At 39.3% G+C, this 144,179-nt stretch overlaps 5 protein-coding genes across 8 annotated transcripts in view; 3 read left to right on the top strand and 2 right to left on the bottom strand.

Moving 5' to 3' along the window:
- Positions 1-18,046, top strand: part of LOC121387357 (general transcriptional corepressor trfA-like) — a 20,789-nt gene extending 2,743 nt beyond the window's left edge. The window contains exons 3-9 of one of the 3 annotated variants that reach the window (XM_041518410.1): positions 494-672; positions 1,050-1,202; positions 4,294-5,076; positions 5,601-5,759; positions 6,741-7,052; positions 8,296-8,313; positions 16,399-18,046. In XM_041518410.1, coding sequence (XP_041374344.1) covers positions 494-672; positions 1,050-1,202; positions 4,294-5,076; positions 5,601-5,759; positions 6,741-7,052; positions 8,296-8,313; positions 16,399-17,121 — 2,327 coding nt within the window. In that variant the 3' untranslated portion in view covers positions 17,122-18,046. The remainder of the gene's footprint in view (positions 1-493; positions 673-1,049; positions 1,203-4,293; positions 5,077-5,600; positions 5,760-6,740; positions 7,053-8,295; positions 8,314-16,398) is intronic. The other 2 variants (XM_041518413.1, XM_041518412.1) reach the window with 2 other exon arrangements.
- A 10,979-nt stretch (positions 18,047-29,025) lies between these two features.
- Positions 29,026-38,276, bottom strand: LOC121387312 (dimethylaniline monooxygenase [N-oxide-forming] 2-like). The gene is made up of 6 exons (XM_041518334.1): positions 38,156-38,276; positions 37,233-37,691; positions 36,603-36,658; positions 35,636-36,029; positions 34,716-34,957; positions 29,026-29,521 (listed from the first exon to the last, which is right to left on the bottom strand). The coding sequence occupies exons 1-6, from the start codon at positions 38,274-38,276 to the stop codon at positions 29,165-29,167; spliced, it is 1,629 nt and encodes a 542-aa protein (XP_041374268.1). The 3' UTR covers positions 29,026-29,164.
- Positions 38,277-48,738: 10,462 nt separating this feature from the next.
- Positions 48,739-56,193, top strand: LOC121387888 (innexin unc-9-like). Its single transcript, XM_041519122.1, has 2 exons — positions 48,739-48,793; positions 51,335-56,193. Exons 1-2 carry the CDS (start codon positions 48,789-48,791, stop codon positions 52,536-52,538), a joined length of 1,209 nt encoding a protein of 402 aa, XP_041375056.1. The 5' UTR covers positions 48,739-48,788; the 3' UTR covers positions 52,539-56,193.
- Positions 56,194-80,352: 24,159 nt separating this feature from the next.
- Positions 80,353-82,569, top strand: LOC121387311 (galactoside 2-alpha-L-fucosyltransferase SEC1-like). Its single transcript, XM_041518333.1, has 2 exons — positions 80,353-80,389; positions 81,611-82,569. The coding sequence occupies exons 1-2, from the start codon at positions 80,353-80,355 to the stop codon at positions 82,567-82,569; spliced, it is 996 nt and encodes a 331-aa protein (XP_041374267.1).
- Positions 82,570-95,229: 12,660 nt separating this feature from the next.
- LOC121387675 lies at positions 95,230-140,313 on the bottom strand. Of its 2 annotated transcripts, none has more exons than XM_041518864.1 (4): positions 140,116-140,313; positions 109,015-109,225; positions 108,456-108,544; positions 95,230-95,704 (listed from the first exon to the last, which is right to left on the bottom strand). In XM_041518864.1, exons 2-4 carry the CDS (start codon positions 109,212-109,214, stop codon positions 95,682-95,684), a joined length of 312 nt encoding a protein of 103 aa, XP_041374798.1. In that variant the 5' UTR covers positions 109,215-109,225; positions 140,116-140,313; the 3' UTR covers positions 95,230-95,681. The 2 variants fall into 2 exon arrangements, with proteins under 2 accessions (XP_041374798.1, XP_041374799.1); XM_041518865.1 differs by lacking the exon at positions 140,116-140,313 and adding an exon at positions 121,241-121,368.
- Positions 140,314-144,179: the final 3,866 nt, after the last annotated feature.

Here is a 144,179-nt window from a genome sequence, read left to right as displayed (position 1 = left end):
TCTCAGTGTGTCAGAATTACCAAATGTTTGACATCCAATAACTTATGATGAATAAATCAGTGTGCTCTAGTTGTGGAATATATAGAGAATATTTCATGTTTTTTCTCAAATGTGATTTATATTTCATCGAGTGAAGTTTGCAATCATATCTCACGAGTCACGCTTGCACGACGAGTGTGATATGATTGCAAACTTCACAAAATAAGATATAAATCATATATTTGACAAAAAACATGAAATTTTCTATTTATTATATAACTTTTGGCAATTTACCTTTATTTTTAAAATGCCAGCAGCAAAATAGTTGTGGCTTTCTTACAGTGAAGATAACACTTTCTACAGTGACAATAACACATTTTAGAGTGAACATTTTCACTCTAAAATGTGTTATCGTCATTGAGTGACTGATAACACTTTTATTTCACTTATATTTTAACATATTTCACTAAATGTTACATAATAAATAATGTTATTTCTGTGCTCTACGTTTCAGATGAATCGATGCCGGTGAAGGTGGAGGATGTCTCCTCGCACGTACAGACCCGCGGACAGACGGACAGATCTAACTCCAGCAGCGAGACGCCTCGTGCAGCAAGTCTGAGCAATAAGATCATCACAAGTAGAAACAATATCACCGAGGTTGCAGAAAATATCCTCGGAACAGCAAAAGAGGTACGGAATTTCAAATTTTTATCCACACCCTTCTCTCTCTTCCCCCCCCCCCCCGGAAACGGCACACAAAAAAGGGGAAAAAAACCTAACTTGAATTTGGTGTCATGTAGTCTTACTCTTTTTATAAATGAAAATCTGCATATGGAGATTTTGGTCTCAATTCACAGTTTAGTTTCACTAACTCACTTGTACTAACTATTTATATAACACCTAAATGAAAATTTGCATATGGTGAGTTTGGTCTCAATTCACAGTTTAGTTTCACTAATTCACATGTACTAACTATTTAGATAACACTTAATTGAAAATCTGCATATGGTGAGTTTGGACTCAATTCAGGGTTTAGTTTCACTAACTCACATGTACTAACTATTTAGATGTCACACCTAAATGAAAACCTGGATGCGATGGAGCGTGACCTGGATGCAGTTGAGTCTGATTTGTCGAGGTCGTCGGCTGATGAGACAAATAACAATATAAACTTGGGCGACACGACCCCGCTCGAAGCAATTGATGATTATAGGGCCAGGGTAAGATTACTTACTAAAAACATCATCATATTTCTCATCCCAGCCAGTGCTCCACGATTGGTGTAACAAAGGCTGTGGTATGTACTATCCTGTCTGTGGGATGGTGCATACAAAAGATCCCTTTCTGCTAATCGAAAAGAGTAGCCCATGAAGTGGCGACAGCGGGTTTCTTTTTCAGTATCTGTGTGGTTCTATAACCATATGTCCGACGTCATGTAACCATAAATAAAATGTGTTGGGTGCATCGTTAAATAAAGCATTGCCTTCCTTCAAAAGTCTAGAGGATACTTGTAATGAAATCTGAGACTTGCCGAGAATTTTTATACTTTTATCAACAAGACACAAGGGGGTATTCTTTTTATCATCCATTATCATTCTTTCCATTTGCTACAATTGTAAACAATGTCAGTAATGTGGGTTGCATGTCATTATATTTGGCGGTGGTACTCATTAACAGAACAACAGTGGCGTTACATCACTAATGATAGGTTTAGCGTGGAAACATACACAGTGACGTAACAAAAATAAGCGATATCTCCTGCGGAGAATATCACAGGAGATATCGCAAATTATAGTGCCAGCGATATCTCCTTACAAAAGACTTCAATGGATGATAAAATGAGTTACTGCTCAGAAAAGTTAAAAGATAAAATGTGTTTTGTTTAACGACAACACTAGAGCACACCGTCAATTCGGATACATGTTAGACATTTGGTACTACAAACACATGATCTTTGGAGGAAGCCTGCTACATGGTTTTTCAATGGCAGCAAGGGATCTTTTATATGCACTTTCCTAAAGACAGGACAGCACATACCACGGTCTTTGATGTATCAGTCGTATGGACACTTCTCGGAAATGAAAAAAAACCCATTGTGTCCACCAACGAGGTTTGACCCTATGACCCTGAGTCGCCTCAACTGAGTGCTCCACTGACTGAACTAGATGATGACCCTAACTTTGAAATGCAGTGATCTTAGCCCTAAGATCACCTTAAGTGCATAAGGTAGTTAGTCATTTAAGGTGATCTTAGAGCTAAGATCGCTTCATGGAACGGGGACCCTGGGCCCATATTTTTGAAGCAATCTTAGCCTACGAAATTTTAAAACCATCGTAAGCTGTGATGTCACTATGGCGTATGCTGTAGTGACGTCACAAGCTATGATGATTTTACGATTTCGTAGCGCTAAGATGGATTCGAAAATCTGGTCCCAGGCTTTCTTTGTTGTTTTGAGATAAAAGAAAGAAATGTTTTATTTAATGACGCACTCAACACATTTTATTTACGGTTATATGGCGTCAGACATATTAAAGAAAGAAATGTTTTATTTAACGATGCACTCAACACATTTTATTTATGGTTATATGGCGTCAGACATATGGTCAAGGACCACACAGATTTTGAGAGGAAACCCGCTGTCGCCACTACATGGGCTACTCTTCCGATTAGCAGCAAGGGATCTTTTATTTGCGCTTCCCTCAGGCAGGATAGCACAAACCATGGCCTTTGTTGAACCAGTTATGGATCACTGGTCGGTGCAAGTGGTTTACACCTACCCATTGAGCCTTGCGGAGCACTCACTCAGGGTTTGGAGTCGGTATCTGGATTAAAAATCCCATGCCTCGACTGGGATCCGAACCCAGTACCTACCAGCCTGTAGACCGATGGCCTAACCACTACGCCACTGAGGCCGGTTGTTTTGAAGAGAGTTTTGGTAAATAACTTTTCACTCGCTTGCTTGTTTACCTTCTAGCTTATTCACTGAGTCACTCATTCACTCACTCACTCACTCAATCAAACCTTCCTATTTACTCACTCACTTTGACTCACTTTTAAAACAATATTTACAATTTGTTAATTTATCAGTGTTGCCAAATCTGATAAGTTTTTCGTTATCGTGGTATTTTTAGTAGCTTAAAATTCATTTTACATGAAACTTGGGCTCAGCAGCTTAACACACATTCCTTCCTTCTGTTTTTGTTTTTCAGGAGAAAGCTGCAATAGGTGTCAATCATTTGGCCTCGTCAGCTCCCTCTACTCACTCGTTCACTCACTTAACTCACTCAACTCACTCAATAAAAATATCTGTCATCATTTTTAATCTTAATTTACACATTACTTACATTGTGTTAAATTATCAATATCAGCTAACCACATTTATCACATACTCATTTGATCTTACTGTAGTAGTAAAGACAATTCTGACCGTGCAATAACAACATATATTGAACATATGTGTGATACAAAATCTTGCATGCATAGTACATGTTCACATGAATGACGTCATGTCCCTAGCCAAGAATGACGTCGTGTCCCTAGCCAGGAATGACGTCGTGTCCCTAGCCAGGAATGACGTCATGCCCCCCTAGTCAGGAATGAAGTCATGTCCCTAGCCAGGAATGACGTCATGCCCCTAGCCAGGAATGACGTCATGTCCCTAGCCAGGAATGCACCTAGCCAGGAATGACATCATGCCCCTAGCCAGGAATGACGTCCTGCCCCTAGCCAGGAATGACGTCCTGCCCCTAGCCAGGAATGACGTCATGCCCCTAGCCAGGAATGACGTCATGTCCCTAGCCAGGAATGCCCCTAGCCAGGAATGACGTCATGCCCCTAGCCAGGAATGATGTCATGCCCCTAGCCAGGAATGACCTCATGTCCCTAGCCAGGAATGCCCCTAGCCAGGAATGACGTCATGCCCCTAGCCAGGAATGACATCATGTCCCTAGCCAGGAATGACGTCATGCCCCTAGCCAGGAATGACGTCATGTCCCTGGGTTTTTTCACACATTCCTTTGTTCTTGTTTTTTCTGGTAAGCTCAATTACTCGCCGTCCTGAACATGCTTCCGACGTGTTTGTGCTCATTCTGGTGTTTGTACGAGTTAAAAATGCACTTTATACGAAACTAATGCTTAACAGCTTTAACTCACATTCCTTTCTTTTGTGTTTTTTTTCTCACCTTCATTTGTTCTTCTTTTTTCTGGTAACCTCAATTACTCGCCGTCCTGAACATGCTTCCGAAGTGTTTGTGCTCATCCTGGCGTTTGTACGAGCATTTTATATAAAACTAATGGGTTTTTTTCCTCCAGGAGAAAGCAGCAGGCGGTGTCCGTCTGCTCACGTCGTCTGCTCTCGACATGCTGTGGACGGCGAATGAGATCATCAGACATGAGCGAGAGGAATCAGACGGCTTCGTCACCAGCACCCCGAGAGAGTCGGTGTCATCAGCGGACCGACGCGACTTCCACAACAACAGTAACAACAACTACAGCAACACCAACTATAGCAGTGTGAGTAGGGAGAAGGACTCTGGTAACGTTTCATTCCAGTCGAGAAACGAAAACATTCTGAAGTCATCAGACCATGTTGGTGGTCATGAAAATCCATCGGATGTGGATGATCGAACATGGATAAATGATGCACGTGGTTCCAATATGGATGATCGACTAAGGATAAATGATGCACGTGGTTCCGGTTGTGGTTCTGGCACGGATGATCGAATGCGGATAAACAATACATCTGCTTCTGTTTTGTGGGATAATTTCGATAATCGCAGGGACGATTCTGTGTTTAAACATGACCCTTCCAAAACTCCCTCTGCCCTGTCTGAACTGAGCCTTGATCTGTCAGGGAAAGGCAACAACTCACTGGAGACGACAGATGACAGGGTGGATGGGAACAACACAAACTGTTCGGTTGACGAGGGCATTGTGTGTAACTTTGGACCTAAAGCGATCGACTCGGACAAATACCGACGGGATTTCGAGAGCAAGGAAATGAAACGCGCCAAGTGGGAGGTGAAACTGGATCACTTCTCTCCACGAGCCGAGATCGTCAATCGGGACAAAACTCTACATGACACGCAAGAACAGGTATAGTGGAAGCCATATCTTTGAATGCATTTTTTATGAATATGTGTGAATACGTTAAGTTATAGTAATGATATTTCCATATATTTGTCCATTGAATCTGAAGAAAAGTTTGCCGTTGTGTGTGAATATACATCATGGTTGCCAGTTTGAAATTATGCAAATTAGCATATTTGCCCCACTGGGTGGGGGTGGGTGCGAGTGCGAATAATTTTTACATGCTCATATACCACTAGAGTTTCGAGCATGTCCGTCCCGGGGCCTGTCTCTGGATAGCCAGGGGCTTGTCCCGGGACAGAAAAATATTAAGCGGACAATTTTGAAATTTACATCCAAAAATTAAATAGTGGGCCTTTAAATTTTGACGGGGTGGGAGTGGTGTGATGGGTGCATACGCACTCCCTCCTAAAAAAATGTTTTTGCATTGTTGGTCCCTCCATATGGAATTCGCACTCCCCCCCCCCCCCATTAAAATTCCTGCATACTGTTCTGGATGTTACTCTGTGTTTGTCTTTCTCTGTGACCAGATCTACATGTCGGCAGGGAACGTGTTCTCGCTGGAGGACCGTGTACGAGATCTGGAGAGTAAAGTCAAGGGAGATAACCAGCTGAGTAATCAGCAGATGTCGGATCTTCAGAAGGAGGTAGCAAAAGCAGTGGTGCATGTTGAACACAGTGAGAACGAGGTGAGAGTTTTGTAACTATTACAGGGACACGATCCTGATCTTTCTTTTTTTTGTCTCACCGAAGTAAAAAGGCGAGATAAAGATACAGTGAAACCTGTCTAAACCGGACCCTGAATAAACTGGAATCCTGTCAAAACTGGCCAAGTTTCATGGTCCCGAATATTCTAAATTCTAAAAAGCAACCCTCAAAACACCAACTTGAATAAATATGAGGTCCCCGACTTGATTTGGTTTAGAATATAAAGTGTCATCATCAGATATGATGTTCCTCTACAATGTAATTTTATTTCAACAAACTTATGACGTTCCCTGATGATGTAATTTTGATTTGAAAAGACTTATGTTGCCAATAAGATGACATTATATATTGTATTGAATGTAACAGAAATTTAATTAAAATAAAAAGCGAGACTCTAAACACCAGATCGTGTCTAAATCAGGGCTGCAGAAAGTACTCGCCCGCTCAACAAACCTGCCTCGGTGGTGTCGTGGTTAGGCCATCGGTCTACAGGCTGGTAGGAACTTGTTTTGGATCCCAGTTGAGGCATGGGATTTTTAATCCAGATACCGACTCCAAACCCTGAGTGAGTGCTCCGCAAGGCTCAATGGGTAGGTGTGTAACAACAAAGGCCATGGTTTGTGCTATCCTGCCTGTGGGAAGCGCAAATAAAAGATCCCTTGCTGCTAATCGGAAGAGTAGCCCATGTAGTGGCGACAGCAGGTTTCCTCTCAGAATCTGTGTGGTCCTTAACCATATGTCTGACGCCATATAACCGTAAATAAAATGTGTTGAGTGTGTCATTAAATAAAACACTTCTTTCTTTCTTTTTTCACCCGATCGCCAAATGCAAGTAAAAATTCAAACAGACGAGTTTAAAAATGCAAATACCAGTCCGACAGGGATCTGTTTTATATTACATTGTGATAAACGTAACAGAAATTTAATTAAAATAACTACACTGAAGAATTTCTTACATTCAGGTGAACTCCATTGAGAGGGCTGTGATAGGCCTGCAAGAATCCACGTCACCGTCGCCTTCCCAGAATTCCCCTCGCGCGGACACCTCGAGCCAGCTGTCGTCACGGCGACAGTCGTTTGACTCGGGGATCTCGTCGCTGCGCGAAAAGGTGGAGCCAGTGCGACTGGTGGGCCACACAGGGGAGGATGAGGTCCCGGAGAGCCGGGGGGAGTACGACGCGGACTCGGGGATCGAACTCCCATCCGTGAACCGGCTGCGAGCCATGTTCTCCACCCGGAGGGAGGACGATCTCGGAGACGGCAACTTCAAGAGGGTACGCTGGAACAATTAATATTACCAGTTGTAGAGGTTATATTACCAGTTGTAGAGGTTATATTACCAGTTGTAGAGATAATATTACCAGTTGTAGAGGTCATATTACCAGTTGTAGAGGTCATATTACCAGTTGTAGAGGTCATATTACCAGTTGTAGAGATAATATTACCAGTTGTAGAGGTCATATTACCAGTTGTAGTTATATTACCAGTTGTAGAGGTCATATTACCAGTTGTAGAGGTCATATTACCAGTAGTAGAGATAATATTACCAGTTGTAAAGATAATATTACCAGTTGTAGAGTTTATATTACCAGTTGTAGAGGTCATATTTCCAGTTGTAGAGGTTATATTACTTCAGGGACAAACTTCAAGACGGTATGCTGGAACAATTTATATTACCGATTGTAGAGGTTATATTATCAGGTGTAGAGTTTATGTTATCAGTTGTAGAGTTTATGTTACTAGTCAGAAAATTTATATTACCAGTTAAAGAATTCACATTACCAGTTATTGAGTTCATCTTACCAGTTATCGTAAAAAAAAAAATAATAATATATATAATAAAATTATAACTCACAAAATTTAGGAGGGGGGTGGGCTCCTGGGGCCCCCCACTAGATCCGCCTCTGCTTCACTAACAAATGTAGAGAGTTTCTTATCATAAATAACTCAATTATTTTAAGTTTGTCATCAATCATGTAATGCTCTTGGGGCATATGCATTGAAAGTGTGGGGGTGGGGGGGTGTGGGTGGGTGGGTGGGGAGGGCAGGGGGCACTGCATGGTCCCCCCCAACTCCCAAGGTAATACATGTATAGTGCCCCTCACCATTGGAAGGCAAATTGATACATTATTGGACCCCGGGGTATTTCATACAGAGCCGTATTATTGCACAGGCTGACTAGGCCAGGTCTTAGTGCACCAGATTTTCGGGGGTGGCAAAATCTTGTAAAAAAAGAAAAGAAAAAAAAGGCTACATGATATTAAGATTATTATTTTGGAGGTGCAAGAAGAGGGAGGGGGTTGGGAACAAATATGATAATGGCCTAGGTGGGGGCCAAATAAACAAATATGTCTCAATGGTCCCTTTTTTGACACCCAATAGCCGATGTATTTTTCATGCTGGGGTGTCGTTAAACATTCATTCATTCATTCATTCATTCATTCATTCATTCAATGGTCCTTTCTCAGGTTTTGATTTTTTCTTGCATAATTGATCTAGTAAAATATTAACTTGCAGAGAGATAGTGACGAAGGGGTGAGTATTCTGACTGCAGTCAGCCTACATGTAGTGTAGTAGTGTTTTTAAAAGAAATCTTTTATCTATATCTTCGTTCATCCTTTTTAATCTTTTCTTCTTGTTTTTCACTAATTATAGTACAGGTAAGATGAGCTGATGACATAAATACGTGTGCGCTTTTAATTACCTACTGACTAAACATTTCTTTCAGATTCTTTATGTTTATATTGGTACAGATAACCAAACAAACAAACAAAACGTAGAGTAGAAACAAAATATATTCGCATTTAAACATGTATTTAAAAGTAGACAAAGGCCCAAACCCCACAACATTTTACTACGTTGGATATAGACCTATAATCTCTATTAACAATATTTATTATACCACGATGGGAAAGAATACAGTGTGATATCATTTCCGTTTGCCACTGTAATGTCGTTTTGATAAGTGACATCATCTTGACTAAGGGCGAGACGTAGCCCAGTGGTAAAGCGCTCGCTTGATGTGCAGTCAGTTTGGGATCGATCCCCATCGGTGAGCTCATTGGGCTATTTCTCGTTCCAGCCAGTGCACCACAACTGGTACATTAATGGCCATAGTATGTGCTATCATGTCTATGGGATGGTGCATATAAAAGATCCCTTGCTGCTAATCGAAAAGAGTAGCCAATGAAGTGGTGACAGCGGGTTTCCTCCCTCAATATCTGCGTGGTCCTTAACCATATTTCCGACGCCATATAACTGTCTCATTGAAAATAATGTATTGGAATTTTCTTTTTAGCCAGACCGCGCACACGCACCACATTCAGTCTTAATGTGTGTATGATCCTTTAAGTGATGCATTCAGTCTTAATGTGTGTACGAGTCTCAAGTGATACATTCAGTCTTAATGTGTGTACGAGCCTTTAAGTGATGCATTCAGTCTTAATGTGTGTACGAGCCTTTAAGTGATGCATTCAGTCTTAATGTGTGTATGATCCTTTAAGTGTTGCATTCAGTCTTAATGTGTGTATGAGCCTTTAAGTGTTGCATTCAGTCTTAATGTGTGTATGAGTCTCAAGTGATGCATTCAGTCTTAATGTGTGTATGAGCCTTTAAGTGATGCATTCAGTCTTAATGTGTGTATGAGCCTTTAAGTGATGCATTCAGTCTTAATGTGTGTATGATCCTTTAAGTGATGCATTCAGTCTTAATGTGTGTACGATCCTTTAAGTGATGCATTCAGTCTTAATGTGTGTACGATCCTTTAAGTGATGCATTCAGTCTTAATGTGTGTATGAGCCTTTAAGTGATGCATTCAGTCTTAATGTGTGTATGAGCCTTTAAGTGATGCATTCAGTCTTAATGTGTGTATGAGCCTTTAAGTGATGCATTCAGTCTTAATGTGTGTACGATCCTTTAAGTGATGCATTCAGTCTTAATGTGTGTATGAGCCTTTAAGTGATGCATTCAGTCTTAATGTGTGTATGAGCCTTTAAGTGATGCATTCAGTCTTAATGTGTGTATGAGCCTTTAAGTGATGCATTCAGTCTTAATGTGTGTGTGATCCTCAAGTGATGCATTCAGTCTTAATGTGTGTACGAGCCTTTAAGTGATGCATTCAGTCTTAATGTGTGTATGATCCTCAAGTGATGCATTCAGTCTTAATGTGTGTACGAGCCTTTAAGTGATGCATTCAGTCTTAATGTGTGTATGAGCCTTTAAGTGATGCATTCAGTATTAATGTGTGTGTGAGCCTTTAAGTGTTGCATTCAGTCTTAATGTGTGTATGAGTCTCAAGTGATGCATTCAGTCTTAATGTGTGTATGAGCCTTTAAGTGATGCATTCAGTCTTAATGTGTGTATGATCCTTTAAGTGTTGCATTCAGTCTTAATGTGTGTATGAGCCTTTAAGTGTTGCATTCAGTCTTAATGTGTGTATGAGTCTCAAGTGATGCATTCAGTCTTAATGTGTGTACGATCCTTTAAGTGATGCATTCAGTCTTAATGTGTGTATGAGCCTTTAAGTGATGCATTCAGTCTTAATGTGTGTATGATCCTTTAAGTGATGCATTCAGTCTTAATGTGTGTACGATCCTTTAAGTGATGCATTCAGTCTTAATGTGTGTATGAGCCTTTAAGTGATGCATTCAGTCTTAATGTGTGTATGAGCCTTTAAGTGATGCATTCAGTCTTAATGTGTGTGTGATCCTCAAGTGATGCATTCAGTCTTAATGTGTGTACGAGCCTTTAAGTGATGCATTCAGTCTTAATGTGTGTATGATCCTCAAGTGATGCATTCAGTCTTAATGTGTGTACGAGCCTTTAAGTGATGCATTCAGTCTTAATGTGTGTATGATCCTCAAGTGATGCATTCAGTCTTAATGTGTGTATGAGCCTTTAAGTGATGCATTCAGTATTAATGTGTGTATGAGCCTTTAAGTGATGCATTCAGTCTTAATGTGTGTATGATCCTCAAGTGATGCATTCAGTCTTAATGTGTGTATGAGCCTTTAAGTGATGCATTCAGTCTTAATGTGTGTATGATCCTCAAGTGATGCATTCAGTCTTAATGTGTGTATGATCTTCAAGTGATGCATTCAGTCTTAATGTGTGTATGATCTTCAAGTGATGCATTCAGTCTTAATGTGTGTATGAGCCTTTAAGTGATGCATTCAGTCTTAATGTGTGTGTGATCCTTTAAGTGATGCATTCAGTCTTAATGTGTGTATGATCCTCAAGTGATGCATTCAGTCTTAATGTGTGTATGATCTTCAAGTGATGCATTCAGTCTTAATGTGTGTATGATCCTCAAGTGATGCATTCAGTCTTAATGTGTGTACGATCCTTTAAGTGATGCATTCAGTCTTAATGTGTGTATGATCCTCAAGTGATGCATTCAGTCTTAATGTGTGTACGATCCTTTAAGTGATGCATTCAGTCTTAATGTGTGTATGATCCTCAAGTGATGCATTCAGTCTTAATGTGTGTATGATCCTTTAAGTGATGCATTCAGTCTTAATGTGTGTATGATCCTTTAAGTGATGCATTCAGTCTTAATGTGTGTATGAGCCTTTAAGTGATGCATTCAGTATTAATGTGTGTACGAGCCTTCAAGTGATGCATTCAGTCTTAATGTGTGTATGAGCCTTTAAGTGATGCATTCAGTCTTAATGTGTGTATGAGTCTCAAGTGATGCATTCAGTCTTAATGTGTGTATGAGCCTTTAAGTGATGCATTCAGTCTTAATGTGTGTATGATCCTCAAGTGATGCATTCAGTCTTAATGTGTGTATGATCTTCAAGTGATGCATTCAGTCTTAATGTGTGTATGAGCCTTTAAGTGATGCATTCAGTCTTAATGTGTGTATGATCCTCAAGTGATGCATTCAGTCTTAATGTGTGTATGATCCTTTAAGTGATGCATTCAGTCTTAATGTGTGTATGATCCTCAAGTGATGCATTCAGTCTTAATGTGTGTACGATCCTTTAAGTGATGCATTCAGTCTTAATGTGTGTATGATCCTCAAGTGATGCATTCAGTCTTAATGTGTGTACGAGCCTTTAAGTGATGCATTCAGTCTTAATGTGTGTATGAGCCTCAAGTGATGCATTCAGTCTTAATGTGTGTGTGATCCTCAAGTGATGCATTCAGTCTTAATGTGTGTGTGATCCTCAAGTGATGCATTCAGTCTTAATGTGTGTGTGATCCTCAAGTGATGCATTCAGTCTTAATGTGTGTACGATCCTCAAGTGATGCATTCAGTCTTAATGTGTGTATGATCCTCAAGTGATGCATTCAGTCTTAATGTGTGTATGATCTTCAAGTGATGCATTCAGTCTTAATGTGTGTACGATCCTCAAGTGATGCATTCAGTCTTAATGTGTGTGTGATCCTCAAGTGATGCATTCAGTCTTAATGTGTGTACGAGCCTTTAAGTGATGCATTCAGTCTTAATGTGTGTATGATCCTCAAGTGATGCATTCAGTCTTAATGTGTGTATGAGCCTTTAAGTGATGCATTCAGTATTAATGTGTGTATGAGCCTTTAAGTGATGCATTCAGTCTTAATGTGTGTATGATCCTCAAGTGATGCATTCAGTCTTAATGTGTGTATGAGCCTTTAAGTGATGCATTCAGTCTTAATGTGTGTATGATCCTCAAGTGATGCATTCAGTCTTAATGTGTGTATGATCTTCAAGTGATGCATTCAGTCTTAATGTGTGTATGATCTTCAAGTGATGCATTCAGTCTTAATGTGTGTATGAGCCTTTAAGTGATGCATTCAGTCTTAATGTGTGTGTGATCCTTTAAGTGATGCATTCAGTCTTAATGTGTGTATGATCCTCAAGTGATGCATTCAGTCTTAATGTGTGTATGATCTTCAAGTGATGCATTCAGTCTTAATGTGTGTATGATCCTCAAGTGATGCATTCAGTCTTAATGTGTGTACGATCCTTTAAGTGATGCATTCAGTCTTAATGTGTGTATGATCCTCAAGTGATGCATTCAGTCTTAATGTGTGTACGATCCTTTAAGTAATGCATTCAGTCTTAATGTGTGTATGATCCTCAAGTGATGCATTCAGTCTTAATGTGTGTATGATCCTTTAAGTGATGCATTCAGTCTTAATGTGTGTATGATCCTTTAAGTGATGCATTCAGTCTTAATGTGTGTATGAGCCTTTAAGTGATGCATTCAGTATTAATGTGTGTACGAGCCTTCAAGTGATGCATTCAGTCTTAATGTGTGTATGAGCCTTTAAGTGATGCATTCAGTCTTAATGTGTGTATGAGTCTCAAGTGATGCATTCAGTCTTAATGTGTGTATGAGCCTTTAAGTGATGCATTCAGTCTTAATGTGTGTATGATCCTCAAGTGATGCATTCAGTCTTAATGTGTGTATGATCTTCAAGTGATGCATTCAGTCTTAATGTGTGTATGAGCCTTTAAGTGATGCATTCAGTCTTAATGTGTGTATGATCCTCAAGTGATGCATTCAGTCTTAATGTGTGTATGATCCTTTAAGTGATGCATTCAGTCTTAATGTGTGTATGATCCTCAAGTGATGCATTCAGTCTTAATGTGTGTACGATCCTTTAAGTGATGCATTCAGTCTTAATGTGTGTATGATCCTCAAGTGATGCATTCAGTCTTAATGTGTGTACGAGCCTTTAAGTGATGCATTCAGTCTTAATGTGTGTATGAGCCTCAAGTGATGCATTCAGTCTTAATGTGTGTGTGATCCTCAAGTGATGCATTCAGTCTTAATGTGTGTGTGATCCTCAAGTGATGCATTCAGTCTTAATGTGTGTGTGATCCTCAAGTGATGCATTCAGTCTTAATGTGTGTACGATCCTCAAGTGATGCATTCAGTCTTAATGTGTGTATGATCCTCAAGTGATGCATTCAGTCTTAATGTGTGTATGATCTTCAAGTGATGCATTCAGTCTTAATGTGTGTACGATCCTCAAGTGATGCATTCAGTCTTAATGTGTGTGTGATCCTCAAGTGATGCATTCAGTCTTAATGTGTGTATGATCCTCAAGTGATGCATTCAGTCTTAATGTGTGTATGAGCCTTTAAGTGATGCCATCTTTCTTGCATTTAGCTTTGTGCTTTACCCACGACTGGCAAAAAGAAATGATTAGTTCATCACCATGCACATATAAACAATGTAACGCATTATAATAAGTAGAATACTATAACCATTTGCATAAGAGACTGTTTATATTACAGCTGGTTTGTTTTCAACAGTGCATCACTTGCTTTTCCTGGTGATGTTTGATTGAAAACACAGCTCTAATATACGCGGTCTATATTACAGAAACTTGTTTAGTATCCTCTATTTAAAGGGTTTGTTTTGTTTTTAGTCCCCTACCAGTCCCAACCGGAGGGGACTGTAGGTTTCGTTTCCATCCATCTGTCTGTCTCTGTGTCCGTCTGTCCAACAGATAGTTTTGTGGACGTTTTGTTCACAATGCCTCCAGATATTGAACTGAAATTTTGTATATAGCTTATCATGTACTGTTACAGATCAAGTTTAACTTTCATGGCAATTTACTCACTTTTGACAGAGTTATGGCCCTTGGACTCGAAATAACAATACCAAACTTGTATGTTTATTTATGAATTAGAGTTTAGAAATGCTGTTTCAATATGACAGAATGTAGTTAGCATCTTACAAAGAATGACAGAATGTATCTTGTATGACGTCATACTGCAAAAACCTTGCTAGGTTGACGATACTCGATTTGCATACACAAAAATGGATTAAATAATGATTTTCCGACAATTCCTGTGGGATTGCAGGATAAAAGTAATAACTGGTTATTGTCTTAAGATATCAGCTTTATCCTGCTCAGGTCGAATGGCAATTGTAAACTGACTGGAGTGTGTTCTGTATTGCGATTGATTAATTACATTCTTTTTCCGGGATCAAATGAAAATAATACCTGGAAAGCTAATGACGTCATTAGCAATTGGAACAGGTGAAGTTGATGATTCAAGCGTCTACAGTTAGATTGTATTTCAAGAAATACCAAATATACAGTTAGTTCTGTAGAAAAACGATTCAGTTTACAATGGACATAACCATATTGACGTTTTAGATTTGTGGGTGTTATTGTCTATTTGATGCCCGCAAATGTCTCATTTTTGACCTCAGGCTTACGACTTCGGTCAAAAATGACATTTGCAGGGTCAGATAACACCCACAAATCTAACAACTCCATATGGTTATCTCCTAATTGCAGCTCGGAAGAGTCTCGCTGCATTCGCCATTCTAACCTTTACCGGATAAAGCCGATATCTTAAAGACAGTAACCAGTTATTCCCTATATATCAACCAAATTATGAGTCCTAAATACGAATATTACGACCCCCCTCTCCCAATAGTATCAGAGAAGAAAGTGGTACACTGTACCTTTCACAGCTTATTTTCAATATAGCGGGATGTTTTTATAACACAGTGTGCTATTCATAAATCATAAAATCATTTTAACATTTTCTAAATATTCATTTTGAAATGGTTCTTAGTGGTTGTTTTTAATCTTTTTTATACTGTTTTATTTTTACACAGAGTTTTTGTCTATAAAATATTAATTGAGGAAAGGGATTAGATAACATTTGTATTTTTACATTTTTTTTATAGCATTTTTTTTTGAGTGAAGGTTTTTATTAATGTTTTTGCTATTTTTATATTACTGTGGCAACCGTGTTTTATATATACTTGTATATTTGTATCTAAATTTATATAAGACACTAAATACCTTTTAAATTGATTTTTATATTTTTTGTATTGGGGTTATGGGTCAAGATATTTATATTTACAAAATAGACTTTAATTGCAACATTTAACAAAAATCAAAAACAAAAATTCACTAGCCGTCGGGCATGGCAATAGTAGTTATTTACTAGTCCAACATTGAATATCGCTAGCCATGGGAGTGGGGCTACCATAATCTAGAAGTCCTGCATCATTTTACATCAGTATATATTGAAGGTTCAGAACATCTGTGAAAAAATCCTTTCAGTAATATTTTTATTTGGTTTCAAATTAATATTGTTAACATTGACATTCAGTGATTCTGAAAGTTTCTTGCAGTTATTGAAAGAACATTATTTTAAATATATTTTAATGTTTTATTACACCCACATACTGATGAATAACAATGTAAAATATGCCATATAATTCAGTTAAGAAAACTTTGTAGCAGTTTGTTACACAGATGATCATACTTCATCTAAATGAGTATTGAAATATTTGTGATAAATTTCATATGGCACATTTGCTCATTCATGTGAACATTACACATTTAATACAATTTATGAAAATTGTGAGGATTTTTTTTTTTTTTTCTTTCAGAATGTCATACTCCATGTAAATCAGAATTCAATCTTGTTTGATTAATTTCTTATGGCACACTCATTCTTGTAATTATTATGGATCAATTTATAAAAAATGTTGGTATTGTATTTTATTTTTTTATTACATATCTTTGAATATTGATAGTTACATTCCATGTCAAAAAGTATCCAACTTGTTTGATAAATTTTGTATGACACCCTTGCTTGTGTAATAACTATGTTTATTTAATTTATGGTGGTTTTGTTTTTGTTTTCAGATCCATAGCATCACAGCGCGCAGTGTTTCTAAGGAACAGTTGGAGAAGCTCCGTGGTTCCAAGCTTCACGCTGCATCCAAGTCACCACTCTGTATACAAGACAGTGTAGCAACATCGGCATCATCACCAACGTTAAAATCATCGTCAACGCTACAGTTCAGCTTCAGTGAAACTACGAAACAGTCGACGCCGCAATCCGTATCCTCCAAAGTGAACCTCCGACCCCTGTCGCGCGAAGCGTCAAGAGAGAAAGACACGCCCCCATTCTCTCGGTCAGACAGTTTGTCCGACTCTTCGACTTTCAAAGACTTGGAGCCGGTGAAAGACCCGGTTTTGATTTATCCTCAAACCGACGACGCGAGATCTTCGGTTTCTGATAGCCCTGCGCCCCGCGTGACGATGACAGTCTCACAACACACGATGTCACCGTTGAGCTCCAAGTCAAAAAAGTCTGATCGGAACTTTAATTTAAACCTTTCCAGTGCTTCGTCAACGCCCAACCTGAGTCCCAACCTAACCCCTACCTCCGGCCTGGCGAAAACTGTGAAGAGTCGAATTGATGCCGATTCTTCGTGCGAGAAAACCAAATCCCCTAAAATCAGGAGTGGAAGCATTGTAGCCCGAACGCAATTCTGGGAAAAGCGTATTACGGAAGGAAGCGTCAATGACAGTGAGATTGAAGGCGAATTTCCTGATATTACATCTGATGATGAGCAACTGTGAAGTCACGTGGGCACTGTGGTGGAAGCATTATCGCCCGAACGCAATTCTGGGAAAAGCGTATTATGGAAGAGAGTGTCAATGACTGAGATTAAAGGCAAATTTCCCGATATTATTATGTCTGATGATGACAAATTGTGACATCATGTGGGCGTCGTCTTGGATGTGGAAGCATTATCACCCGAACACAATTCTGGAAAAAGCGTATTACGGAAGAGAGTGTTAATGACTGAGATCGATGGCGAATTTCCCTTTATTACGTCTGATGTTGACAAATTGTAACATCATGTGGGCATCGTCTTGGATGTGTTCTCTACCAATGATATTTCATTATTAAGTAGGGTTTAAACTGTTGATCATTAATTCGTCAAATACACATACAAATAAATGCTAAATTTTGGTGAATATATTTTATTAATTAATTTCACCAAAAAGCTAATTCGATAAACTGCATGTCCATTGTAGATCTACCACCATTGTTCACTGTTAATTGATTTAAACATTAATTCCATCTTCAGTTGGCTTGTTTGGTTACGCAACTGTAAATTCACATGGACTGCCAATCCGATTAAATGTGATGAACCTTTTCATTCTAAAATTAAAGGTCACAAACTTAAGGAGCATCTCTCCAAACCGGACCTTCTGTAAAACGGATTTCCATCAAAACCAGATGTTTTTCACAGTCCCTATTTAATAATCTGTACAGAACTTCACCTTTCTAAACCAGATACCTCTTATAACCAGACATTGTACCTGGTCCTGAGGGTGTTTGGTATAGAGGGGTATCACAGTAATTGGTATCCTACGAGTAGGTACAAATAACATGAACCAAGTTCTAGTTATGTTAAATTTTGAAATATTTGCTCCTCAAATTCACCAAACTGCTAATAATGTTTTGTGTTGGGCTTAATTAAAACTTGATTAAGGATATATTGGTCTTGGGTCTCATGGTGCCAGATTCATTAACTGTCTACGCATTTGTCATTAATTCAGTCAATTTTGTTTCATTCACTACGAAATAAACTAAACATATTCAACACTTTTCATTTTGATCTAGAGGTCTGCTTGTTAAACAGGGGGCATGTAAGTAATATTCTTTAATTCACTATAAAATAAAATAACAAAATAAAATGAATTTGAATTACATCACCATATATGATACTGGCTGCTATTATAATGGATATGCAATGGAGATTTTCCTGTGTATTTCATATTTTCCTCCAAGCAATCTGGAGGAAACCGCCATTTATACACCACAATTTTATATTCTTGAATCACTTGCATGTGAGGGTTTCCGTGAGTACTCGGGCACGGTTCGCGTCTAGCAAGCCTCGAGTCCGTTCACAGGGCTCGAGTACCCGTACAAGTAAGACAGTGTAGAACATTATTTTCAGCAGTAACTAATCAGCAATACAAGTTACACAATAATTATATGATCGTGTGCCAGTTTCTCTTTTTAATCTGTCCGTCCGTCCGTCTCCATAATGAACGTATCAACCACTTCCTAAATACAGTTCAGTGGAATGATTTCGGATTCATGTTCAGCGCTGGAATTAAGATGCATATATTTTCCTTTAGTCCTTAATCTCATTATCACCTAGTGTAAGTATCGGGTACTCGGGTACTCGGGTACTCGGGTCCTGGTCGAGTTTGACCCTCGAGTACTCGAGTCCAATATTTTGGACTCGTGGAGGCCCTATTACATGTATGCAAAGATTATATGTGGCATGAATTAAATTGTACATATTTTTCACAAATACATGTTTAAAAAAGTGAAATATTAAATTTTCAATTTTGAGAATGTATCTTTAATACTTAGATGAACAAACATATGTGTGAGGATATTGCGTCAGTGTACCTGTGTGTGTAATGTATGGTTTAACGGAAATTGCACGATTTTTTAGCAACACTATTGTAAACCAATGGACGTTGTATTCTGTGCCCTGTACAGATATGCAAAGCTACTCAATAGATGGCCACAGATCACAGTTATCTTCCCTTTTGGTTCACCAAAATCCGGAAATATATCCGTGCAAGTACAAGTAGTCTGCTGTTTGATTGTGATTATTTCGTGGCAGACAGATTTAAAATGACAACTATTGGACTGAAGGTGACAGGGTAGAGCATGTAGTTTGGAAACGTGTGTAATTTGTTAACATTGAAGACTTTTTTCGTGGTAATTCCGGCCCATGGAGATGTAGTGCTCTGAGTAAAATGGGTGTATTCCAGCCAGGTTTAGTGGGTGTGCACGTTTAGCCCGATATCCTGGCAGAAAGAGCCGCACAACGTTGGTTGTCCTTTCCGGGGTATGTTGCTCTCAGGCAACCAGAGGTGGAAGAAATAAATCAACAAGCCTACTGATATTAATAAAAGTGCTATACTATAGCCACTAATGCTGTACAGAAACACATAGCGTAAATACTTGTGTTCTGTGGCCAGATTGTACTGGCTGTCAACACGGAACATATGTACCTGTGTGAAAATTAGGACACAAAGGCTCAAACATTATGGCTTTAACTTCAGCATATACATAACTATTATTATTATACTGAGCAACAAAAGAAACGCCAGCAAGTACAAATATCCTATACACATCGCACTAGTGCAACTTATCATATCTTACACTGATTAAAACTGAAAGTCAGTTTTTAAAGTTATAGCAGATGTGTGTGCAGGAAATTATGCAAGGCAGTTTAGACTGGTCAGCGAAGTTTCTGTGTGTGTGTGTGTGTGTGTGTGTGTGTGGGGATGGGGGTGGAGGGGTTTTGGTCACGCTCCCCCCAAGCATCTCTGCACGTGCACCTGAACTTGGCTTGAAATCACAAAAATTACAGCATTTTAATGTTGTCCCGTCTATTTAACATCACTGCCTAAAACAACACATTTTATTATTTTGCACCTTGAATTTCTTTTGTTGCTTCGTACGTATATATAGATATTAAAGCCGCGGACCCTAGTTTGAACGTGTGACAATGAACACTAATGTACAAACCTGTAACCTGTCTTGATACAGGTAAAATAGAGTGACACGAGCGTGTATGATATTGAAGTTGGGAAATACCCTCTAAGATAGACCAGATTTCGTCTTCGTAACCATTACTTCTCCGATGTACGTGCATTTTTAGAATTATAAAACATGCTTTTCTTGATGTTACGAACATCAGGACGACCAGAAATACCTTGGATATCCGGAAATGAATAATCCGAACAATAAAATATAAGTGATATCTAATTTCAGCTATCAGAAATGGCTCTAATAGTGAAAAATAACGTCGTAGTGTTTACAAACTAGGGTCTGTCGCTTTAATTAAAGATGTATTTCATGTATTTCCATGTACGCAGGTATTTTATATATGTCATTTATAAGCAGTAAGAATCTCATACTGTCTGTCTCACATAACAAAGTATTTGTGTTTTCATATGTTAACCCTTTTGCCTCCAGATTTGTTTATGAATTACATAACCTGTCCCAACTTTACTTGCTATTACAGTAAAAATCATTTCAGAATAACAGTCTTTTTACCGATTAAACTTACATATATTATGACCACAAAAATAATTAGCAATCTGGTACTGCTGCATTGAACTTTAAAAGTGAAAGTTTGTTTTGTTTAACGACACCACTAGAGCACATTGATTAACTGATCATAAGCTATTGGATGTCAGACATTTGGTAATTGTGACTCGTAGTCATCAGAGGAAACCCGCTGAGTCGTAGTCATCAGAGGAAACCCGCTACACTCTTCCATTAGCAGCAAGTGATCTTTTATATGCACTTTCCCACAGACAGGAAAACACACAGAACGGCTTTTGACCAGTTGTGGTGCACTGGTTGTAACGATAACAAGCCCAGTAAGTTGAATGGATTCACAGAGGTGGTTTGATCCAGCGACGCAAGCACCTCAAGCGAGCACTCTGCCGACTTTGGTAAATCACCACCCCGCCACCCCGCCACCCCCACCTCGTTAGTATAAGGACCATGAGTTTATAATTCCAATTACTATTACGATGTAATTCTTTTACCGGCACAGTGATAAACTTTGTTATTCATTCATATAACATTTTTCATTGTACTGATACTTACATGTGTAGGCTTTATTGTATATTTGAATATAACGCCATCGCTATATGAATATTTTCCACCTTCAGTGAACGTTTAAGGTCCATAGTTCAAATGTAGTTAAAATAGCAACACTCAAACTTGTAAGTAACCCAAATGAGACGTTCACTGCACGTATTGCCCTTCTGTCTGGCGTTGTAATTTTTTTACTTACAGTTTTGAATCTGTTGTTATTTTAATAATATTTGATCCATGGGTCTACAATTTCCACTGAAGGTGGCAAATATCCGTATGGTAACGGATGCGAAGTATCAAAGTTACAGCTCCCTATACGTTTTAGGGTTATCAGTTTAGGGCCACCCTATATAGTGTGATGACACTAATGTCAAATTGTGTTAATGACTTTCACATGTTCCATTGTTTGTAAGTATCACATACTCACATTCCATTATCTTTCATGAGTAAAACATTGTACAAATATGTATGCTGCTATTGAAATAAAACTTGTTATCTTAAAATGTGTTTATTTTTATTCAACTAACAATAAGATGATATAGTTTCAAATTACAAGAGATAAAAGCAATAGTTTTTATTTCATGGAAAAATATGTTCTTTTGAAAAAGGTTCTTTTGTTATTGGAAAATGCTGTAATAGTTGTTACACATTTATTTTAAGTTTGTGGTGAGAAAGGCACACCACAAGCACCGCGAAAGGAAGTCGACATTGGGGGGGGGGGGGGGAAGGGTGGGGGTTGATTGAGATCGAGGGCGGAGTTTCTAGAGGGGTTCGGGGGATTTACTACCAATAATATTTTGTATTAAGAATTATTGTCCCCCTTTACTGCACCTGTGCAAGGGAACTTTGGACGGGGGGGGGGGGGGGGAGAGGACGTTTGGTATATGTTCTTCCTAATGGCATTCTGCAGCTATCCTGAAACACTTAGCTATGCATTATTGACTTCCTGGTTGAAGCCTAACGATCCTGGACTACAGGTGCACAGGTTGTTTTTAAAAGTATTTGTGTGCTTGTATCCACTTATGAGTGTGTGGACGTAGCCCACTTGTAAAGCATCATCGGTCTGAAACTGATCTCTGTCGGTGGCCCCTTTGGGTCATTTCTCCTTGCTGCCACTGCTCCATAACTGGTGTAACAAAGACTGTGGGATGCAGGATATAGAAGATCCCTTGCTGCTAATCGGAAATAACGGCCCATAGTGTTGTAGCAGTACTAGCGGGTTTCCTCTCTCGTTATCTGTGTAGTCCCTAACCATCTGTCCGTCGCCATATTACCGTAATAAATTTAAAAAAAATGCTTTGTGCATCGTTCAATAAAACGTTCCTTCCTTTGGACACCACACACCCATCATCTTCCGCCCGTGTAGAAAATCCCAGTGGACATGGCTAAAAATCAACATAAACTGCGACTGAAGATTCCGGCCGGGTCAGAGTTCGAGGTGCACCGAAGTTTTGATAGAGAAGTTAAAACCACAAGTCCTGTGATTGCTGATAAATGTGAGTGTGTTGGTTGTAAAAAACCCCAAAAAAACAAAACAACAACAACAAATGTTTCATCTGGGCAGAAAATGCAATTTTATTTCATCTAGTACGACTGTGTCAAGTAGCCTTGTGCTTGAAACACGTAGGCCTATGGGGTACCTGTGATAAAAAGTACTCAAATGTTGTGCGGAACTAGTGTAGTCACAGACGCTACCTGTTATCTCTAACATGAGAATCTTAACCCCCTATTTCTTTCTGATTCACTTTAAGGGTGACGGGTGGTATTATTTATATCCGTGGCGTTTATGTCGATTGATACGCTGCAGGTAGGAGTTTTAGCCACATATGTTACTATTGTCGTCTATGGGATTTGATTTGGTAGTATACACCCACAAGGAGGAACAATTCTTACACAGACTGGACACAGTTCGTAATGAGTTGATGCACTTTGTTAAAATGCTTAGAACTCTGGAATAATTATGTGTGTTTGCTACTTTCTTTGACCCCCAAAGACCTGCATAATCGGTAACTAGGCCGTGTGACGTCACGCCGGTTCCGAGAATGGAGCAAATCAATTCCTATTGCTGATAATGTTAACGTTTACTACTAAAACTGAAGTCAGCAGCTTATCAACACACCCAGGCAGTAGGCCTACACCAGTAAAAAGTATGTCACCTCACATTTCTTCTACCATTTAAGAGATTTATTTCACTGTTTTTATTTGCAACCGTCATTTTCGCTGAAAATTGCAGTTCCATTTTTGGGGGTACCCTGCATTAGTTTCAACCTCTGGGCCCGGTTTGATGAGCACGGTATAACGTCATGAGCTGTGACAGAAAAGCACTGTCCTATCTACTGCGTGGTTACAGCAGTGCGCAGTAACAAAGTTTTAGGGATCCTACACCCCACCCGTCCGGTTTACACCTGCCTGCTACTTTCATTGAAACAACTCACGAACTTGACTACCAATGAGTAAAATAAATTTTGTTGTGTTTAACGACACCACTAGATCACATTAATTTATTAATCATCGGCTGTTGGATGTCAGATATTTGGTAATTCTGACATTGTAGTCTTAGAGAGGAAACCTGCAACATTTTTGTTTTTTTCCATTTGTAGCCTGATAGCTTTTATATACACCATCCCACGGACAGGATAGCACATACCACGGCCTTTGATAATCCAGTCACGGTGCACTAGCTGGAACGAGGCAAAATTACACAAATGACCAAAAATAATTATTGAATTTTGTAATTGTAACCATTATATATATATATCCTGAATTACATGCGTACGAAAACTTATTTCCAAACATTTTCATATCCTACTATTTATTAATATATATTATTTAAAAAATCAGAAAGGGTGAATTTGAATTACATCACCATATATGATACTGGCTGCTATTATAATGGATATGCAATGGAGATTTTCCTGTGTATTTCATATTTTCCTCCAAGCAATCTGGAGGAAACCGCCATTTATACACCACAATTTTATATTCTTGAATCACTTGCATGTGAGGGTTTCCGTGAGTACTCGGGCACGGTTCGCGTCTAGCAAGCCTCGAGTCCGTTCACAGGGCTCGAGTACCCGTACAAGTAAGACAGTGTAGAACATTATTTTCAGCAGTAACTAATCAGCAATACAAGTTACACAATAATTATATGATCGTGTGCCAGTTTCTCTTTTTAATTTTCTCTTTTTATGACTGGAATGACTTTTTTTTGCATATGTATTCCTTTTTAGTTTAAATAAAAATTACCGAACAAAATTATTATACCGTTTATTAAAAAAATTTAAATGCGGGAAAGGTGTTTTTAGACTGGTTTTAACATTCTTAATATCAATAAGGCTGACCTACTTTGCGTTTATATACACGAAAGGAGGTGAATGATTTATTTTGAAATTATATATTACTACTCAAAAGAATTTAAGGGTCAGACGATATTTTCGACATTATTTTCTGAATGTCAATTATATTAGCTAGACCGTAATGTCACGCATGGTATTGTTCCATTTTGACGAAAGTGGGTCTAAGCAACCCATAAATGAATTAAAATCCACTGTCATTGACACTGTCGACTAGTTCTAATGGCGAAAACATGCTTACATTTGCACGTAAATTAGGGTGAAAGCGAAAGGTCTGCTAAGTGCCCATAACTTGCTTTTTCATAAGGCGCTTCATTTGCACGCTTTGCACGTGTATTCCATGTTCCCAATGCTGAATTTCCGTATAATTGTAGTGCACACTCCAAATTCGACAATGGTACGACGTCAACTGACTATCGAAGATCGAGGAAGGGCTATTGCTTGGCTTCAGGATGGCAATACGCAAAGAAATGTTGCTCTGAGACTTGGTGTCAGTCAGAGTGTCGTTGGCCGACTGTGGCAACGGTACCAAGCAACGAATTCTGTTCGAAATCGTCCACGTTCGGGAAGACCCCGAAGCACTACAAATAGAGAGGACCGCTACATCACCAATATGGCGGCTCTACGTCAACGCACAACCACTGCACGCCGATTACGTGACAATCTGCGGACTGCGACTGGAACTCGAGTGTCTGATCAAACCATACGCAATCGTCTGAGAGCCAATAATCTACGCTGCCGTCGCCAAGCTGTTCGACCACCACTCCTACCACGTCACAGAACGACCAGACGTCACTGGTGCACACTTCATCTGCGGTGGCAACGTGTTCAGTGGGGTCGAGTGATGTTCAATGATGAGTCCAGGTTTAGTCTCCAGTTCAACGACGGTCGGGTTCGTGTCTACAGACGTCCTGGGGAGCGCTTCGCTGACGTTAACGTTAGACAACGTCACCGTTTCGGTGGTGGCAGCGTCATGGTGTGGGGCGGCATCTCTATCCACCACAGGACCCCCCTCTATGTGGTGGATGGCAATCTGAATGGAATCCGCTATCTGAATGAGATTATCCGGCCGTTGGTTCTCCCAGGCCTTCAGCAGATTGGCGGCGGGGCAGTTCTGCAGGATGACAATGCCAGACCCCACCGCGCCAGGGTGGTAAAGGACTTTCTCAGACAACAAGGTATCGCCAGGATGGATTGGCCAGCATATTCGCCTGACTTGGCCCCAATAGAGCACGCCTGGGACGAATTAGGCAGGAGAGTTCGGGATAACCATGCCCCTCCGGCCAACCTTCATGACCTGGGTCAACTTCTTATGGCAGAGTGGCAGGCCATTCCCCAAGAGTTCTTCAGACGTCTGATCAACAGCATGAGGCAACGATGTCTCGAGTGTATTCGCGCCAGGGGTGGATTCACACACCATTAAACGAATGTTCTAATGTGTAAAATCCATGTTTGACAACCTTCAACTTTGACAGCATGTCATGTGACTTTCTTGAATACAGTGACGTTTATTTGTGGTTTTTTGTAAATATGGAACAATAAATTAAATTTTTGGTGTAGTTTACATCATCAATCTAATACACTCTGAAACTTATTTGGTTATAAATTTTTGACCCTTAAATTCTTTTGAGTAGTATTATTGATCATTCTAAAAAAAAAAAAAAAAAAAAAGTACTCTTAAACAATAAATATGTTGATACTTTATTAAACATTGAAAAAGGAACTGAACTTTAATTCGTTAAAAACACCGACAACATGACAACTTCCTAAGTATAGTTGAGCAAAATACCAAGTGCGCCGAATCACCGAACGCGGTTGTATCTCAAGTTTGTTGTGAGAAAGGCACACCACAAGCATCGCGGAAGCAAGTAGACATTGTGGTGGGGAAAGGTGGGAGGGGTCGACTGAGATCGAGGGCAGAGTTTCTAGAGGAGTTTCAACTTATTTTCGTGCTTGTATCCAATTTAGGTTCAAGCACGTTGTCTTGGGCACACACACCTCAGCTATCTGTTGTTAATTGTTAGTGAGAGAGGAGGGTGTAGTGGCCTCACACCTACCCATTCAGTCGTTAAAACTCGTTCTGGGTGGGAGCTGGTACTGGGCTGCGAACCCTGTACTTACCAGCCTTATGTCCGATGGCTTAACCACGACGCTACCGAGGCCGGTGTAAAAATCAAACATAAACTGCGACTCAAGGAGGAACAACTCTTACACAGACTCCACATAGTTCGTAATGAGTTGCTTCTCTTTGTTAAAATGCTTGGAAATGTGGAATATGTGTCTGCTACTTTGTTCAAGGTTCTAACAGACCAAATCAACTCCTATTGCCGATAATGATTTACTAATACAACTGATATAAGCAGCGTATCGACACACCCAGGCAGTACACCAATAAAAAATGTGGCACCTCATATTTAATATACCATTTAAGAGATTTAATTAATGTTTTTATTAGCAACCGTCATTTTTGCTGGAAATTGCAGTTCCATTTTTGGGGTACCCTGTATTAGTTCCAACCTCTGGTGTATACTGCTGTTACGGGTGAACCACCATAATAACAACAAACATTTAAATGACTTTACTACTTCTAACTTGACGAGCCCCCAACTTGTTTTATGAAAACAAGTAAACACTGAATTAATAATGACTAATTATTGATATTTTTATATCCTGATATATAACAGAACAAAAATTTGAATAAGACATATTTATATTTATTTATTATGAGATAAACGTTACACGTCCTCTACCTGACTTGGTTGACTAACCACTAGAATCTAATAATAATCATCGATCACAAACTATCCTGGCCTGGCCTGGTGCTTATAAAACTTTTAGAGTCCAGACTCTAATAAAGTCGGAGACAGTAATGTCATGACAACGCCATACAAATTGTATGTGTGTGACGTCATTTGAGATTGAGTCTGGACTCTAAAAGTTTTATAAGCACGGGCCCAGGTGCTTACAAAACCTTTAGAATCGACACTCGAGACTGTTGGAGTCTGAGACACTAATGTCATGACAACGCCATACAAATTGTATGTGTGTGACGTCATTTGAGATCGAGTCTAGACTCTATGAAATTTATAAGCACGGGCCCTGGACCCATATTCATAAAAAGGTGTAAATTTACGTCTACGACTAGCACTTACGTCTGCCCTAGATTTACGTTAACTTACGTTTTCGTTGTTTCGTGAATAGCTCTTCAGTCGTAGATTTACGTTTACGTGTAAAACTAGGCTTACGATGTTTTGTGAATATGCATCCTGGTGTCTATGTTACAGGTATGACACCTATATCAAAATATAACACTATTAATGTAGTTGAGTTACAACCCGTCGGTGGTTGGGGTAAAAAGGCGGGGTATATGCTTTACTCCATTACACCATAAGTAGGTAGGTTATCTCTGGCGTAAAAAAACATTAATTATTCATACTCCCTACACATATATAATTTGGGATAGGCAAGTTACTCTGGTCCATAAACACACCAAATAAAAGTATCAAGCTACAACATACTGTGTGCCAGACTATAACAAAAATACAACAACATCTACCATTTTGTTCAGCCATCTTTGTCTGTTCGTGTAAAATAATGGTTTATTTACCGAATGAATGAAAGAAAAAGACTCGGCAAGCCTCGTCCCAGGTCGAAATTTTCAGCATCTCTGGTGTACTTTTTCTATCCCACATGACCGCATAAGATGGAAGGAAGGAAATGTTTTATTTAACGACGCACTCAACACATTTTATTTACGGTTATATGACGTCAGACATATGGTTAAGGACCACACAGACAATGAAGGAGGAAACCCGCTGTCGCCACTTAATGGGCTACTCTTTTTTATTAGCAGCAAGGGATCTTTTATATGCACCATCCCATAGACAGGATAGCACATACCACGGTCTTTGATGTACCAGTCGTGGTGCACTGGCTGGAGCATATGACGGAGTCTTATAATCAATGTGCTCTCGTGGAATCGTTAAACAAAACAAACTGTACTTTGATAAATCTTTTCAGTCTGTATATCGCAAATACTCCTCACAAAACGTTAAAAAAGTATGCTCACTGGATAGAGCACTCGCCTGAGGTGCTTTGGTCGCAGGATCGAACCTCCTCGGCTGCCGGAGTACCGTGACTGGAGCTATTCTCTGTGTGGGTTTTACTTTTTTTCGTTCCAACCAGTGCCCTATGACTAGTATATCAAAGGCCATGTTATCTGCCGATCTCTATGTAGGATGGTGCATATAAAACATCTTGTGTTACTGATGGGGGGGGGGGGGGGGGGGGATTAACGGGTTTCCTCCAACGACTACGAGCCAAAATGACAAGATGTTTGACATCCTATAGCCAATGATTTATAAATCAATGCGTTCTAGTGGTGCCGTTAAACAAAACAAACTTTACTTTACCCCCCCCCCCCCCCCCCCCCCCCCCTTAAAAAATTTAAAAACCCTATTATAATTACAATCACAGGTAGCAGCATATCATTTCCCCGGGGTGTTTGTTTTTTGATACCGGTGAGGATAATTGCATGTTTTTTTCCTTAAAAGTTTAAAATAGGTAGAGAAAAAATGGACGGCACTCATAGTCATTTATCACAAGGCAAAACATTTCACTAACCAGTTAGGCCTATCAAATACAAAATTCCTGACAAAACAAAAATAGTTACAATAAGTCTCAGGTATTTTGACACCACCCCTCCTTTAAAAGGGGGCGGACGTCGGTGTTGCACCGCCATAATACTGTTTGTGTACACTTGACGACACGCATGCGCAGCCCCATCCCACGCGCCGGGTCCGAGCAGACGATACTGTACTGGAAACGCCGGACCAAAGAAACAGCTGAAGGCAAGTCTTGGATCCGTCCAGAACAGGTCCCAGAATTTAGGTTTCACCCCCAGTTCGGTCGCTATGTCGTCCCTGATAAGAAGTGTTGGAAACTGAAATAAAGATAGTACGACTTTAAAAATAACAACAAACAAACGGACAGAAAAAAACGGGTTTTATTTTTCATTATTATTAATTTTATATTATTATTTTAGTTTTCTTATTCTTATTGTTATTTTTTCTTTTTCTATTTGTTTGTTTGTTTGTTTTGGGGTTTGTTTTGTGTTTTTTTTCTTTCTTTTTTTTCTTTCTTTCTCCCATCTATTACTTCTTCTCTCCTTTTTTTATGATAACGTTTATTAATATTATAATGTGTATCCTATAACATTAATGTAAGGTAGTGATACCAGGGCCCCCAAACCTGGCGTTACCGTATTTCTTTTCTGGGGACAATAAACTAAAAAGAAAGAAGAAATAAATAATAATAATAATAAAAACATCCCCCCAAAAAAGAACATATAACAAAAAACAATAACAACAACAAAACAAAACAAAACAAAAAGAAGCAAACAAACCAACAAAAAGAAAGAAACAAACAAACAAACAACAACACTTTATAATGTTCCTGGATTCTCATTGTTCAATATCCTACCCGAGTTCAGGCGACAGCGAACGACGCTAACGTTCGCGAACTGATTGGTCCCCGGGCTGTGTTCAGCCAGACAGAGCAGGAAAAACGTCCACTAAAACGGTTTATGCGCTTCACGGTGTGTTCATTTGAAGCACATACATTAGTCTAGCCAACGTTTTACTGATAGACCTAGGGGGAGTTCAGCCAGACCAAGCAGAAAAACGTTCGCTTCACAGCTAGGTTTATGCGCCTTCTGCTAGACCAAATGACCAAGTCGAGAAGCAATCAAATAGTTCGCGAACGTTAGCATCGCTCAATGTCACCAAACATGGGGCTTTCTTGTTTGTAAGCGTTTGCTAGGCTGACTTTGACGCTACACGTTAAATTTCGGAAACCAGTGAAAATAGTCTGCAAACGCTTAGCGGAAAACGGCTGGCTGAACGTAAGGATGAAGAAGGAAGGAAATGTTTATTTAACGGCGCACTCAACACATTTTATTTACGGTTATATGGCGTCGGACATATGGTTAAGGACCACACAGATATTGAGAGAGGAAACCCGCTGTCGCCACTTCATGGGTTACATTTTTCGATTAGCGGCAAGGGGTCTTTTATATGCACCATCCCGCAAACAGGATAGCACATACCACGGCCTTTGATGTACCAGTCGTGGTGCACTGGCTGGAGTGAGAAATGATCGTTGAATGACTCGGTTTTTCTTCCAACCCCATTAGCGACGGGACATAGCCCAATGGTAAACCGCTCGCTTGATACGCGGTCTGTCTAGGATCAATCCCCGTCAATTGGCCCATGGGTTATTCGGGCAATAATAAAATTTGAGAATGTCAGAATTAGCAATAGCCGATGATTAACAAATCAAAACAAAACAATCTTTAACTTTAATAAAATATTCCTTCCTTCTTTCTTTGATAAATTTATAATGGAAAAAAAGAAAGAAATGTTTTATTTAACGATTATATGGCGTCAGACATATGCTTAAGGACCACACAGATTTTGAGAGGAAACCCGCTGTCGCCACTACATGGGCTACTCTTTCCGATTAGCAGCAAGGGATCTTTTATTTGCGCTTCCCACAGGCAGGATAGCACAAACCATGGCCTTTGTTGAACCAGTTATGGATCACTGGTCGGTGCAAGTGGTTTACACCTACCCATTGAGCCTTGCGGAGCACTCACTCAGGGTTTGGAGTCGGTATCTGGATTAAAAAAGTCCATGCCTCGACTGGGATCCGAACCCAGTACCTACCAGCCTGTAGACCGATTGCCTAACCACGACGCCACCGAGGCCAGTAAATTTATAATGGCTACTAATATATACTCTTCAAAAAAAGAAACGCAAAAGGGTACAAATGGGTTATAACTCCGATTTTATGTTTCCTACCGGTTCATGCTTTGTGAATATAACGTCATAGCATGTCCCAAACACATTCCCACGGTTACATTCGATAAAACGCAGCTACTGTACAATAAAGTTCCAAAATGTGAATATTCGCAAAAACGCAGCCACGTGCAAACCATGTCACCACTGCACGTGCGTTGTCTGCACGTGCAACATGAACACCGACAGTATAAAAGTGCAGGGTGTTCGCTTGCCTGGCCTCTGTATCTGGCCGACAGTTGACAATCCAGGACATGCCACGTCTCAGTGAACCGCAGAGAAACAATGCCATCGGCCGACTAGACGCAGGCGAATACAGAACGGCCGTTGCCAGGGCATTCCATGTGTCCCCAAGCACCATCTCCAGACTGTGGGACCGTTACCAGCAACATGGATCAACACGTGACCTCCCTAGATCCGGTCGACCACGGGTCACTACCCCCGGGCAGGACCGCTACATCCGGGTACGCCACCTTCGGGAACGATTGACTACTGCCACCTCCACAGCCGCAGCAATACCAGGTTTGCGCAGGATATCCGACCAGACCGTACGGAACCGCCTACGTGAGGTAGGAATTCGTGCCAGACGTCCAGTTCGAGGTGTCATCTTAACACCACAACACCGTCGACTCCGACTGCAGTGGTGCCAGATTCATCGTCGTGGTGAACGTTATGCGGCAAACTGCGTGCAGGAAGTGGACAGATTCGGCGGGGGTAGTGTCATGGTGTGGGCAGCCATCTCACACACTGGCAGAACTGACCTGGTCCACGTGCAGGGCAACCTGAATGCAGAGGGCTACATTGACCAGATCCTCCGGCCACACATCGTTCCAGTTATGGCCAACGCCAACGCAGTGTTCCAACATGACAACGCCAGGCCTCACACAGCACGTCTCACAACGGCTTTCCTACAGAACAACAACATTAATGTCCTTCCTTGGCCATCGATATCACCGGATTTGAACCCAATTGAGCATCTATGGGACGAGTTGGACCGACGCCTCCGACAGCGACAACCACAGCCCCAGACCCTGCCCGAGCTGGCAGCAGCCTTGCAGGCCGAGTGGGCCACCATCCCCCGGGACGTCATCCGTACTCTGGTTGCTTCAATCGGCAGGCGGTGCCAGGCAGTTGTCAACACACGCGGAGGCCACACCCGGTATCGACTCCAGATGACCTTGACCTTGGTGGTGTGTCCTATCACTTACTCACAATGGACTAGAGTGAATTGTGAACAATCCTGCAACATTTGGTAATTATCGGACTCACCATTCAATAATTAAATCAATTCTCCAAATGTTACGACAATGTGGTTTTGCGTTTTTTCTTTTGAAGAGTATACATGTCGTGTCGCATATCACTGGCGCAAGAAACGGGGCGGGGCAAGGTGGGGGGGGGGGAGGCTTGTGCCCGCCCACTTTGTAGCAGCAGCGATGGTTTATATATATTTATACATGTATTTATGTGTGTGTGCCCCCCCCCCCCCCTCCTCCCCATTTTGGCACCTTCCTACGCCCGTGCCTGTTCTGTGACATATGACGGTGTTAGGTCTAGTGATTATTTAAAAACACACAGTTGAAAGTACAAGTCGGCTGAACCCAGGTCAGTAATTAGGGCAAGGTTAGGGTTTTGGACAAGTGATGACGCAACACGTTAACAAATGTGACAACAAAATATTTAACAAAAATGTGAGTAAACAGTCAAACATGACCGTATTTCACATGGAATCGCTGGCGTATGTGCAGGAATTTTAGCAGACGTGTGTATGTGTGTCACTGTGTGTGTCTCTATGTGTCTCTCCGTGTGTATGTATGTGTGTGTGTATGTGTATGTGTATGTATGCGTGTGTGTGTGTGTGTGTATCTGTGTGTGTGTGTTTGTGTGTGTATGTGTGTGTCTCTGTGTGTATGTGTGTGTGTGCGTGTTTGTTGTATGTGTGTGTGTGTGTTTGCTTGGTGTGTATGTGTGTCTCTCTGTGTGTGTGTGTGTGTGTCTCTCTCTCTCTCTCTCTGTGTGTGTGTGTGTATGGGTGTGTCTGCGTGTGACTCTCTCTCTCTCTCTCTCTCTCTGTGTGTATGGGTGTGTGTGTCTGCGTGTGACTCTCTCTCTCTCTCTGTGTGTGTGTGTGTGTATGGATGCGTGTCTCTGCGTGTGACTGTTTCTCTCTCTCTCTCTCTCTCTCTCTCTCTCTCTCTCTCTCTCTCTCTCTCTCTGTGTATGGGTGTGTGTGTCTCTGCGTGTGACTTTTAGTAGGCCTAAGGTCCTATGATCATAACATTGTGCCGTAACTAGTATAAATAGCACAAGAAGAAACTCGAAACACCTATCGGAAATAATATCTATATATGTTAACACAGGAATCGAAACATGCTTGCGATTGATAAAGCGAGGCCAACTATATTACATCAATTCGCCTTAATTAACATAACAACAAAGTTAAAAATAATATACAACCATGGGCGGATCCAAGGGGGGGGGGGGGGGACCAAGGGGACGCGTCCCCCCAAAAAATTGTTCAAGTGCCCTCAAAATGTCCAAGTGCCCTTTTTGTTTGTAGAATTTTTTTTTTTTTAAGTAAACAATAATTATATTGTAGATAAATGAAATCAAGATTTTCGTGTACATGCGCAAGCTTGCAGATATGTGTCTGTGTTATTGAGTCTCAATGGGGCCCCATTGAGGTTCTAACGCGAGTGACGCCAATTTACTTCATTATTGCTAGTATATTATGACGTAGAACTGTAGGAATTCATATTAATTGTAAATATCAAAACTTGTAGTAAGGTGCCCTTTTGACGAGTCAATGTGCCCTTCTTTTTTGGTCCCCCCCTAAAAATATTTCCTGGATCCGCCCATGACAACAATCAACATTTCGTCGGTATGCTACACTGTAACAGAAACTCACAGGTATTAAAGGGACATTCCCGAGTTTGCTGCATTGTAAGATGTTTCTGACTAATAAAATATTTCTACGATTAAACTTACACATTAAATATATTTTCTTATTTAGAATATCAGTGTCTATAAAAATATTCAATGTGTTTCTGGTCGTCTTAATATTTGTAAGAAGCCCAAACTGGATTTTGTCTTCAAATAATTTCGTACGTATGAAAAAAACTCTGTTAGTCGATAACATCTTAAAAATTGCAGCAAACTCAGGAATGTCCCTTTAAACAGGTGTAATGTAATAATTGCGATTGGCTAAAACTGAAGTTAACCAGTCGATAAAAATTCGCCTTTTGACACCTATGTTTAATCGGAATTGAGATGGGCAGTTTTTGTTAAGTAGCTCATCCAGTGTATTGTACTTACTTTATATTTGTAATAGCCGGTTCTCTCTTTCACAAATGTGTTCCACTTTTCAACATCTTTCACCATGATGTCTTCTGAAGGCAGACGATGTTTTCCAGCAAACACCCTGGCAGCCAATCGCGCCTGCAGTTCAAACGCGGGCGGATGTGCACCTACTGTACTGAAACAACCAATCATTGCAAGCGTCTGATGACGCAGATGGACTGGGAACGCCATTTTGTAAAATTCAAGCTTGTCGTTATCTGAAGAAGAAAAAAAAAAAATGGATGTCAACATTTGATAATTCTGACACAGTCATCTGGGGATACACACTACATTTGTTTTCTTTGGCAGTAATGTATATTTTATATCCACTTCCCCACTTCTCAAAGTGCAAACACAGGCGTTGGAAAATGTCAACTATGGGAGGGGCCAGCGGTATATTTATTCTCCACCAGGGGGCGCCAATGTATTATTTCTGAGTTGAGGGGCCAGTAGTCTACTCCCTACCCTCTCCTCCATCCCACCCCACCCCAGCTTCCGACTACTCCCTACCCTCTCCTATACCCTCCAGCTTCCGACTACTCCCTACCCACTCATCCATCCCCCAAGCTTCCGACATCTGTAGCAACGGATACGCTGTGGAAATAAGTCTGTAATTGCGTGTTTTTTAAAATAAATAAATAAATAAAATGTTTTATTTATAGACCTACATTCGTTTAGGGATTAACTAAAAACAGACTGATGTCATTTGAATGTTTCACCAAACAAACCGATACCAATTATAAATAATGTTTACTTTAGCATAGGCGTACGGGCTCCCATTGTTGGGGGTGGGGGGGGGGGGGGGAGAGGGCAGGCTGCCTTTTGCCGGACTTAAACGAAAGTGCCTGAATCTGGAAAAGACAGTGGAAATAGCTTCGTCATGTAGGCCTACGTACCGCCACCAACACTGGAGTCTAAGAAACTGAGATCTCTGTCGAAACCAGTCGCAAAAACAACACCGTCCACATCGCGGGCAACGTTTCCGTCGGCGAAATGAGCACTCCGCTGACGTAGTTTCTTTAACCTATCGACGACCTTGACCTTGCCGCTCATGACCTTCATCTGTATTTCGTCATTGACGAGGACACAGGATCTGAGCGGCGGTTTGTCAGGGCGGACCCCGGCTGTCTCGTGGTCTAGGTTTCTGTTGGCTTCTTGCATGATGATTCGATTCACAACCGATTCAGGCATCATCTGCAGGAGAAAGCGTCTGTGCACAAAGTCACGTGGTATGCCGCCATTTGTAAGTCGCGTTAAGATCCAGCAGCCGTCCCCGACACTCAAGTAGACCTAACGTATAAATGAAAATAGATATTAGTATATATATATATATATATATATATATATATATATATATATATATATATATATATATATGTATGTGTATATATACACACACACACACACACACACACACACACACACACACACACACACCCTACCTACCTAGATACATACATACATACATACACACATAGATATATGTAGATGGATGAATGGATGCATAGAGGCAGTTTTCATTTGTTTGTTATTGTTATTTTCTCTTTTTTTTAAATGTCCGTTTGTAACTGGCGTCATTTGACCGTGTTTGACGGTAATTCACTCTGGCTTTTTATACGCCCGTCTTTGACGTGTGTGGGTAATATAACTCGGTCATCACGACCTACTTTTCACGCATTACATCGTATTAAAGGAAATCCTTGTCCGGTCTATATCTTTCTTATCAATTCATATAGGATCATCAAACCTTGAATACAAATACAACTTGGGATGACGGTGTGTTGCGTATCATAACTAGGTCACTGCGACCTACTTTTGAAGGGCGTACATCTTGTACCTCGTCGGTACTCTGGCTTTACCCACCTGTTTTGCATAATTGCTGACGTCAGCAGCAATATCGCCTGCGGAATTTGCGTTACCTGAAAATATAAAGTAAACAGCTTTGTTTCAAAATGTTTAACACAACGGCCTGGAATGTCAGTCACAATAAAATGTATGTATAGGACTTTTCAAAAGTAATAACTTCTGATTAAGAGGGCTTTACTCTGATACTCATATGGAAGATGTGTTTCATTGTTGCTTTCTTTGTTGTTGTTGTGGGTTGTTTTGTGTGTGTGTGTGTGAGAGACAGAGAGAGAGAGAGAGAGAGAGAGAGAGAGAGAGAGAGAGAGAGAGAGAGAGAGAGAGAGAGGGGGGAGGGAGGGGGGGGGGGGGAGAGGGAGAGTGTGTGTACGTGAGAGACAGAGAGAGAGAGACAGACAGAGAGAGAAAGAGAGTGTGTACGTGTGTGAGAGAGAGAGAGAGAGAGAGAGAGAGAGAGAGAGAGAGAGAGAGAGAGAGAGAGAGAGAGAGAGAGAGAGAGAGAGAGAGAGTGTGTTCAATGTGTTCTAGTGATGTTGTCAAACAAAACAAATTTAAAACTTTCTAACTTTTTTTATTCAAATTTTGTTTATGTATACGTGTATATCAGACCCCCAGCTCAACAATACTTACCAACAACGAGAACGGTTTTATCTTTGTAAATCTGGCCCGTTTTAAATGCCTGAGAATGCGTTTTGAATCCTTCAAACTCTTCCATTCCTTCAACTTTCGGGTAGTGAGGTATTTTGTAGAACCCAGAACATACCATCACGGCATCGACCACGTGACGATTTAAATCTCCTTCGGCACTTTCCGTCTCGACAATCCATTTTCCGGAAATGTCATAATCATCTGCTTTGGAAACTTTGACAATTTTCTTTTGAAACTGGATGTACTTTTTCAGCTGGAAGTGTTCGGCATAGCTGTGTAGGTATGAGTGGACCATTTGGCAGGTCAGATAAGGAGGGTAGTGTTTGGGGTAGGGGTAGTCGCTGAAGCACATCATATCCTTGCTGGAATTGGTAACGAGGCTGTCGTAGGCTCGGGGACCTTGACCTTGCCTTAGTTCGTCTGTGTTGTACCACACTCCACCTGGAAGAAAAACAAGAAAACAATTAATAAGTTGGGGTGGTTAGGAAGTAAATTAATACTTACTTTACGGCGCCTCGGTACATTTGAAACCACGGCTATTTTAGTGTCTACTGACGCAGATCCAGGGGACGGTGTTGGAGGGGGGGGGGGGGGGAGGAGCGTTCACCCTCTCCCCCAACAGACAAACAGAGAGAAACTGAGGATAAGCCTACTCCTTCGAAAACGCAGAAGAGGATCTTTTATATACACTTTTCCACAGAAAGGACAGCACATACCACAGTATTTGATATATGAGGCACTGGATGTGATGAGGGTGATCGCTTAAGCGAAAGCTCAACCCTTGGACTAGCCCACCCCCCCCCCCCCCGGGCTGCTTTTAATACATCTTTTAAAATTACTTATCTGGATTTTGGAAAAGACATAAAAATTAATCGTTTTTAAAGACAAGTAGCACTACACCTCACCTATGTCATCGTGTTGTTCAAAACATACGGGTTCTAAACCCTCTTCAAGACAACTTTTGATTGACACCAATCCGGATATTCCTGCGCCAATCACAGCAACGGTTTTTCTGGTCGTTGACATTTTGTGAATGCTAAAAGCAGACAGCATAAATAGTAAATTTTACTGTTTTAATTGTTATTGAATAAAATTTCAACAAATATAAAAAAAATCTCAAAGATTACTATGTATTTTCAATATACAAACAGGCACGTGCGCAGGAATTTATGCAGGAGGTGGGTTATGGGTGGGTGGATCGAGTTATGCTTCCCCCTCAAAATGTATTTTAAAAAGAAAATTTGCTTGACGGATGGGATACGATCCCAACTCCTGCCACCTCGCGACCACGCTCCTGGCAAGAATTTACAAAGCATACCATGATGTAAATTAACATATAGTCGTTAGTTTGTTAAAGTTAAAAGTGCGTTTTGTTTAACAACACCTCTAGAGCACATTGATATATTGAATTGGATGTCAAACTTTGGTAATTTTGACATATAGTCTTAGAATGGATACTCGCTACATTTTTCTATTAGTAGCAAGGGATCTTTTATATGCACCATCTCGCAGACAGGATAACACATGCCACGGCCTTTGATATACCAGTCGTGGTGCACTGGCTGGAACGAGAAATAGCCCAATGGGCCCACCAATGGGGATCGATCCTAGCTTATATTTAAACACGGAGAAACCGTATATTATATACATGAAAGTATAATGCCTGTGAATGTATAACATGTAATGATCTCGTTCCAGCCAGTGCTCAAGTGGTGTCGTTAAACAAAAGAAAAATTAACATGTATCTATCTATCTATCTATCTATCTATCTATCTATATGAAAAACAATAACACTCCACTTGTCTTTTTTTTACATCTAAATATGCCTTTCTCCCATTTGTATGGGCTCGCCAGTTTATCATGTGTGTGTATATGTACATCTCTCTCTCTCTCTCTCTCTCTCTCTCTCTCTCTCTCTCTCTCTCTCTCTCTCTCTCTCTCTCTCTCTCTCGCTCTCTCTCTCTCTGTGCGTGCGTGCGTGCGTGCGTGCGTGCGAGTATGTATGTATGTATGTATATTTGTTTTAAGGTGCTTACATTTTCAGCATCAATTTAACACAAATCAAGCCAAAATAAGTCGGGTTTGGGTAATGGGTTGACAGCATTTTAGTGTTTGCCTTGAAACCAGCTTTCAAATTAAAACCAGCTTTTTCAAATACCAGACAGGACAGCACATACATTAGACTTTGATATACCAGTCCTGAAGCACTGATTGGAACGAGTAAAAACCCTATCAGAGAATGAGTCCACCAACGTGGTTCGAACCCACGACCCAGACACCTCAGGTGAGTGCTCTACCGACTGAGATATTATATTATATGAAGGAAGGAAATGTTTTTATTTAACGATGCACTCAACACATTTTGTTTACGGTTATATGGCGTCAGACATATGGTTAAGGACCACACAGATATTGAGACGGGAAACCCACTGTCGCCACTTCATAGGCTACTCTTTTCGATTAGTAAAGGGATCTTTTATATGTACCATCTCACAGACAGGATAGTACATACCACGGCCTTTGTTACACCAGTTGTGGAGCACTGGTTGGAACGAGAAATAGCCCAATGGCACCACTGACAGGAATCGATCCTAGATCGATTGCGCATCAGGCGAGCGCTGTACCACTAAGCTACGTCACACCCCGATATAGACACACACACACACACATTGCAAGCTGTAACCTTGAATATGCCGAATAATCAGCTTTGATAGTACTAGCCTAAATAACGTAGACCTATTTAAATATTACAACATATTGTAACTTGCAAAGCTGATTTAAAAAAAAACAAAAATAATAATAATAATAATAATTAATAATAATAATAATAATAATAATTATGTACGCCGTATATATAACGAAACAGAACAAAAGAAAAGATAAAATAACTCACAACTTACCAATTCAACGTTCTCCTAATATTTTCTTCTCAAAATAATTCCGAACCGAAATCTATATTTATAGCACCATCATTTGTTGTGTTGTAACAGACCAATCACAAGGCAGTATCCCTGACGTGGTCTCTGACCGGAACTAAGCCTGACGTACGCTGTAAGATTGACTTTCCGGAACAATATTGTCGAATTCCGAGTATTAGTTTCCTACATTTCGAAGTTGACCGACAGAACGAGAAAATAAAAATAAATTTAGTAAAATGATGTTTCGATTGAGGAAGTTATCAATGGCGAAACATCTGGAATGTTAAGCATATGATACACAGGCCTCACATTATATTTAAATTATCGCCATCATTAATTAAATACTTCATTCATTTTTATTCATTCATTCATTCATTCATTCACTCATTCATTCATTCATTCATTCATTCATTCATTCATTCATTCACTCATTCATTCATTCATTCATTCATTCATTCACTCATCCATTCATTCATTCACTCATTCATTCGTTCATTCATTCATTCATTCATTTTTATTCATTCATTCATTCATTCACTCATCCATTCATTCATTCACTCATTCATTCGTTCATTCATTCATTCATTCATTTTTATTCATTCACTCACTCATTCATTCATTCTTCATTCATTTATATACTCATTCGTTCGTGGAGCAGGACGTAGTCCAGTAATATTTAAGCATTGACCTGAGGCGCGGTCGGTGTGGGATCGATCCCCGTCGGTGGACCCATTTGGCTATTTCTCGTCCCAGCCTGTGCGCCAAGACTCGTATATCAAAGGCACTGGCTGGAACGAGATCATTACATGTTATACATTCACAGGCATTATACTTTCATGTATATAATATACGGTTTCTCCGTGTTTAAATATAAGCTAGGATCGATCCCCATTGGTGGGCCCATTGGGCTATTTCTCGTTCCAGCCAGTGCACCACGACTGGTATATCAAAGGCCGTGGTATGTGCTATCCTGTCTGTGGGATAGTGCATATAAAAGATATCTTGCTACTAATTGAAAAATGTAGCGGGTTTCCTCCCTAAGACTATATCTCAAACATTAATAAATGTTTGACATCCAATAATCGATGATTATTAAATCAATATGCTTTAGTGGTGTCGTTAAACAAAACAAACTGTATACTAGAAGGAGGAACAGTCCCTCCACACTACCCCAAATATGGATGTCAATGTTTGCCAACATTTAAGCGCTTTCTTTGTCTGTCTGTCGATTTGGTGGCATGACGTTGGCCAGTGGTAAAGCGTTCGCTTGATGCGCGGTCGGTCTGGGATCGATTCCCGTCGGTGGGCCCACTGGGCTATTTTTCGCTCCAGTCAGTGCACCACGACTGGTATATCAAATTCCGTGGCATGTGCTATCCTGTCTGTGGGATGGTGCATATAAAAGATCCCTTGCTGCCAATTGAAAAGAGTAGCCCTTCAATATCTGTGTGGTCCGTAACCATATGTCTGACGCCATATAACCGTAAATAAAATGTGTTGAGTGCGTCGTTAAATAAAACATTTCCTTCCTTCCTATCTACAAAACATGGTTAAGGCAAGTCTATCTCATGTTCAGTCTCTGGCTAGGACAGTGGCTGAGCATCAGACAGAACCATTACCCTTGAAGGGTAATTATTTATAGTGTCAGTTTTCAATCAATTATAATGAGGGAAAGGACTAATAGACTAATATATGCCTAATTTTAAAGGGACATTCCTGAGTTTGCTGCAATTTTTAAGATGTTATCGACTTACAGAGACTTTTTGACGACTGTAATTACATATGAAATATATTTTTCTGCATAAACTATTAGTGGCTGTATATTAAACGTGTTTCTGATCGTTCTAATATTTGTAACAGGTTAAATTTCATTTTATTTCCTGAAAAAGATTTTTTGGTACGTACGAAATTATTTGAAGACGAAATCCAGTTTGGGCTTCTTACAAATATTAAGACGACCAGAAACATATTAAATATATACAGTGCTTCAGTATGACGAACTGAGGGGAGGCGGAAGGGGAGGGGGATACCAGTCAGACATAAACTCACCCTTCGTCTTAAACTGTCTACGCTTACCGTCCCCATTTCACTACACCCCCCCCCCCCACACACACACACACGTCCAACCGTTCCCTCTCCGTTCCCTCTCTCTCTCTCTCTCTCTCTCTCTCTCTCTCTCTCTCTCTCTCTCTCTCTCTCTCTCTCTCTTATGCCCGATGGAATACCTGTGCCAGAATTATTTTGGCGTTAATTGAAATCTGCATACAATGGGCATACCCTGAGATATCTTAGACGTTGTGATATGTCGATACCAAAAGCTGGAGCAGAAGGTATATGGCTCGACATGAAGGGAAACTCGACTACTGGAAACTTGAAGTAATCCCTTTTGTCATGCAACTTAGCTTGGAGTACAATGTCGCTTTCAATCGCTATGTATATATCGAGGTAGGAATTAGACGCGCCATGTGATGAAACAGGAAATCAGGGACGTACCCTCGGGGGGGGGAGCAGGGGCAGCCCCCCCCCCCCCCCCCCCCGAGGATCTCACTTTTGTTTTCTTTTCTTTTTTTACTCTAGAAAATAGCATACACATCTCAGGGTTTAATTTGTATAGTGTTTCATTTGTTTATAAAAAGTAGTGCCCCCTCCCCCCCCCCCACACACACACCCACACACCCACACCCTCCCAGGATTCTGATCAGGGTACGGTCCTGGAAATGAGTGGAATAAAATGTTAAAATGCAAGATGTATTCTAGGTAGTGGGTCAAACAAATACGGATTACCTTTCTTGTTTTTCAAATTGGTCCCCTGTGACACCCTGGAAAGTTTTCAAATGACCCATGGCGGTTATTTGATGCATGGCTTACTCACGCTAAAACAAGTTTAAAAACAATGGCTAGGCACTTTGCTAGATTGTTATGCTGTTTTCCCTTTTTATTATGACTATACCTCATTTGTGTGCGTGCGTGTGTGTCTCTCTCTCTCTCTCTCTCTCTCTCTCTCTCTCTCTCTCTCTCTCTCTCTCTCTCTCTCTCTCTCTCTCTCTCTCTCTCTCTCTCACACACACACACACACACACACACACACACACACACTATACAGGATATAATAACCATGTTTGTAACAAACAACGTCCGCAACACATAACAGTGCTATATTTTTTGCGCTCTGTCGACACTGAGTGGCCTATTTCTGAGAAGAGTACGGTACCAGGATTCTACCACGTCTTGTTTTCCAGCCAATCAGATTCTACGACTTGTGACTTTTTTTTTGCGATAGACCAATCACAGTTTCACTGTCGAAGAAACTCGAGGACGTCTTTTGTGGAACCGGTGTTTCCCCTTCCCAATGATAAACAAGCTTTGAGCGGTTACAGATGTTTGGAAACAGCTACGTAAATAGACTCTTGAAATTTTAGCCTGGATAACACGAAAACAAATATGGCTGCTTAATTAATTAATTCATTCATTCATTCATCCTAATCGAAAAGAGTAGTCCATAAAGTGGCGACAGCATATTTTATGCAGAAGAATATATTTGACATGTAATTACAATCGTTAAAAAGTCTCTGTTAGTCGATAACATCTTAAAAATTGCAGCAAACTCAGGAATGTCCCTTTAACCATATGTCCGACGCCATATAACCGTAAATAAAATGTGATGAGTGCGTCGTTAAATAAAACATTTCCTTCCTTCCTTCCTTCCATTCGATCATTGCATTTCCAAGCGCGTGTGTAGGGGAGGAGATCGAGGGACCTTCCTGGTCAAGTAAATTTTCTTTTTTCTCAGGGGTCATGACTCGATATCATTTCATTTAAAAATTAGGTCTGTTTATGCATTTACTGGATGGAATGAGCGGGGCGTACCTAGTTGGTAAAGCGCTTGCTTGATGCGCAGTCGGTCTGAGATCAATCCCCGTTGGTGGGCCCATTGGGCTATTTCTCATTCCAGCCAATGTACCACGCGGCTAGCATATGCCGTGGTATGTGATATGCTGTCTGTGGGATGACGCATATAATAAATCGCTAATGGAAACAATATAGCGGGTTTCCTCTCTAAGACTAAATGTCAAAATTACTAAATGTTTGACATCAAATAGCCGATAATTAATAAAATCAATATGCTCCAGTGTTGTCGTTAAACAAAGCAAGCTTTTAAACTTTATTGGCTTGGGTAGGTGGATGGATGGATGGATTATATGAGTGGATGGGTGAATGCAGTGGAGAATAAAAACAAATCTATTTTCGGACGGGGTGGGGGGGGGGGGGGGGCAATGACATGTGGGCTTCGGATTCTCTGGACAACGTAAACATGACAAAACCCACCGAAATATGTATATGTATATGTATATGTATATTATGTATATGTATATGTATATGTATATGTATATGTATATGTATGTATTTATATGTATATGTGTATGTGTGTGTGTGTGTGTGTGTGTGTGTGTGTGTGTGTGTGTGTGTGTGTGTGTGTGTGTGTGTGTATGTGTGTGTGTGTGTGTATATATAATATATATATATATATATAGGGGGTGGAGAGCCCCGTACCCCCCCCCCTCTTTAGATCCGCTACTGGAACTAATGGATAAATAGATGGAATGGATATGGGGTTTTGCAGGTGGATGGGTGTTGTGGGTGTGTTGGTGGATATATGGGTTTTTGCAGGTGGATGGGTGTTGCGGGTGTGTTAGTGGATATATGGGTTTTTGCAGGTGGATGGGTGTTGCGGGTGTGTTAGTGGATATATGGGTTTTTGCAGGTGGATGGGTGATGCGGGTGTGTTGGTGGATATATGGGTTTCGATGGATGGAAGGATCGATGAGTGGGTTGTTGGCTCAACGGAAGGATAGTGGAAGGGTGGAAGTATGGATGGATGGATGAAAGGATGGATGGAAATAGGCGTACGGGCTCCAATTTTTAGGGGGGGGGGGGGGGGGGGACAGGCCGATTTTTGCCCGAATTAAACAGAAGTGCCCGAATCTGGATTACAACTGTATTCATAATAGCATTACTGCCAAACAGCTATATAGGGTTACAAACGAATCGTCACGCATTTTTACACGTATTACAACTAATATTGTGGGTAGAATGATGAAAATACATGCTGAAAAGTGTTCAGGCCAGGTCTCGTACGCTTATGTGGATGGACAAACAGTTGGATGGATAATAAACTGATCTAGCTTTTCTTTCTATCCTACAAATTAATTCCTCTTCCAAACCTGTCAGCGCCGTTATTCTGTCGTCGTAGCCCAGTGGTAAAGTGCTCGCTTGATGCGCGGTCGGTTTGGGATCGATCCCCGTTAGTGGGCCAATTTGGCTATGTCTCACTCCAGCCAGTGCACCACGACTGGTATATCAAAGGCCATGGTATATGCTATCCTGTCTGTGGGATGGTGCATATACAAGATCCCTTGCTGCTAATCGAAAAGAGTAGCCCATGAAGTGGCGACAGCGGGTTTCTTCTCAATATCTGTGTGGTCCTTAACCATATGTCTGACGTCATATAACCGTAAATAAAATGTGTTGAGTGCGTCGTTAAATAAAACTTTTCTTTTCTTTCTTTATTCTGTCGCTGTGGTAAAACTAGCCGGAAGCGAATGTCGTTGGGAACCGACAGGGTGAATCCACGACTATTAATTCATCCATAAACAAGGGCGGATTCAATATCTAGAAAAGTTGGATGCGAACTATTAAAATTTGCTGCCCTGAAATTGAGTATGGTTTAGAATAATAACCGAATTATTGTGCTGGAAATGCCTTATTTGTTCAACTGAAATTCCTCCCAAAAATATTTCGGGGGGGGGGGGGGGGGGGAGGGGAGACATGCCCACAAATAGGCCTACATTCCTAACAGGTGCCCGAATTTCCATAGGCCTACACCGGGCCATCGCATTGACAGCCCCCTCACACCTCTTTCGAATACACTTCTTCTAGGGCCGTACCTACGATAACCCAAAATAAAACACGTGGTAGTTAAAACAAATAATTAAGGCACAATATTATTTAACAGAAGACCGGGGGGGGGGGGGGGGGATTTTTCCTATTTTTCTGGTGTTGGTGCAACTACCCCCGTTGCCCCCTCACTCGTTAGTTACGGCCCTACATTCAAAATGTTCTAGGCAAAATTAATGTCTTCCGCACCCTGGCACTCGTTCCGGTGACCACCCCCACCCCACCCCACCCCACGAAAATGTGTAGTCTCTATAGTGTGGCCTGTCCAACAACATTATTAATGCACTGTGAAATTGTACAGCACTTGTTGGCCATACGGTTCAAAGATCTGTCATTAGTTTAAATGAAAAATGGAATCGTCTGTCAATACATTGTACGAGGTAGGCCTATCTACATTTTTTTTTTTCTCCCTTTTTGTTTTTTGATGACACGAAGGTCGTCACGTGCATATGCCGTAGAATGGTTTGACGTCGTAATTTAGCGATTCCAACTCCACATTTCACATGGATAACAGGTACGTTTTGTGGTAATTTTTTCTTGTTATACTTTTACTTTGTCAATTTATGATAAATTATTTATAACAGATTATTTATTTCGGTTTGTAAAGTGAATATTTTAGTTCTTATTGCTGGCGGGCAAAACTTGGAAAAGCCTCGAAAATAACCGATAACTAGTGTGATGGAAGAAAAAACGTGTTTAATTATTAATTAGCAGAACGAACTTACATTCTTAAATTAGAAGTAATTTCTTTTAACAGGTATTCTTTGACAATTACCATACAGCATGTCATACTTAAATTTTGAAAATAAATGTTCTATCTTGTTTAAAATGTTTTATTTATCGACGTTGAAGCTGTTTTCGTGCATTAGCTATTTTCGGGAATTTAGCAGTTAGAATTATAGTCCTTTACGCAGGAAACACCTTTTTTTACACTATGGAATTTCCTACAAGTTATTTATATCTGAGCCGACTGTTTCCTAAATTGTACACGAAAAAATATATATATATATATTTGTTGTTGTTGTTGTTGTTGTTGTTATTTCCAAAACATTTTTACTTTTCTTCTTAAGTCAAACCAAACTGAAATTATTTACAAAAAACGTTTTGATGGGACAGACCATAGACCATTTCAAGCAATGGCGTATCCAAGATTTTATATAAGGTGTCGGGGTGGGGGCAACCACACTATCAGGGTTTTTGCCAGAAAGAAATTTTTGGGTATGGCGCTATGGAATTGAATATTTACAATGTGTGCTGAATGCAATCACAGTCGATGGGGGTGTATTGGGAGCTAGGTTTAGGGTTAGGGTTAAGGAAATCATACAGTTGGCCAAATGATAACATTTATTAATTTTGTCAAATGGTAAATTTAAAAAGAAATAAAATCTGTAAAAAAAAAATTGGTATGGCGTCATACCCGTTTTACATTCTGGCAAAAACTCTTAACTATTCAGGGTTCAATCTTAACGGTAGTCCAGTAGTCTGAGACTACCTGAAAATTAACAGGACTACCTGAAGCTGCGAACACGTATAGTCCGTCGGACCACCTGGAATTTAAAATTTTATTTGGCACAAATGAAACGTTTTATGGATCTATGCTAACCTATTTCAAACAGCAGAAACAGAGGCTTGTTCACAAAACAATTGTATCGTAATTAACTTGACTAGTTCTCCATCATATCACGTTCATTTACAGTACGCGATGCGGTTTGGTTTTTAAATGTTACCGCATCCTGACTAAACTGAGCATACGTGAGTTACACATTTTGTAGTTGATGCAGTCTTCTGCCAAAATACAATCATCTTGAATTTCGAAAATAACGGGAAACCTTGCACATTTTCATAGAATGGTAGTTTAATTAATGAAAGGACTGCGAAGTTGACCATTCTCAGCCAAATAATAATTATGCATCGATCGGCTATTGTCGCACCTCCCAAACATATTTAGTAATACCGGGCTTACAAGTGCTTTGTGTGATGTGAAATTGTTTGAAACATACAGTTTAATTTTGATTTAAACTGCTTACGTCTTAGGACTAGGTAATTATTTTGTTGGCAAGTGAAATTTGAGAGTTACTTGCCCGGTGGGCAATTGAAAATTTTAGGATATGGCCAGCCCTGCGTTATATAAAGAATGTTTTCATTGAACCAATTATAATTATGGTAAGTGAACCACGAGCAAGATTTTAAATGTGGAATATAAATATTAATAGTTGTTAATATGTTATATTCTAAAGAAGATAATATTAACTGCGCGACTAATGCCATTATTTTTTAATAATTAAATCGCCCAAACAGGACATTTGTTGCATTTGGCAACATAGCTACAGGCCGTTTCGAGCCCTGCCCAATTAGCCAATTATTATGCAATGTTCGAAACATTAAAAAAAAATTGAAATGACTATAAAAGTTATATTTATGAGATACTGATAGGCTAAGTCGTTGAAGATTTTAATTTTTAGTGTTTAATTGTGTATGTATGTTTATTTATGTTTCAGCTAAATACTTTGAGGTAAAAACGTGATCTTCAGTATAGTATATAGATACTGATAGGCTAAGTCGCTGAAAATTTTAATTTTTAGTGTTTACTTGTGTATGTATGTTTATTTATGTTTCAGCTAAATACTTTGAGGTAAAAACGTGATCTTCAGTATAGTTAGCTGTTATGTCGTAAGTATGAAATTATATATTCCAAATCCTTGATTTAATTTGTAATTTTTTTGTATAGAAATTTGCCTCGTTAACAGTCCTTTCACCATAAACATAATTTTTTTTGGAAAAGCCATATATAGTTCAAAATGGTTTGAGGTGTTTTGAAACAACATTCCATTCCTTTTCTTCTTTTTTTCAAATTGCTGTGTCATCAACTTTTTAAATGTGTCTTTACCTAATTTATTGAAGAATATAGGTATGAATAATGTTGTAGTTGTACCACTGTCCAGTGAAATTATAATATACCCAACTAGTTTTGGCTTACATAGATATTCTATGTAATAAGCTTTAAGCTCAATGAGTCTTTGAAATACAGACTGATGATTTTGACATCATTAGGAATATATGATCCACCCATTTTCAAAGGCTGTAACTTTTCTACTAAATTAGATAGTTTTTTTAAAATTCAAATGTTTTTTTTTAAGGTCATGAACAGACAATTTTTTTTGTCATAAACCAAACATTTGAAAGTTAAAGATTGATTTTAATATTAAAACTACTGGATATATCTAGTATATTTATGGCTTGAAATAACAGACTGCAAAAAGTGAAAAGCAGTCCATTTTTAAAACTTCTGATTTAGTTTCTGTTTCATCTGCTAAAACCACAAAACAATTGTAGGTTATTTTCAAGAGACAGATGTATGTACAGTCATCTCATCTGTTATTTAGCTCGTGATTTTGTTATAATTTAGAGGCAGAATTTAGCTCAGTCGGTTGAGCGCTCGCTTGATTGAACCACCGATTGTGTGTCTTTTCTCATTTCAACAGTGCACAACTGGTAAAAGGCCATGGTATGTGCTTTCCTGTCTGTGGGAAAGTACAAGTCAGTGTTCGAGATTAACGGTATCCTGATATCCCAGGGATACCAGAATTTAATTTTGGATACCATACTTCAAGAACCCAGTATCCCACCGGGATGCAGTATAATACTGAATTCTCCGGTGGGATACCAGATTTTGAAATGTTAGTATCCAACTGGGATACTGGCCAAAACATTTAATCTCGAACACTGCAAGTGCATGTAAAAGATCCCTTGCTGCATTAGAAAAAATGTAGCGAGTTTTCTCTGATAACTACGAGTCAGAATTACCAAATGTTTGACATCCAGTAACCGATGATTAATTAATCAATGTGCTCTGGTGTCGTTCAACAAAACAAAACGCTTTGTTATATTTTAATTCTATAATTCTATAATCACAGAGGACCTACTTTTTCACACACAATCAGAAACCACTCACCCCATGCTGTCTTATTTCCAGTAGGGTATAATATATATAAAAAAAAAAAATTCTTAACAGGACATAAATTTCTTTAAACATTTTTAAAAAAAAATAACAGCAGTTCATATCGTACTTCACTAATTTCGAACCCTGAATAATTGTAGATGATTGCTTGAACATTTCAAATGTCGTTCAGATGCCATTTATATGTTACAACTCATTTAAAAACGTATCCAGATCCTTTTCACCCATTAGATAATTTTTTTAAATAACTCATAAAATAAATAGTATCTAATGGCCACTTTTGTTTCTTCCAAGAGGCAGGATTTAGCTCAATTGTTTGAGTGCTCGCTTCAGGTGCTTGCGTTGCAGAATCAAACGACGTCGGTGGATTTTTTAAACTCATTTTCTTTTTTTCTTTTTTCGAACCAGTGCACCACAACTGGTCAAAGGCTGTGGTATGTGCATTCCTGTCTGTGGGAAAATGCATATAAAATATCCCTTTCTGCATTAGTAAAACTGTACACATCAGAATTACCAAATGTTTGACATCCAATAGCTGACGATTAATTAATCAATGTGCTCTAGTGGTGTCGTTAAACAAAAACAAACTTTAACTCTGTTTCTTCTAATGTTAAGGCACATTAGAGAAAATATGGTGTTTTTTATAGTGCATATGGGCTATTTTCACAAAAAGGGGCAAATAACGGTAAAGACATGGCAACTCCAATATTTTCCATGAAACAGCGTATAATGTAAATAAACAGGGATGCACATAAAAAGCATCATCTCTTGATGCTCTGGATATGATATTTGGCCATGTAGAAAAGTTTATGGTTAAAATTATATACCCAAAATATTGTGTACAAAAGGACATGTTATTGTTATGGAATCGCAAAACTCCCTAAAATACTAAGTGTTTGCTTTTTAACTGCAACGTGTAAGTAAACCACTCATAAATACATAATTTATGGACTACACAGATATTGAGAGAGAAAACCCACTGTCGCCACTTAATGGGCTACACTTTTCAATTAGCAGCAAGGGATATTTTGTATGCACCATCCCACAGACAGGATACCACATACCACGGCCTTTGATATATCAGTCATGGTGCACTGGATGGAGCGAAAAATAGCCCAATGGGCCCACCGACGGGGTTTGATCACAAACTGACCGCACATCAAGCGAACGCTTTACCACTGGGCTACAGTATTACGATTATGATTTTTGTATAATGCTCCTCATCCTCATCATGATTTCTCTCTGTTATTCAGGGTCAGCTATATTCTCGGTGGGTTTGCCACATTCGCCAAACTCCGATCGAGCCAGGATGACGACTGGGTCGACAGAATGAATCACGTGTACACGGTCGCCCTGTTGGCGCTCTTCGCTGTCTTCGTCAGCGGTGGACAGTTCTTCGGAAACCCCATCGAGTGTTGGTGCCCTGCGCACTTCACGCCTTCAATGGTGGCCTTCACCAAGTCCATCTGCTGGGTGAACGGCACGTACTTCATCCCCATGCAAGAAGGCATTCCAAGTGAACACGAACTGCGAGAGAGAGAGCAGCTGCCCTACTACCAGTGGGTCCCGGTGATGTTACTGTTCATGGCTTTTCTCTTCAAATTCCCCGCCGTCATATGGCGTCTCCTCAGCACGAACTCTGGAATCAGTTTGGAGAAGATCATCAACATTGTTACCGAGCAGCAGATGAGTTCTCCGGAGAAGAGGGAGGAAATTACAAAACACATAGCCCAGTACATCGACCGATGGCTGGAGGTGAACCGGCAGTATCACTGGAATTGTTTTGTGCGAATGCGTCAGCGTCTGTCCAAGTGTTGTTGTATTTTGTTTCAGAAACGTGCTGGGACGTACCTCACCGGGCTGTACATTCTCGTCAAACTCCTTTACGTGGCGAACGTGATCAGCCAGTTCTTCCTGCTGGACGCGTTCCTTGGGGGCTGGTACAGTATGTACGGTTTCGAGACCCTCGCCAGCCTCTCGGCAGAGCACCAGTGGGAGGAGTCGAGGCGCTTCCCCAAGGTGACGCTGTGCGACTTCGACATCCGGCAGTTGAACAACGTCCAGCGACAGACTGTGCAGTGCGTGCTGCCGTACAACCTGTTCAACGAGAAGATCTTCATATTCCTCTGGTTCTGGTTCCTGCTCGTCGCCACGGTGACGTTCTACAACCTGCTCGTGTGGCTGTGGCTGGCGCTGATGCAGAACAACCGCGGCCGGTTCGTGAAGAAGCACCTCAAGGAGGTGGACGCCCTGCACGGGGAGGTGGACAAGAAGCTGGCCAAGCGCTTCGCCGACCAGTATCTCCGTGATGACGGTATCTTCGTCCTGCGACTCATCGTGAAGAACTCGAGCGAGATCCTCTTCTCGGACGTGATGCGGCTCCTGTGGCTCATCTACAAGAACAAGCACAACAACATCCAGGATGAGAGCATGCTGCTCACGCGCATGAAGAAGTAAATAGAGCTGGGCGGTATCTCCCGTATACACCGTTCAGTATCTACCGTGTATACTGTTTGGTATCTACCATATATACCATTCAGTTTCTACCTTATATGCCATTCAGTATCTACCCTATATACCATTCAGTATTTACCGTATATACCATTCGGTATCTTCCATATATACCGTTCAGAATCTACCGTATATACTTTTCAGTATCTACCGTATATACCATTCAGTATTTACCGTAAATACCATTCGGTATTTTCCATATATACCATTCAGTATCTACCGTATATACCGTTCAGTATCTACCGTATATACCATTTGATATCTACCATATATACCGTTTGGTATATACCATTCGGTATTTTCTGTATATACCATTCAGTATCTACCGTATATACCATTGGGTATCTACTGTATATACCATTCAGTACCAATTTACTGTATCGAGCAAATCTCAAAATACCGAAATTTTGCTATTGAAAAATGTTTTACGCCATTTAGTAAAGCACTAACAATATATCCGACTAACACAAAATAGCTGAAAAGAAGAGAGAGATGAGGGTCTTGTGTATGGAAGTTAATTTTATTCAGATGAAATTAGCGGCTGAGACTTAACTCGAGCATTCATTTAGAGCCGAGTATACCGAAAATACAGACCGATATCGGTATTGTAGCAATACCGAATACCGTATCGATATCGAGGTAAATCCAAAAATACTGATACTGGTACTGCACCTGAAAATTCAATACCTCCCAGCTGTAGAAATAAATGTCTACAGTACGTGAACCAACGACAAAGTCAACTATAGTCCGTCCCATCGTGCTACAGAAATCTTTTTTTTGTGTAAATAATTTCAGTTTGGTTTGACATAAGAAGAAAAGTAAAAGTTTTTTTGAAATAACATTTTCTTTTACTATTTTTGTGTCTAATTTAAAAAAGAAATCGGTTGAGGTATAAATAACGTGTTGTCAATTCCATAGCGTGAAAAAAGGCATTCCGTGTGGGATGGACTTTAGATTTGTCGATAGCTGTGGTTATCTGAGTGAATCTTGTAACAGAGCTTGAAATTTACGACGACGCCAACGGCAATTGCTGTCGTTGCAATATGAATTGCTGTAGGTCAGAGACTACTGATGGCAGGTTTTGTTTTTTTATGCTGCTGCTGGATAAATATTATTGCTGTAATTTTTGTTTTTTATACATATGTATTTGTTGCAAAGGTTACTGGTTTAAAAGTGCTGTAGGCTGACTCAAAATTGATGTGTGTGAGTTATTTTGCCTGTGACAGAAACATTTTAAAATTGCCATAGATAATAGATTCTAAAGTTTGAATGCTGACGTAACCTGTGTGAAGTTTTGAGGATGTTCCTTATGTTTTTCACTCGGACTGTCCTGATTTTACTGCCTTTGTAACATGTGTTTAACCAATAGGGCCCTTTATTATTGCGAACATTAAATACTTGTTTAAAAATACAGGCCTCTGGGATTTACAAATTTGTGTAATCCGTTTATCAGTTATTCAAAAACAGTTTCAGGTATCCCATTTCCTTTTTGTGTTATATCCACATACATGTAGGTGACGTCCTTAATTTAACGAGCAAACCAAAAATAAGTTCTGCAAAATTAGATCTGTGTGAGTGATGCGCAAATGAAATGATTGCTCTCGCAATTTCCTGAGCCCTGGGATACCTGTGTCGGTGCAGTCAAACCTGTCTTAAACGACCAATCATGAGAGTTGGCAAAAGTGGCTACTTAGAACAGGTGGCCGCTGATTAAATGTCGTTACTTTTAGTTTCTTAACATGTGCTTTATTTGTTACTGTCTGTACTGCTAATTAATGAATGTGCACATTCTATAGTTTACTGTCGGTTTTTTAAATTTTAATTTTGTGTTTATTTGTTACAAAAGATACTGCTTTGAAATTGTTATAGGCAGACTCATTTTGTGCATGCATAGTTCAGGCAAATCTAATTTTGCAGAAGTGTTTGACAGCACACTTTCTTAACCATTGTTGTGGCCAGGGTTACCTGAATTTATTTTGAATTAACCATCAGAGGCCTGCTTCCAAATCCACAATAAGTTCAAGCCTTGTACATTAGGAAATGTACTAAAGTTCAGGGCACAATATTTCAAGAGAACCGTTGTTCTGTTCGCATGTCGGTTGCACAACTTTAAAATCACGAGAACCGCCAATCAGGTTACGTGGTGAACAATTATATTCTAAAATGTACCATATTATAGTAATGAAAGTGAAAATCAGTTTGTTTTTGAACGCCAATGTAGCAGAGAAGATTCTGTAGTTCAAGTGTTTTAGGATTAGGTAGGCCTAACTCATCGGTTACGAGAACTATATTCACTTAACCGAACAATCGGTTACCTAAGTAAACATCATGTGAACTGACTTCCGGTTACCTTAGATTTTGAAATATTGTCCCCTGAAGTGTGAGCTACTATAAACATTAGGACCGGGAAAAGCACATAGATATTGATAGTCTGAACGTGGACAGTGTGTTTAACCAGGGCTCGAAACGGCCTGTGGCCAGGTCGCCAAGTGCGACCAGTGTACTGTTTGGGCGACTTGAATATTAAAAAGATAATGGCATTAGTTGCCCAAATAATACTATTATTTGAGCGATTTACTTTAGATCTATAACATATGAGTCACTATTAATATTTGTATCTATTTATTCCACATTAAAATCTTGCTCGTGGTTTGTGGTTCTCTTACAATAATTTGCCAACATCCATTATTTTTTGGGTCATGATCCACCATATTTTTGGCGAGTTTCGAGCCCTGATTTAACATGTAATTTTATTGTTAGAGGAGCTCAGTTAGTTAATAATTTTTATAAACACAGAGTTGGTATATCAGATCTATTGATGGGGTAGTGTTTAGTGTTAATGCAGGCCTTGGCATTTCAATTTAATGGGAAACATGTTTTCCGGCTCCATGCCCTGTAATTATCACGACCCATCGGAAACTGTTTTGGAAACATCTTAAGGAATGCTGGGAATGGTAGATTGCATGTTACCATGACAACAGGGAGCAGACTTTTGGTTGTGGTATTTTGCCAACACAACTGGAAATGATTGTTACTGTGAAATCCAAAGGCCTTTAATGTTGGAGTCCATTTAATGTTTATTAAATTTGCAAAAGATAATACATTTTTTTTAAATGTCTTTGTTTTAGGTAAAACATTTTACAACATTATGCTTGAAGATCCTGTTGACTGGCTTTTAATTTAACTAGATTAACTTGTTATGATTGATATTTTAACATGGTATGTATGGAGCTGCTTACAAAGGTACTTGTGTTGTGCAAATGATTTATAGACATGAGATCAGAATGACAAATTGTAATATTTATTATCAATATGTTAATATTATATTATATGGACAATGTTAACTCCTTGGAGCAAGGAAACTATCTGACGCATAGTTTTCTCTAAATATTTAGCATATTATGAATCATTTATGGTTTATTTTTCTAGATAGTTTGTTAACATTATAAGCATTTAGTTTATTGTGTTTTACTTAGTTCCATTTTTAATTTGTTGTCATTTAAATAGTTTTGAGTTGGGATGTAGCCCAGTGGTAAAGCGCTCGCTTGATGTGCGGTCAGTTTGGGATCGATCCCCGTCGGTGGGCCCATTGGGCTATTTCTCATTCCAGCCATTGCACCATGACTAGTGTATCAAAGGCTGTGGTATGTGCTATGCTGTCTGTGGGATGGTGCATATAAAAGATCCCTTGCTGCATTAGGAAAAATGTAGCATGTTTCCGCTGATGACTACATGTCAGAATTACCATATGTTTGACATTCAATAGCCGATGATTGATATTCATCAATGTGCTCCAGTGGTGTCGTTAAAGAAAAAACATTTTAATTTGTTTTATGATGGGTAACTTTTTACACTTTTTATAGCAAATCCTCATCTAAGATTTCTAATTCTTAGAATCCTGCAAGTATGATGTTTTCTTTAACAGTAAATTCTATCATATTAGCAGGCATTTCGTAAGAGTATTGTTAATGGGAGGGATAGAATGGAAGGACAAAATAGCTGTGAAGTTTTATTCTCTGTTGTATGATATACGAAAATATATTGTGGATTTGCACATGGTCTGTATGGACTGAGTCTCTCTCTGAAAGAGTCTCACCCTATTTCAAATGACTTACAGTGACTGAGTCTATTTTTATTTTGTTTCTTGGTTGTCACTAATGATCTTCCAATGATCCATTGTAATTGTTCCTGCTGTTTACAGGCACGGACTCCAGTTTTTAAACACTTAGGCATATTTTTCACCAATCTAATTAAAATTAGCTCCACTGGTTAATTACTATTACCTGTGGATCTAACAGCACCCCGTTGGAGCTCATGTCCAGTTGACCTTTCATTCGACCAATCAAAACCTTACTTGCAAAATCATGCCAGTGATTTCAAAAGAATTTGAAAACATTTGGGATTATGCCGAGGGTATATGAAATGATTTGGGTGAATTACGAAGTATGCCAGAAACTAATTTCAATATAAAATTTTATATAAAATTTATTTCAAGACGAAAAACCAAAAAAAAAACATGATGGTATAGCCATAAAATCTGTTTATACTAGTATACAATCCAGAGTTTATCACTGCACTTTTCCCCCTGTATTTTAATGTTGAAATAGACCAACAAGTTTGCCTATTGCATAAATAGTCTCGCCCAATATTTTTAGAATTTGTATGCTCCTGAATAACGCTATAAAAGGCGAAGTGTAATTGGTTGATATTTAAATTGTTATTTATAGATGAAACATCACCTGGACATGGGAGCCCATGCAATGCTGTTAGATCTACTAGTAGACCAGTAGAGCTAATTTTAATCACATTGATTTTTCACTATTGATAACTGAAATCGTACTTTACTTAGATTTTATTGTTTTCGTTTCCATACATCCAAAGAGTTTCTGGTCATCCTGGCGTTTTTAATATCACAAAATGCATTTGTCATATTTAAAAAAATGCCCGTGCATCTGAGAAATAACGGTTATGGAGTCTTGTGTTTTTTAAGGGTATTTCACCGTTTCAACGACACATACTTTTGTGTCAGTCTGTTGTAACTTAATCCTCATGTGTTACAGGTTTGTAGATTAACTAAACTCAGTGTTCATTTTTTCCCAGTTGAAACTAGGGTCTACGCCTTTGAATGATGGAATTGATATAAATATGTTTGTGTTTGTTTTGATGTAAAACAACAGATAATGAAATGAATACTGAAGGTGAGAATAATGGAGTCTTGTCTCAGTGAGCATGACAAACATACAGTTAAAGTTTGTTTTGTTTAACAACACCACTAGAGCTTAATTAACTAATCATCTGGTATTGGATGGCAAAACGTGTCATAATTTTGAAGTTAAAGTTTGTTTTGGTTAAAGGGACATTCCTGAGTTTGCTGCATTTTAAGATGTTTCCGACTAATAAAATACTTATACGATTAAACTTACATATTAAATATATTTTCTGGTTTAGAATCTGTCTCTGTATATTCAATGTATTTCTGGTCGTCTTAATATTTGTAAGAAGCCCAAACTGGATTTTGTCTTCAAATAATTTCGTACGTACGGAAAAACTATATTTTAGGAAATAAGATGAAATTTAACCTAATACAAATATCAGAACGATCAGAAACACGTTTAATATACAGCCACTAATATTTTATGCAGAAAAAAAATATATTTGATATGTAATTACAATCGTTAAAAAGTCTTCGTTAGTCGATAACATCTTAAAAAGTGCAGCAAACTTAGGAATGTCCCTTTAACAGCACTACCAGAGTACACTACATTGATATATTAAGCATCAGTCGTTGGATGTCGTACACAGAGTATAATTTATAACAGGTACCGTATATCTTTGCCTGTAAGTCGATCTCGGCTATAAGTCTTCAAGCCCTGAAAACGTATTTTTTTATTGACCCGTTTATAAGTCGACCCATGAAAAACAAGTTATAAATATTGAAGTATTTCTTACTTTCAGCACATGAGAACAATAATGTACAATATCTGAACAAAACAAAATTATTTTACAAACTTCGGTTTTCACGTTTTAGACGTTTTGTACGTCGCAACATGCCAATCAAACTACATAGCACCAAAACGAAATATTCCCTTAGTAGAGAGTGAAAGCTGTTTGACTGTCACTGTATGGCACTGTACAGCATGGTTTTGTGCACAGACAACAACTTTATTTATCAACACTGACAACAGATCACTACGATAAAACTGAAAGTACATGTTTTGCCGCCATATTAATACATGTAAGGAGGATAACTCTGGAAAGTACACTGGTTTTTGTACCAAATGATGTGTGTCCCTATTGCTCTAGTGAACTGCAGTCTATTTTAAGGGAAAGCTCGGTAATGTTCATGAAGTTAATCACCGACAAAACATTGTTTGAACAACCATTAATGCCAGTGACCAGATTTCAAAATAAACTCCGGCAACTGGTAGTTAGTATTGTTTACATTTTTGCTATTAGTGATGACTGTTATTTTAACTAAGTGGACTGTTGTCTTGGTATGTGAGTGAGAATGCATGGCATTTCGCATAACCAAAACCGTTATAATACCGAAAAAAAAAGGTTATAAAAAATAAATGTGCCAAATTAAGATATTTGAGTATAAATACAGGGCATACTTCAACAATAAAACTTGTAAAATAATCCCCAAAACGGTAATATTTTTGGGTGAATTTTTTTTACCCTCTTATAAGTCGACCCCCCAAGTTATAAAATAATGTTTGGGTGAAAAAAATTCGACTTATAGGCGAAGATATACGGTAGTCTTCAGAAGAAACTAACTATATTTTTCCACTAGCAACAAGGGATCTTTTTACATGCAATTTCGCACAGAGGATAGAATAAACCATGGTCTTTATGATAGGCCTCAGATCACAGTTATCTGCCCATTATGTTCACCGGAAATAGGTCCGCACAAGTAGTCTGCTGTTTGACTGATTATTTCATGGCAGACATCTTGAAATTGGCAACTATTAGACTGAAGTTGACAGGGGAGAGCATGTACCGGGTAGTTTGCAAACATGTGTAACTTGTTGACACTGAAGACTTTTTTTCTTTTTTTTTGAAGTGATTCTGGTCCAAAAAAATCCACTGGACATAATGATATTAATAAAAAAAAAATATTATTGTGTGTTTCTGGGAATGTGGTGGGAAAAAATTAACTAGGGTAGGTTGACAATTTATTGATTTTTACTCTTTAAAAAAATATATAAAAAAAATCAATATATTAGATCAGATCAATAGGCTTTGTCAGTTATTGATTTTTTAATTTTATTAATTTATATGCACTATTATGTGAAAAGCAGCTGTATTTGCATTGTTTTAGTCTTTCTTCTAAGGATACATGATTGTGTAACAATTCTGCACTTATTTTTACTTGTCCCACCTTTTTAATGTCTTTGTTTTTTTCCTCATGTTTTATTTGAAGATACAGGATCAGTCAAATAGACTTATTCGGTTTATGCATTTTTAAAAATTTAATTATTAATTAATATTCAACATTCAGTGTTATGAAAAGTGTGTATATGCATAACTTTTGTCTTTTTTTTTTTTTTCTATTGATACATAATTGTGAAATAATTCTTAATGTAATCTTGTATTATCTGTCTTAAAATGTCTGTAGATTTTATCTACTGTCTCTGCTATAATACACTTTCCACATTCCATAACATGATTCATGTTTGTTTTACTTCTGGATTTTTCTCTTTTTTAGTAGATATTATTATTAGGTTCCTAAGCCTTTTCAGCTGGTAACCTATTGTTTTTGCTATTATTATTATTATTATTAGGTTCCCAAGGCTAATTCGGATTTTATGGGATTATTATTATTTTATTATTATTTTATTATTATTTATTATTTATTATTATTATTATTATATTATTATTATTATTATTATTTGTCGCCTGTGTGGTCATCTTTTAAGAATGGTTCTGGGCCGATTTAGCTGGTAAGTGGTTTGGTACTTCGGGGGGATTGAAAGTATTAAAGTTTGTTTGTTTTATTTAACGACGCCACTAGAGCACATTGATTTTTTATCTTATCATCAGCTATTGGACGTCAAACATATGGTCATTCTGACACTGGTTTTTTTTTAGAGAAAACCTGCTGTCGCCACATAGGCTACTCTTTTTTCGACAGGCAGCAGGGGATATTTTATTTGCGCTTCCCACAGGCAGGATAGCACAAACCATGGCCTTTGTTGAACCAGTTATGAATCACTGGTCGGTGCAAGTGATTTACACCCACCCACTGAGCCTTGCGGAGCACTCACTTAGGGTTTGGAGTCGGTATCTGAATTAAAAATCCCATGCCTCGACTACCAGCCTGTAGACCGATGGCCTAACCACGGCCGGTTTGAAAGTATTAAAATAACAAGCCGTAGTTTTTAAACACTACACCATATTTCTCACTATTAGAGCAGTTTTTGTTAATTGAAATCATACTTTACTTAGATTTTATTATTTAGATTATCCATTTCCCTAAATCCAAAGCGTTTCTGGTCATCCTGGTGTTTCTAATACCACAAAAAGCGGGGTTTTTTAAAAATGTTTTTAAAAATGCATGCACACCTACCTCGGAAATAACGGTTATGGAGACGACAGCTTATTTTTAAGGGTATATTTTCGTTTCAACGTCACAAACTCTTGTAACTTTGTCCAAATGTAGATTGACCAAAGTTAGTGTCCATTTTCACAGGTTGAGACTGGGGCCTGTGAATTAATATATATATATATATATATATATATATGGGTTATGTGAATTGGCCTGTATCGCGAATTTCCTACTGTATGGCAGTTTCTGTAAAAGTTACAGGTAAACACTTGAAATTCTTTCCCGTTCCAACCAGTGCACCACAACTGGTCAAAGGTCGTGGTATGCGCTTTCCTGTCTGGGAAAGTGCCTATAAAAATGCCTTGCTTCATTAGCAAAAATGTAGCGAGTTTTCTCTCGTGACTACGAGCCAGAATTACCAAATATTTGACATCCAATAGCCGATGATTAATTAATCAGTGTGCTCTAGGGGTGTTGTTAAACAAAACAAAATAACTCTTGAAAGTTTAGGTTTAATTTCTACTACCTGTTTGCATAAATGTGACAAAATATTGGATTAATCTGCTGCATGCGTCTGGGGAAACTGAGATTTCTAATGCTATGTCCGGCCCTTTTCAGGTAGTTTTTTTAATTTTTAAAGCCTGAAATTCCATGTACGTCGAGGACTCTTCAAGTTACACCAATATTGTGTTTCACTTTTGTAATCTACTCTGTAGAGCGTAATAAATGTCGATTTACAGTTTTAAACAAAATATTTCAGATAGATTTTGCAAATGAAAAATGCCCATATTTGCACAGTTTGTATCTTTAAATCTATGAAAGTGACAGAAATAAAATGTATATGCTAGGATTAATTTACTGCTTTATTAACATGTTAAATTTGAAGCAAGTGCAGTGCCCTCCTTCCCCCCCCCCCCCCCCCACACACACACACACACACACTCCTAAAGTCGTTCCTACGGGCCTGCAATGTTATGTCTTAATATGGCAAGACAAAATAAAACGGCACAATCTAAATAGAATCTGCACGCGTGGTTGCTGGCCTGTTGTCCAGAGATTGTGTACTCTTAAAGCAGCTATATCAGCTTTTGCATGTCGGTTTTTCAAAAATATTGTTCTTTCTAAAAAGAGTTCTGTAATATGGGTTGAACATCACTAATGATAGGTTTAGCGCTGAAACATACACAGTGACGTAACAAAAGAAGCAATATCTCCTGGAAGAATATCGCAGGATATATCGCAAATTATAATGCCAGCTATATCTCCTACAAAAACATTTAATGGACGATAAAGTGACATTCAACCCACATTACTGACATTGTTTACAATTGTCGCAAATGAAAAGAATGATAATGGATGATAAAAAGAATACCCCCTCCCCGCTCGTGTCTTATGATATCATAATGTATCAGCAAGCCTCTGATTTCATACATTTATCAACTGGTGCTTTTAAATTCTGATATCGCAAGACACTCGGGGAGTATCCTCTATTATTGGTACCATTCATTACCAGTGTCTGTGGTCCAACATATGCACCACAAACATAAAAGTTCAAACCTTTGCTCCACCAGTGAGAGCCACCCCCAGTCTATCAATGTTGTCTCAAGATAGATACGTCCGTGTTAGGCTTTTTAATGATGGTTGAAAAATATTCAAGTGCTAATTCGTGGTAGCCTCTAGCGTTGGAAGATATAAATCTCTATCATTGTCTTCGACAGCAAGTATGACAAATTCCAGGGCCGTACCCTCCGGGGTGGGGCAGTTGCCCCTCTGAGAATATCATCTTTTCTTCTTCTTTTACTCCAGAAAATAGCATACACATCTCAGGGTTTCATTTGTATAATGTTTCATTTGTTTATAAAAAGTACTGGCACCGCCCCCCCTCCCCGGAATTTGATCAGGGTACGGCCCTGAAATCCTGTCATGTTCTTTTCAATACCTAGATACGTTCAACACAATCATGAATGTAGTAATTTAATGCATTAAATTATATTTTAGGAAATGTATACAGCTGAATCACGTGCCAGTGTATTACTGCAATTCACCAATACGTATATAGAGGATAATAAACGAGTTACCAGTTATTATCAAATTTATGTCTCGAGTGAAAATTATTTCACGAGGGACATAAATTTGATAATAACTGGTACCGAGTTTGTTATTCTATTTATTACCCCAGCTATTTTGTTGTTTTTCTAAAGCCTTTATTTTCGATATAGCCTACATTGGCTACACCTCCATGTATATAGAAACGACGTAAACTACTTTACTGTTCTGGGTATTGCTTTAACTTTGTATTTTATTCACGGTTCACCGATAATTTTCAAAAACCAACGTTCTATATATTCTGTAAAATAAAATCTATAATGAATTGCATTAAACTACCATTTTAACACCGAAACTCTAAAAACGTAAACGCAAACGCTTTAAACTACGTGACGTCATTGTGTGTGCTTTACCAATCGTGATGAAGTCGTATTTAGTACCGACAAGGTGATTGGTTTGTTGGCGTGAAATCGTCCAATAGTAGTGTACGTTAAACCAATGCGTGATAATTTCTTAGTGAGAAATTATGATTTTTATTTTCCCCGTTATGAGTGCTTGCTGAGGTAATAAATATACAAAACTTCACATACGTTGTTTTCGCTTCCAGTTTATTGCACGAGTTTATTTTGCGCAAGAATATATACCAGGAAACCGCAGAATAAACGAGTGCAATAAATAGGAAGCGAAAACAACGTATGTGAAGTTCTGTATTTATTACATACCTTCTCTTATGTTTTACAAAAACGGTTTTTAATTTAACGCCATAACAACACTTTGTTAAATCTATGATCAAAACTCCTTTCATGGATTCATTTAACGTTAAGAATCATACTGTGCGGCAGCCTTGTGTAATGTTTCAAATACAATATGACGTCATTTGTAAATCATATATGACGTAAGTAAATAGGGGCCTAAAAGGCACAAACTGCTGTAAAAAGAAAAAGGGAATTCCCCATTTAAAAGTTCCGGTCCAGATTGCACATAATATGTGCGATAAAGAATAAATTTATTACACGGTTTCAAAAGGCCTTTATCACTATAGTAAGATTGAATAGGTATGTAATAAACTTGAATATACTAAAAAACGGTTGTTGTCTTGATCTTTTAAATTATGGAGTCAACATGTGATACATTTGGGTGTGGTCATGTTATAACTTGTTAGTATCTTCAATGGACTCTTTGTACATGGTTATATTACAAAGATAATAAATACATGATCAATATGGGTTTTAAATCAATAACATATACGTTTAATTGATTTTAGTCTAATGAAAGCTCATTTTAACGTCAAATTAACTTTAAATGTAGGACCTAAGTAGTATTTAGCAGTCTAATGTAGATTTGTGTGCAATAAAATCCCTGAAACAGAACATTTGAAGGTGTAAACCTAAACCAAGTAAAATGGTGGAAATTGCATTACATAATGTAAACAAAAAGTGTTACGTGAGACCCTAACCCTCTGAAATTTATATTCCTCTAACTTGCTTTTCCCTTATTTTTGCCTTGCCCATCCTAATAAATATTTTATAATGCGTTTTATTTAGTCACTGTTAACAATTCCATTGAAATATTGCTCTTGAGGAAATAGGGGTAGGGTTATAAAATGTGTAATTACACAGCAACTTCTGCAACAAAACTTTATATATAGGATGTAAATGAGCTTCTGTTGTAATAAGAACCACCGGCCTCGATGGCGTAGTGGTTAAGCCATCGGACTACAGGCTGGTAGGTACAGGTTCGCAGCCCAGTACCGGCTCCAACCCAGAGCGAGTTCTTAAGGGCTCAATGGGTAGGTGTAAGGCCACTACACCCTCTGCTCTCTCACTAACTACTAACCAACTAACAATTAACCTACTGTCCTGGACAGACAGCCCAGATAGCTGAGGTGTGTGCCCAGGACAGCGTGCTTGAACCTTAATTGGATATAAGCACGAAAATAAGTTGAAATGAAATGAAATAAGAACCTTTAAAGAGAATATTTGAGGTGCTGAGCATAAACTTTATGTTAAATTTCTACTGAAAAATAAAACTGAATTGTATTTTGTAACGTTACAGTAAAAGTGTCATATATATGAGAAGACCCTAATCCTTAAAGGATTTCCATATTGGTAACATATTTGAATTCTCCAATTCATTGACTCACAATCCTCTTATGTTTTGTATTCTTAAATGCTCTGCAAATATTTGCAATTCTGTAAAAAAAATATAACTGTCGTGCAAATGGGGGTAGTGTCACAAAACGGGTAGATACACACAAATAGCTGTGAGTCCTGCAATGCTATCATAAATTTTCCATCCCTAGGGATGTAGGCCGTGACAAAAATCACTATGGGCATTCGTTTCCCCAGATGGTACCGATCGACCCATCTGGCTCATGGACTATTATACTTGCACGAACGTCAAGCATGTCTATGCTCTCTATAATAATTTGAATAATCTGCTTGTTACAACGCAGCTCTTTGAAAAAGCACATGTCCGCGCGCGGATTCGCATTCATTGATATGTGGCCTTATAGTAGGTTTTGATAGGGATACAATATTAATTATAACACAGCTGCGTGTCAGTCGATCGGTTTGACACAAACTGACTAAACTTCTCGTGTACGTAAAGTTCTATGTGGAAGTGTGGACACTGGTGGCCTAAAACCGCGTAATTAGTGTACTCACGTCTGCTTTCTAATTCCACATGTCACACACACGAAAAGGTGAGTTTCAGTCAGAAGTTGCAAAATTGTCATAATAAGGCAGTTGATATATCTTACCTAATACAAATAAGTTGATTGTTTAATGTGTTAAAGGGGAATTCCCGAGTTTGCTGCATTGTAAGATGTTTCTGACTAATAAAATAGTTCTACGATTAAACTTGCATATTAAATATATTTTCTTGTTTAGAATATCAGTGTCTGTATATTCAATGTGTTTCTGGTCGTCTTAATATTTGTAAGAAGCCCAAACTGGATTTTGTCTTCAAATAATTTCGTACGTACGAAAAAATATATTTTAGGAAATAAAATGAAATTTAACCTAGTACAAATATTAGAACGATCAAAAACACGTTTAATATACAGTCACTAATATTTTATGCAGAAAGATATATTTGATATGTACTTACAGTCGATAACATCTTCAAAAGTGCAGCAAACTCAGGAATGTTTCTTTAAATATGCACACTGTGAACGAACGTGCGTTTGACGTCTATAATGACAACACTGTTAAAGGTAGCACAGAACCGTTTGTCGTGTTATTACTGTCCGTCTTGGTTTGATATAGTCCAGTTTAGGAAACTTAATATAAAATACAGGAAAAGTTAGTTTGTTTTGTTTATCGACACCACTAGAGTACATTGATATATTAATCATCGGTTACTGGCAGTCAAACATATATTAATTTTGATATATAGTATATATTAATATATATATATATATACAGTAGAATCTCATTGGCTCGAACACTGTCGGTGCATCTGTTCGACTCACCGGCCTCGGTGGCGTCGTGGTTAGGCCATCGGTCTACAGGCTGGTAGGTACTGGGTTCGGATCCCAGTCGAGGCTTAGGATTTTTAATCCAGATACCGACTCCAAACCCCGAGTGAGTGCTCCGCAAGGCTCAGTGGGTAGGTGTAAACCACTTGCACCGATCAGTGATTCATAATTGGTTCAACAAAGGCCATGGTTTGTGCTCTCCTTCCTGTGGGAAGAGCAAATAAAAGATCCCTTGCTAATAATCGGAAAGAGTAGCCCATGTAGTGGCGACAGCGGGTTTTCTCTCAAAATATGTGTGGTCCTTAACCATATGTCTGACGCCATATAACCGTAAATAAAATGTGTTGAGTGCGTCGTTAAATAAAACATTTCTTTCTTTCTTTCTTTCTGTTCGACCTATCGGGTTGTTCGAACCATGCACTAACTTGGTACTTGGTGACATTGACAAGGGGACGCCGTGGATCACCCCAACAACACCACCTGGACAAAATCCCCCGGAACAACAAGCGTTCCCTACCGGTGTCAACACAATTGCACGAGTCTCCCCTGGGTTGTCATACCACGACCAGAAGAGGTCAGGCCCTTTCTAAAGGGCCCTATGGGCAACCTAGGGAGACACCACAGCATCTTAGAGGACTAATTAACGAGCTACTCTCGATTCACTAATGTCAAAACCTATACTAGCTCTGCCAATTACTTTTTGACCGACCGTTCAAAACTGCGCCAAATTTCCTCAATCAAAATTGCGCACCTTTTCTCTTTGGCATATAATTGTTCCATTCAAAATTCCATAGCCCCCCCCCCCCCCCCCCCCCCCGCCTTCTACCGACTTAGTCGGGCTGCTGGAGCTTCCTTGCATCTGCCAGTGCAGGCGGTCCCTCCTCCCCCCCCCCCCCCCCCCCACACACACCTTTCCTGTCATGGACGGAGGAGTCGGCCACAGCCGGCTCTTGTGCCCTTAAAGCCGCACGTCCTATTTCCATCCAGCGAAAATAAATTATAATTTGGTTAATCTACAAACCTGTAACACACTTAGATCACGTTTTTATCAAATGGAGTAAAAAAAAAAGCAGGTTTTATATCGATAAATACCATGGGAATACCCATGTCCCAATTGCTTGAAATAATTTTGAAAATTAGTATTCTGATGTCGCCGGTAGATGTCGCTCGAAGCACAACAATGCCTACGTCACGACAAATTTCACAGAGTGCGCACAGACTTGGGGTGCGTTCCTTTCACCTCTCCTGGACATGTTCCAACTGTTCTGTCCTGGTTGTATCCCCTCTCCAGATATCGTAAGACTTAGCAAAATTATTGGTTTTAAGGGTTTGTAACGTTTTGTATTGAGACACTTACTTGTCTGAACTTTATTGTTACTGAAAATGTTCACGAACTGTGAAGAAAAATCTCACAAATGAACAACAAGCAAACGATGATTGCGCGAACCGTGCACGAGAAAACAAACCGAACCAAAATGATAACGGTCACGTGGTATACCAACGTCTGTGACATTGAAATGGGAATGTCCCCTCTAAAAATAGATTAGACTTTGTCTGCTCAACGTTTTTTTCTCAGAGGCCCGTGGCATTTTATGAAATACGAAAAATGCATTTTGTGGTATTACAAACACCAGGATTACCAGGATTACCAAAAAACACTTCAGGTGAATGGAAATGTATATTCTAAATAATAAACGGTAAGTAAAGTGCAATTTTATTTGTGAAAAAATGGGTTTAATAGCGAAAAACAACGGCGTAATGGTTAACAACTAGGGCGTATCCCTTTAACAGGCGTGCGCTACAACAGCTTGTTCTGAATGTGCACGTAAAACCCTATGACCTGACCTGAACCATGCATTCAGCCGTTGTTGTGTGCTTCTGTTACCCCCCCCCCCCCCCCCCCCCCCCTGCGCGTGCTGTAACCTCACCGTGGTGCAGGGGTGTAACATTCTCTTTGAGAATGGCCAATACAGCACAAATTGAAGTTTAGAGTAAAAGTCAGTATCTTATCTGTGATATTTGTATTTGTATTTTTGCACAGTTCTTTACACTGTTTTTATTTGTATCTTGAATTTTTCTGTTGATGTTGATCATCACCTTGTTTGTTTCCATTACCATAGTTTGACACCCAATAGCCGATGCATTTTTGGTGCTGGGGTGTCGTTAAACATTCATTCATTCATTCATTCTGTAAAACTGGCTTGGGCGAGATGGTCCGATTGTGACTCATGAGTAACGAAGTCGCCGTCAAATGTCGGATGAGATACATATTTGTAACTATTATTTATCACCGTTAAATAAACAAATAACAAATACACTGGTATTTATAAATATTTATTAATTTAAAAAATCGTTCTTTATTATGCTGTTCTAGAATCTTTTGCGACATATTGACAACGTTGAGAAAAAATGAAAGTGCATGAAGCACAGGCGGACGCCCTTTACCTGTTATTGTTGCAATCACTACATTACATTGATCTCTCCTGTATTTCAAGTTAAACACAAAATATGCCGACGCTCATGCGTAGAGTAGCGCAACAAACTACAAATCTCTCAGTTTGTTGAATTTGTATCTAATTATGATATTCTTTGTTTCACTGAAACTAAAATGGATAAAAGTGACAGCATGTCTACACTGTTACCAGGCTAAACCTTCTTTTTGAATAACCGGGAAAAAAGACTAAGACCATCTGGTGGGATTGCCATTGGTATAAAAAAATAAATACTGAAAAATGACTTTTAACTTTAAACATGATTCTGAATATGTGTCTTGGTTTACCTTACCTCAAGAAATGACAGGATTAAGTGAAAATTTAACAGTTGGTGTAGTGTACATTTCCCCCATAGGATCTCCATATTACAAAGAAGACACATTTGAAACATTAGAAAAAGAAATTACTAATTACATTGGTAAAAACAGTCCCCTATTACTACTAGGTGAGTTTAATGCCAGAACAAATTGTTATCCTGATTATACAATAATTGATACAGACACAGAAATATTAAACAACATTGAAAGTGACATGTTAGACTTTTTTAATGACATATACAAATTAGAATCATACAATGTACCCATTGTGAGAAATAGCCAGGATTTAGGCAAAGTAAACAGTCATGGTATTAAATTATTGGACACATGTAAGTCACATAATCTATATATAGCAAATGGCAGACTGGGCAATGATAAACTTGTGGGGAAAGTTACCTGTAAAGACAGTAGTGTTGTTGATTATGCCATTGGCACTCATCATATATTTAAAATAGCTAAAGATTTCAGATATTGGACTGTGACCCACTTTATTCAGATGTGCATTGTGACCTATTAATAAGCATAACCATAAATAAACAAACCAGTGACAAAGATAATTCTCGTAACATAGCATACCCCACAAATAAAGTAATAGGTAAATGGAGACCCGAAAAATCCAGAGAATTCACTAATAACATTAATGTTGACTCACTTAAAGGTAGCACTATACCAATTAATTTCCGCCTGGGTCGAAGTTGGAGGTGCACCGAACTTTTGATAGAGAAGTTAACACCACAAGTCCTGTGATTGGTTATAAATGTTAGTGTGTTGGTTGTAAAAAACAATAGTTTTTATCTGGGCTAAAAATGTATACAATTTTAATTCATCTAGTACCACTGTGTCAAGCAGCCTTGTGCTTGGAACATGTATGGGGTACATGTAAAAAAAAAAGTACTCAAATTTGGTGCGAAACTAGGGGTGTTGTAAAAACATCTGGTTATACCGAAAATGAGCCATGAAAGGTACCATTTTCTGCAGTTAATACTTTGAGGTAGGGGTTGTAGTACTGATATTTATGGGTCATAGTTTGGTTGATATATTGCATATAGTCTTTTTAAACACAAACGTTAACATGGTCGCCTATGGGATTTGAATTGGTATAGTCATACCTATAAGCATATTCACAATTCTTGAAAACCGGTCTGTTAATATACAAACACGTGTCGATAAAGCGACAGAGGCGATGAAAAGTTTATTTTTTAGACGCAGCTGAACTGACACTAGGTCATGCACGAGCTCGCACAACTAACCGGTCTGTAAAAGTGAAAAGTAGCAGAACTCTATCTGTAAAGTCGAATCGATGTAGAACGCTTCGCGGAAAATATCATAAAGCTAAAAAAATACATAACTTGTACAAAACCACAGAAAACAAACTAAGATTGATTAATGCAAGTAAATTATACAAAAAGTTTTTATCGAAAGTACAGTCTGTTAAAAGTTTTAATATTGAAAAACAAATGCGCAAACTAAGAACATCCGATCCAAAAGCTTTTTACAAAATTCTTAAACAACCTAATGAAGAAAATAATTTACCGCCATTAGATGATTTTTATATCTTTTTTTCAAAACTTAAACAAAAGTGAAATTGATGAAAATGAAATACAACTAACTTTAAATGATATAGACTCAGACAGCGAAAATATTTTAAATACAAAGATGGATGAAGGAGAAATAATAAGAGCTATAAAACAGCTGAAAACCGGCAAGGCACCCGGAATCGATAACATAATTAACGAATATAATATTATATAAACTACTATGGATATGATGCTTCCACTCTATTTAATCCTGTTTAATTTAATCCTAGACAACAGTGTCTTTCCAAATGATTGGTTAATTGGGGTTATTAAACCGATTTAAAAAAATAAAGGTAGTCGTTCATTACCAGAAAACTATAGACCAATAACGCTGTTATGTTGTATCTCTAAATTATCCACAACAATTTTAAATAACCGACTTAATATTTTTATTGAAGAAAACAGTATATTAAACGAAACCCAAATTGCTTTTCGACAAGGTTACTCCACAACAGATCATCTCTTTAATTTACATTCACTGATCGAAATTTTAAAGAAAAGAGAAAAGAAATTATTCTGTGCTGTTATTGATTTTCAAAAAGCTTTCGATTTAATATCTAGGACGTATTTATGGCAAAAATTAGTTGAAAATAATATAAAAGGAAAATTCTTTACCAAATGTATAAAGGAATAAAATCTTGTATTTGCACAAATAATGGAATCTCAAAACTATTTCCATGTGACATTGGGGTACGCCAAGGAGAAAAGTTGTCACCTATCCTGTTTTCTCTCTTTTTAAATGATCTAGAAAACTATCTAAAAAGTAATTACTGTAATGGAGTATCCCTAGTTACAAATGACATAAATACCTACTGTGAAATGGCAATGGACTTTGTATGCCTTTTATATGCTGATGATACTGCGCTTATTGCAACAAATGCCTCTGATCTACAACAATCTTTAAATGTGTTTTTCCAGTACTAAAAATTAATGCAAATAAAACTAAAATAATAATTTTTAATGGCAACAGAAATGATTATAAAAAAGCTTACACCATAGGAAACCACAAACTAGAAAACGTAAATGATTACAAATATTTAGGTCTAACTTTCACTAAACTAAACAAATTTAATATAACCAAATTTTTTTTAAAACAAAAGGCAACAAAAGCAATGTATTTTGTTCTATCAAAATCCAAAGACAACAACTTATCAATAGAATGTAAACTAAAATTATTTGACTCATTGGTACTTCCGATTCTTTTATATGGGTGTGAAATCTGGGGTTACGAAAATATAGACATTATTGAAGCCATCCACATAAATATTTTGAGACATATCTTACCTGTGAAAAAAGGAACCCCATTGTTCATGTTATATGGAGAACTAGGAAGAAAACCTCTTAAGTTTAGTATCCAACAAAGAATTATAAGTTTCTGGGCCCGGATTGTCTCTGGCAAGCAAACAAAAATATCGTTCTTATTGTATCAGCTAATATTAAACGACTCTTCTTTACATAACTATCATTATAAATGGATGAGACATGTAGAAAATATATTCAATAACTTAGGTATGACAAATATTTGGTTGTCACTTAGATTTACATCAGTACGTTCTCTTCTTGATCATGTTAAATTAAGGCAAAATGACCAGTATTTACAATAATGGAATAGTGACAAATCCTCATCATCAAGAGGCAAAACGTACTCCATATTTAAAGAAAATCTTTGTTTAGAGAAATACTTTACTTTATTACCACAGAAATCCTGGACAACTTTATTAAAATTCAGAAAATCCAGTCACTATCTGCCAATCGAAACAGGACGTTGGAACACATTCCAGTAGAATATAGAACATGTATATTTTGTAATAATGATATTGGTGACGAATTTCACTATTTATTCATGTGTACGTTTTTTGCAAACTCTCGTAAATCATTGTTAAAACCATATTACTATATTAAACCTAACATGCTTAAATTTAAACAATTAATGACAAATAATAAAATAAGTGTTCTTAAGAAATTGTGTAAATTAATAAGAGAAATTATGGACAAATGCCATAAACCCTAAAGAACAACAGAAAAGTATTTTAGATAATTATGTTCGAGTGTATTATTTATTTATTATTAGAATTAATAACTCATTTATATTGTGTATATAGTGTTCACATACATGTGACCGGCCTCGGTGGCGTCGTGGCAGGCCATCGGTCTACAGGCTGGTAGGTACTGGGTTCGGATCCCAGTCGAGGCATGGAATTTTTAATCCAGATACCGACTCCAAACCCCGAGTGAGTGCTCCGCAAGGCTCAATGGGTAGGTGTAAACCACTTGCACCGACCAGTGATCCATAACTGGTTCAACAAAGGCCATGGTTTGTGCTATCCTGCCTGTGGGAAGCGCAAATAAAAGATCCCTTGCTGCCTGTCGTAAAAGAGTAGCCTATGTGGCGACAGCGGGTTTCCTCTAAAAAAAAATATGTGTGGTCCTTAACCATATGTCTGACGCCATATAACCGTAAATAAAATGTGTTGAGTGCGTCGTTAAATAAAACACTTCTTTCTTTCTTTCACATACATGTCTTTAATATACTATATATCATACAGGTACTACTTGCATTACTTGTATATTATCACTATCTTGTCAAAATAATACGAGTATGTAATTAGCAAATTACCATAGTATCTCCTATAAACCCCATCTTATCACTGTATTATATTGTGTATTGCATGAACCTCATATGTCGTTGTGTAACGGCCTGAGCCGTAATAAAGTTTCTGTTTCTGTTTCTGTTTCTGATTAAAATGATTAAAGTAAACCGGCGAGGCCTGCCTAGGCTCACCAATTGATGTGCATTCATCTAACGATTAACGTAGTACAATTGTCTGTACTAGAAAGATAATTACCGATAGGTGCTAAATAAACAACATGATAAGCCGGCATATGATCTAGGATTAATTCGTTCCACTTCCGAATTTATAACTTACTTTGTGACTGACGTGAAAGGGTGGATGAAAAATTTGTACATAAATAATTTTTTGTATTTCTTCGGATAGACTTAGTCGTTCGAGCTAAATATGTTTAATTTTACAGTTCGGACCAATAAACTGGTTCGACAGAAAGCTTCTGTTCGACCCCAGGGGTATTCGACCAATGAAAACAAAAATAAAAGGGTTTAATAGAGAAAACAATCGGGACATTGTTCTTGGTTCGAGAATACCGGTAGGTTCGACCGTTGGGCGTTCGAGCCAATGAGATTCTACTGTGTGTGTGTGTGTGTGTGTGTGTGTGTGTGTGTATATATATATTACTAGAGAGGAAACCCGCTACATTTTTCTATTTGTAACAAGGGATCTTTTATATGCACCACCCCACAGACAGGCTAACACATACCACGGCCTTTGGTATATCAGTAGTGGTACACTGGCAGGAACGAGAAATAGCCTAACGGGCCCACCGACGGGGGTTAAACCTAGATCGACCGCGCACCAAGCGCGCGCTGTACCGCTGGAGTATGCCTCCCCACCCCCACCCCTTAAGAACTGAAATACCTTTTCAAATGTTTCGTTCAAGCTTACATGTAGTATTTAAGGGAGGTGGGGAGGGGAGGGGGACGTAGCTCAGTAGTACAGTGCTCGCCTGATGCGCGATCGATCTAGGATCGATTTCCGTCGGTGGGCCCATTGGGCTATTATCCGTTCCAACCAGTGCTCCACAACTGGTGTAACAAAGGCCGTGGTATGTGATATCCTGTCTGTGGGATGGTGCATATAAAAGATCCCTTGCTGCTAATCGGAAAGAGTAACCTATAAAGTGGCGACAGAGGGTGTCCTCTCTCAATATCTGTGTGGTCCTTAACCATATGTCTGATGCCATATAACCGTAAATAAAATGTGTAGAGTGCGTCGTTAAATGAAACATTTCCTTCCTTTTAAAGGGACATTCCCTAGTTTTTAAACACTAAGGCACATTCACTTAGACTATTTAAAGGGACATTCCCTAGTTTTTAAACACTAAGGCACATTCACTTAGACTATTTAAAGGGACATTCCCTAGTTTTTAAACACTAAGGCACATTCACTTAGACTATTTAAAGGGACATTCCCTAGTTTTTAAACACTAAGGCACATTCACTTAGACTATTTTCAACCCGTAAAAATGGACACTACGTCTGGTTAATTTACAAAACTGTAACAAATATGGATACAAATAGAGTGAAACAAGAGTCTGTGATTTTGAAATACCCTTAAAAATAGACTAAAACGCGACTCCATAATCATAACTTTTCAGACGCACGTGCGTTTTTAAAAATATGAAAAATGCATTTTGTGGTATTAGAAACACCAGGATGACCAGAAACACTTTGGTTGTATGGAAATTGATAATCTAAACAATAAAATATAAGTAATGTTTGATTTCAGTGATCATAAATGGCTATCATAGTGAGAAATATGCCTCAGTGTTTAAAAACTAGGGTGTGTCCCTTTAAGTAACTATATGTTTGAAATTATTTATTATTTATGCTATTAGGGTGTGCGAATATTAAAAACAAATTAAGTAATCCGATGAATCTGAATGACAAAACCCTATTCCACGATCAAAATAGTATCGAGGCAGTGTCGAGAGGACGTTTTAGGAAAATGTGTGAGTGCTTCCATGATCTGCTAATAGGTGCTCGTCATTTGGTGGACCGTCATTCCGTCAGAAGATCCGTAACATGTAAACAGTGATGATATCAGGTGTTCACGAAAGGTTAGCATATCCTGTCCCACCGGGATTCGAACCTACTGTATTGATCCATGTCATTTGACAGTCCATGATGCTAAAGTAAAACATTTTTTTTATTTAACGACACCACTAGAGCACACTTATTTTATTAATGATCGGGTGTTGGATGGCAAACATGTGGTAATTTTGACATACAGCTTTTGAGAGGAAACCCGCTACATTTTTCCATTAGAAGCAACGGATCTTTTATATGCACTTTCCCCACAGACAGGTTAGCACATACCACGGCCTTTGATATACCAGTCATGGCGCACTGGTTGGAAGTAGAAAGAATCCGAATTAGTTGAATGAATCCACCGAGGTGGTTCGATCCTGAGTCCTTAGGTGAGTGCTCAAACGATTGATCTGAATCCCGCCCCACAATGTTAACCCGGTGATTATCTCGGACGTCTATAACAATGGACGTCCAGTTATTCGTAGTTAAGATCAGTGCTCCCAAAAACCCAATTCCAAAGATTACACTGAACCGGAGCACCGGCCTCGGTGGTGTCGTGGTTAAACCATCGGACGTAAGACTGGTAGGTACAGGGTTCAAAGCCCAGTACCGGCTCCCACCCAGAGCGAGTTTTAACGACTCAGTGGGTAGGTGTAAGACCACTACACCTTCTTCTCTCTTACTAACAACTAACTCACTGTCTTGAACAGACAGCCCAGATAGCTGAGGTATGTGTGTGTGTGCCCAGGACAGAGTGTTTGAACCTTAATTGGATATAAGCACGAAAAATAAGTTTAAATGAATGAAATGAATCGCAGCGGGGCGTAGCCCAATGGTAAAGGGCTTGCCTCGTGCGCTGTCGATCTAGGATCAACCCCCGTCAGCTGTAACAAGTTCTGGCTAGGGTCATGACCTACTTTTTCGTGATCTTGGTATGTGTCATGACCTGACCTTGACATACCTAGACAGGTCCGTGACCGACTTGTTATCCCATGGCCTTGACCTACATATACCGTCCCCGAACTGTCGTGACCCTGACTTATTTAAACTGGCGAACAACCACAGGGCCCTTATATACCTACCACTTGGGACGGGACGGACCCAGTGGTTAAGCGCTCGCTGGTGCGTGGTGGTTTTGGGATCGATCCCCGCCGGTGATCCCATTGGGCTATTTCTAGTTCCAGCCAGTGCACCACGACTGGTATATCAAAGGCCGTGGTATGTGCTATCCTGTTTGGAATGATGCGTACAAAGATCCCTTGCTACTAAAGGGACAATGTAGCGGGTTTCCTCTCTAAAGCTATATGTCACAATTACCATATGTTTCACATCCAACAGCTGTTAATTAATAAATCCGTATGCTCTAGTGGTGTCGTTAACAAAACAAAGTTTAACTTTATGGTAAATGCAAAATAAAACATTGTTTATCAACAAAACTGATTATATTTATAAACTCATCGGTTTCAGTATCACTGATTATCTCCCTTTCTTTAAATTGGCTCCGCCTTCGTGACCCCCTGGAATTTCTGACAATGACCCACGACGGATAACTGATACTAAAACACGTTTCCAAACAAAGGTTTGATACTCTCCCTGTCATAGCATTTTTTTTTATCTGGTAATCAGCTTTGATAGCGATTTTATTCTGGATTAGTGGAAAATATCATTGGTGTTACCTGTCCCAAGCACAATACTATACATAATATGCACTGTTAAAATATATAACAGAAGACATACCACTGAATAACCTTAATGTAATATGTACTGATGGCTGACTTAGTCACTAAAGAAGAAATACTGTAAATATTTTCTGTATTCAAAAGATGGTGGGCAATATAAGCTTGTCCGTGGAGTTTATGTCATTGGTGTTACTGTATATACTTATGAGAAAACAAAAGAAACTGAATGCTCTCTGGATGAAACATTCCATCAGTAGATATCGGCCATCAAACCTATTTGTCAAAAGCAACAGACGTATGAAGAATTATGAGTAGTTTTGTTTAAATGTCATGAATATGTTGTCAAAATATAAAAGTAGGTTATATTGTCAACGTCCCTAACTTCGTTATGCTTTCAGCTCCGTCCGGTTTTTCTTAATCACGGTTGGCGCAATTAATAGCCGATTTGTTGTCGTCTGCTTATCGTTCATTTGTGAAGTCTTTCTTCACAGATCGTGAACATTTTCATTAACAATAAAGTTCAGACAAGTATCTAAATACAAATTTTACAAACTCCTAAAACCATTAATTTTACTAAGTCGTTTTTGTTTATTCCTTAAAATTACTAATATCGGGTCCATTTAACCTGTAAAAGTTGACTTCAAATGGAGGTAGATGAATTAGCATTCATTACGTGTCACATGACCTCATACGTACTAGATCAACACGGCCAGATCTTTTAATTTTTATGATTTTTCAGCCCCCTATTGTTAGAATTTGTTTTCAATTATTATATTCGATCTGCTAAATGTATGCTGCATTGTTGTGCCTCGACTGTAGTGAATAGTAAACATATAATCCATTTGTAACAATTGTAGACCATTCTTTTAAAAACATATTAAGCAAAGTGAATGGTGACATAATTTGTTTGATTTGCTGTATAGTGTATGCACTGAAAACATTAAAATAACGTCACGTATTTATGAGGCGTCCTCGTTTTCTGAAACAAATTGAACATTTAGCATAGATTTGTTGCAGGGCTTACGTGAAAGCAAACGTAGGATTAACACTTTTTACTCGTTATGGGGAATACAAAATATACTGTAAAATAGATTTAAACTAAAGTTAAAGTTATTATAAAGTTAAAGGCATACTGTCACAGATTTTTGGACCTTATTTCTCTAAAAATGGATAATAAATAAAAATTACATTAATTGTTAAAAACCAAATCTAGCTGTCACATCACCTTAACTGAACCATGATGGAGTGAAATCCATGTCAACCCTCTCGGCAATTTTAGTTTTTCAATTATGGACCACTGCCATAATTCAATAATTTTTTTTACAAAATATCATTAATAAATGGAGTGTGGTGGTTATGAAGATGGTTGAATAAAGTACATTTAGGGACAAATCAAAAACAATTTGTTCAAGTAATACTTTGTGACAATATGCCTTTAATCTTTAAAAGAAAGCTATAGAGGTCTGCAACTGGTAGTCCTGTGTTGTATGGTGTACTGCTGGTGCTTACAGACATCTGAACTAAGTTGTTTCTGGATACCTGATTCCCACAGCTTATATGTGTGTCCAGGACAGCGTGCTTGGGTCTTAATATAAGCACGAAAATAACTATATAAATGAATGAATAAATGGATCTTTAACTTAATATTTAAACAAAAATTAACATTCAGTATTTGAATTTAGTGTATTTTTTAAACTGTCTGACCGGCCGTATCTAACATTTATCAATGTTCCCAGAAACGCACAATTATTCTAATAGTAGGTTGACATGGGTTTTTAAAAAAACAATTTATTAAGGAAATATTAATTAAATACGTTTGCTAACAAGTAGTGGTAGTCTCAAGAATAATAGTGTTTCAAGGATCCAGTCTTGAATGTCATTGGTGTTACACATTGCCATTGGTGTTACTCAAGAATATTTTAACTGTCATTTCTGTAAAAACTTTATTTTTAAAATTTAAATTGTTTGTTAACGAAAGCATAGCTTCCCTTCCACCTTTGTGACTTTTATGAAATTAATTTTGATAGACTCCATTATTTTTAAATAATCAAAACTGCCACAGTGTATAATACAAGTTACATATCTGTGTGAAAATGCAAAAATTTTAATGCTAAAGTTATTCCATATATGTTATTAAGGACACCCAAATAAAAGATCTATGTACACTTGATCACTATAGACCAATTGGATCACACTGCTGAACTATCCCACTTGTCCGGTAACACCAATGACATAAACCGGCCTCGGTGGCGTAGTGGTTAGGCCATCGGTCTACAGGCTGGTAGGTACTGTGTTCAGATCCCAGTCGAGGCATGGGATTTTTAATCCAGATACCGACTCCAAACCCTGAGTGAGTGCTCCGCAAGGCTCAGTGGTTAGGTGTAAACCACTTGCACCGACCAGTGATCCATAACTGGTTCAACAAAGGTCATGGTTTGTGCTATCCTGCCTGTGGGAAACGCAAATAAAAGATCCCTTGCTGCTAATCGGAAAGAGTAGCCCATGTAGCGATAGCGGGTTTTCTCTCAAAATCTGTGTGGTCCTTAACCATATGTCTGACGTCATATAACCGTAAATAAAATGTGTTGAGTGCGTCATTAAATAAAACATTTCTTTCTTTCTTTACCAATGACATAAAGAGTATGCTCTTGGAGTACGGTGTGTCTGTACGTGCAGGGCGATTACATAACTGCGTGGCCAGATATGATTTTATGTTTCTTTGTTCGTCTAGTTTCCAAACGTAAACAATAAAACCGTATATATTGTAATTGTTTTATCTTGAATTTGTATTTTGAAAAGTGATGATTTCTGTAGAATGACCCATATATCGATGTAAGAATTAGAAGCGTCATGTGATCAAACAGGAAATAACATTTTAAAATGCAAGACAAATGTATTCTGGCATTCTTTGTGTCAAAGTCAAAATAAGCCATTGTAAAATTTTATGAACAACAAGGATGATTGTGGGTCACACAAATACGGATTACCTCTCTGGTTTTTCAAATTGGTCCCCTGTGACACCCTGGAAAGTTTTCAAATGACCCATGGCGGTTATTTGATGCATGGCCTACTGATACCAAAACAAGTTTAAAAACAATGGTCTGTCTCTCTGTATCTCTGCCTGCCTGCCTGCTTGTCTGTCTGCCCGCCTGTATGTCTGTATGCCTGTCTCTCTTTCTGGCTGTTTGTCTGTCCATCTTTATATTTGTCTGCTTGTCTCCGTCTGCCTGCCTTTCTCTATGTCTACCTGCCTATCTGCCTGCCTGCCTGCTTGTCTGTCTGTCTGCCCGCTTGTATATGTGTATCATACACTGTATGCCTGTCTCTCTTTCTGGCTGTTTGTCTGTCCATCTGTATATTTGTCTGCTTGTCTCCGTCTGCCTGCCTTTTTCTATGTCTACCTGCCTATCTGCCTGCCTGCCTGCCTGTCTGTCTGCCCGCCTGTATGTGTGTATCATACACTGTATGCCTGTCTCTCTTTCTGGCTGTTTGTCTGTCCATCTGTATATTTGTCTGCTTGTCTCCGTCTGCCTGCCTTTCTCTATGTCTACCTGCCTATCTGCCTGCCTGCCTGCTTGTCTGTCTGCCCGCCTGTATGTGTGTATCATACACTGTATGCCTGTCTCTCTTTCTGGCTGTTTGTCTGTCCATCTGTATATTTGTCTGCTTGTCTCCGTCTGCCTGCCTTTCTCTATGTCTACCTGCCTATCTGCCTGCCTGCCTGTCTCTGTCTGGCTGTCTGTCTCTATGTCAGGGGCGGGACGTAGCCCAGTGGTACAGCACTCGCTCGATGCGCGGTCAGTCTGGGATCGATCCCCGTCGGTGGGCCCATTGGGCTATTTCTCGTTCCAGTCAGTGCACCACGACTGGTATATCAAAGGCCGTGGTATGTACTACCCTGTCTGTGAGATGATGCATATAAAAGATCCCTTGCTGCTAATCGAAAAGAGTAGCCCATGAAGTGGCGACAGCGGGTTTCCTCTCTCAATATCTGTGTGGTCCGTAACCATATGTCCGACGCCATATACACATGTAACCGTAAATAAAATGTGTTGTGTGTGTCGTTAAATAAAACATTTCTTTGTCTGCCTGCCTGCCTGCCTGCCTGCCTGCCTGCCTGTATGTCTGTCTGCCTGCCTGTATGTCTGTCTGCCTGCCTGTCTGCCTGTCTGTGTTTCTTTCTCTGTCCACTCTATGTTCAATTTACTTTTACAGGACTGGCGTTCTTCTTTCTCGTGTTTGCGGTCATCTCCGGTGTTTACTACATCCAGGTGAAAATAATAAACCTCAAACCAATCGTCAAAGACATTTTAAACACGCAAGGCAATAAAACCACATATTACATCTGTGACGCCATTCTTGGTCGACTTGGCAACCAGCTGTTTACCTATGCATCTAGTTACGGAATAGCGAAGGATAAAAACATGACAATGGTTACTGCTAAAGACCGGATGCTGAACCATATCTTCATGTTGGATGCCGTGGAGGTTGACGAAGGGGTATGTGCTAAATTCAAGCTACTAGAGCCACATGCCTGTTGCATTTACGACAAAATATTCCTTAATTCCATCGCAGACACAAACTATAAATTAGGAAATTATCTCCAGTCTTGGAAATATTTCCAGAACCACGTCGCGGCCATTAGAAGACAGTTCAGATTCATTAAACCTATCATGAATAAAACCCAGACATTTTTACACGGCGTGATGGATGAGTATAAACGCCGGACGTCAAATTCGACAAACGCCGAAAACGTCACGTTGGTCGGTGTACACATTCGACAAGGTGATATGAAGCGCCCCAATAGTTTAAGATTTGGATATATTCTTGTACCTAAAGAATATATAACAAAGGCTATGCAATATTTTACTAACAAGTTCTCAAAAGTGATATTCTTGATTTGTTCCGATTCAATGGACTGGGTCAAGAGTCATTTTAACTCGAGCAATATATTCTACTCGGTTGGAAATTCGCCCGAAGTGGACATGTGTCTTCTGTCGTCTTGTAACCATAGCATCATGACGGTCGGTACGTTTGGCTGGTGGGCCAGTTTCCTCGCTGACGGGGAGACAGTCTACTACAAACACACGGCTCGCGAAGGCTCGAGGCTGAGAAAAGAATATTCAGCCAACTACTCGGACTATTTCTACCCAGGCTGGATTGGAATGGACTGATGCATGGCTGGATTGAATTGGTATGGATTGGTGTGTGGCTGTATTGGTATCGATTGGTGTGTGGCTGGATTGATATCGATTGGTGTGTGGCTGGATTGATATGGATTAACGTATGGCTAGATTGGTATCGATTGGTGTGTGGCTAGATTGGTATCGATTGGTGTGTGGCTGGATTGGTATGGATTGACACATGGCTGGATTAGATTGGAATGGATTGGTGTGTGACTGGATTGGTGTGTAGCTGAATTGATATGGATTAACGTATGGCTAGATTGGTATCGATTGGTGTGTGGCTAGATTGGTATCGATTGGTGTGTGGCTGGATTGGTATGGATTGACACATGGCTGGATTGGATTGGAATGGATTGGTGTGTGACTGGATTGGTGTGTGGCTGGATTGATATGGATTAACGTATGGCAAGACTGGTATCGATTGGTGTGTGGCTGGATTGGTATCGATTGGTGTGTGGCTGGATTGGTATGGATTGACACATGGCTGGATTGGATTGGAATGGATTGGTGTGTGACTGGATTGGTGTGTGGCTGGATTGATATGGATTAACGTATGACTAGATTGGTATCGATTGGTGTGTGGCTAGATTGGTATCGATTGGTGTGTGGCTGGATTGGTATGGATTGACACATGGCTGGATTGGATTGGGATGGATTGGTGTGTGACTGGATTGGTGTGTGGCTGGATTGATATGGATTAACGTATGGCAAGACTGGTATCGATTGGTGTGTGGGTTGATTGGTATGGATTGGTGTGTGGCTGGATTTATATGGATTAACGTATGGTTAGATTGGTATGGATTGGTGTGTGGCTGGATTGATATGGATTGGTGTGTGGCTGTGTAAACAAATAAGTTTGTCATTTAACATCATTTTACACCATTTTAAAGTTAACAAATTAATTTATTTTTAACACGTGTTGTATTTTCGACCCCTGTGGCAACAACGCCGGTGAAGTCAATATGGCGGACATCGATGAATTCGTCTGCGAATAGGCTCCAAAATAACATTAACTAAGGAAAATAACATAATAACATTTAATTTTTCTATTAAATGAAGTTATCAAAGTAACAACGATATAATTATTTGCCAATTAAATTGTTTTATTGACTCTTGGTTATTGTAATAGATGCATATTAAGAGGCTTGAAATAACAAATTATTAGGGTTTGTGTGCTGTCAATTGTGACGTTACATCACATTGTTATAAGTTACGTCATATTGAGGTATGACGTAAGTTAGTTATTTAAAGTTTAAAGGTAAAACATTCAAGTGTTGTCCGAGTATTTACAAACAAATAAAATATAATAATAATAATAATTATTATTATTATTATAGTTATAATAATAAAGCCTAGGTCTATATAATAAGCAAGGTAGTTTTATATTTCTTATTGTTGTGACTGCTTCTCTTTTGATTTGCCGACATTCTTCTTTGTTCTTACCCTATACTGCACTTCACAAGGATGTTTTTTTACTCTCAGGTACCGTATTCACATAGTGCAAAATATTGTGCACAAAGATAAATTTTATAATTTTTTCAACGGCAATGGTAGCCGCCTCCGCTGTCTTCTGTCCGCGTCGATCAATTTATAAAAAGTCAATTTATAAGCCTCGTCTGGATTTCCCCCAGATTTATTTTATTTTTTCCCATGACACTGATATTTATTTTACAGGTCTGGGTTTACCTCGGCGTTTTTCCCTCTCTGACTACACCCCAGGACGTACTCAAATAGCATTAACTATGATGTTTTATTTCCAATACGGTTTATAAAAAATATTCAAAATTTGCAAAAAGTAAAAGGACCATTGAATAATTACTCGTCCGTGTTTTTTCACCAACTGCGGTTGTGTGGTGTTCAAATTGAAAAAAAATGTAGGTATTTTGTAAATTACTTTGCGGCGCTTATGTGACAGAAATGTGGGATTAGTAATTTTCTTACCCGTTATTAGAGCTACAAAGTAGGCCTACGAGCACAGTAACACAGATTGAAACAGTATATCTCTTAGAGTAGGTCTAAACGACGATGTATAACACATAGCCCGTGTTTTTGAGAATTTAAGAGTCCGTGTATCAGATATGTATCAGGCATAAACTAATGGTAACTTAATCTTACCTAAATCTACGTTCCTGAAGACAAAAACATTTTTAAGGGATGGGCACATATATTTAATAGGACGTTTACATATAATTATTATTATTCTATGCAAGTATTTGAAATGTTATACTATTAAAGGGACATTCCTGAGTTTGCTTCACTTTTTAAGATGTTATCGACTAACACAGAGACTTTTTAAAGGGACATTCCTGAGTTTGCTTCACTTTTTAAGATGTTATCGACTAACACAGAGACTTTTTAACGATTGTAATTACATATTAAATATATTTTTTTACATAAAATACTAGTGGCTGTATATTAAACGTGTTTCTGATCGTTCTAATATTTGTACAAGGTTAAATTTCATCTTATTTCCTAAAATATTGCTTTTTCGTACGTACGAAATTATTTGAAGACAAAATCCAGTTTGGGCTTCTTACAAATATTAAGACGACCAGAAACACATTGAATATACAGACACTGATATTCTAAACAAGAAAATATATTTAATATGTAAGTTTAATCGCAGAAGTATTTTATTAGTAGGAAACATCTTACAATGCAGCAAACTCAGGAATGTCCCTTTAACAATGCTGACACCTGTTTCAAACCACAGGTATCCCTAAACAATAACGTCAGATATGTTATAGTACCGTTATATAATCTTTATATAGGCCCCTATGCAACTATAGTATTTGTATTGGGGGTTTCTGTTTGGGGGTAGGCTATCTGTTCTCCAAACCAGTTCGTTATCAGGGCCGTACCCTGACCAAAATCCATGGGGGGGCACTAAATTTTATAAATAATTTTTAACATACTATAAAGATTAAACATTTCTATGCTATTACTGGAGATATATAAAAAAAAAAAAAGGACAAGATTCTCGGGGGGGGGGGGGGGCAGCTGCCCCCCCTGCCCCCCCGGAGGGTACGGCCCTGGTTATTACACATACCTGGACTGTTCAGGTAATCATCTGTTTATGAATTGGTATCAGGAAAACAGTTCTATTATAAATGTAATTCAGATCGGGTGGCATTACATTTTCCGTCGAGTTAGCAAAATACAGTCTTGTAACCACAGGGTAGACCATTCCGTCCAACAGGCGGCATACATACCTGGTTATTTGTGAGTGAAATACTTAATTTTACACCACCAAGGTTAAACTCAACTCCAACACTCAACTTATTGTAATATTCTATTATTTGTCCACACTGATGAAGTATCAGCCTTTCAAAAAGTATCAACAGAGATATATGTAGAGTTACCATTCGTGAGCCAATTGTTAATCACCCATTACAAATTTAAAGCTATCTCCTATAGGTATGAGATCAAAGAGAGATGACACCTACACAGTATTAAATGATGACTGAAAAGTAGGGCCTCATTAAGTCAATCGTCACGAAATGTACACATGCAATTCTAAACAAATCTTAGATGTAAAACGCACATCACACATGATAGTATATTATGAACTAGTCCGTCCTCTCCTTATATAAGCCGAAATATCCGCATTGTAAAATATTGGTTAAAACTAATAAACGCCGATAACTTGTTGATGAAAGTATAATAAAAGTACACACAACTATTAGGTCAGTCTAGTGTGGGATTTATTGTTCAATATTTGCATCACGGTTAACAGAAGTGCTGAGAAGTGTCTTTCTTCACAATTAAAACAGAGGATAGCAGTTCAGTTTATCCGGTCTGTGTTACTGTCGTGTTGGGAATCGTATTTACATCAGTTCATCGTCTGAACTGTACGAACAAATATTGTTAACATTTTCCGCGACAATCGTTTATGAATTGTATAATCTATCATCACATCGGTACAGCCAAACCGATCAGTTTACAGTTATAATCGATCACTGGAACTTCATTAGTTTACTGTACTAGATACGTCACCGTAATGAATTTACAAACATATTGCTAATAGTGTATCCTTTAAATCTTAGCTACAGACACCTACTGCATTTAAATACAAACAGTTTTTATAAATACAAGATATCTGCACGTAGCCTTTCTATATAAACAGCAGATATAATATAGACATAAATGGTAGAATCAACTCTCTGTAATATCAATGGTGTAAAGAACAATTACCATTTCATCATAGTTTTAGAGTATTTATGAGGCAGATACATTAAACCAAAACAAATAATATCTCTGCACAACGTAGTCGAAAATATATTACGCAAAGTATTTCATAGATTATTGTTTCCATGATCCAGTATCAAGTGCTCGTTCTTAGGAAAACTTTAGGAGGTTCGTAACATGTAGGATTACTGCCACTCCCAAGACTAGTTTGAAAACCCACATTTCCTTACAATAAACCATCAATATATAAATTAAATCAACTACTGTCCATTGATAACACGACAGTTGATTAAACTATGTGGATTTCTGATTAAGCTACAAAATACAAAACAGACCATCACACGTGAAAACGGAGTGTATACATGTGTAAATATTATATCAATGTTAGCTACACATTTACTGTTGATGTACAAAACATTTTTAAAAAAATCTTAGTGTATATCGTGCACGTTTGTGAACACCATTATAGTCTGTATATAATATGTTCATGTCGCGATCGAGATCGGAATGGACGTGAACGAACCTTCAGTCGAGTTAGGCACGTAAACACAGTTTGGGTTGTTGGTATACATGTCTATCTTACGCCTATAAACTGGGGATCTAACCTGGATGAGAGTTTAATCATATTTACTATACAACGAACCGACAGTTTCTCGCTTAACAAGAGTGCCGTTTGTTTATTTATTTATTTATTTATTTATTGATTTGCCTATTTATTGAATTGGATGAATAATTTCATTTACCCAGACCGCAGTTCCGTTAATTATTGCATATTTGACGAAGCAATCAAAACGGTAAATAAATGTGCCTTGTTCTTCATATTTAGAATGAATATTTAAATTTCATTAACAAAAGGAAACTGATCGATTATTTATATGATTATTTATTTAGTGGTAAAAAAATACACAGAACCAATGGCGTAGCCAGCATGAGGCAGAGGAGGCGCTTGCCTCTTCTGAAATTTCCCCAGATTTATTTTATTTTTCCCATGACACTGATATTTATTTTGCCGGTCTGGGTTTTCCTCGGCGTTTTTTCCTCTCTGGCTACGCCCCAGAGAACATATTTCATTGATTTTTAATTATGAAATTGAGGTTTGATGTACTTGAGAAAGCCAGAATAAGGGTTGCAGAATTAATTCGTTTGGATGGATACATAAAATACCTTGAAATTATAGCATCAAATTCTAATTTATTTTCCCCGACCAGGTTCATTTATCTTCTCCTGGTAACAACTGCAAATTTTTTCAGTGCTTTGTAACTACCACAGATAATGTATATCATTCATGTGGAGAAGTCGGTCCAATGCAGTTTTGTGGGTAGCCGCTGGCTGACATGGCATAATATACAACCTCTTCTCAATATAATTATGTTAACCTCTTGCCAATATAATTATGATAACCTCTTCTCAATATAATTATGTTAACCTCTTCTCAATATAATTATGATAACCTCTTCTCAATATAATTATAATAACCTCTTCTTCTCAATATAGGGGGCGGGACATAGCCCAGTGGTAAAGCGCTCGCTTGACGAGCTGTCGGTCTAGGATCGATCCCCGTCGATGGGCCCATTGGGTTATTTCTCGTTCCAGCCAGTGCACCACGACTGTAATATCAGAGGCCGTGGTATGTGCTATCCTGTCTGTGGGATGGTGCATATAAAAGATATATTGCTACTAATGGAAAAATGTAGCGGGTTTCCTCTCTATGACTGTGTCAAAATAACCATATGTTTGACATCCAATTATTAAATAAATGATTAATAAATCAATGTTCTCTAGTGGTGTCGTTAAACAAAACAAACTTTAATCTTCTGAATATAATAATGTTAACCTCTTCTTCTCAATATAATGTTAACCTCTTCTTCTCAATATAATAATGTTAACCTCTTCTTCTCAATAATAATAATGTTAACCTCTTCTTCTCAATATATTAATGTTAACCTCTTCTTCCCAATATAATAATGTTAACCTCTTCTTCTCAATATAATGATGTTAACCTCTTCTTCTCAATATAATGATGTTAACCTCTTCTCAAAATAATTATCTTAACCTCTTCTTCTCAATATAATGTTAACCTCTTCTTCTCAATATAATGATGTTAACCTCTTCTTCTCAATATAATAATGTTAACCTCTTCTTCTCAATATAATAATGTTAACCTCTTCTCAATATAATGATGTTAACCTCTTCTTCTCAATATAATGATGTTAACCTCTTCTTCTCAATATGATGTTAACCTCTTCTTCTCAATATAATGATGTTAACCTCTTCTTCTCAATATAATGATGTTAACCTCTTCTTCTCAATATGATGTTACCCTCTTCTTCTCAAAATAATTATGTTAACCTCTTCTTCTCAATATAATGATGTTAACATCTTCTTGTCAAAATAATTATGTTAACCTCCCTTTCTTTTTTTTTATTTCTTTTTTTAATTAGTTACAGTTGAACATTATATTCGCTCTTCAGTATAGACTATATCTCAGTGTCTCTGTTGTCAATAAAGGGCCGGACGTAGCCCAGTGGTAAAGCGCTCGCGCGATGCGCGGTCGGTCTGGGATCGATTCCCGTCAGTTGGCCTATTGGGATATTTCTCTTTCCACTCAGTGCACCACAACTGGTATATCAAAGGCCGTTGTATGTACTACCCTGCCTGTGGGATGGTGCATATAAAAGATCCCTTGCTGTTAATCGAAAATGTGTTTTGGTCCAAAATAGTGGCCGCTGATCGCATTAAACAGGTGGCTGTTATATACAAATGGCATTACTTTCTTACAATATGATTATATATATATAATTAAATTTTCTGTGCGTCTATACACTTTACGGCAATCTGATTTGTCCAGAGGTGCTTACGTCTATTACACACACACACACACACACACACACACACACACACACACACACACACACACACACACAGACACACACACACACACACAGACACACACACACACACATACACACACACAGACACACACAGACACACACACACACACACACACACACACACACACACAGACACACACACACACATACACACACACACAGAGACACACACACACACAGACACACACACACACACACACACACAGACACACACACATACACACACACACACACACACAGACACACACACACACACACACAGACACACACACATACACACACACAGACAGACACACACACACACACACACACAGACAGACACTGACACACACACACAGACGCACACACACACACACAGACACACACACACACAGAGACACACACACACACACACACACACAGAGAGACACACACACACACACACACACACACACACACACAGACAGACACTGACTCACAATACTTTTGTGCAACAAACCGGATTGTCTAGCAAACCGGATCAGGCAACCATAGCCTATTTAGATAGTTTTAAGTAAACACACGTGAAAGATACAAAATAAATAATAAAAAATGTATTCGATAAATTAATGGAAAATGCTATAGCAGAGTAGACATGTACACGCATTGATTTAAAAAAAAAAAAACACGAAAAAAAACCCCAGCAAACATCTTCGCTAATCATGAAATGAGACTCGGTCGGTGGCCAAAGAAATGTTGCAAACTTCACGTCTGTAACTTACTTGTAAGCGTTGTTCTACAGCTGTTGGCGAAAGGCAAACGGTTCTAACGACAGCATAAATGTTAGACACGTTCCCTTCATTCACTGAGGCTAGTTTCCATATACGTATGTACGCAGCTGCGTACCACCTTAGATTACCAAAAAAAAATTTTTAAATTAAAATATATGATGTAAATATGTGTATTCGTGTATGTGTATGCGTTTTATTCCATCGCCGAAAACGTCTGCGTACCACCTGAAAATCCCAAGCTAAACTAAACACGAATCGGACAGTTCCTTCCAATATAACTAAATGATCCGTAAACATGTACAAAACAGCAGCTAGAGGAAATGGTGTAGCTTATCAATCTCCCTCTCTCTCTCTCTCTCTCTCTCTCTCTCTCTCTCTCTCTCTCTCCCTCTCCCTCTCCTCTCTCTCTCTCTCTCTCTCTCTCTCTCTCTCTCCCTCTCCCTCTCCTCTCTCTCTCTCTCTCTCCTCTCTCCTCTCTCCCTCTCTCTCTCTCTCTCTCCCTCTCTCTCTCTCTCTCTCTCTCTCTCTCTCTCTCTCTCTCCCCTCCGCCTCTATACCTTCCTCTCTCTCTCTCAACCTCTCTCTCTGTTTCCCTCTCTTATTATCTCTGCCTCTCTTTCACCCTCTTTCTCCTTTCCTCCCCCCCCCCTCTCTCTCTCTTTCTCTCTCGTTATCTCTGCCTCTTTCTTTCACTCTCTCTCTAGCCCAGTGGTACAGCGCTCGCTCGATGCGCGGTCGGTCTGGGGTCGATCCCCGTCGGTGGGCCCATTGGGCTATTTATCGGTCCAGCCAGTGCACCACGACTGGTATATCAAAGGCCATGGTATGTACTACCCTGTCTGTGGGATGGTGCATATAAAAGATCTCTTGCTGCTAATTAAAAAGAGTAGCCCATGAAGTGGCGACAGCGGGTTTCCTCTCTCAATATCTGTGTGGTCCTTATCCATATGTCTGACGCCATATAACCGTAAATAAAATGTGTTGAGTGCGTTGTTAAATAAAATATTTCCTTCTTCCTTCCTTCCTTACTTCTAGATACTATACATACGTTAGTACGAGGCTCAATAGTATTAGTGCTCTTCTGATGCGCGGTCGCTCTAGGATCGATCCCGGTCAGTGAGCTATTTCTGCCCGGTGCACCACGACTGGTATATCAAAGGCCGTGCTTTGTGTTATCCTGTCTGTGGAATGCAGCAATATACAAGAGCCCCTTGCTAGAAATGGAAAATGTAACGGGTTTCTTCTTTAAGACGTCAAAGTAACCAAATGTTTGACATCCCAAAACCGATGATTAATAAATCAATGTGCTCTAGTGGTGTCGTTCAACCAAACAAACTTTGTTTATCACTAAATTGTATATATTTTGCTACACTCACGATTTTTCGCGGAATGTCGAAATTCGAAGGGATTGGTGGGTGGGACGTAGCTCAGTGGTACAGCGCTCGCCTAATGCGCGGTCGATCTAGGATCGATCCCAGTCGGTGGGGCCATTGGCCTACTTCTCGTTCCAGCCAGTGCCCCGCAAATGGTGTAACAAAGGTCATGGTATGTACTATCCTGTCTGTGGGATGGTGCATATAAAAGATCCCTTGCTGCTGATCGAAAAGAGTAGCCTATGAAGTGGCGACAGCGGGTTTCCTGTATCAATATACGTGTGGTCCTTAACCATAAGTCAGACGCCATATAACCGTAAATAAAATGTTTTGAGCGTCGTTAAATAAAACATTTCCTTCCTTCGAAGGGATTGTTATGCATCCCCAGTACCCTCCCCTGAATCGGCGCCTGTATTGTATAGTGCTGTGGTGTCATTAAATGGTAATCCATTGAGCATTATCAGCTGCGCCAAAAAAAACACCTAACAAAACAACTAACAACAACAACAATAAACAAACAATACAAAAAAGTTTTAAAAAAAGTAATAATAAAATAAAATAAAAATTAAACAACAAAAACTCAACAAAAGTGTGTCTTAATGTTTATTGGTATTGCTTTACAAATCGTCTATTCCCTGTAAATGTTCTTTGTGTTTATTTCGTTAAATTGCAATACAGTCATATATTGTGTTTTTAAAATAAAAGTTCCAACAATAATAATAAAATAACTGATTAACGGTTAACTTAGTAACATGTACACAAAACATTGTTGTCATGCAACGTGACAAAATCACGCCAAAAATCATACTTGTGAAGAGTTTAACGTGACAAGCCCCAGTTTTTAAATACTACGACGTCTTTTCACTATTAAAGCCTGGGGGGTTTTGTGTGGTTTTTTTAATTTGATCATTTAAATAAGAAGTACATACATTTTATTATTTAAGATATTCATTTTCGTACACCTGAAGTGGTTCTGATTATCCAGGTTTTTGCAATACCCCAAGATGCATTTTTCATAATTCTAAAAAACGCACGTTCGTTTGAGAGTAATGGTTATCGAGACGAGGTCTAGTTGTGTTTTTTAAAGACGGTATTTCTCCATTTAATCATCACAAACTTTATCTTCTCTGTTACAACCGTATCCAAATGTATTGCAGGTTTGTAGATTAACTAAACTTAGTGTCTATGTTTACGAGCTGAGACTAGGGCGTGCGCCTTTAAACTGTCGTTAGATGTGTCGTCAAATCGCCAATTGCGAATAAATGTTGAATTTGGCGAATACATTCCATTACAGATTCGCCAGACAGCTAATTTAAAAACTGCGCATTGTTTCTATATTTGTCATCACTGGAGCCGACTCGGTACATCTGGCGGCGAGACGTAGCCCAGTGGTAAAGCACTTGCCTGATATGCGGTCGGTTTGGGATCAATTCCCCGTCGGTGGGCCCATTGTGCTATTTCTCATTCCACCCAGTGCACCACGACTGGTATATCAAAGGCCGTGGTATGTGCTATCCTGTCTGTGGGATGGTGCATATAAAAAATATATTACTACTAATGGAAACATGTAGCGGGCTTCCTCTCTAAGACTAAATGTCAAAACTACCAAATGTTTGACAACCAATAGTCGATGATTAATTAATCAATGTGCTCTAGTGTTGGTGTTAAACAAAAACAAACTTTAACTGTACTTCTGGTTGCATACGATCACAATTCATTCGTCTAGTCAAAATTAACTTTTATTTTCGTTAAGCTTTCGCCTGATGATGATGATGATGATAACTAGTTTAACGTGCCCATATACCACTAGGGTTTCGAACACGCCCATCCCGAGTCCGACCTCCGATAAGATCGGTGGCCTGACTCGGGATGGAGGGCTGTCGCCTGAACATTTTTGTTACAGCCGTAGCCCGAACCCTCCCTAAACAACAAAGTAGATGCTAATTTGCATAATTTAAAAATGGTCGCCATGGCTTGTGTATTAAAAAATAAAATAGCAAATTATTTTTAACATACCTCAAAAGATTTCGTACCCGATTCAACATTTGCCGTCCCTCTTTATTAGGAAGTCCCTCGCTCTTTATTGCCTTAAAGGATAACTGTGCCATTCGACCGAGGTGAACCGTTTCAATTTATTTAAACGAAATCTCATAGTGTTATACATGTATTTGGCGAAAGATATTTGGCCTTAATTCACCAAATTGCCAATAAGCATAATTGGCCAGCATAAACTCTGCAAAACCTTTAAAGACGCAGACACTAGTTTCAACTCGTGGAAACGAACACTAAGTTTAGTTACTCTACAAACCTGCAACACATATTTGGATAAGGTTATAACAGAGAGAAGCTAAAATCTGTGATGTTTAAACCGGGAAATACCGTCAAAAATAACTAGAGCTCGTCTCATTAACCATTACTTCTTACGTGCGTTTTTAAAAACTAGGGTCTGTCACTTTAAAATGTTCAGGAATAATTATTGTCGTAGACTTTGGTTTTGTGCACATTGGTAAAGTTTTAAAGCCAAGTCTAGGATGTCAATGTATTTTATATTGCATTTATTTTATCTAAGTTTAGGCAAGTCTAGCACATTAAAACAAGCATGCATGAGCCAAGCACGCTTTGCACGTGGGCATACATCTTCCTTTTGTCTTGTGCCACCTTTTCTCGTCTGTCCGTGGCCAGTTTGTTCACCGAGTCAGTTGACTTCGGAAGTTTTCGGAAGGCGACATATTTAAATATGTATATTATAAGTTACTTGAAGAGATTTTGACGATTTCCGTTGCATTAAAGTTGTGGACACATATCGCATGGCAAGAGTTCCCTATCCCCCCCCCCCCCCCCCCCCCCCCATAACAATCTTTAAGAAATATTTGTTGCAATTAGTTTAAGGTTAGGCTTAGGGTTAGTGATAGTTATAAACAATCCCTTTTAAAACAATTTGTTCTATAAAACCAACATAATGTTTATATTTCGTAATCCAGTATCGCTATGTTTTGCCTTTGAAAAATCAGACATTTCGACTATTCTGTGTAAAATTTTCTCCACAAGGGTGCCTTTGTTGGTGCTTTTGGAAGAAATATAGCACAGAAGACACAATGAGACATTGTGGGACTAAACGCTCGGTTCATTCTGTCAAAATACACCCTATGAGATTTGTAAGTATTAAAATGCAGTTTCACTTGTTGATCCACTGCGTGGTCGAGTGGTTGGAGTGCTCGACTATAGTCTGGATGGTCTGGAGTTTGAATGCCAATCTAATTAAAATTAGCTCCACTATTACATGTGGATCTAACATCAGCCAGTTGGAGCTCATGTCCACCAATCAAAACCTTACTTGCAGAATCCTGCCAGTGATTTAAAAATAATTTGAAAACATTCCGAATTATCCTGAGGGTATACGACATGTTTCGTGTGAATTACGAATGCCTTAAAACATGTTTTATTTTATAAAATAAATAATTTTTAATGTAAAACTAAAAACTGATTTAGTTTTTTTTTTATATAAATAAATAAATAATTTTTAATGTAAAATTGAAGACTGATAACCCACCCCGTACGTATTGGTATTGATACATGTTATATGGCTTTTTACATGGATGTAATAGTGCTGATACAACGTGCTCCTAATTAGCCCAGTTGGTAGAGCGCTGGACTCTCATACTGAGAGCCCGTTGTTCGAATCCCGTTAGTGGAGATTGATTTATTTTCTGTTACATAATAGTGTGATTACGTTTGTGAAAGTTGAAGCTTTGTTAAAAGTAATATTGCACATGTAATTTTGTAGCTGAGCGTAATATTAGATTTAGAACATGGTTGGTATTAAATTCATATTAAACTCTCCGAACAGTTCATTGTAAGTAAAAAGGCACAGACATCGGGTGTACGCTTCAAACCGGCCATTAGATTAACAGGTATTCTTGCCCTGAAAGAAAAGAAAAAAAAGTGATACATGTAACAATATCCATTGTACGCACCAGATAGGTCACTAAACGAATAACAAAATCCACTGTACACAACAGATAGGTCACTAAGCGAATAACAACTTCCGTTGTACGCACCAGATGAGTCACTAAGCTAATAACAATAGCGTCTGCTGTAGGGGCCTACACAAAACATGTCTGACGTTGGCCTACGAATTAATTAAATGTGTCATTAATCGAATAAATAACCTATCTCTAAAAGAAAAGAAAACTATTCAATTTGATAGCAACACAAACAATCTGATTAAAATTAGCTCCACTGCACATCGATTTTAATCTGATTGCGACACAAACATCCGGTATACGAACTGAAAGATAAAATAAAACTGAGGTACACATATTTTCATTTCAACTTATTTTTCGTGCTTATATTCAATTAAAGTTCAAGCACACTGTCCTGGGCACACACCTCAGCTATCTGGGCTGTTTGTCCTGGACAGTGGATTAGTTGTTAATTGTTAGTGATTAGTGAGAGAGAAGAGGGTGCAGTGGCCTTACACCTACCCATTGAGTCGTTAAAACCCCGCTCTGGGTGAGAACCGGTACCGGGCTGCGAACCCTGCACCTACCGGCTTTATGTCCCATGGCTTAACCACGACGCCACAAAGAAAATGTCACGTAAAAGAAAAAAACCCACAAACATCCGGTGTACACATCAGCTAAGCCATACGCGGTTGTCTTCCTTACTTGCCGTTGTGCCCGAAAACTCGGACGTTCTTGCGGCTTGATTGTTTTGTCCTCGTGCTCTTTCCACACAGTAAAATAATTTTTGTCGGAGTAAACTTGTAGGAAGTAAGTTAACAATTTTGTATCAGCTTTACGGCAACGTTTACAAGATATATATGTACAAGGCTGGAGGTCACGATCAAAAGAAACCTCGGGAGCTTCCTTATATAAAAAAAATTCACCATTATTTTGTTATAAGCAATATTTGGATTATGTTTATTAGGAAATTTAGATCTGCATTGAATTTGAACATACTAGGGTATTTTTAAAATATTGTGGAATATACTTTCTTCGTATGCTATCATACAATGGTAAAACAAGTAGCTTACAAAATGATGTGCATCCTTTGTCAGGACATATTTGACACGTTATGTCGAAGAGTTTTTGGTCACCCTGGTGTTTTTAATATCACAAAATGCATGTCATATTTTTAAAAACGCACGTGCGTCTGAGCAGTAACACTTATGGAGTCGAAGTTTAGTCTATTTTTAGAGGGTATTTCACCATTTCAAAGTCACAGACTTGTGTTTTACTCAGTTGTAACTTTATCCAAATGTGTTACAGGTTTCTAGATTATATGTATATATATAATGCACACGCAAAGACACACACTCATACATACATACATACATACATATATATATATATATATATATATGACACACACACACACAAACACACACACACACACACGCACACACACGCACATACACACACACACAAAGACACACGCACATACACACACTGGGTCTGGTGTTTTTTTTCATATGTACATACAGAAATAAGAGGTTAGTTATTAAAATGTAAAATTGGGGCGGGATTTTATTCAGTCTGTTGAGCGCTCGCCTGAGGTGCTTGCGTCGCAGGATCGAACCACCTCGGTTGATCCATTCAATTGATTGGATATTTTTTCTCGCTCCAACCTGTACACCATAACTGTCCAAAGGCCGTGGTATGTGCTTTCCTGTCTGTGGGAAAGTGCATATAAAATATCCCTTGGTGTATTAAGAACAATGTAGCGGGTTTCCTCTGATCACTACGTGTCAGAATTACCATAATGTTTGGCATCCAATAGCCGATTATTAATAAATCAATGTACTCTAGAAGTGTCGTTAAACAAAAACAAACTTTAAACAAACTATACCAATGGCAGATTTAAAGCTCTAGTGGTGTCGTTAAACAAAACAAACTGTTATCCATTTGAACGATGTAGATTCCGATGGCAACGACAGGTGCATGACCCTGTTTACCGAACGCCGTCCGATATTCATACAACAGGCCTCTGAAAATTGCGAGAACGATCGTTTCGTTCGCGCGTTTCTCACGCAAATCTAATTTTGCGTAACCATATTTTTGTTCGCACGAAATGTGGGTCACCATTTACTTGGATATAACGTGTTACTACGTAACCGATAAATGGGTCACGCAGATTTTTAATTCTCAGAAGCCTGTACAATTTCAACTGGTTATGTAATCGAAAGTTGATCATTTGGTGCAGACCGATTATAACCGATGATCGATGATGAAAATCTTACCGATTCCCAACACTAAATCAATTAACTCGAAGCATTCTTATGTTGATACGCCGGCATCGGTGGCGTCGTGGTAGGCCATCGGTCTACAGGCTGGTAGGTACTGGGTTCGGATCCCAGTCGAGGCATGGGATTTTTAATCCAGATACCGACTCCAAACCCTGAGTGAGTGCTCCGCAAGGCTCAATGGGTAGGTGTAAACCACTTGCACCGACCAGTGATCCATAACTGGTTCAACAAAGGCCATGGTTTGTGCTATCCTGCCTGTGGGAAGCGCAAATAAAATATCCCTTGCTGTTAATCGGAAAGAGTAGCCCATGAAGTGGCGACAGCGGGTTTCCTCTCAAAATATGTGTGGTCCTTAGCCATATGTCTGACGCCATATAACCGTAAATAAAATGTGTTGAGTGCGTCGTTAAATAAAACATTTCTTTCTTTCTTATGTTGATACATTTCTAACCGATTATGTAATCGAAAGTTGATCGGTTTGACATTGGAGACGAATTTCACTATTTATTCACATGTACTTATTTCACTAACTCCCGTTAACATTTGCTTAAGCCATATTATTATAATAAACCAAGTATGTTGAAATTTAAACAACTAATGACGAATAGCAAAATAGGTGTTCTCAAGATATTATGTAAATTAATAAAAGAAATTGTTGATAAATGCAGTAAACCCTAAAAGAACACTGGCCTATAATTATTTACAATGTCTATCACTACCCAAGTATCCATATATATGTGTGCGCGTCTGATTACCACATTTTGGTAGTAATTACAATAATGTGACATTACATTACTTTATTCTAAATACATTTTATTATTGCCTTTATTATTCTATTGTATTTGTATTATACTACTGTCTTTATTACTGTATTGTATTTGTATTAATACCATTGTTCTACTGTCTCCTGTAAAACCTATCTTGTCACAACAGTTTATATATCATGTTCCTCATAATATTAGTCCATCATGTTAGATGGAAATTTTAGCCAACCGGTACCAAAGAGCTGACCAAGGGTTTTTGGTATCATTGGAAAGGTATACATCCCAGGAGTTCATTTCTGCCTGATAGCAAGCTGAATATAGTAGCTTAAGTGTTGTACACACCCCGTATCAAAATAACGAAAACAATCTGCTAGTTGAATAATTTTTAAATAGAACTCCTCAATTTGTATATATATGTATGTGTGTGTGGGGTGGTGGTGGGGGGTATGTGTGTGTATTAAAACAGAATCATCAAACTATAAGTTTAGTTAAATGCAGTATGTCACACACACACACACACACACACACACACACACACACGCACACACGTGCGCGCCAACGGGCGGTTGGGTGTTCGAGTGGGGTTTTTTTTTGTGTGTGTGTGTGTGTGTGTGTGTGTGTGTGTGTGTGTGACATGCTGCATTCAACTAACCTTATAGATTGAAGATTCTGTTTTAACTTATTAAATGATTATATTTTTTAAATACAGTAATGTATTCAACTCGTCTTTTACCTTCAACCTTGGAGTGATGGTTATCCTACAGTCAGTACAAGGAGTATATTTATAATATCCCGTAAACGGATACCCTAAGAAGTGGCAGTTGTGCTATAGACGAGATGGCTAAAAACAATTTTACCAAAATACCTTCTGACTCTCCCTTGTGCAGTGATATGGCTTTGATTACAGAAAACGGTTTGACATTATATTTTAATTAAATACTAGGACTTAACCTACATTTAGTAAATATTCATGAATATTAATGATGTTTTTGGATGTGTTTATGCAATAAGATCATCCAATACATCGATGTCTTCATCACAAGTGAATGCATGGATGTTTAACGACACTAATCACCAGTTTTGCAGAACATTTCAAGTCATTTGATAGACATGTGCAGTTAGGCAGAACACAAGACCTCGAACATTTACAGGCCATCATGGTAAGAAGAGTCTCGGGAGCGGGCGCCCAGTTGACCCAATTAATTTCCAAGAGCTGTTTCTCCCCAGTTGCAGCGACTCTCCATCCTTTGCCATGTGGTGTTGAAACGTTGGCGTTGGCTTTTAAACTCCTCCTCCAGACAACTTCTTGATAATTAGCTTGCATGGTATGTGTTTGCAAAGCATCATGACATGTTGGACGTTGGTGAAGATCAATCTGCCACTTCTTCCCCAATAATACCAGGTATTGAAATTTGTTGTCGGATGTTGTTGTTGTTGACTTAGGTTCATATACGGTCTCACGACACAGATGTCATCTGCCATTAAAATCCATGTTAAATTGCTCAACTTCAAATGAAGATTGCCAATAGAACGGGTTCTCGTTGGCACTAACAACATACACCATTGCGAACATACATTATATAAGCATTTATTTTCACTCCACAATTGAGAATATTTCCGTCTCAGTTTCTTTGCTATATGACCGCATCTGGCTGTAGTACCTGTCCGAACAGGTAGTTCATTAACCGATTCACTCCGGCTGTCTCTTGCGCTATACACCCATATCCCAAAACGTCTATGCAAAATATTACAAAATAACATGGGCAAAATACAGCTGGAAGGCTTACCATTAAACATACATATTGTTTTAATTCTTTACCAATTCCTAGATGTGAATATGTGAACCACAACATGTGTCATAATTAGGAACTGTAGTGATGAATGAACTCTCATCCGGAAGTGAACTGTATAGTGAGACCTAAACGACACGTAAAAGCTTCCATTTTATAGAACATACCAGCTTTCAAGTTCCATTCTACACCCAGTTGCTGGATTAAAGGATCTGCCATAAGGAGCTTCAGAGCATTGATCTTCCAACGCCCAGCAAATGTACAGACACTGTCACAGCCTGTGAATGTGTGCATGCCTAAGAGTGCTTTTCAAACAGAACTCCCTAGTAACATCGCTATGTTGTCAGTGTCAGTATACCTAACTCTAGCTGTTGTTCTGCATTTCATATAGAGGGTGAATGTTATGTCTGTTTTGAAAGCGAGACAGAGCACTAAGACGTCGATGCCATCTCAAACTAGCACAACTGCCTGGAAGCCTTCTGCTGCTGCATGAGATACATGAAATAGAATTCTGGACCCATATTCACACAAAAAAGTGTAAATATACGTCTACGACTAGCACTTACGTCTGCCGTAGATTTACGTTTACGTGCAAGAAGCACCTTATTCTCAAAGATGGTCGTAAATGTAAACGTAACTTAGTTGGACGTAAATCTACGATTTAACACTCTCACTGGAGTAATTAATAAAAACCCATTAGAAACGATGGCTACCGGGTAAATAACAAATGCGCAAAACTCAATTTCGTTTGTCGTCTGCTAACAATAACATCGCGAACGGCGAACCACGACATTTTGGTATTGGTAAGGATCCGCGTTTTGGTACGAACTTGAGGATATTTCTTAAAAAGGAAAAGATAACTCAGGAGAAATTGGCCGAGTCGAAAACATCGTTCGATCACCAACAAAAATATGTTAAATCCGTGGGCGTTCGCCATCGCAAACTGCTTCAATTATTGGAACTGCTGCCAGTTTCCGTAAATAATAGTAAATAACGGCGATCGTGCTTGATTTATTATATGTACACGAGTTACGTGCAGCGTTAGTTGTAACCGGAGGCACTCTTATATTTACGTCCAACTTTACACGTAACTTACGTTTTCGTTGTTTCGTGAATAGCTCTTAAGTCGTAGATTTACGTTTACGTGTAAAACTAGACTTACGATATTTTGTGAATATGCGTCCAGGTGTCTGCTTCTTCTTGACTTGAGTGCAGTTCAGGAATATCCACACAGCCAGCTTCTGTGATTTGATGGCACTGCTCATCACATGTGACATAGTGTTTTACCATTTAACTTGCTGGCATTTTCTGGTCGGATCCGGCCATTAGTAATGCAGTTAATGAAGATTGTTTTGTTTCGACTGCTCACAAAAAACTTTCGCCGCCACTGGACTACTGTTTGTTTGGATGTGATATTCTTGTATTGTATGTCACCATTTTGACCTCGTATTTGCCTGTCCAAGCCTTTAATAGAAGTATCCCGGTATACACCATTCCACGATGTCAGTGCGTTTACTATTTGCAGCTGATGCTTCATGGAGTGCTATGAACAAGATGGACGAGGACAGTTCACCAAAGATATTGCATTCTCCTTTTATTTTATTCATACGTGACATTTCATCAACTATGCAGGCTGAGTGTCTTGGAATTGTTTCTGCCAGTGATGCATTCTTCTGCAAGATCTTTGCCAGAACAGATTTTGCTGGTCTTGCATAACATCCCATCAGCAGTAGCTAAAGACCAGGGAACAGGGCCAAGAGGATGTTCGAGAACTTCTCTCATCTCTCATTTCAATATCTCGTATCTGTGCCATTAGGATCAAGGTACTAAACAAGTTTGTTGTTGATTTGAGCATCATTGTCTGACCATTTGTCTTGATCTTTGCTGCTTTATTGATATGGGTGAATGTTTTTAACATAGCTTTTGGGAGAGGGTCATGGAATGTTATTGTTGGAGAATCACTGTCAAGACGCTGTACCTTGAATGTTTCATATAGCTCTTCTCCTAGTATTTGAGCCCTAGATATGTCATCAGCAATGTCCTTTGGAGGTAGAGTAGCATTAGAGATGTTTTGTAAATCAGCTGATTCTTGAAAAAAAAGACTCACAAAATCATCCATGACACCCACTATTGATGCAACTGAGTGCTCATCTTTCTTTATATAACGATTGCTCATTTCTGCCTTATGAAGATCACTCTTGCTCAAGCCCAGCATATCACGGAACATTCTAATATATCCACTCTAGTATTCAGCAGTCAGGTAGTACCGACTTACTGGCACTATTTCAGACTAAAACAGAAGGTTCAGGATGATGTTTTGGTGTCCTTAGTGACAGTTTCTCCACATGTCTGATAAACTGGTATTTTCCCACATGGATTTGACGGTCCTATCTGGACAGAGAATGCACCATCGATAAAACGTTTGTGAATATCGGGATCATTTCTTGGTAGCTGAGACATCATTGTATAATATGCATTCAAATAACGTACATAGATCAATCTGTCGTAGGATAGCACCATGGGATGAGTGAACGTACTGACGCCATATGTAGGTTCCAATCACTTTCTCGCGATGCTCGTATCAGTCCCAGTACAATGTCTCCTAGCATGTCCATTTAGCTAACCCAGAAGGCGGAGAGTGCCCCATAGAACATGCATATACTTTGAGAAGTAATAGAGAAGATGATTCAGCTGTTGATTAACAGGGGTATTTCTGAAGACATCTGGTGTGAGTTCATCATGGAGGTCTCTAATGACTTTTAGACCTGCTCTAAGTGTGGCAATGTGATTTTAATGATTTTCTAGCATGCATGGCATGAAACCTTTCCATGCCAAATGCAAGAGTGCTTCAAATACATATTTGAAGGGTCCACGGGAATAACAAACGATATCACTCTTTTTGTATTTTAAAATAATAGATTTTTATAGTTTATAACTCTAGTAATGAAATTGTGAAATATTTATACCTAAACAAGGAGTTTTTTCACCAACAACAGTTAATGGCCTAACATAATTATATATTTTATTGCATTGGGTTACTGTGACCGTGACATCGTAGGTTCTTCTGGTGGACTCTTCATCTGTGTATCCTTACACCTCAGTTATATTGTCGAGCATCCATAACAGCAGCTACTGAATCCCGGGGAAGCACACCAGACCTTACTTTTCAACATATTAGTTTATTTTTAGGTGGGTACTTTGTAAGCAAACTTGTCTCACCTATACTGAAGGCCAAAAGAAACTTTACCATTTTCAATTTGGAATTTAAGAAAAAATGAATTGTTTTTAAAAAGTAACTCAAGCCAAAACACATAGCCCAAACACAACAATAATGTATGCAGAAAATTATACCCGCCCACTGCACGTTTTGGGTGGAACATACAGAAAAACTCGTGCACTATGAACAACAACAATTGCACGTGCAATAAGGGTATAAAAACGGTTTAGACGGCATGTCAGACATCCACACAGATAAAAAAAACCCACCATAGGAATGCCACGACTTACACCAGAACAACGCGAGAGAGCCCTGGGTATGATACAGATGGGAGCCACTCATGCCCACATCGCCAGAACCTTCGGTTGTTCCCGTGTTACTGTTACAAACTTGATGCAACGCTACAGGCAAACAAGGCAGATATCAGACAGGCCAAGAACAGGCAGACCCAGGGTGACTTCGCCCCGTGATGACCGGTACTTGCGTACCTTGCATCTACGAAATCGCTTCCTGACAGTGACGTCATCAGCAATGAATGCCTTAGGTCACAGGGTTAGTAGACAGACAGTGGCCAGGCGACTCAGGACTCATGGAATAAGGGCTTACAGACCATATAGAGGACACTTACTTGCGTACCTTGCATCTACGAAATCGCTTCCTGACAGTGACGTCATCAGCAATGAATGCCTTAGGTCACAGGGTTAGTAGACAGACAGTGGCCAGGCGACTCAGGACTCATGGAATAAGGGCTTACAGACCATATAGAGGACACTTACTTGCGTACCTTGCATCTACGAAATCGCTTCCTGACAGTGACGTCATCAGCAATGAATGCCTTAGGTCACAGGGTTAGTAGACAGACAGTGGCCAGGCGACTCAGGACTCATGGAATAAGGGCTTACAGACCATATAGAGGACACTTACTTGCGTACCTTGCATCTACGAAATCGCTTCCTGACAATGACGTCATCAGCAATGAATGCCTTAGGTCACAGGGTTAGTAGACAGACAGTGGCCAGGCGACTCAGGACTCATGGAATAAGGGCTTACAGACCATATAGAGGACACTTACTGACACCACAACATCGTCGTTTGAGATTGACATGGGCTAGGACTGTACGACGTTGGCAGCGACGTGATTGGCTGCGGGTTCTTTTCACTGATGAAAGCCGGTTCTGTTTGTTCAGAGTTGATGGAAGAAAGCGTGTGTACCTCCGTAGGGGAGAACGAGTGGCGGCTTCTTGCGTTCAGGAGGTCGTGCCATATGGTGGAGGGAGTGTCATGGTGTGGGGAGGTATCTGTGCACAGGAAAGGACACCACTTGTCATCGTTCACGGAAATTTGACAGCTCAACGTTACAGGGATGACATTCTTCGTCCAGCTGCAATACCATTTCTCCAACGGCAGCCACGTGGTGTCATTTTTCAGCAAGACAACGCCAGACCTCATACAGCGAGAATCGTACAGAACTTCCTTAGAGCCAACAACGTAAACGTATTGCCGTGGCCTGCACGCTCCCCAGACATGTCCCCCATAGAACACCTCTGGGATGTTTTGGATCGCCGTGTTCGACAACGACCACACCCTCCAGTCAACCAACAGGAACTGATCCAGGCCCTTCAAGAAGAATGGCAACGCGTCCCACGTGACCTCACCAGACGACTGATTTTTTTCTATGCGTCGGAGAATTATTGCTTGTATTGGGGCAAGGGGTGGTCACACACGCTATTAATGTGACTTGTTATTGGACTTGAGTGATTGTCTGTATGCTTTGCATGTCGTCCATGAAGTTTAAAGCTCGATTTGTGTACACCACTTCGCTTTGGGAAAATGTGACGTCATTATCAGATGCTGAATGACACTCATTTTTAGTTATGTTAATGTTGACATATTGATCTAGTCAATATGTTTTACCTCATGCGACTATCTTTTGTTGTTTTTACACCAGAGTGATTTAAAACTATGGTAAAGTTTCTTTTGGCCTTCAGTATATAATGTCTTTGCAGATCATATCTAAAATCCCCACCCCACCCCACCTCCGTTACCCAAGGTCATACTGTATGTATGTCCCCGTAATATATTAATGTACGCAATTCTTACCTTAATTATAATACGCAGTTCATTTTATATTACCGAATAAGCAGGGACGGATTTTGGGTGGGAAAGAGGTGTATTTAGTGCGAATTGGTGTTTGTCGCTGTTCTGGAGGGAGGTGGGGGGGGGTGGGGGGGTGGGGGGGGTGTCACAGTGGCATACAACACTTAAGCTACTATTTCCAGCTTGCTATCAGGTAGAAATGAACTCCAGGGATGTATACCTTTCTAACGATACCAAAAAACCTTGGTCAGCTCTCTGGTATCGGTTGACCCCCTGGCCTGATGGACTATATGCCGTTGTGTAACGGTCTTAGCGTAATAAAGTTCTGTTCTGTTCTATTCTGATTACAACCGATGATCGATGACGTAATTTAATCCGATTTCCAACACTCCTATACTAGTAGTTGATAATTGAAACAGAAAGGTTATTAGCCGTGTTTGCATGAACCACCTGCCACTAGGAGTAGTTCTTCGTTATAACAATGGCTTAGTGCGCACTGACGAATCGAGAGAGTTATTCCGTAATGAGGCCTCCAGAAAGCAGCCAGCAATTACGTTTACCAGTATTGTGTAAAGCGGAAATTAAAAGATCAACACCCTAACGTAATGTATAGACGTTAGGAGGCGTCGGACGTGGGAAGACTGTGGTATATGCCCCCTCAAAGTCTTAATTATTTAATTTTGTACTGTCCTTCTAAAATGCTCCAAATTATATAAATATTCGGCCGAGCAGTCAATTCTTTTTTATTTTTGGCTTGTAACCTTTTTCTTTTTTTTCTTTAATTTATTAACTTTTTTACTAATTGCTATTTTCAAAATTCTGCCCATTTTCACCCCCCCCCCCCCCCCCCCCCCCCCCCTATCCCGAGTCAGGCCACCGATCTTATCGGAGGTCGGACTCGGGATGGGCGTGTTCGAAACCCTAGTGGTATATGGGCACGTTAAACTAGTTATCATCATCATCATCAAAGTCTTAAAGATAATGTATGTATGTATGTATGTATGTATGTATGTATGCCCACAAATGACTGTCAGGTCTTGTTGGAGTTGACCCTACCTTTAACGTGCTTTTAAAGATAATACAATATTCCTCCAGATAAAAGGCAACAGGCCTCGATGGACTTAAAGCTGGTACTGGGTTCGCGACCCGGTACCGGCTCCCACTCAGAGCGAGTTTAAAAGTTAAGGTTTGCTTTGTTTAACGACACCTCTAGAACTGTTCCGGACCAGACCACTGGCTATCCAGAGACCTGGGGCCTAATTCACTAAACTCTCGCAACTTTGCGATCTCGCAGTGCAGTGCTAAAAGACTTGAAAATAGGATGAAGAGACCTTTGTGAATTAAGTAACAGGCATGCACGAAACCGTAGTGGTATAAGGGCATGTTAAAGATTCTGATTCGCTCTCTCTCTCTCTCTCTCTCTCTCTCTCTCTCTCTCTCTCTCTCTCTCTCTCTCTCGCTCTCTCTCTCTCTCTCTCTCTCTCGAACACACTGGATGTCAAACAGTTGGTAATTTTAGCATATAGTCTTAAGAGAGGAAACCCGCTATAAGGGATCTTTTATATGTACTATACTACATAAAGTGTAGCACATACCACGTCATTTAATATAATAATCATGCTGCACTTGCTGGAACGAGAAATGGTCCAGTGAGCCCACCGACGGGGATCGATCCCAGACCGACCGCGCATCAAGCGGGCGCTTTACCACTGGGCTACGCCTCGCCACCAGAGCGTGTACAGCGAGTTTAACGACCCAGTGGGTAGGTGTACAGTAACTGCTGACGTTTCTCTCAATAACAGCTAACTAACCACTAACCAACTGTCTCCCACAGACAGCCCAGATAGCTGAAGTTTGTGCCCAGGATGGCGTGCTTGAACATTAATAGGATATAATCACGAAAACGAGTATAAATGAAACGAATGAAACCGCTTGGTGTAAGTTCAGTCAACCGCTTGTCGCTAACGTCCGCTAGACTGGTTTATGCGCTTCACGTTAAACCAAATGGCCACGACGGCAACCAATCAAATACATGTAGTTCGCGAACGTTGACGAAACGTTCGCCGGCTGAACACAGGCTTGGTGTGTGTGTAATAGTTACGTAACGTTTTCAAGCTGTGTCACTTTTTAATTCCTATACTAGTCAGAGCGGCATGTAGCCCAGTGGTAAAGCACACGCTTGGTGCGCGCTCGGTCTGGGATCGATCCCCGTCGGTAGGCACATTGGGCTATTTATCGTTACAGCCAGTTCTCCACTTGGTGTCTGCGGGATGGTGCATATAAAAGATCCCTTGCTGCTAATCGAAAAGAGTAGCCCATGAAGTGGCCACAGCGGGTTTCCTCTTTCCGACTTTTCTCTTCCTTTTTTTTTTTTGGCATTGCTTAAAAATATTAATTTTGTATATAATTTTGTATATAATTTTGTATATAGCTTTATCATGTACTGTTACTGATCAAGTGTTAACTTTCATGGTGATTTACCCACTTTTCACAGCTACTAAAAAATGTTGAGTTTGGTAGGGGACATGTGTTACTTTAATAGTACTCAGACTGCTTACCTTTTAACTGTCTCAGTTTCGTACTAGAATGTCTGGTATCGGCTGCGTTGTCATGATAGAAATGTGTCCACCGATCCTCAGCTTGTGGCCTGAAATACATCAAATCGTAGTGCAATCTGATTAAAATTAGCTCTACTGGTCTTCCAGTAGATCTAACAGCATTGCGTGGACTCCCATGTCCAGGTGACATTTCATCTATAAGTAACAATTTAAATATCGACCAATTACACTTCGCCTTTTATAGCATTATTCGGGAGCATACAAATTCTAAAAATATCGAGCGAGACTATGCAATAGGCGAACTTGTTGGTCTATTTCAACATTAAAAAACAGGGGGAAAAGTGCAGTAATAAACTCTGGATTGTATACTAGTATAAACAGATTTTATGGCTATACCATCACGTGTTTTTTTCCCCCGTCTTGAAACGAATTTTATATAAAATTTTATATTGAAATTAGTTTCCGGATATTTCGTAATTCACCCGAATCATTTCGTATACCCTCGGCATAATCCCGAATGCTGTATTATAAAAGCCCCGATTCGTAGTATATAGATTACCTTAAGTATTTTATCAAATCGGCTGTTTCCGCAGGACTCGCAGCTCCAGATCTTTTTCCGAACAAGTAACCCATTCTGTACGAAGCTGCTCTGCGCATGTTTTTCGTCAACCTATCACTGATGAGCTGCAGGTCACGTGGCCTGGCGTATGTCACGTGCAGTACAAGAAGACAAACAAAAAACGTTGCAGTTGGCGCCATCTAGGGAGATTCTGAAACATGACATAAAAAGCATAAGACAATAACTATAACAATGACGACAACGACGACGACAATGATGATTATGACGAGGATGAAGACGTTTGTTTTAACAACACCACTAGAGCACATTGATTTATTATTTATTATTGGCTATTGGATGTCAAACATTTGGTAAATTTTACATATAGTCTTTGAGAGGAAACTCGCTACATTTTCATGTAAACACCTCGGAAAATGAAGCCATTACGTCAAATGGGACATAATTACGTGAAGCAGATCATGGGAAGAACATTAGAAACTGATTTATGAATTATGTCTTGTTTTAACTAAATACGTTGTACTGTTTGTAATTATAAGAATTGTCTGTCATTTTGTTGTGAATTTATACGTGATTTTATACAATTTGTGATAAATTCGCAAAAAAATGACAAACAATTCTTATACACATCCATCCGTCCATCCATCCATGATCATCCATCCACAACATCGATCCACCCATCGATCCATATATACATACATACATACATACATTCATATATCTGTCTTTCACTCTATCTCTCGTTCTTCGTCTTCACACTCTAACTTTCTCAGTCTCTCTTTCGTTCTTGTTTTTCGTGCGTGTGTGCGAGTGCCTGTGCGTATGCGTGTACGTGTTTCTGTGTGTGTGTGTACTGTTATATGTGTGTGTGTGTCTGTATGTGTGTGTGTGTGCGCGCGTGTGTGATTTCTCTCTCTTTAACAATCTTGAGGGTGGTAGAGGGAGGTGAACGGCAACTGCAACATTCCTTAGTTATCTCTATACGTAATTTCCTCCTCTAATACCATGCACAGAGTAGGCCTAATCGGCAAGGCCTTCATTGTCAATATTAATTACGGAATCGCGAATGTGTGCTAGCTCGCAGGAAAAAGGAACAATGCAAATTTTGATTATTCCACAAGATTCAATTATGTCATGGGCTCAGATTGTTTTGCGCGCTGTTGTAGAATCTAATAACGACAATAGCGACGACACAACGAGAATTGTCAGTGGACTGAAGTGTCATATCGTTCTTTTGGCCAGACGTCCAGATATTTGCCAGTATTGGTGTCGCTCTTTGGTAGTGTGAAGAACCGAAAGTTTGACGACCCTTGGTGAACCCCTTTGTTCGTTTGTTTGTGGGCGGGGCATATCCCAGTGGTAAAGCGGCCAGCTGTTTTGTGGGCGGGGCGTAGCCCAGTGGTAAAGCGGCCAGCTGTTTTGTGGGCGGGGCGTAGCCCAGTGGTAAAGCGGCCAGCTGATATGCGGTCGGTCTAGATCCTGGATCTATGACCATCTGAGGGCCCATTGTGATATTTCTCGTTCTAGCTAGAGCAACAGTATGGTATATCAAACGCTGTGGTATACATCATGTGCGATTCTGTGTGTGGGATGGTGCATACAAACCGGCCTCGGTGGCGTCGTGGCAGGCCATCGGTCTACAGGCTGGTAGGTACTGGGTTCGGATCCCAGTCGAGGCATGGAATTTTTAATCCAGATACCGACTCCAAACCCCAAGTGAGTGCTCCGCAAGGCTCAATGGGTAGGTGTAAACCACTTGCACCGACCAATAATCCATAACTGGTTCAACAAAGGCCATGGTTTGTGCTATCCTGCCTGTGGGAAGCGCAAATAAAAGATCCCTTGCTGCCTGTCGTAAAAGAGTAGCCTATGTGGCGACAGCGGGTTTCCTCTAAAAAAATATGTGTGGTCCTTAACCATATGTCTGACGCCATATAACCGTAAAATAAAATGTGTTGAGTGCGTCGTTAAATAAAACACTTTTTTTTTTTTTTGGTGCATACAAAATACCCCTTGCTACTAACGAAAACATTTAGCGAGCTTCGTCTCCAAGATTATATGTCAAAATTGTCCAAATGTTTGACATCCAATAGCGGATGGTTAATAAACCAATGTGCTCTAGTGGTGTCGTTAAAGACAAGAAAACTTTAACTTTGTTTTCGTCCCAACCAGTGCACCAAGACTACCGTTGTATTCCGTGGAATGTACTGCCCTGTCTACGTGAAAGTTCATATGATTTTGTTTTTAAAAAAAAATTCTGGGGGAGAATAACTAGGACCCCCTAGAAATTAAACTCGCCATGGCCTTTCCGCTTCATACATAATTTCCTACACCCGCGTTCACAAGCGTACGAGACGGGGCGAAAACCTAAATTTCGGGCAAAATCGGGTAAACAGAGACCTTGTTACCATGTATTTCCATCATTCTACCCTCAAAATTAGTTGTAATCCATGTAAAACTGCGTAGTGATTCGTTTCAAATTATATATATATATATGTATATGTATATGTATATGTATATGTATATGTATATGTATATATATATGTATATGTATGTATATGTATATATATGTATATGTATGTATATATATATATATATATATATATATATATATATATATATATATATATGTGTGTGTGTGTGTGTGTGTGTGTGTGTGTGTGTTGAAGTAATGCTAATATCAATAAATGTTGTTTTCCAGATTCGGGCATTTTCGTTTAATTCGGGTGTCATTTCGAAATTTGGTCTGTAGACTAAGACAATAAAAAAAACCCTGCTGCTGTCACATTGACCAGGGGTCGGATTTCAATTCTAGAAGTGTTCTTTTGATCTAGCTTGTGACGATTCAGATTCTACATCGTTGTTCTAATATTATCTTGTGTTATCCCCTCCCCCTGCCCACCCCCAGTTATTCTATGCTATATTCGGCTCCGAGTTGGAATCGATGTATTAAACGCCTATTACGTTTGTGAGAAAGATTAATAGGTCTCCAGACGAAACATGCATAAACATGCTCACACTTCCCTAGCGAGTTCTCGCATATATGATATCCTCTTGATGTTGCGCTGGCGTCATGCATATGCATGGAAACAGTCGAGTGATCATACAGTGGGAAATTGCCGGATGTGGCGCTTCAGTTCTACCGCGCAGGTCATCGCTCAACGCCGTAATCACTCAGAAATTGCTAATATTACCGAATATTCGCTCCACATTTTATATTTAAGAAAAAATGTTTGATTTTAAAATATTGAGAGAGGGGTCGGGGAAGGATAGAGAGAGGGGTAGAGAGGGAGAGGAAATTTGGTGAATTACCACTAGCGAGGAGGGGGGAGGGGGGGGGGAGACCACAAACCATATTTTTGTAAGAGTAGAGTAGGACAAAGAAATATATTTTCGTCCGTCGCAAACAGTGAGGGAGGGTGGTAGGATCCAGTACTGAAAATCAGAAATGATATTTGAAATGTGCATTTTTCCATAGAAAACGTTAGTTTGTTTTGTTTAACGTCACCACTACAGGGGCGTAGGCAAATAGGTCCGCTTTCAGAACTAAAACATACAGGTTTATACATATGGAGTTTCTAGTGGTGCAAAAACAAAATAGAAAAAGATCCACTTCGTTCATATTCGATCCCCCCCCCCCCCCCCCCCCCCCGGTCCAGATCACGCTACGCTCCTGCACTAGAGCACATTGATTTATTAATCATCGGCTATTGGGTGTCAAACATTTGGTAATTTTGACATATAGTCACGTGCACATTTAGAGCAAGCTGTTGTAGCGCACGCCTGTCCTGGGCACAGGTGCCGGCTTCGGTCGTCTCCTTCGTCCAAGAGTGTTTCCATTAGTAGCAAGGCATCCTTTATATGTACCATCCCACAGACAGGATAGCACATACCACGGCCTTTGATAAACCAGTCGTGGTGCACTGACTGGGACGAGAAATGGCCCAAATGGGCTCACTAACGCCCATCGACCCCAAACCGACCGCGCATCAAGCGAGCGCTTTACCACTAGGCCACGTCCCGCCTCCTCCTTCCCCGGAGAAAGTTAAATAACACCGAGTAAACCCAAATAGGTGAACAGTTCATTCGCGGTCACAGATCTAAGTAACCGCTACACACGCAGTAAATATCGCAGCATGACACGTGATTAATTACGTCATTTCTTGTTCGTTAAGAATCATGTTTTCTTCGACAGATAGTACACTGACCACCGTTACGTATAATCTCAGGCTTTATCAGATGTCGTAGGGCGTCACCGATGGCATTTAGCACTCGCTTGATGCGCGGGCGGTCTGGGATCGATCCCCGTCGGTGGACTTAGTAGGCTATTTCTAGTTCCAGCCAGTGTACCGCGGCTGGTCTACCAAAGGCCGTGGTATGTGCTATGCTGTCTGTGGGATGGTACACATAAAAATCCCTTGCTACTAATGGGGAAAAAATGTAGCGGGCTTCCTCTTTAAGACTATATGTCAAAATTACCAAATGTTTGACATCCAATAGCCGACGATTAATAACAAAACAAACTGTTATGATTATGAAATCAACGTGCTCTAGCGGACAGTAGTGGTGTCTTTAACTTTATAAGATGTTTCTCGTTCACGCCAGTGCACCACGACTGGTATATCAAAGGCCGTGGTATGTACTATCCTGTCTGTGGGATGGTGCATATAAAAGATCCCTTGCTGCTAATCGAAAAGAGTAGCCCATGAAGTGGCGACAGCGGGTTTCCTCTCTCAATATCTGTGTGGTCCTTAACCATATGTCTGACGCCATTTAACCGTATATATATATATATATAAGATGTCGTTTGCCAAATCGCCGAATGCGAATTGATGTTCAATTTGGCAAAAATGTTTTATTAAAAAAAGCTAATTCGAAACTTGCACAACGTTTCTGGAACTATCGTCATGTTGGGACTTGGGCTAACTGAAACCATCCATTAGTCGACAGCCATCTTGACAAATCAGGATGATGTTACGCACTGATATTCCTTGAGAGCTATCGGTATAAACGATATATTAAATAAATTAGGACTGGGAAATTATTGCTTAAACCAGATAGTCTCAAATAAGAACTCATTTATTAAGTTAGTTACTGAACGTTTAAAAGATCAATTCAGACAAACCTGGAACGAAAATATGAACACTTATCCCAAATCTATTACTTATAGAATATTTAAATCGGCACATGCTTGTGAAAATTACCTTCTTTACTTACATGAAAAAATACGCATTATTTAGAGTCGATTCAGAACCAGTTACCACTATCTTCCAACTGAAACTGGCAGATGGCAAAATATTGAACGAAAAAATAGAATTTGCCCTCTTTGCAAAATCACAACTGGTGATGAATTTCATTATCTATTTCAATGTCCACACTTTACTAACGAAAGATCAACCTACCTAAATAAATATTACTTCAACAGACCAAAAACTTTTAAATTACACAAGCTCTTTAACAAAAACCAATTATCTATTATAAAGAAACTATGTACATTTCGTAATGTCATTAATAGTGTATTAAAAGACACACCTTTGTCATAGATTTATTCAACTAATATATTTTAGTTTTTGTTTATATATAGTTAGTTAGATAGATAGATAGATAGATAGATATAATTATATACATGTATATTTTAATCAGCAGCCGCCATCGTATTGTATATATATATATATGTTTGTAAACACCTCAATGTAACACCGTTTGGTGTTCAGAGTGAATACAGTTCTGTTCTGTGTACAATATAACCTTTGACTTGTCAAGATACTTTAAAGTTTGTTTTGTTTAACGACACCACTAGAACACATTGATTAATTAATGATCAGTTATTGGATGTCAAATATTTGGTAATACTGATACGTAGTCTTATACTTCATTAGTATATTGAGAGGAAACCCGCCACATTTCCCCATCAGTAGCAATGGATCTTGTATATGCATCACCCCCACAGACAGTGGTACACTGGCTGGAACGAGAAATAGCCCAACGGGTCCACCGACGGAGATCGACCCTAGACCTACCGCGCGTTAGGCGAGCGCTATTCCACTGCGCTACGTATCTCTCAGATTTTAGACTTGAAATCTCAACCAAAAAAATTATTAACTCTATAGCTTGAATACAGAAAACGGCAAAGAAGGAGAAGAAAGAAAGAAGAAAGAGAAAGAAAGAAAGAGAAAGAAAGAAAGAAAGAGAGGGAGAGAAAGAAAGAAAGAAAGAAAGAGAGACAGAAAGAGAGACAGAGAGAGAAAGAAAGAAAGAAAGACAGAAAGAGAGAAAGAAAGAAAAAAATGAAGAAGATAGTGGGAGCTGCCAGATCCGGGGGAAATAAGATGGAATTCAAGGGAGAAAAAGAAAAGGTGGCAGTGGAGCTGAAAACAAGAACAAAGAAAGAAACAATGATTGACAAATGAAGTGAATGGGGTGGGGGGGGTGCAGGGGGTGGTGGGGGGATCTGTATGTCCACTTCTCTATACTGTGAAATCCTTTATTTTCGTAGGCTTCAATGTTCGAGGTTTTGATAAAATACACGTTTCGTTGGGTATTTACGGTAATTTCGTGGATCAAAAAGGTAGTATGATAAATTCGTATTACTTCTATATATTATATATATATATATATATGTGTGGCTGCACGACAAAAGGTGCCGGGTGTCGCGCATTGTAATATCGCGTAACAGCCAATTACAATAAAATACATGAAAAAAATATTTTTTTCGTTTTTAGCACAAACAGTTTTTAAAACAACTTAAATTTCATACTAATACATAGTTTTTCCTAAAATAAAACAATAAAACATGTTATTTGGTGATTGTGTACAACCTGTCAAATTCTAATTGTCTTTAATTACGCAAGAATTAATCACTTATTTGGCCGAGTTTATTATAAAATCTTGGACTTTTCAACGCCAAGTATTGCATGCCACTGGAAAGGTCGTGAACTCTACTTTCTAAATATAGCAAGTGCGCAGATATATTTGTCATGTATGAGTAATGCGCATTGAGACAATTTCCGTGGCAAAATTCAACAATTACTTTTTCCCAAACTACGAAATAAGAAAAACGTGCGATCGTCTGTTCAATTTATGAAGTAAAAATGCATTTGAAGTAGTACTAAGACTGTATATGTTGTAATGCGAGACGTGAAACGTATTTAAATCGAGCTAAATCGAGACGAGCATGTAAAAAAACAAGTGCCTGCTCGATTCACGGTATCAATTGAGAAAATGGCGGCGCCCGTGAGACCAGCATGTGTAATAACAAAGGAAGCTGAGGTGGCTCGCCAGTTGATTTCGCTGTTAAACATCAATGCCAGTATGAGAAACATTGCTTCTGACGATGTGTTACAAGACATTATTATGGACTACTTTGTAATTAGGGATCAGAGTGAGTCGGAATCGGATTTCGAATCAAACTAATCAAACGAATCTATTTACTGAAATCGAGGTGGTCATCGGGCTCATTACTCTGGCCGTGTTACAACCTGGTATGTGAGAACTTACTGTATGTTCAAAGCTGGAGAACTATTGACTTATGTTTGACTAAATATTCCTGTCTAATCATAGCATTCATATTTGGTGTGAGCACTGATAGTTTCTCATTTTATTGATGGTGGATACTATTGTGCATTTTTTTGTTTTTGTTTTTTTTTAATTTCTTTTTTTTATTTAATTTTTTTATTATTATTATTATTTTTTTTTAAAGGGGGGGGGGGAATGTATAATGGAGGTTCAATATAAATTCTTGTCAATGGCATATACTGTTAAAACAAATATTACATGGTTACAGAGTACAGAATAACTTGGTTGGCATATATTATTATTATTAATGAAGATTTCAAGCAATAATGAATCAGGTTTTTTGTGTAAAACTTCGGACTTCATTTTCTCAAAGATGGTCCTTTGAAAAAAATCATAATTGTCTGTACAAAAAGTTCAATATTTCGGAAAGTTTTCATCAGATTTTCATAATTAAAACAGAATTATGCTCTGTAGAATGTGCTTTATCTTATTCCTTCAAAAACACCTTCTTCTTTTTTTTGACCATGTGGCACCTTTTGTCATGCAGCCACACATATATATATATATATATATACTCTTCAAAAGAAGAAACGCAAAACCACATTGTCGTAACATTTGGAGAATTGATTTAATTATTGAATGGTGAGTCCGATAATTACCAAATGTTGCAGGATTGTTCACAATTCACTCTAGTCCATTGTAAGTGATAGGACACACCACCAAGGTCAAGGTCATCTGGAGTCAATACCGGGTGTGGCCTCCGCGTGTGTTGACAACTGCCTGGCACCGCCTGCCCATTGAAGCAACCAGAGTACGGATGACGTCCCGGGGGATGGTGGCCCACTCGGCCTGCAAGGCTGCTGCCAGCTCGGGCAGGGTCTGGGGCTGTGGTTGTCGCTGTCGGAGGCGTCGGTCCAACTCGTCCCATAGATGCTCAATTGGGTTCAAATCCGGTGATATCGATGGCCAAGGAAGGACATTAATGTTGTTGTTCTGTAGGAAAGCCGTTGTGAGACGTGCTGTGTGAGGCCTGGCGTTGTCATGTTGGAACACTGCGTTGGCGTTGGCCATAACTGGAACGATGTGTGGCCGGAGGATCTGGTCAATGTAGCCCTGTGCATTCAGGTTGCCCTGCACGTGGACCAGGTCAGTTCTGCCAGTGTGTGAGATGGCTGCCCACACCATGACACTACCCCCGCCGAATCTGTCCACTTCCTGCACGCAGTTTGCCGCATAACGTTCACCACGACGCCTATACACGCGACATCTTCCATCATGACGTCGGAGCAGAAATCGGGACTCGTCACTGAACCACACCTGTCTCCATCGCAGTTGAGGCCATTGTCGATGAATCTGGCACCACTGCAGTCGGAGTCGACGGTGTTGTGGTGTTAAGATGACACCTCGAACTGGACGTCTGGCACGAATTCCTACCTCACGTAGGCGGTTCCGTACGGTCTGGTCGGATATCCTGCGCAAACCTGGTATTGCTGCGGCTGTGGAGGTGGCAATAGTCAATCGTTCCCGAAGGTGGCGTACCCGGATGTAGCGGTCCTGCCCGGAGGTAGTGACCCGTGGTCGACCGGATCTAGGGAGGTCACGTGTTGATCCATGTTGCTGGTAACGGTCCCACAGTCTGGAGATGGTGCTTGGGGACACATGGAATGCCCTGGCAACGGCCGTTCTGGATTCGCCTGCATCTAGTCGGCCGATGGCATTGTTTCTCTGCGGTTCACTGAGACGTGGCATGTCCTGGATTGTCAACTGTCGGCCAGATACAGAGGCCAGGCAAGCGAACACCCTGCACTTTTATACTGTTGGTGTTCATGTTGCACGTGCAGACAACGCACGTGCAGTGGTGACATGGTTTGCACGTGGCTGCGTTTTTGCGAATATTCACATTTTGGAACTTTATTGTACAGTAGCTGCGTTTTATCGAATGTAACCGTGGGAATGTGTTTGGGACATGCAATGACCTTATATTCACAAAGCATGAACCGGTAGGAAACATAAAATCGGAGTTATAACCCATTTGTACCCTTTTGCGTTTCTTTTTTTGAAGAGTATATATATATATATTATGTTTCCGTTGTGTTCTTTGACTGCCCTAGTTCACGAATTAGGCCTACACGAAAATTAGACCAAAACGAATAACAGTGATTCCACGGTACTCGAATTCCTCAAATGTAGTAGAAAGAAAATGGTAAGACAAACGGATACACACATCACAACACCTGCCCCCTGCTCCGGACTTAGTCACTGACGTAGCCCAGTGGTAAAACGCTCGCTGGATGTGCGGTCGTTCAAGGTCCGATCCGTGTCACCACTTCATGGGCTACTCTTTTTCGATTAGCAGCAAGGGATCTTTTATATGCACCATCCCAAAGACAGGATAACACATACCACAGCCTTTGATATACCAGTCGTGGTGCACTGGCTGAGGCGAGAAATAGCCCAATGTGCCCACCGACAGGGATCGACCCCACACCGACCGCGCATCAAAAGCAGACTGGAGCTTGTATCCATAACCGTTACTTGTCAGAGGTACATGCGCTTCTTAACATATAACCACGTGTCAGAATTACTAAACGTTTGACACCCAGTAGCCGATGGTTAATTAATCAGTGTGCTTTAGTGGTGTCGTTAAACCGAAATAAACTTTACCTTTTTCTTAACATATAAAAGCTTCATTTCGTGGTATTAGAAACTCCAGGCTGACCAAAAACATTTATAATGTACGGACATGCATAATCGAAACAATGTAATCAAAGTGATGTCCGATTTCAGTTTTAAAAATCGGCTTTGATAGTGAAAAGAACATAGTAGTGTCTAAACAATTCTATTTTAAAAACCGGCTTTGATAGTCAAAAGAACATAGTAGTGTCTAAAAAATTTAATTTGAAAAACCGGCTTTGATAGTGAAAAGAACATAGTAGTGTCTAAAAAATTATATTTTAAAAACCGGCTTTGATAGTCAAAAGAACATAGTAGTGCCTGAAAAAAATTCAATTTTATAAACCGGCTTTGATAGTGAAAAGAAAATAGTAGTGTCTAAAAAAATTGTATTTTAAAAACCAGCTTTGATAGTGAAAAGAACATAGTAGTGTCTAAACAATTCAATTTTAAAAACCGGCTTTGATAGTGAAAAGAACATAGTAGTGTCTAAAACATTCAATTTTAAAAACCGGCTTTGATAGTGAAAAGAACATAGTAGTGCCTGAAAAAAATTCAATTTTAAAAACCGGCTTTGATAGTCGAAAGAACATAGTAGTGTCTAAAAAAATTGTATTTTAAAAACCGGCTTTGATAGTCGAAAGAACATAGTAGTGTCTAAAAAAATTGTATTTTAAAAACCGGCTTTGATAGTCGAAAGAACATAGTATTGTCTAAAAAAATTGTATTTTAAAAACCGGCTTTGATAGTCGAAAGAACATAGTAGTGTCTAAAAAAATTGTATTTTAAAAACCGGCTTTGATAGTCGAAAGAACATAGTATTGTCTAAAAAAATTGTATTTTAAAAACCGGCTTTGATAGTCGAAAGAACATAGTAGTGTCTAAAAAAAAATTATTTTAAAAACCGGCTTTGATAGTCGAAAGAAAATAGTAGTGTCTAAAAAAATTGTATTTTAAAAACCGGCTTTGATAGTGAAAAGAACATAGTAGTGTCTAAACAATTCTATTTTAAAAACCGGCTTTGATAGTCAAAAGAACATAATAGTGTCTAAAAAATTCAATTTTAAAAACCGGCTTTGATAGTGAAAAGAACATAGTATTGTCTAAAAAATTCAATTTAAAAAACCGGCTTTGATAGTCAAAAGAACATAGTAGTGTCTAAAAAAAATCAGTTTTAAAAACCGGCTTTGATAGTCCAAAGAACATAGTAGTGCCTAAAAAATAATTCAATTTTAAAAACCGGCTTTGATAGTGAAGAGAACAAAGTAGTGTCTAAAAATCTAGCAATGTTTCTGCCAGAAAGAAATTTTTGGGTATGGCGTCATGGGATTGGATGCAACCACAGTCGACAGGAGGTATGGGGGACGGGGGGGGGGGGGGGGGGGGGGGGGGTCCCCAGAAAGAAAGTGGGTTAGATTTAGGGTCAGAGTTAAGAAAATCATTGAGTAATGATAAGAGTAATTAATTTTGTTAAAAGGTTAACTTAAAAAATAAAATATGCAGAACCATTTGGGTATGGCGCCATATCTGTTTTACCCTCGGGCAGAAACCCTGTATACTAGGGTATGTCACTTTAAAGGAATTGTTTGTTTGTTGTCATGATAAGACTTTTCCAAGTAGCATAATATTTTAACGACTAAAGTCAGATAGTAAATAAATGTTCTTATATAGAATATCGGTGGCTGTACAATCAAAGTGTATCTAGTCATCCTAATGTTTGCACCACCTCAAATTTCATTTTATTTCTTAACACAGACAGACAAAATGACAGACACACCAAACGACAGACAAAGAAAGAAAAAATATACAGAGGTCTAATTCAAAAATATCTCTTAGGCTCTGCTAGACAACAAAGCATCCTCTTTGCAAGTCTTTTAGCATTGCACTGCGAGATCGCAAAGTTGCGAGAGTTTAGTAAATTAGGCCCCAGATAGATAGATAGATAGATAGATAGATATAGGCAGAGGAACAGAAATACATTTCATTCATCTAGTTTATCATTTGTTCTATTCCATCTTACCTGATTCGTGCCGATCACCTTGTCGTTCAACAAACACACACAGTCTAATTTAGAGCATCATTTCACTGATACGAAGTGACAAGTGTTTGACAATTTAAAGAGACGATCTCTCTCCTAGCCAGCCTCTGGCGCAACTAGACTGGTATCACGTAGAACACTTTAAATAGACCGGAAAACTATCGATTTACTAGTTTCAGCCTACGAAAATCACAGCAAACCTTTCAACTGTAGTGGACAAAAGATCGCGTTATGTAACAAGGACTCTTCGGGGGTTTTTCGGTTTTTTTTCGTTTTTGTTTTTTCTTCTAGTGTTTTCCCTTTTTTAATGCATGACTATAATTAAATGAGTTGTCTAATCGAACAGGTCTTTGACTGGGATGAATTGGTCCAATCGCTGGCTTTGTTACATGATTAACTTTGCTTGATGGCAATGAGCGGCGAAACCAATCAGATTTCAGTATGTCTCGTATCTTATTGCCGGGTTTGTTACCGTAATGCGATGTGCTTAACTAATACCGTCATGTCGTGACGCGGGTACGGTCGTGATGACAAATCAAATCATCGGGTCGTTACGCCAGCGTCGCATAAATTCGTAACTCGGTGTCTTAATATAAACCGCTGCCCTCCCACGCGCACAGCGTGTTTGAAGTTACTTAAAGGGGCAACCTCAGTAATTTGGATATACCGGCCCCGGTAGTGTCATGCTTAAGCCATCGGACACAAGGGTGGTAGGTACAGGGTTCGCATCCCGGTATACCTGTTCCCACCCAGAGCGAGTTTTACCGACTCAATGGGTAGGTGTAAGACCACTACACCTGCCCCAAGTTCAGCCAACAAACGTTTCGCTAACGTTCGCGAACTATTTTATTGGTTCCCGACGTGGTCATTTGGTTTACCGTTGAGCGCATACACCAGTCTAGCGGACGTTTTTCTGTTCGGTCTGACTGAACTCGGCCCTGATACCATTACACCGCAAAATAGAAATCAACCTTGGTTTGGTAAAATGTGTCGGGTGCTACGAAAAAAATATCACGAAGCGAAAAAAACAATATGCAGTAAATAAAAATATTAGAAATAAAGCAGTATTACAAAATTCCAGTAAATGCTATTAAAAATGTATAGCCAGAGCTATTTCTCGTAATAAGTCCTATACGGAAAAGAAAATGAGACAACTACGTACTAAAGATCCGAAAGAATTTTACAAAATATTAAAAGGCCACAAAACACCAGAAAAGAATACACCATCAGTAGATAGTTTTCTTTATTTTTTCTATCTATAAAAATAAAGGAGATCGCACATTACCTGCAAATTATCGACCAATTACGTTACTCTGTTGGTGTTCTAAACTATTCACGACCATACTGAATAATCGCTTAAATAATTTTTTAGAAGAAAACGATATTATGAGCGAAGCACAGACAGCGTTCCAAAAAGGATATTCAACACTAGATCACATTTTTACTTTACACAATCTAATTAATATTTTGAAAACAAGAAAAAAGAAATTATACTGTACATTTGTTGATTTTGAGAAAGCGTTTGATATGATACCACGAACACTTCTGTGGCATAAATTACTAGAAAATAATATAAATGGAAAATTTTTTAAAATTATTTACCAGATGTATCAAGGCATAAAATAACCAATATATGTAAACAATAAGAAATCATCCCTATTTTCATGTAATATCGGTGTTCGTCAAGGTGACAATTTATCACCAGTCCTATTCTCTTTATATTTAAATGATTTAGAAAAATATTTTATTAACCATGGATGTCAAGGAGTTAGCTTCAGCAGTAAAAAGCAACAAAATCCGCTTGATATTGGAATGTATCTACTGTGCTTACTATACGCTGACGATAGTGCCATCTTAGCTAACAATACCACCGATCTACAACATACACTTGATGTATTTCACCAATACTGTAACACATGGAAGCTTAAGATAAATTACTCTAAAACTAAAGTTTTAATATTTAATGGAAACACCAGAGACTATAAATATATTTTTAGAATTGGAAAACATGTTCTTGATAATGTAAAGGAATTTAAATATTTAGGAATCACTTTTACAAAATTAAATAATTTTAAATTTACCAAAGAAAACTTAAAACAACAAGCAACGAAAGCCATGTATTTTAATACTAGCAAAAGCTAAAGAACATAATTTATCAGTTGAATGTTAACTTTAAATGTTTGAATCAATGGTTTTTCCTATCTTATTGTATGGTTGTGAAGTCTGGGGTTACGGAAAAAAACGATATCTGTAATTCTGTTCAAATAAAATTCTTCCGACACATATTACCCGTCAAAGAATCCACCCCAATTTTTATGTTATACGTTGAATTAGGGAAGATGTCATTGGAATTCAATATTCATAGAAGAATGGTTTGCTATTGGGGACGTATTATTTCAGGAAAACAATCGTAACTATCTTTTTTAATTTACAAATTCATGTTGACAGATTATAAAGTTAATGGTAATAGGTATGATTGGATTACTACAGTTGAAAATACACTGAATCTTTTAGAAATGAGTAATGTGTGGATATCACAAACAAATCTTTAAATTGGCTCTCAGAACAAATCAAGAGTAGACAATACGATCAATATCTACAAATATGGGATAGTAATATTTCACAGTCATCAAAACGTAAAACCTATCAACTTTTTAAAGAAAACCCTATTTTCGAAAAATACCTTAATATAATTCCTGAAATATTATGGCCCAGTGTCATAAAATTTAGAACTTCAAATCACTATCTACCTGTATAAACTGGAAGATGGAATCATATTTTATTTGAAGATAGATTATGTCCTTTATGTGATGAAACGGATATCGGGGATGAATATCATTACTTGTTTGTATGCAAGTTTTTTGATAAATCACGAAAAGAATTTTTACAGCCCTATTACTATAAAACAAAACCAAATACTTACAAATTCAAAGAATTAATGAACAGTAAGAAAATAAGTGTATTAAAAAAACTAGCAAAATTTATAAATATATTTGCAAGGTCTTTAAAAACCCTAGAAATTAAACTAGTCAACAACTCTATTCTTTAGCTACTACTACTATTACTAACATTAAACTGTTGATATTATTTATATAAATATATATCATGCATCTATGACAAAACATGTATATTATTTTTATGTATGGCTACCACTGTAAATATGTATTACACACTATTTATATATTTTATCCTGTAAACCATCTTGTCAAATGTATGTAATTTATTATGCATGTTCCTCTAATGCCGTTGTGTAATAAAGCAATCAATTTCGTATATAGTCCATTTCAAACTTGAAAGTGTTTTGATGCAATTTGTAATTTTCCATCTACAAAAGGCAATTTCTTGATGTTTATTATGTCTGTTAGTTATTATATATATAGTGATAGGCAGTGCCTGTAGCACAAATAATAGCGGGGTCCGTATCACCTGCTACCTGTGCTACTAGGATAAGCCAGCTCAGGAGCCATATAAGCCTAATTAAAATGTGTTGAGTGTGTCGTTAAATAAAACATGTCCTTCCTTCCTTCCTTCCCATAGAGAACGCCTGTTTTCATACCATGGAATTTACTACAATTTATTTATTTCTCAGCCGATTTTTTTCAAAACTGCGAAAAAACCCCCACATTTACTGATTTTCTTACGTCAAACCAAACTGAAATTATTTACACCCCACCCCCCACCCCACCCCCCACCCCACCCCCTTCTTTACAGGATGATGGGACGGACTATAGTAGAACCATGATAAATGAAATGAAAAGAAAAAAGTTCCAGTATTTTCAAACCCCAGGAGCAGCAATATGTGCAATGGTTAGAGTAAGGGTAAGGGTATTACACATTGCATTAAGACGTGTGTTCCAACATATTCGGTTTAAACAAATTTGCTTGGTACTTTTGCACCTATATTAAAGTAAAAACTATATCACGTGACAAATGCTCCAACAAGGTCGGGAGCTGGGGACTACCCACACACCAGGCAGACACTCCGCCGCTAAGATATAGTCCACGGGGACTTTACCTGGAGTTCTCATGGAGCGACTCCCCGCATCAATATCGAGATGAATTAATTAATCTGCTATGGTAAATTAATAAAAGCCATCACAATTAATGAACGCTACTGTGATGGCATATCGCTGCTTTGTATTAATCATCGACAGGCTGGCTATTTATAGCAGATGGTTGCACTGCACCAAATATCTTTGATACGGCAGTAAAAATTACTATAGTCCAGGGCCACGTTCCAGGAAGCGATCTTAGCCCTAAGATCAGCTTAAGTGTATAGGGTAGCTATGCGCCTACGGTAATCTTAGGGCTAAGATCGCTTTGTGGAACGGGGCCCTGTTCAATTGTTTTATGGCAAATGTTACGTTTAATTCCTATTCAATCCTACCGGCCTCGGTGGCGTCGTGGCATGCCATCGGTCTACAGGCTGGTAGGTACTGGGTTCGGATCCCAGTCGAGGCATGGGATTTTTAATCCAGATACCGACTCCAAAACCGGAGTGAGTGCTCCGCAAGGCTCAGTGGGTAGGTGTAAACCACTTGCACCGACCAGTGATCCATAACTGGTTCAACAAAGGCCATGGTTTGTGCTATCCTGCCTGTGGGAAGCGCAAATAAAAGATCCCTTGCTGCTATTCGGAAGAGTAGCCCATGTAGTGGCGACAGCGGGTTTCCTCTAAAAAACAGTGTCAGAATGACCATATGTTTGACGTCCAATAGCCGATGATAAGATAAAAAATCAATGTGCTCTAGTGGCGTCGTTAAATAAAAGAAACATTTTTCCTCGCCTTTCCACAATTGTTTTCTTTTAAATGGGATTCCTAGTATTTATGGTGGTGTTTGGGGAGGGGGGGTACTTTTGTAATGTGCAAAGCAATTTTGTAAACCAAAAAGCTATTGTTCAGACTTGCCCATATGTAAACGACATGAAATTCAAGTATAGAAGGGAATATCGTTCAAAAAAATGTTTTACTGGACATTCAATATATTATTGTTATTTTGAGTAAAATATGGCTAAATTCAAAGTTGCTTCTCCCTACCCATCAAGCATACGAGTATAAGCAATAGTTATATCATGGTTTTGACGAGTTAACTGTATTGAGACGGCGGCACGAGACAAGAGTCGAGTGCCCGCCGTCTAAATACAGTTAACGAATCAAAACCAATGATATAACTGTTTTGTACCATGATTGACGCGTCTGTGAGGGGCGTGGCCTAAAAACTGTGCAATTAACTTCAGTTGTACCATGATTTGGTGTTTTTCTCTTTGATGTCAACTGGGGTGTAACTGCAATACCATGGTATAACTGAAACAGTTAACTCATCAAAACCATGATATAACTGTTACTTACCCGCACAGTTTCAGTTATACCATGGTATTGCAGTTACACCCCAGTTGACGTCAAAGAGAAAAACACCAAATCATGGTACAACGTTCAATGTATTTATTAACGTGTATTACAAAACACAGACGATCAATATAAAACCATATAAAAGAAGCCAGATGTGGGTGTGGGGTTGGGCAGAGGGCCACGCCTCAACCAATCGCGGGTATACAATATTCTGGCCACGTGTGTGTGCAATACGTGACAATGAATAGCACGTGGTTAAAACCACCCCAACCCCCCTCACTTAAAGGAGCGTGGCCTTCAAATGAACACTTGCCCGTGCATTAGTAAATAATAAATATTATATATTATTCATGGACATACAACTTGACAGTCATAATATATCAACCTATCGTATAGTTACTTTACAGTGTTCTATCCCCAACCCGTTGTCGCCACTACATGGACTACTCTTTCCGATTAGCAGCAAGGGATCTTTTATTTGCGCTTCCCACAGGCAGGATAGCACAAACCATGACCTTTGTTGAACCAATTATGGATCACTGGTCGGTGCAAGTGGTTTACGCCTACCCATTGAGCCTTGCGGAGCACTCACTCAGGGTTTGGAGTCGGTATCTGGATTAAAAATCGACTGGGATCCGAACCCAGTACCTACCAGCCTGTAGACCGATGGCCTAACCACTACGCCACCGTGGCTGGTCAGAGAATAAGGATTGAATAGGAATTAAACGTAAAATTTGCAAAAAACTTAGGGTCTAAGCAATTGAACAATGTCGTCAAAAAAGGGTTTTCTCTGGGCAATAAATGTATGCAATTTTACTTCATCCGGTATTATTATTGTTGAAAAAAGTAGTTTTATCTGCGCAATAAATGTATACAATTTTTCTTCATTCATTCATTAATTTTTTTTTTGCGCCATAAATGTGCAATTTTTTTTCATTCATTTTCCTCTTTATTTGCGCCATAAATGTATGAAATTTTACTTCATTCAGTATTACATCGTCCAGTATTATTATTGTTTAAAAAAGTGTTATCTGCGCAATAAATGTGTGCAATTTTCCTTCATCTAGTGTCACTGTGTAAAGTGCTTGAAGCATGTATGGAGTACTTGTAAAACGAAACACTACAATTTTGTACAGAAATGAACTATAGAATCTTCCACTTTCTTCAGTGAATACTTTGAGAGAAGGCTTGTAGTTGCAGGCACGGCGGAAGCGAGTAGACATTGGGGGAGGGGAGGGGAAGGGCTGATTAAGATCGAGGGCACAAAGCAAAGTTTTTAGGGGTTCTGGGGTATGCTCTCTCGTCAAAATGTGAAAACTAGATATCCTGAAATGCAACGTCCTGCATTCTACAACCAATAAGATTCTTTTTAAAATTCAGAATTATTGGAGAGAGGGGGACTAGTGCCTCCACCCGTGCCTAAAGAGTCATATTTATGGGACATAATTTGATTGATACATTACATATATTTTGTTTTAGCCACATATTTAACATTATCGCCTATGGGATTTTATTTGGTATAGTACAATTAGATAGTCGCGTTTATTCCACCGAACACGACTATGGGTTTGGCACAAGAAAGCATCTATGAGGCGGATATATTTAAGTTTCTCTTGGGGTTTTTGTGAATTTAAAATATAATTTTAAAAAAGATCATTGTGTTGTCCTTTTTCACGAGTTTGTCCATGTGCCTTTTTTCCGTTAGTTCAACCCCCGTCCCCCAAAATAATAATAATAATAATAAAAATTAAAAATAAAAATAAATAAATAACAAATTCCAAGATACGCCCCTGCATCTGAATAGTAATTTCTAAGATAACAAAATATGAATTCCATTTACGAAACAAACTTTACGGATGATGGGTTTTTTTATACCCCGATGAACGTAAAATAAATAACACAGTTTGACAATTAAAGGGACAGACCCTAGTTTCAACCCGTAAAAATGCACACTAAGTTTAGTTAATCTACAAACCTGTAACACATTTGGATAAAATTACAACTGAGTGAAACATGAGTCTGTAACTTTGAAATGGTGAAATAGCCTGTAAAAATAGACTAAAACTTGACTCCATAACTGTTACTTCTCAGACGCACGTGCATTTTTAAAAATATGAGAAATGCATTTTATGATATTAAAAACACCAGGATGACCAAAAACACTTCTAATGTACGGAAATGGATAATCTAAACCATAAAATCTAAGTAAAGTATGATTTCAGTGATCAAAAAATGGCTTTAATAGTAACAAAATATGCCTTAGTGTTTAAAAACTAGGGTATGTCCCTTTAAACAACACAGAGTTTGATAATTAATAAATACGACAAAGGGTTGCTAACGAAAACATCATAAACCCCGGGTAGTCAAGCCAACTTATGCGACATGACGTACTTTAGAGAGTTATATTTACGTTTTCGCTTCCAAATAGATATACAGTGTAATTAACAGTTTCTGTCCAAATAGATATACAGTGTAATTAACAGTTTCTGCCGTGATAAATAATAACACAGAGATACAGTACACAGGAAAATACAGGTACCCTTGTGTGCACGATATAAATTGTAAAATACAGCTAATATTATACTTTTATTATGTCAATTTTTAAAATTTATCATTATTATTATTTTATTTATTTATTTTTATTTATTTATTATTATTATTATTATTATTATTATTATTATTATTATTATTATTATTTATTTTTAGTTATTAGTAATATCTATGCTTATTTGTCTCTGTGCTTTAAGCCGACGCCATATAACCGTAAATAAAATGTGTTGAGTGCGTCGTTAAAGTTACATTCTCTGGTTACCATATTATAACATCATGTACAAATGTGAAATACAAGCTCAAATGCACTTTTAAAAAAGTCTCGTGTGTTCGCTATGAACGGATATTGTCAAACGTATACGCTTGATTCGTCGCCTGTGCCGCCATAGCTCGGTAATGCACAAACGACAGCCTCTTGTCAATTTCAGTTAACACGTGCGTTTGCCGATTTCAAATTGTATGGTTCGTCTCAAAAATTAAAAGAGAAATCTTGCGCTGTACATCTTAAAAATTGCAGCAAACTCAGGAATGTCCCTTTAAATAACTTAACAACAAATAACTTATTATATGCGTTTCCTTTGTTCAGTATAAATAAGAAAAGTTAAAGTTAATTTTGTTTAACAACACAACTAGAGTCCATTGATTAATTAATCATCAGCTATTGGATGTCAAATATTTGGAAATTCTGACTCGTAGTCATCAGAGGAAGCCCGCTACATTTTTACATTAACAGCATGGGATTTGTTATATGCTCTTTCCTACAGACAGGATAGCACATACCACGGCTTTTGGCCAGTTGTGTTACACTGGTTGGAACGAGATTTTTTTTTTTAATGGATCCACCGAGGTGGTTCGATCCTGCGACGTAAGCATCTCAGGCGAGCGCTCAACGGACTGAGCTAAATCTCGTCCCAGTATAAATAAGAAAGCAGGCGTATTATATTAGTTGTATACAGTGTACACCTGTGCTGCGTTCAGCCAGACCGAGCAGAAAAAAAGTTCACTAGACTGGTTTATGCGCTTCACGTTAAACAAAGTAGCCACGTCGGAAACCAGTCAAATAGTTTCGCGAACGTTAGCGAAACGTTCGCTGGCTGAACTGAGTGTTGGACATTAATTAAGCACTACGTAGTTTTTACCATGTGATGATACAGATAATACAGAAAATAATTGACAACAAGCAACACTATCGTTTCATCAATATTTGATGTATTTCAAAGGGAAAATCGCAGAAAGCGTAAATATACGTGGACATGTGTGTGTATGGTAATTAACTGTGAAGCTGGAATCACACTGATGTGTGTGTGGGGTTAATAAGTAATGCATTCCTGCCATCTCGGTAAATATTCAGTAGATACAGAAAATGTAAACACGCTCAATATCGGGTGTAGACCTCGTCGGCACGGGTAACTACTTTCAGGCTACTTTCATTTTAACTTATTTTTGTGCTTGTATTCAATTAAGGTTCAAGCACGCTATCCTGAACACACATCAGCAATCTGGGTTGTCTATCCAGGACAGTGAGTTACTTGCTAGTGTTTAGTGGTTAATGAGAGAGAAGATGGTGTAGTGGTCTTACACCTACCCATTGAGTCGTTAAAACTCGTTCTGGATGGGAACCGGTGCCGGGCTGCGAACCCTGTACCTACCAGCCTTGTGCCCGATGGCTTAATTAATGTCCAGGTGTATATGTCAGTAAGCGTGGAGCACGCTGTGAAATGATCGGCAATCCCAAAAACCCTAGAAATCCCAAAAATGCTTAAGACATTATTTTTGAGTCTGAACGACAGATCCTGTATCTCTGTTTAATGCAGAGCCGAATGGATATTTGGCAAAATGGTGGTTGATTCCGTGAATCTCTACCTATGCCGCGTCTATGGGAGGATAGGGTGGGATTTAACTCAGTCGGGTTAGTTCTCGGTGGATCCCATTCAACTTATTGAGGGGGGGGGGGGGGTCTCGTTACAACCAGTGCACCACAACTAGTCAAATGCCGTGGTATGTGCTGTCCTGTCTGTGGGAAAGTGCCTGTATAAAAGATCCCTTGCTACTAATGAATAAATGTAGCGGGTTTCCTCTCTAAGACTATATTCTCGTTCCAACTAGTGCACCACAACTAGTCAAAGGCCGTGGTATGTGCTGTCCTGTCTGTGGGAAAGTGCCTGTATAAAAGATCCCTTGCTACTAATGAATAAATGTAGCGGGTTTCCTCTCTAAGACTATATTCTCGTTCCAACTAGTGCACCACAACTAGTCAAAGGCCGTGGTATGTGCTGTCCTGTCTGTGGGAAAGTGCCTGTATAAAAGATCCCTTGCTACTAATGAATAAATGTAGCGGGTTTCCTCTCTAAGACTATATTCTCGTTCCAACTAGTGCACCACAACTAGTCAAAGGCCGTGGTATGTGCTGTCCTGTCTGTGGAAAGTGCCTGTATAAAAGATCCCTTGCTACTAATGAATAAATGTAGCGGGTTTCCTCTCTAAGACTATATTCTCGTTCCAACTAGTGCACCACAACTAGTCAAATGCCGTGGTATGTGCTGTCCTGTCTGTGGGAAAGTGCCTGTATAAAAGATCCCTCGCTGCAAATGGAAAACAATGTAGCGGGTTTTCTCTTATGACTATACGTCAGAATTACCAAATGTTTGACTTCCAATAGCCGATGATTAATCAGTGTGCTCTAGTGGTGTCGTTAAACAAAAACAAACTTTACCTGAAGACCTGTGTTAGAATGACCAAATGTTTGACTTCCAATAGCCGATGATTAATTAATCAATGTGCTCTAGTGGTGTCGTTAAACAAAGCAAACTTTATAGGAGGACAGCCACTCCCGAGATCCTTTACTGAACAATACATCCTTCCTGCACCGCTCAAAGGAGGACTGCCACTCCCAGACTATTTACTCAATTATAACTAGCACAGGCCAGAGCGCATTGGAATAAATACAGCTGTGATGACATGCCACTATGAAACAATGTCAAAAACAGTGATGATAGCAGGTGTTCGCGAACGATAAGCACCCGCCATGAGGACTGCCACCACAGCTGTCAACTCCGTCACTTCATCTAAAACATATCCTGCCTCCCCGGTGGCACCCGTCATGAGGACTGCCACCACAGCTGTCAACTCCGTCACTTCATCTAAAACATATCCTGCCTCCCCGGTGGCACCCGTCATGAGGATTGCCACCACGGCTGTCAACTCCGTCACTTCATCTAAAACAATCTGTAAGACTTTCACCAAAGAGATGAAGAGGTATGCACAAGTCCAAAATACGGAACAGCATCAGCCAATGTTTTGTTCAGTGGCGTATCGTACTGTTATTTCCAGGTACGAAGCATCACCGACTACACTGGTCAAATGCTTGGACCGGCCTCGGTGGCGTCGTGGTAGGCCATCGGTCTACAGGCTGGTAGGTACTGGGTTCGGATCCCAGTCGAGGCATGGGATTTTTAATCCAGATACCGACTCCAAACCTTGAGTGAGTGCTCCGCAAGGCTCAATGGGTAGGTGTAAACCACTTGCACCGACCAGTGATCCATAACTGGTTCAACAAAGGCCATGGTTTGTGCTATCCTGCCTGTGGGAAGCGCAAATAAAAGATCCCTTGCTGCTAATCGGAAGAGTAGCCCATGTAGTGACGACAGCGGGTTTCCTCTCAAAATCTGTGTGGTCCTTAACCATATGTCTGACGCCATATAACCGTAAATAAAATGTGTTGAGTGCGTCGTTAAATAAAACATTCCTTTCTTTGTATTGTTTTCAGGGTGTACATTATTGTAGTTTTGGGGCGGGACGTAGCCCCCAGTGGTAAAGCGATCACCTGAGGCGCAGTCGGTCTGGGATCTATCCCCGTCGGTGGGTCCATTTGGCTATTTCTGATTCCAGGCAGTGCACCACGACTGGTATATCAAAGGCCGTGGTATGTGCTATCATGTATGTGGGATGGTGCTAGTAATGGAAAATTTAGCGGGTTTCCTCTTTAAGATTGAACGTCTAATTTAATAAATGTTCAACATCAAATAGCCGATGATTCATAAATCAATGTGTTTCCAGTGTTGTCTTTAAAACAAAACAATTTTTTTTTTTTGGTGTATATAAAAGATCCCTTGCTACTAATTGAAAAATGTAGCGGGTTTCCTCTAAGTCAAAAATATCAAATATTCGACATCCAATAGCCGATATGGTGTCATAAGCACCATAAGTTCCGTGTACCGTCGTACCAATCTAATTAAAATTAGCTCCACTATTACATGTGGATCTAACAGCAGCCCGTTGGAGCTCATGTCCAGTTGACCTTTCATTCGACCAATCAAAACCTTACTTGCAAAATCATGCCAGTGATTTGAAAAGAATTTAAAAACATTCGGGATTATAGGGTATACGGAATGATTCGGGTGAATTACGAAGTACATATATGCCGAAAACTAATTGCAATATAAAATTTTATATAAAATTCGTTTTAAGACGAAAAAAAAAAAAACCGTGATGGTATAGCCATAAAATCTGTTTATACTAGTATACAATACAAAGTTTATTACTGCACTTTTCCCCGGGTTTTTTCAATGTTGAAATAGACCAACGAGTTCGCCTATTGCATAAATAATCTCGCCCGATATTTTTAGAATTTGTACGCTCCCGAATAACGCTATAAAAGGCGAAGTGTAATTGGTCAATATTATTATTGTTATTTATAAATGAAGTATCACATGGACATGGGAGTCCACGAAATGCTGTTAGATCTACTGGTAGACCCAGTAGAGCTAATTTTAATCTGATTGCCGTCGTACGTGTTAATATTATAAAAACACTCGCACACTGACATCACCGTAATTCTGACTGGATGTCTGTGACCCCGAGACTTGTCCAGCGAAGAGTAACGTGCAACAGAAATAATTAATTACACAAACAGAACGAGCGCCCTCTGGGGTGGGCAATATGATATTACCGGCGGAGTAATCTGATTTAGTAATCTCCAGTTTCGCGTTAACCAGTTCACCTGGTGTGAGCCGACAAGCAACATGGGAAAATCGTGTTATGGGATAATAACAAATTAATTTTCTATATTATGTGGAAAGATCCCATAGGAAATTAAAGTATATTCAAACCACGTAGCCTTTTAAACTCCGTGCATGCGTGGCTTTGCGGGAGGAGACCATTTGGGAAAAGTCCTGTTTAGACAGGTGGTCGTCATGGGTAAGACCTGTTGTCATACAATACATTATAGGTGTGGTCAGGTATACGCATGCGCTGCAAAAGCAAATGGCCACAGACCACAATTAATTTCGCTCTATGTTTTTATATAGCCTTAGTGGCTATAACATTTTTATTAATATCAGCAGGCCCATGGATGTTTGTATGTACCTTTGCCTGCCTGGGGGAACATACCCTAAAAAGGACAAGCCCTGTTGTCCAGCTCTTTTTCCCAGGATATTGGTTTAAACAAACACACCCTTTAAACCTGGCCGGAGTACACCCATTTTACACAAAAATCACTACGTTTGCATGGGCCGGAATTACCACAAACAAGTCTTCAATGTCAACAACTTACACATGTTTACAAACTACATGCTCGCCCCTGTCAATTTCAGTCAAATAGTTGCCACTTCATGGCTGTCTGCCATGAAATAATCACAGTCAAACAGCAGACTACTTGCGCGGACAAATATCCGGACAACCAAATGGGAAGATAACTGTGATCGGAGGCCAGATGAACACTGAAGGGGCTTCAACCCGCTTACCGACTGAGATGGAGTGCGCGAAGCGTAGGAATGTCTAGAAAGTTCCTGGACATGCTCTCCAACTCCCTCCAACAACCCCCACCACCCCCATATACGCCTATACGTTTTAGCTGAAACGGTGTGAAAATTATCCAGACGTTTTTTGGTTGAACCGTTTTCACAACGTTATAACAGCACTGTATAGGAACGACGAAAAGTTTTTGTGGTTAAAACATTTCCAAAACGGTTCTGAAACGTTTTAAGACGCTGATGGGAACACCGCTTCAAAATGCTGACCGATAAAGCAAAAACCTCAAATGCGTGTTCTGGTTTCAAGTGGTGAAATGCGTGTTCTGGTTTCAAGTGGTGAAATGCGTGTTCTGGTTTCAAGTGGTGAAATGCGTGTTCTGGTTTCAAGTGGTGTGCGATGTTGGCAATTTTGAGGACCATATACAAAGTACGTATGTCTCGGCAGAGTGCCATCAGAGTTTGGTGAATTAGCAGAATTCGCAGTACACGGTACCAGAAGTTAAGACAATCAAAGGTACACTTCGCTAGATATTCAGAGGTCAATGAAGGCCTCCATTGCCGTTGTATTTATGGCATTCATCTTTGTACACATTATTCAGCACGATGTGTATGTACGATAGTCCACTCTGAGCGCAAAAAGATCCTTGTTAAGTGCGGCATTGGTTTAATACACTGGGCGGGACATAGCCCAGTGGTACAGCGCTCGCTCAATGCGCGGTCGGTGTGGGATCGATCCACGTTGGTGGGTCCACTGGGCTATTTCTCGTTCCAGCCAGTGCACCACGACTGGTATATCAAAGGACGTGGTATGTACTACCCTGCCTGTGGGATGGTGCATATAAACGATTCCTTGCTGCTAATCGAAAAGAGTAGCCCATGAAGTGGCGACGGCGGGTTTCCTCTCTCAATATCTGTGTGGTCCTGGGCCCCGTTCCACGAAGCGATCTTAGCACTAAAATCACCTTAGTGCATAAGGTAGCTATGCATTTAAGATGATCTTAGGGCTAAGATGGCTTTGTGAAACCGGGCCCTGAACCATATGTCTGACGCCATATAACCATAAATAAAATGTGTTGAGTGCGTCGTTAAATAAAACATTTCTTTCTTTTTTCTTTCGGTTAAGTACAAAGGTGGTCGGCTGTACAAATCAAAAGAGAAGGGGTCAGAACGATTAGATTGGAAACTGTTAAAACGTACAATAGATTATGAATGCCGATAAAGGCAATACTTTTTAATACTTTATTACCGGCCTCGGTGGTGTCGTGGTTAAGCCATCGAACACAGGCTGGTAGGTACTGGGTTCGCAGCCCGATACCGGCTCCAACCCAGAGCGAGTTTTAACGACTCGATAGGTAGGTGTAAGACCACTACACCCTCTTTTCTCTCATAACCACTAACAACCAACCCACTGTCCTGGACAGACAGCCCAGATAGCTGAGGTGTGTGTGTGTGTGTGTGTGTGTGTGTGTGTGTGTGTGTGTGTGTGTGTGTGCGTGTCCAGGACAGCGTGCTTGACGCTTAATTCGATATAAGCACGAAAATAAGTTGAAATGAAATGAACGGAGTGGATTCGATCCTACGACCACTGCACACTGAGTCGTTGAAACTCGCTCTGAGTGGGATCCGATACCGGGCTGCGAACCCAGTACCTACCGGCCTTACATGTATGTCCGATGGCTTAACCACGACACCACCGAGGCCGGTGAATCCACTCAGTGTATTCATTCTCAGTCTGATTCAATTAGCGATGAGACAAGACGTTAAATCTTGCGCTGTCGAGCTAACACCCCCCCCCCCCCCCCCCACACACACACCTAACTGCTTCTTTTGGAGCTTTGGTGGAGTTCTGAGTCGCGTACACGGGGTCACAGGCGACCGTGACCTTAGTGTATGGCGACTCGGTGAAGAAGACGCGAAGAGGAGACGTGCGCGGTTCGGGGGGTCCTGCGTCGTCGCGTCGTCGCCCCCCCCCCCCCCCCCCCCCCCCCGTCTCCACCGAAGAGGACGCGACCTATTCGAACCTGGACATCGCGATGTGCCAGGCCCCGAGGACGGTACCAACGACCTCCACCCCACGGGCGCCGACTCCGGTGCAGCGGTCGACTTTACAAACCACTCCAGTTGAGTCGGCACCAGGACTTGTTGTTACGCCACTGAAGCAGAAGGCAACATCACCGACCGTCTAGCCAGCCACGGTCAAGGCACCAGTGCCAGTAGTCGCCTCTCCACCCACCCCCACCCCCCGCCCCCCCCTCGAAGATTCCGAGTGGACCGTTACATCAGTACATGCAGGGGGGACACGACCGACCCGACGACACTTAGGGGCAGTTTCCTTGACGCGGACTGGAGAACCCTGGAGGACGGCAGCGAGTACGGAATACACAACAAGATGTTTGGCAGCCATCACACCGTGGTAGTTACGCACAAAAGGCAGCAGACCTACAGACAGGCTACTCTACAGCAAGTTGAACAATCGGAATCTACATAAGATGATCCGAGCGGAAGCGCCAACATCTACTGCCGAACTTCCGGGACACTCCAGCCTCGCCGACCTAACAACCTTCACTAGGACAGGTAACCTCCTTTTTGGGGGCTTTGTTGGACTTTAAATTTCTTGGCCGCGGCTCAAAATTCTTATGTTTATTTTTTTTTATAAATACTCCAACGCACTTTATTTTGGCGCCCGTTCAATTGCTCAAATCACCTTAAAAAACCTTTTAGGCCGAGCACTTAAAAATATTTTTGGTTTTAATTTCTTAGTCCGGACATGGTTAGGATGCAGGTTATTCTCCGTAGGACTTAGGCTGTTTTTTTACCTATTACTAATTTTTTATTCCAAATTCCGCCCACTTCAAACTTACCCCCCCCCCCCCCACCCACCCCTTGATGATTCAAGTTCAAGTTCTTTATTGCGTTAAGTTATCAAATGTTCGACATCCAATAGACATCCAGTAGACATCCAATAGACATCCAGTAGCCGATGATTAATAAATCAATGTGCTTTAGAGGTGTCGTTAAACAAAATTTATTTTACTTCTAGTCAGCCCATGGTTAGCTGATCGGATCAAGGCTGGTTGGTACTGAATACTCCCCCCAGGCGCGGTCCCACCCACTCTGAGGAGGGGTAAAGTGAATTCTTTCCCACCAGGGGGAGGCACGTTACCCAGTGATAAAGCGCTCGCTTGATGCGCGGTCGGTCTAGAATCGATCCCTGTCGGTGGGCGCATTTGGGCTATTTGTCGTCCCAGCCAGTGCACCACGACGGGTTTCCTCTCTAAGACTAAATGTCAAAATTACCAAATGTTTAATATCCATAATTATGATTAATAAATCAATGTGCTCTAGTGGTGTCGTTAAATAAAAAAATATTTTCAACCAACCACTAGCAACTCACTACCAGTCTATTCTGCCGGACGGGCAGCTCGGTTAGTTAAGTGTGTGCCAGGATAGCGTGCTTGGAAGGTATATGGATCGGTTAGTTAAGTGTGTGCCAGGATAGCGTGCTTGGAAGGTATATGGATCGGTTAGTTAAGTGTGTGCCAGGATAGCGTGCTTGGAAGGTATATGGATCTAATCACGAAAAATCAACATAAAATGAAAGGCAGGACAACTGAGATGCATGTTAAAAATATTAGTTCATCATTACACATCAACATCCGCATCATATCATCAACCTCGTCGTCAGTCATCATCATCATCATCATCAATTAATTAATCACCATCATCGTCATCATCATCGCTATCAATCATCATCATCATCATCATCAATCATCGTCTTCATCGTCATCATCAATCTCATCGTCACATCATCATCATCATCCATCATCATTACCATTATCATCGTCATCATCATCATCATCGCCATCATCATCACGATCACCATCATCATCACCATCAATCTCATCGTCACGATCATCAACCACATCATCACCACCATCACCTCACCTTCACCATCAACTTCATTATCAACACAATCATCATCACCATGACCAACCTCCTCATCACCTCATTGCCATCATGGTGACATTCAAATAACAGATGATTAATAAATCAATGAGCTCTAGTGGTGTCGTTAAACAAAACAAACAAACGTTTTTATGATGACATTGTCATCACCACCATAGTGATATTAGTCATTAATATAATTAATAATTAATATAAAAAAAAATTCGTGTTTCTTCTCACCTGTTGTTTGTTGAACAAGGTAGATATTATGGTATTGAAAGGTCGCTAAGGAAATGTCGGATGTGTAATCAGAATGATATAGAGGATGAATATCATTTTATTTTGAAATGTCCATTGTACGTGCAATTACGTTCAATATATATTCAGAAATACTACTGGCGCAAACCGTCTGTGTTTAAACTTGTGCAATTATTGTCTGTTCAAAACAGAAAAGAATTATGTAATATTGGTAAATATCGTAAAAATGTATTATGTTTATAGTGATTTCCCTAGAAATTAGGCAAGGCATGGTAGACAAAACACTTTTGGGGCATTTTCACCATTTTCGGGGCACTTGTTTTTCATTAAAAATACAATTTTTTTTAATTAAAATAAACATTAATGTAATTTATGTGCTTGCTTTAATAAATGAATGGCAAAAGATATAAAAGGCATATTTTATTAATTAATAATACCGTTTTGGATGTTTTATAAAGGCAATTTTAGAATTAATTATTGAAAAAGGCTTGTTTAATCTCAGGGCAGCATGGTGCTGGTGAGGCAAGATGGTACTAGACTATTGAGGCATGGTGCTGCACCATGCTAAAATAAGCTATGGAAAACACTAGTTTACGTTTTCAACATATTTAATTGTCTATCCTCCAATTATGCACCACTTGTCAAATGTTATTGATTTGTATATAAAATGATTGCCTATGAGCCGGAAGGCTGTGAAGCTAATAAACTATACTATACTAATATGAAAAAAAAAGCATAGCCATTATTATCAATATCATCATGCTAGTATCGATTCATCATTGTCGTCATTATCATCATCATCTATCATAATCATCATCGATTCATCTATTGCATTAAAGAAGTTCAACAAATGAAAACAACATTCGAGCATTTAAACTCTGTAAAATATTAAAGTTATTTCAAAGCATGAACCGTTTACTTACCTGAGGAATATATACGGGAAATCAATATTTTGTTATCCTAAATAACTTCAATAAAAATAAAACAATATCCGAGGATCTAACCTTGGTGGCGGTGCTTTTTCTCTCCCTGTTTCTTTCTCTCTCCCTCTTCTCCGTGCAGTGTCAAATCACAGTCACTATAAAGCGACTTTAAATACAAATATAGACCAGCCCGGCAGAAGTGAATGAATCACAATTGATACTGAATAGGCCGGCATGCGTTCCAATGAGATGCTAGCGCGCAAGCGAATCCTTTCTCTCACCCGAGGAGAGTCCCAATGGGAATTCATCCGCCATACTCCCACTTATTTCGGAGTGGCGGTCGCCATTTTGTGTTTGCCCACACCCTTCTGTCGTTTCAACAAGATCGCTTTGCGCCTAAACGTGCATCAGACATACTTGTAAAAGCGTACCACTTGACTAGGAACAAGATAAAATATTCATTTGTATTGTTATCCTGGGAAACAAAAGCCAACGAGAGCCCCGCGAGAGAAAATAACTATTACATGAAAATCGGGAGAGCTGCCGAAATGGGATCCATTAATTTACAAACTAGGTGTGAAGACTCTGAAGTACGTATTAACGGGACGTTGGCGTCAATGAGCGCGTGCTCTTCAGACGACCGGCAATGGTCTGCGCGTGCTCACGAGCGTCAATCAAGATGGCGACTTAGCACAACCGAGTGTTGAGTAACATGCATTTTTCATTTAGCCAGACTACTCGAAATCGCGCTCTAAACGAAAACAGGAAGATAGACACACTGCTACAAGATGATCGTTGTCCTGTAAGACAAAGAGACCCAGTATCGTCTGATTGACAGTCGATTGTTAAGACAGTTTCGCCCAAGAAATATCCATATAATGGAAACAAGCGGTTTCTATTTTATAAGCTTGTTTTTTTTTTTTTTAAACATGCTTCAGAACTATACTGTAGTACACTATGATAAAGTCTGTTTTGTTTAACGACACCACTAAAGCACATTGATTTATTAATCATCGGCTATTGGATGTTAACCATCAGTGGCGTAGGGAAGGTGCCAAAAAGTGAGGGCATACTTTTATATTGACACACTTTTACACTAGTATAAAGCAAAATATCTGAAAAGTGGGGTGCACATTTGTTGCACCCAGTAGCCGATGTGTATTTTTGTGCTGGGGTGTCGTTAAACGTTCGTTCATTCACGTCCCGGCTCTACAATCTTGTAAGCAACAGCTGTCCCCGGATTTACCAGTACATACAGTAAAGTGCTCTTGTAACGAACCGGAAGAGACCATGATAGTTAAAGTCCGAACCAAATTGTTAACAACTACGATAAATTACTCTCCTACCTTTAATTATAGTTAGATCTGGTCCAGACAAAAATCGTGAAAAAACCCAATAACATTATAAAGAAAGAAAGAAATGTTTTATTTAACGACGCACTCAACACATTTTATTTACGGTTATATGGCGTCAGACATATGGTTAAGGACCACACAGATTTTGAGAGGAAACCCGCTGTCGCCACTACATGGGCTACTCTTCCGATTAGCAGCAAGGGATCTTTTATTTGCGCTTCCCATAGGCAGGATAGCACAAACCATGGCCTTTGTTGAACCAGTTATGGATCACTGGTCGGTGCAAGTGGTTTACACCTACCCATTGAGCCTTGCGGAGCACTCACTCAGGGTTTGGAGTCGGTATCTGGATTAAAAACCCCATGCCTCGACTGGGATCCCAACCCAGTACATACCAACCTGTAGACCGATGGCCTGCCACGACACCACCGAGGCCGGTATAATAACATTATAATGACACAGATTCAACAAACAAGTCTGTAATGATGTCACCGATATCGCCTTCGCTTAGAATGCATAGGGCAAAATACATGCAGTTTTCTGCCGTCTGCCATTTTGCTTGTTTAACAACATACACACACACGCGCGCGCACACGCATACACACACTCCAGATATCGTTCCTATGGGCCTGTATTGTACACCGTAAGGTTCGTAGAAATATTTGACATCCAATTGTCAATGATTAAAACATCAATGTGCTCAAAAAACAAAAACAAAACCCTCCTGCACAGTCTTGGTGGACCCTCGACGTTTTTCCCATCCCAACCGGTTACGGTCAAGCAGTAGTAGCGCACACCTGTCCTGGGCGCAAATACTGAATTACGTCAACTCTTCCGTCATTGACAGGAAAACCGAACCGGTTACCCACGACTTGTATATATCAGCTGGTATGTGCTATTCTGTCTATGGGAAATTACCTATAAAAGCTTCCTTGCTGTTAATGGAAAAATGTAGAGGGTTTACCGGCCTCGGTGGCGTAGTGGTTAAGCCATCGGACTACAGGCTGGTAGGTACAGGTTCGCAGCCCGGTACCGGCTCCAACCCAGAGCGAGTTCTTAAGGGCTCAATGGGTAGGTGTAAGGCCACTACACCCTCTTCTCTCTCACTAACTACTAACCAACTAACAATTAACCTACTGTCCTGGACAGACAGCCCGGATAGCTGAGGTGTGTGCCCAGGACAGCGTGCTTGAACCTTAATTGGATATAAGCACGAAAATAAGTTGAAATACAAAATGTAGAGGGGTTTTTTTTTCTCTAATTATCAAATGTTTGACATCCAATTTAGTAAATGATTAATAAATCAATGTGCTCTAGTGGTATCAGTAACAAAAAGGAAACGTTTTTGATAATTGTTATTTGCACCCATACAAAGTCTCAGTGACACTTCCTTTTTGTTTCTATGTTGTTGTTTTTTATCCCACTGCGCCTGTTTTCCTTTCTCTCCTTTGACTTCCATCTCATTTCTTCCCAATCTGGCAACTCCTCCTATCTTTCAACTTCTTTTGCTGTCCACCTCCACATCCCAGTCCTTGTCTCTCCAATCGCGATGTGTGCTTGTCTCTTGTGGCTATCTGTGCCACACACCTGCCATTTTCCATCAGCTCAGTGACTCTTGTCAGAGCCTCACGACTGGAATATCAAAGACCGTGATATGTGCTGTCATGCATGGAAAACTGCGTATGTAAAAGGTCCCTAGATACTAATGAAAATATGTAGCGTTTTGTTTCTATAGACTACGAGTGAGAATTACCTCGTTTGGCATCCAGTAGTCGATGATTAATTAATCAGTGTGGTTTATGATAGGTTCATACTATCAACGGTCAGGGTGGGGGGGGGGGGGGGGGGGGGGGGGGGGGGGGGAATTGGACAACTTTCTACTGTCACGACTGTAGCCCAATGGAAAAGCGCTCGCCTGATGCGCGGTCGGTCTGGGATCGATCTCCGTCGGTGGTCCCATTGGGCTATTTCTCGTTCCAGCCAGTGCACCACGACTGGTATATCAAAGGCCGTGGTGTGTGCTATCCTGTTTATGGGATGGCGCATATAAAAGATCCCTTGCTACTAATGGGAAAATGTAGCGGGTTTCCTCTCTATGTCTGTGCCAAAATGACCATATGTTTGACATCCAATAGCCGATGATTAATAAATCAATGTGTTCTAGTGGTGTCGTTAAACAAAACAATTGTCCAGTTGATATTTCGTTCGCTCTTACAACTCGGATTTCTCGTCGTATAACCCACTAGTTGTTAATCTGAGCGCACCCGTCGTAAGTCGGGGCTTGTGGAAATTATACCGCAACCGTCAAGTTGGCCGACTTTCTGCTGGCAGTTGGTAGTTTGAGACCAGCATTAAAGTGGTGGGTGTTTTTTTTAAAATAATGATTATTTTCTGTATTTATAGTCGCTGACTAGTTAATTAGGACATGTAAAATATGTTCGACTATCAATGGGTTTGTTTTTTACGGTTTTTGTTTTTTTTCAATTTAATTTCGTGCTTATATCCAATTAAGGTTCAAACACTTCAGCTATCTGGGCTGTCTGTCCAGGACAGTGAGTTAGTTGTTAGTGGTTAGTGAGAGAGAGAAGAGGGTGTAGTGGTCTTACACACTTCAGCTATCTGGGCTGTCTGTCCAGGACAGTGGGTTAGTTGTTAGTGGTTGTTAGTGGTTAGTGGTTAGTGAGAGAGAGAAGAGGGTGTAGTGGTCTTACACACTTCAGCTATCTGGGCTGTCTGTCCAGGACAGTGGGTTAGTTGTTAGTTGTTAGTGGTTAGTGAGAGAGAGAAGAG

Source organism: Gigantopelta aegis, chromosome 13, assembly GCF_016097555.1.
Source record: "Gigantopelta aegis isolate Gae_Host chromosome 13, Gae_host_genome, whole genome shotgun sequence".
NCBI classification, from domain to species: domain Eukaryota; kingdom Metazoa; phylum Mollusca; class Gastropoda; order Neomphalida; family Peltospiridae; genus Gigantopelta; species Gigantopelta aegis.
The sequence above is the reverse complement of the archived record's forward strand: the minus strand, read 5'-3'. Positions and strand labels throughout refer to the sequence as shown.

Bases quoted from the DNA above. Each gene is read 5' to 3' on its own strand.
- LOC121387312 (XM_041518334.1), bottom strand. From the start codon at position 38,276: ATGTCAACGACCAGAAAAACCGTTGCTGTGATTGGCGCAGGAATATCC. The intron at 36,659-37,232 runs GTAAGTATTGTT...TTATATTTTCAG, and splicing joins TAAAACCGTTCTCGTTGTTG to GTAACGCAAATTCCGCAGGC. The intron at 29,522-34,715 runs GTAAGTACAATA...CGTTTGTTTGTT, and splicing joins CCGGCTATTACAAATATAAA to GTTATTTTTAAAGTCGTACT.
- LOC121387311 (XM_041518333.1), top strand. From the start codon at position 80,353: ATGATTGTGGGTCACACAAATACGGATTACCTCTCTG. The intron at 80,390-81,610 runs GTTTTTCAAATT...TTACTTTTACAG, and splicing joins AAATACGGATTACCTCTCTG to GACTGGCGTTCTTCTTTCTC.
- LOC121387675 (XM_041518864.1), bottom strand. From the start codon at position 109,214: ATGGCGCCAACTGCAACGTTTTTTGTTTGTCTTCTTGTACTGCACGTG. The intron at 108,545-109,014 runs GTAATCTATATA...GATGTATTTCAG, and splicing joins GATTTGATAAAATACTTAAG to GCCACAAGCTGAGGATCGGT. The intron at 95,705-108,455 runs GTAAGCAGTCTG...CTTTTCTTTCAG, and splicing joins GAAACTGAGACAGTTAAAAG to GGCAAGAATACCTGTTAATC.